The 144,179-nt window shown below is 44.7% G+C and overlaps 2 protein-coding genes and 1 long non-coding RNA gene across 3 annotated transcripts; 2 read left to right on the forward strand and 1 right to left on the reverse strand.

Annotated features, from left to right (window-relative positions):
• Positions 1 to 25,450: 25,450 nt before the first annotated feature.
• On the reverse strand, positions 25,451 to 90,490 carry PMF1 (polyamine modulated factor 1). The gene is made up of 5 exons (XM_085638996.1): positions 88,946 to 90,490; positions 63,564 to 63,669; positions 43,053 to 43,153; positions 29,224 to 29,419; positions 25,451 to 26,485 (listed from the first exon to the last, which is right to left on the reverse strand). Exons 1-5 carry the CDS (start codon positions 90,325 to 90,327, stop codon positions 26,408 to 26,410), a joined length of 1,863 nt encoding a protein of 620 aa, XP_085495122.1. The 5' UTR covers positions 90,328 to 90,490; the 3' UTR covers positions 25,451 to 26,407.
• A 181-nt stretch (positions 90,491 to 90,671) lies between these two features.
• LOC146772897 (uncharacterized) lies at positions 90,672 to 94,613 on the forward strand. The gene is made up of 3 exons (XR_014972294.1): positions 90,672 to 90,743; positions 93,686 to 93,748; positions 93,896 to 94,613. It is a non-coding gene; the product is annotated as an uncharacterized LOC146772897 (long non-coding RNA).
• Positions 94,614 to 95,470: 857 nt separating this feature from the next.
• On the forward strand, positions 95,471 to 97,313 carry LOC146772898 (uncharacterized). Its single transcript, XM_085638997.1, has 2 exons — positions 95,471 to 95,603; positions 96,162 to 97,313. The coding sequence occupies exon 2, from the start codon at positions 96,199 to 96,201 to the stop codon at positions 97,165 to 97,167; it is 969 nt and encodes a 322-aa protein (XP_085495123.1). The 5' UTR covers positions 95,471 to 95,603; positions 96,162 to 96,198; the 3' UTR covers positions 97,168 to 97,313.
• Positions 97,314 to 144,179: the final 46,866 nt, after the last annotated feature.

Consider the following 144,179-nt stretch of genomic DNA (forward strand, 5'->3'; position numbering starts at 1 on the left):
AGTTCCCCTCCATCTGGTCCTCAGCATTGTGGCACAGTCTTTGGGTCCTGCTCCTACCCATAAAAAGGAGGTTAAAAACCTAGGAGTTTGGCTGTATTCTACTCTATCCTTTGAGACACCCACCAGGAAGGTTACAGGGAAGTGTTTTGGAACTCTTAAAATGTTAAGAAAACCTTTGGATATCCTCCCTACCTCTGCCAGGAAAATCCTGGTCCACGTCCTTGTAGCATCCCAATTGGACTACGGAAATGTCCTAGATCTAGGAGCAACTAATACATTTCTTCATAGGCTGCAATGTATCTAGAATGCGGCAGCCCACTTAGTTCTGAATTTACCCACATTCCCACTCCTTGAAATCTTGAAAATGTGCAACATCTCTAGACAGTTCTCTCAGCCACAAATATGTTCTCTTGGTCCTTGTGTTCCTCTAACCTAGAGCCACTGTGGTTACATGCCAAACTTTCATGATAGCTTTTTTTGGGCCAGCGGTAGGGAACCCACCCGCCCCAGTTCGTAAGTAGTGCATGTACGTTCTTTCTCCCATTGCTTGTCTGTCCACCTTGATTGCCAGTTCATCCCGTGGTGAGAAGGATCAGTCATTGATCATGACCTCTGCGTGCTGTCTATTACGGTGCCATCAGCATTATTTGGTGTGCCCCACCATCCAACAGCAGCGCTCTACGTTGAGTTTTTAGCATCCATAAACAAATAGCAGAATTACAGCATTTGATAAGTTAGAGAAAGCGCGGCAAGAGACTCATTTTAAATAAGACCGCCCATCCCATCATAGACAGTGAAAACATGCACAAGTGTACCATATCTTCTCTTAATTTGTAGTTTGCTGGCCTCAGATTTTGATAAAATAAATAAACAAACCGAACTCTTCAATTTCCACATATCTTAATCCATCAATGTGCACACTTAACTGAGATGTCTGCGTCTCTACACCTTTCTATGAATTTATATTATACAGGACTCAAACAATCACCCTAATTTGAGCTTCATGTTCCTTTATGTAATAATGCTTGCAAAAAGCAATACTTTTGTACTGGAAGTCGTCTATTGATGATTTGTTCTTTCCTCATGGTTTGTGATATCCTATATGTTTCATGCGGTACGAGTTTTCTTGCCTTTCTTTTGTCCTGATTAGGCCACAATTCAATACGGCGGAAACGCATAGACCCTTATAAGTGGAGGTGTCTATCTGTACAAACTGGACTATGGATTAATCAAGTTTCTTTACAAGGAGCAGATATAAGCGGAGAATTATTGGTTTGCCTCCTTGCCATTGTGACTACCTCCAGGTGGATTATGAACTGAAATTATTAGCTAAACACCTATTATGTATATATTAACAATAAGGAACAAAATGATATTGCATAAAGCTTCTCATGGCTGATAAATGTGATACTTGTAATATATGTCTGTATAATGTCAAGAGATATTAAAGTATAAAATAAACTTGTAGAGATATTTGCTGTTTGGCACTTTAAAAAAAATGAGTTGACTAACAGGCAATGTATGATTAAGTCAATGAAAATTAATGATTTTATAGTAGAAAAAATAACTCATTATAATTGATACCCCTTATATACCAATTATTTTCCTTTTGTTTTGTTGAATACAGCCGAGGTTATGTGGAGTCATATGGGCAAACCCCTTTCCTTTGTAATAGTTTTTTGCATCTGGAGACACACAAGTGGGCCTTCCATGTCTATCTGTTAATTGATCAAGTTATGCAGTCGCCCTAGGTTCAGCAGAGTGGATAGTCCCTGACGGACCCCCGACTGATCAAGGTGGATAAGGGTTGGTATGATTTGGAGAAGTTAACTTGTGAAAATCTTGGCCAGTAGCTTCACTTCCACATTCAATGGGGATACTGGATGATAGGAGGCTCAATCGCCTCTTCACTTACTCTCCTAATGATTGACCAATACCATCACATGCCAGAGGTCATTGGACAGTCAGCATCTCTTTGGCCTCCATAAGCATGTTTACGGTGTCTGTCCCTATCAAAGCGGCAGGTCTCTTAAATAGCTCCCTCAACAGGTCGTTGAAGCCCAGAGCTTATCCTGGATGCATCTGAATATCGTTTATCCCACCTCTTCAGTCATAATCAGTTTGCCCACTTCTTCTAAGACTTCCACGGAGAGCCTCGGTTTCCATTTTCCAGAGATCTGTTTGTTCCCGTACATCTCTAGACGAGTTCTCAGTATGTAGCAAAAACATGAGCTGTGCTCTCATCATTAGTAACTTCAACTCTCTCTGGCTTTTGTACTTTCTCCACCCACTGTACTCTCTTACTAAATCATGCTAATGGTATCCCTGCTTTATTTTCCACCTTATACAATTGTCTCTGTGTGGGCAGGTATTGTGTCTTGGCTTCCTCATTGACTAAAATAAGGCCCTCTGTTCACCCACAATCTAACTGCCTCTATTCTAGAGGTTGTAGCAGATTTCTCAGTCCACCCTCTCACTCGAACAACTCCTCCTCTAGCTCTCACAGTCACCACTCCAGTCTTTCGTCTTCTTAGAATGGACTTACATCCCTGCCATAGGGATCCTGCATTTCAAATTAACCCATAGCTTTCACCAAAATACCATGAAGCAGCCAGCAAGTTCTCGTCCTGCTTGAAGGACCGGGCTTTCTGGATGGCAAATAACTGCCTCAAATTGAATGGCAGCAAAACAGAGATCCTGGTTGTGGGGAAGTTCCCCTCCATCTGGTCCTCAGCATTGTGGCACAGTCTTTGGGTCCTGCTCCTACCCATAAAAAGGAGGTTAAAAACCTAGGAGTTTGGCTGTATTCTACTCTATCCTTTGAGACACCCACCAGGAAGGTTACAGGGAAGTGTTTTGGAACTCTTAAAATGTTAAGAAAACCTTTGGATATCCTCCCTACCTCTGCCAGGAAAATCCTGGTCCACGTCCTTGTAGCATCCCAATTGGACTACGGAAATGTCCTAGATCTAGGAGCAACTAATACATTTCTTCATAGGCTGCAATGTATCTAGAATGCGGCAGCCCACTTAGTTCTGAATTTACCCACATTCCCACTCCTTGAAATCTTGAAAATGTGCAACATCTCTAGACAGTTCTCTCAGCCACAAATATGTTCTCTTGGTCCTTGTGTTCCTCTAACCTAGAGCCACTGTGGTTACATGCCAAACTTTCATGATAGCTTTTTTTGGGCCAGCGGTAGGGAACCCACCCGCCCCAGTTCGTAAGTAGTGCATGTACGTTCTTTCTCCCATTGCTTGTCTGTCCACCTTGATTGCCAGTTCATCCCGTGGTGCGAAGGATCAGTCATTGATCATGACCTCTGCGTGCTGTCTATTACGGTGCCATCAGCATTATTTGGTGTGCCCCACCATCCAACAGCAGCGCTCTACGTTGAGTTTTTAGCATCCATAAACAAATAGCAGAATTACAGCATTTGATAAGTTAGAGAAAGCGCGGCAAGAGACTCATTTTAAATAAGACCGCCCATCCCATCATAGACAGTGAAAACATGCACAAGTGTACCATATCTTCTCTTAATTTGTAGTTTGCTGGCCTCAGATTTTGCTAAAATAAATAAACAAACCGAACTCTTCAATTTCCACATATCTTAATCCATCAATGTGCACACTTAACTGAGATGTCTGCGTCTCTACACCTTTCTATGAATTTATATTATACAGGACTCAAACAATCACCCTAATTTGAGCTTCATGTTCCTTTATGTAATAATGCTTGCAAAAAGCAATACTTTTGTACTGGAAGTCGTCTATTGATGATTTGTTCTTTCCTCATGGTTTGTGATATCCTATATGTTTCATGCGGTACGAGTTTTCTTGTCTTTCTTTTGTCCTGATTAGGCCACAATTCAATACGGCGGAAACGCATAGACCCTTATAAGTGGAGGTGTCTATCTGTACAAACTGGACTATGGATTAATCAAGTTTCTTTACAAGGAGCAGATATAAGCGGAGAATTATTGGTTTGCCTCCTTGCCATTGTGACTACCTCCAGGTGGATTATGAACTGAAATTATTAGCTAAACACCTATTATGTATATATTAACAATAAGGAACAAAATGATATTGCATAAAGCTTCTCATGGCTGATAAATGTGATACTTGTAATATATGTCTGTATAATGTCAAGAGATATTAAAGTATAAAATAAACTTGTAGAGATATTTGCTGTTTGGCACTTTAAAAAAAATGTGTTGACTAACAGGCAATGTATGATTAAGTCAATGAAAATTAATGATTTTATAGTAGAAAAAATAACTCATTATAATTGATACCCCTTATATACCAATTATTTTCCTTTTGTTTTGTTGAATACAGCCGAGGTTATGTGGAGTCATATGGGCAAACCCCTTTCCTTTGTAATAGTTTTTTGCATCTGGAGACACACAAGTGGGCCTTCCATGTCTATCTGTTAATTGATCAAGTTATGCAGTCGCCCTAGGTTCAGCAGAGTGGATAGTCCCTGACGGACCCCCGACTGATCAAGGTGGATAAGGGTTGGTATGATTTGGAGAAGTTAACTTGTGAAAATCTTGGCCAGTAGCTTCACTTCCACATTCAATGGGGATACTGGATGATAGGAGGCTCAATCGCCTCTTCACTTACTCTCCTAATGATTGACCAATACCATCACATGCCAGAGGTCATTGGACAGTCAGCATCTCTTTGGCCTCCATAAGCATGTTTACGGTGTCTGTCCCTATCAAAGCGGCAGGTCTCTTAAATAGCTCCCTCAACAGGTCGTTGAAGCCCAGAGCTTATCCTGGATGCATCTGAATATCGTTTATCCCACCTCTTCAGTCATAATCAGTTTGCCCACTTCTTCTAAGACTTCCACGGAGAGCCTCGGTTTCCATTTTCCAGAGATCTGTTTGTTCCCGTACATCTCTAGACGAGTTCTCAGTATGTAGCAAAAACATGAGCTGTGCTCTCATCATTAGTAACTTCAACTCTCTCTGGCTTTTGTACTTTCTCCACCCACTGTACTCTCTTACTAAATCATGCTAATGGTATCCCTGCTTTATTTTCCACCTTATTCAATTGTCTCTGTGTGGGCAGGTATTGTGTCTTGGCTTCCTCATTGACTAAAATAAGGCCCTCTGTTCACCCACAATCTAACTGCCTCTATTCTAGAGGTTGTAGCAGATTTCTCAGTCCACCCTCTCACTCGAACAACTCCTCCTCTAGCTCTCACAGTCACCACTCCAGTCTTTCGTCTTCTTAGAATGGACTTACATCCCTGCCATAGGGATCCTGCATTTCAAATTAACCCATAGCTTTCACCAAAATACCATGAAGCAGCCAGCAAGTTCTCGTCCTGCTTGAAGGACCGGGCTTTCTGGATGGCAAATAACTGCCTCAAATTGAATGGCAGCAAAACAGAGATCCTGGTTGTGGGGAAGTTCCCCTCCATCTGGTCCTCAGCATTGTGGCACAGTCTTTGGGTCCTGCTCCTACCCATAAAAAGGAGGTTAAAAACCTAGGAGTTTGGCTGTATTCTACTCTATCCTTTGAGACACCCACCAGGAAGGTTACAGGGAAGTGTTTTGGAACTCTTAAAATGTTAAGAAAACCTTTGGATATCCTCCCTACCTCTGCCAGGAAAATCCTGATCCACGTCCTTGTAGCATCCCAATTGGACTACGGAAATGTCCTAGATCTAGGAGCAACTAATACATTTCTTCATAGGCTGCAATGTATCTAGAATGCGGCAGCCCACTTAGTTCTGAATTTACCCAGCAAAGCCTCCTCCGGGAAAGCTCTTCATTCCTTACATTAGCTGCCTACTAACAAAAGGATTCTTTTTAAAGCCCTGTGCGTTTATCACCAAAGCCTGCAGGGCAAAAGTCCAAGTTACCTCCGGGACTTACTTGTACCTTATAATCCAGCTCGACATCTCAGATCAGCCGGAACTTACCTGGTCAAAGTTCCCAAAGTCCAAAAAGCAAGAATGGGTGCACGCTCATTCGGCTACTTGGCAGTCAAAAACTGGAATACATTGCCTCTCTTTCTCCATGCAGAGTCAACCTTTTACGGAAAAGATTAAAAACCTGGCTTTTCCATCTTCGAGGTTTTGTGTCCACTTTTCTACCCTTGTTCTCCATGTCACGGCTCCTTATCCCTTTCTGAAGAGTGGTCTTAGCGCGAGACACACCCCTTGGTGTAACCAGGCACTTTATAATGGATATTATTATTTACTATTAAGTAGTTTCCCATGATTTTCCTTATGCCACTGGAATGTAGCCGTCCACATCACTTTTGTGAAAGCAAGCTTGGTTAGTGAATTAAACTACAGACATACAGTTTTAGGTCAGTGAAAGTCTGTACTTAAACATAGTTATCTCCTGTCTACAAAAAATACACTGATGATGAGAAACCTGTGATAGTGTAATTGATGTATCAGCAGACCATTTGGTTACTTCTGTGAGGTGTCTCACCACGTTTTGTGTAACTGAGCTCATGTTAACTGTTTGGCATAGAAGTTGACATATTCATACACACAGTTGTAACACGTGAATAACAGACCCACAGAGGTAGAGATTTTATACTTCCCTCAAGGTATTCAATGTACATCATTACAGCAATTCAACCTCACTGTGGCTTTTGCGTTGTCAAGCATGTTACCCTAACGGAGTTGTATTCTTTGTCCCCTCTCTTGCATTCACACTCCCAGATTTTTTGGGGGTTGTTCATCTTGCTATACTCATGTTTTTCAGCCAATCAGCCCACGCCTCTTCTGGCGGCACGTACAAAAAGAGGGCTTTCAAGTTGTGTATGATTTTCACTTTGGCTGGAAATAAGATCATAGATGTTGCTGTGTAGCCTACATTTCTTTTCAACCTCTTCAAGTGATTTTCTCAGATTTAACGATGCCTAGTAAAGTCTGGCAAGAACATGATGTGACTCGATTCAAATATCACTTTCCTACTATTTGAGGCCGTTCTCAGGCTAGTGTCCCTTTGAGTATTTAGGTCAATATTGAGCTCACTGGGACCTGAAACCAGAGCTAAAGAGCACTTTCCACCCGAAGCACTGAGGGACCTCTTCTTTCAGCATGAATACCTTTAACCATTTCTCAAGGAATAGCTCTGGTTTTGAGCCCTGTTCCTTTGGGAGGTGCCACTATTTGGACCTTGCTTGCCCAGCCTTCTCTTCACCATCTTCTGCTGTTTCTTCCAGAGTTTTGTTGGCCGTAAGCAGCTAAATTACCTTCATCTTCAAGTATCCAACTGTGTCTTCTAAGTTAGATACTCTCTTTTCCACCTCAGTGCCCAGGATAAAAAATTGCATAAGTCTTGCACCACCATGGCTCGGTTTGTCCAAACTTTTCCAGCCTATTTCTCCGGGGCCCGAGCAAGCATCTTTTATTGCCTACAGAACCACCTCAGTTGGAGAACCTGCACCTCTTGTTTATCATACACCACTGTCCTTGCAGCTCTGGTACATAGGGAAGGGCTTGTTATTGTTGTGGTCAGGTCAGATCTCACTCGCCATTAAAGGCACACAACGCCACTGGTAACTTGCAGTCTTCTGCACCGGCTCCTTTCTTTGTCCGAGTACTCCAGACACCTTGCTACTTTTCTTCTGCAGTCGTTCTCCTCAGAGCACCCTACTCCCTTCAGATGGCCTCTGGCAGTGTCTGCCTCAGAGGTCTTTTGTTTGAGTGATCCTACCTCCCCTTCAAGTCAGGCGATCTGATGTCACTCTCTTATCTCAATACCTGGCCTCACCCACACCTCATCAATCCACTGAGTCATCTTCAGTGTGGCTTCTAGCCATACCTCCAACACAGCCTCCCTGCCGGTCTTCTCAGTCTCACGGTCACCATGTTGTCCTTCAGCTACATGCTTTACTCGGCACAGTCTTCCAGCTCTTTCGTGGCTACTTCTGTCCTGGTGTGCACCCTTGGTTTGTTGCATGTTTATAGCCCCTGGACTCCTTTCGGTATTGGAGCAAACTGCTTTTAGAAGTTGGATGTTGTTCCAATGTGTCAGATGATTAACAGTTTCACAGGATGGTCTGTGGAGTCTTGGCAGAGCATGTCTGCAATTGTGCCCAGCTAGCAAAGTCCATCAAAAAGTTTTGTTTATTTAGACCGCAGTCTATAAACATAAATACATATCCAATAAATTACGCATACACGGAGGTAAAAGAAATAAATCGAGGTTGAGGGATCTCCTAAGAACCCGCCAATTCCCTCACGTGTTATCAAACCTTTTAAAATCCCCCAGATCACAATTAAAAAAACTCCCAATTGCACACATAACATTCAAAAACCTCATTTTCACCAACAAGCTAAGGGCTTGATCATGATTTATAATCCAATTTTGATAAAAATTGATTTTGAAAAGGCTCTACCCATCTAAAAACCATAAACAATCCAGTAAAATGTGCGCCTATTACATTTTTTCTTTTTCCCACAAGTGGACATACCCTGCTCATACTCTTATTGCTGATTGTATCTTCTTATCTGCGTAACATGGATTTATCCCAACCCTAAATTTTAACACTGCATCTCTGCGCTTGGGGTTGGGTAACCTTGAAAATATGGGAAGCGGTCTTCATCACTCCAACCTTTTAAAAGAAATTGAGTGGAAGGTTTTCCATCAAATACCGCAGGTCCTCGTCTCTAGCACAGTTAGACGCAAGAGGGCATAGTTAAGGTTTGGAGATTCACAGCCCTTGCTTCCACTGATCCAGCTTTGTCAACCTATTACAGATTTCATTTAACACATGTCTTACTTGAATAGCCCATTTCAGTTCACTACCTAAGCTTTACAGAGTTGTGATATTTTGAGGGTGACTTCCCTTGTTAATCTCTGCCAAAACCTCAGTGCGGCTACAAACCCCAAATAACTTCAAGCCGTAAAGTAGGCTCTCTACCCTTATGGCTTGAACTACAGCTGAAGGTGGTAATGCAAGGAGTCTTTTCACACTTGAACTCTCTTCCAGGTTCCAATCCAGTTTGTCACCTAAGGTTAAAACTTCCACCCCATACTGAAATTGAGGGCGGCCTAGGAGACAATTTTATGGCATAAGGAGGGCCCACCATACTTCCGACTAAATCGTTTTAAGCCCCATACCAAGGCCAATGTGGTTGGTTTTAATAATTCAACATGATCTCTCCGATTTAACTTTGTATCAAACCACATGCCCAAGTATTTATATTTTTCAACTACATCCACTTTGTTTCCACCCAGGTACCAATTAAACCCTCCCTTTCCTTTCCCTAACACCATTATCTAAGTCTTGTCTAGATTAACAGTGAGACTTTTACTTGAACAATAATCTTGGAAGGTGTCCAATTGCTTTTGGAACCCTGCTTCCGTCATGTGCACGATCACCAAATCATCGGCATATAGTAGGCATGGGACGTGGGTACCATTAATCTTGGGTCAAAAGCCACTTACTTCGATTAATATGTTTGGTAAGTCAGCCGTAAACAAGGAGAATCATAGGGGAGCAAGGAACACAACTCTGTCGCAGACTGTTCAAAATCTGTATTTTCTTCAATATAGTCCTTACAGTGTCTATTATCACCCAAGCCGAATTCTGGTTATGTAGCTCCTTAAGAAGTAAGAGGAGCACCTTGTGAATACCAAGCCTCCTCAGCATTTCCCACAGTAACTTTAGGTCCACTAGGTTGAAGGTGGCACGGAATTCAACAAAACAACAGATGAGTTGGCCCCTTAGATCTATTGACTTCCTTGCCATCTCCCATAAACTAAAGCAGTGATTGATGGTTGAGTGGCCTTCCTTGAATCCACCTTGCTTGATAGGGATTATGTTATTTTCTTCCACCAAAGTCTTCATTAGGCCTCACAACACTTTGGAGAAAACGTTCTCCCCCACACCTAGTAGGCTAATTAAGCAGTAGTTCTTAGGCAACATGGCATCACCCTTCTTATAGATTGGACTAATTATAGCACCATTTCCACTTTCTGGGAAACGCCCTAAGGCCTTTTGGAATATGACATAATACAAAGCTTGCCCACCAGTCCACGTTGATTTATTTATCATAATTATTGTCAGAGGTTGTCTGGTCCCACTACCTTAGTTAACTTGAGGGCCTGGATAGTTTCTTATATCTTCGTGAGTGAGAAATGCAACCCAATCTCATTGCCTACTTCAAAAATGTTCTTCAGACCCACCTCCTGATCACCGATACCATATATATTACTCAAATGATTAACCCAATCATCTTCACCTACTACACATCTCATTTTCCCTGACCCACTCCCTTCACGTACCAGCTGCCAAAATGTCCTGATATTATTTGTACCACTCACCTAAAACATGTTTTTCCTTTTTCTCAATATGTTTTTGTATTCAAGATTTAGCAGAGCAGAGGTTGCCATCTATTACTGGATCCTACTTTTTCTTAAACAATCTCTCCTGGTTTCGTATCCTTAGCCCGGCTTGGTCATGTTCCCCATTTTTTGATTCACAAAGTGCATTTTTAGAGCAGTGTTGGGTAATGAGATGGAACGCAAGTGAGTGAGAAGCGAGTTACAGTGTAGGTTCTAAGCCGGTTAAATAACACAAAACTTGAAGCCATACACTGAGGTTTGGAAATGGCTAGTAGGAGACCCAAGCTTGAAAATATGGGGTGAAATTATGAAAATGAGGACAGAAAAAAAGAAGAAAAAAATAAAAATAAAGAGTGCAGCCCCAATTTTAGGGCATCAAATATGTTGTGAGAGGCCAGCAACTAGGTTAGGTGGTTAAAACAAAATAATCTAAGTGTATGGAGTAGAAAGTAAGTTGAGAAACTCATTCACCTCATTAAATTCATGAGGTGTGATATTTTCCCTTGTTGGTGTCCACAGCTTTGGATAGAACTGTGCAGAGTAAAGATACAAAAGTCCAGACTGCACAAAAAGTTTTTAAAAAAACAGGCTCAAAAAGAAGGAAATTATTTCTCTTCTGTTTTTTCAAAGAATTGAATAGCCCCTTTAAATTGGTAACAGAAATATTATTGGTTATAGTGAGTATCAAGTTCACATCTATGTTGAATCACAGTGGACATTTAAACACACTGATGTTGATATTTTACCAATCTAAAGTTATTCCAAAAAACGTTGGAGGGGGGTGGAACTAGAGTTATTTCCAACTTACTAAACAGTTTTACACTAAAACTGAAGACCGAGTGAGCCGGATTTAGAAGGAGCAAATGTATAGTACGCAACAAAACCAGAGCTAAATTACTTTGTGCCACATAAGCAGTTTATGCATATTTGTAGGTCCCTTAAATGCATTTTACAAATACTGCAGTTCTGCTACTATATGTACGACGGCTTGCGAGTAAACCTGCGGAAAGTGTTTTTACAAAACCCATCTGGTATAGTTCAAAATATACCAATAACTTGGCAATTTATGCACCGACATCTTACTCCACGTACAAGTTACAAATTAAAGTAGCAACAAATAGGTGACAAAACTTCTACATGTATTTCATACATGTAACCAAAGTACAATGCAAGGGATAAAGAACATGACCACGTCTTTGTATTGCCACTTAACTACAGATTGTGTAAACTACTCCATGCAAGTACTTTCATCAATGTAATTGAATGCAATGCTGCTGGAGAGCGATGGCGAAGAAACCCAGTTGTAACAGATAACTGGTAAATAATGGGATAACAGATAGTGGAAAAAACACCACAATAAAGCAGATATTCAGGTACTGTTCAGGACAAGAACATTTTGAGGTAACACCGTCAATGTATATGGATGGATTTGAAACTTGATTAACACAGCAAATTACTTTCTTTGCTGCATACGAGTATGGAGGAGAGCATATTAACAATACAAAAGAAGAAAACAAAAATCAAGTAAGCAAATTTCATACTTACAGCTCAGTCATTCTTCCTTTGCACTCAAATGTTTGGAAACCGCTCTTCATACCCCCACTTTTTCCACCTGTGTATTTGCAAAAATTACTTTTTCTTACCATCCCTTTTTTCGGTTCATAATTTTTTTCTAGGGCCAGAGTCAGGAAACAGGTTTCTCAACATTCAAATTGTTGGATCAACCTGGCCTTGCCCTACCTTAGAGTTTGGTGCTTTGACAGACTGAAAGACTACAGTGTTGCCATTGAGATGAAACAAGACTCACTTGTACTGTACAACTAAGGCTTTATCAGGTCTCCTTCTTCAGCCAAATCATTCTTAGAGAAGATTTCACAACCCATTAATGCATCGCATATCCAACTCTGTAAAGATGGTCTGGGACCTATCAGACATGGACTGAGGTCAAATCAACCCGACGGCCACCCTCACAAACACAATGAGATTGACTGGCTAACTTTTCACTGAAACCAAAAATCCAAAATATCTAGGACTACATTAAAGCTGAGCATCCCCAGGCACTTGAAGTCAGAAACCATGCTACTGAAACTTTCACCTTATTCAGGAAAAGAAGATGCAGGCCTTAATGAGCTTACTAAAACCAGGCTCTCCAAATGACCTCTGCACCGTGTTAGTTCTCCAGTCTCTCTCCTTGGCTAGTAGTCCTGCAGTAAACCATTTGCTTTATTCCTTTCACAATGTTGCTAAATGTCTTAAAACAAGGAGTTATTAAGCCTTTATTAAAGAAGACCAATCTGGAGGCCGATGCGGAGGCCAACGATAAGCCAGTTTTTCCACTTTCAGCTATTCTAAAATGGATGAAAAAAAAACATATGAATTAGGACTACTGGTAGGAATATAAAATAGCTTGACTTTGCTCAGTAAGGCTTTTGTCCCATAATGAGGGCAGCAACCCTTGGGTAACATTTCTTGATGACATTAGGATGGACTTAGATGCTGGGCACTATGCGGGCCTTATTTTATGTGTTCTTGTTGAGCCCTTCAATACATTGAATCCCTCTATGAGGTCAAATTTACTATTCTAACTCCAGTCCTAAAATATTTGGGAAAAGGACAGCCTTACCCCAAATATCACAGGAGGTTTATTTACTATTCTAACTCCAGCCCTGGGATATTACTTTTATTTTGGGGGGGGGGGGGGGGGGGGGGGGGGGGGGGGGGTTTATACATTTTCCTAGTGCTTTAGGAAGGTTTGAAAAGTAGTTATTTTGAACTCTAGAAAGTGCTGCCCTGAGGAGACAGCTTGCGGAAAAAAATGTGAAGATTGCAAAACTGTGAAAGAAGATCAAGCCGTTAGCTGGTAAGGTACTGCTGCACTTCTAAAGCTTCAGAATGAGATGTCTTCGCAATTGCAACAGCTCTACTCTCTCAGAAAGGTGGTCAACCTGGCTAGCTTAAAGAGTGCATTTGCACTCTGAAATGCTGAGCAGCCTAGCTGCTCATTTTTATTTTGAAAAGAAGAGGGGACCTTCAGGGGCTACAGCCACACAAAAGCAGAAATTACCGGTTTTAAAGAAAGAAATGGTGAAAATGTATATTTGGATAGACGTTTATGTAATTAGAAAAAAAGGTTCTTTGGAAGGTGCTCCAGCACTCCACAGAGAGTGAAAGATTTTCAGTGTTTATGAACATCTGTGAAGATTACACAAAGAGAGAACATTAAAGTGAACACAATAAAAATTCTAACAATCAACAAAACCGCGATGGAGAGTTTACAAAGTCAGATCCACCTTCATTTGGGAGGTGGGGGATAAACTAATCGACTTAAGCGTCTTCTTGGCTTCAATTCTAACTATTGCTTTGGAGTCCAAGTCTACACTAGGTTTCATAAGGCAGAACCTCAGGAAACTGGACAGCCCACAGGCAGCAATTGTAAGCAGGGTAATCAGTGCGCTGAAACCCACAAAATACACGTTCATCTGGTGCCAAGTAATGTTTAGCCAAATTACTGTACACAGAAAACATAAGTTCAGACCAAAATGGAAGCAGATACACTGGCACTAAACTATCCACACGGAAACAGCAAGGTCTTTGCCTCAGTATAGAAAGAGTGTAGCCTCGAAGACCTCGGCTGCAGTGAGAGAACTGCTTTTTCAATAGCCAAACCATGACCCGAGTTTCAAAGTCCTTTGATGGATAACATGTGAATCAAGTATAACATCTAGTTATAGCTATCACAGTGCGGTCAAACATGCCAGGGTGGGGGGCGTCTGCCACTAACTAGTTGGAGGGTATTACAGCTGGTGAACAGCGACAAGCAGGGTCGGACTAGAAGAGCTCAAATAAAAAACGGCAACCCACTGAAAGGGGGAAAATGTAGAATGAAGCAATCAAACTAATAGGCTAGTTTTGTACAACTGAAGTCAATTAATAAAAGACAGCATAAGGAAATACTTTTTGCATGATTACCCCCAAAGTTTTGGACTGATGCAGCTGGCTTTTTGACTGGCAGTGCACTGAGACCTGCCAACCAGACCTCAGTACCAGTGTTCTAACCCTTTTCAAAATATATGTTGAGTTGTGTTAGGCCACTTGGCTTTAGGGAAGTCTTCCCCCAAACTTGTTGCCTGTTTTGCCTCACTTTTTCTGAACAGTCTTTCTTGGGCTTGGGACTCGAGCACTTTACCACTGTTAACCTGTACTAAAGTGCATGTGCTCACACACCTAAAACATAGTAATATTGGTGTATCCACAGTTGGCACATTTAATTTACTTATAAGTCCCTAGTAAAGTGCACTGAATGTGCCCAGGGCCTGTGAGTTAAATGCTACTAGTGAGCCTGCAGCACTGATTGTGTCCCTCACTCATGTAGCCCTTTAGACATGTTTCAGGCCTGCCACTACGGAGCCTGAATGTGCAGTTTTACTGACATGTCGACTTGGCATTTAAAACCCCTTGCCAAGCCTTAAACTCCCCTTTATAACATATAAGTCACCCTCTGAGGTAGACCCTACATAGCTCATATGGCAGGGTTCTGTGTAATCAAATGGCAGGGCATATACCTTTTAGTTTTACATGTCCTGGTAGTGAAAAATCCCTAAATTCGTTTTTCAATACTGTGAGGGCTACCGCTCTCATAGGTTAACATTGGGAATTCCTGATTATATTTAAGAAGTCTAATTTTTGATTGAAAAAGGTATAGAACGGTCATGTTGGGTACCCTTGGACTTGTAATGATACATCCTCTTTAATGGTAAACAACTTTAACCCTTTCCATGCGTCAGAAGGCCCCCGGCCGTCCGACGTCACGGTGGGCGTGTGCAGAGGACGGCCGGGGGCCATCTGAACCCCGCCCACTGATTAACTCGCCCGCACCACATGATAATTCCACGCGCGTTGAAGAAGTTAAAAATGCCACTTTTAAAAAGTTGGCATTTTTCTGCTCTTAAGCTCGGTGTGCCTGCTGCCTGTCTCCAATATACATCTGGAGTGGGTGACAGCTGGGCTGTGTGCATTTTCTCTAGTTGGCCACATACAAAGGAAGCTTAGGTGCAACTGTTAGGCCATTCACATCCTGAAGAGTTATCCCCGACAGGATGGGAGGGAGGAGCAGACACACCTGAATAGGCTGTGTCCTGCTCCCACACAAAGGACTGCTTAAGGACCGGTAGTAAGTCTTGAGCCCGGGCAGGAAGGGAGGATCTCTGTGCACATTAAAGCCCCTCTTTGAAGTCTCCCCCACTTCAAAGGCACCACTGAGTAGAAGAACTGGACTTCTGACCCTAAAGACTCAGTACACTTCTGGAACTGTGGATACTAATCCAGTAAGCAGGACTGTCACTCTGCTGGACTGCTGCTCTGAAAGAACTACTTTTCTGCTGTGCTGACCTGCCTGCTGTCCTCTCTGCCTGGGTGAGATAGACTGGACCTACACCACTTGAACTCACAGTGAGTCCAAGGGCTTGTCTGCTAGCCACATGTTCTTAAGTCTTAAGGACTTCAAAGACTTCCAGAAAACCTGGATGTTGTGCCCTGCCAAGTGGTGCCAATTCATTACAGAGCCCTTAGAAGTGGATTGTCTGTGCTGTAACTTAAAAACGCAAAGCATCGCCATTATTGCGCTGGTCGGAACAGACGCATCTCCTTCGGCGCCATTGCATCGCCTGCATCAAGGACATTGCATTGCCAGCTGCACAGCTCAATGACGACGCATCACTTGCATCCAATGCTGCTCAACGACATATCTCCAAGTGTACAGCGTGACAACACATCTATGAATCCTAAGGATTGGACCCAGTGCATCACCTACCTGACCCTCGCATCTCCTCCTTGACGCATCCTCCAACCAAGATACTCTTTCAGCAGGACAAGGTTGGTCCCTATACCCATGCTCCTTCGTGGTTGGCCTGAACTTTTGGATTTACCCCAGTCAAGCGTGACCAGATAGCCCTGGGTGGACTTTTAAGCACTATATTTGCAGATATTCTTTACAAATTCATAACCCTGGTTCTACTTGTCTTTTTTTGTACTTTTGGTCTGGTTTTGTTCATTAAATTAAGCTCTATTCTTCTAACATGGTGTGGATTATTTTTGTGCAGTGTTTTCACTGTTTTAAGTGTTGCAAAAATACTTTACACATTGCCTCTTAAGTTAAGCCTGAGTGCTCATTATCAAGCTTCCAGAGGGTAAGCATAAGTTAATTTATGGTGTGTATCTGACCAACCCTGACAAGGATTGTGGTCCTCACTTGGACAGGGAGCATACTGCTGCCAACTTGAGACTATATTTCAAACAAATTGGCATAAAATAGCTTGCTTATAAGTCCCTAGTATATGATACCAGGGGTTCTCGGGGCAGGTAGGTTAGAGTGTCCACCCAGGACTGCAGCACCGATTATACATACCACCCTAATATGACAAATTAGAACATGGCTCACAGCCTGCCACTGCAGTTTGGAAGGGCTAGTTCGACTGTCAGTTAAACCAATAGCAAAGCCCCTGATGGAGCAATGACTCGTAGAAAAGAGACTTGCTCAGAAGCAATCCACTTGTTTAACTCACTAACAAAGTTAGTATTATGTTTCGTGAAAACGAATACGCACCACACGAACATTCGGGTTAGCGAAGCTTGCTTATGTGTGTACTAACGTGGATAACAATGAAGGACTAATACCGATTTAACCGGGGAAAACTGTTGTGCGCATGCGTCAACTACATCTACGTAGGATAGCGGAAATAATGCTTGGAGGGAAATTCTGGCGCATGAGCAGAAGATACTAAAATGGAGTATTGAAAACTCGCATGCATGGCATCTGCTTATTTGAACTAAATCGAGTGTTTTTTACTAATGCGGGGAAGAGATTAATAAATACATTTGGGATAGAGTAGAAGCGGGTGGTATACAGTGCAAACACTTTATTTTAGGAAGTAACATCTGTCTTTTGACTTTTATCACAAGTGCATATTTGGGCCTCTCTTGCATAGCCGAATTGAATGGAGTGACGCGAAGTCTGCGCATGCCCACTGAGTGAAGCCATGAAGGCCATGACTGTACAGTTGAAAGGGAGCCAAAGAACAAAAGCAACATCCTGGGAACAGGATGGTGAAGGGTTCAACAATGAAGAAAGGCATTCATGATTAACCTAAATTGTTGCCATGTTAATATTCTTAGTGTATGGGAACGAAATTTATGAATACAGAATAAGGGGATGGGTTTGCGAACAATGTTTGAACTGATTTTAGTGACATGTAAGCATGGTGTGATGAAGAACCCCCCTTGCCTGACCAATCAGATTTCGTATTGTTACGATATTGAAACTTTAGTGGGTGGAACATTCAGAACGAAAGGTATAACTATGATAGCTTTAGTTAGTTAGTCAGATGAAGAATTGCTGAATACAAATGATGAAGCCTGATGCAGGTGTTGCTGATGAAGAACTGATTGCAGAATTGGAGGCAGAACTTTGTATCCTAATTTAACTGGGTTAGATCAGAAGATTGCGGAAGAATCTCGAGGAGGAAGAGCGTGTCAGAGGGGTGCGGCGCAACCGTCGGTATTCTAGAGAGGTCAACTATCCTGTCCTGAGACCTGTCCTCAAGTCTTTGTTTTCCGACCTATCCCAGGGGACCCTTACCAGCCCTTTGGCCAGGGGGTTGGTCTTCCACACCATCCTTGGTAACTATAATTACTTGTTAATTGCTGAATATTCCTTTCTCTCTATCCTCTTTTCTCTCTGGGTATTGATTATTGCATGAGTCTAAAGCATATGTATGGTAATTATGAATTGAATTTTTCTCTCCAATGAATGAAGGTGACTGTACTGTATCGAGTTGTTCACATGCATTAATTTTAGATAAAGATTTAAAACTTGAGTCTTTTTTTTTTCTTTTAAATAAATTAAAGTTAAGTTAATTATCACCATCAACTAGTTCAACTAATGGTCCATCGACCAGAGGAAAGAACTTGTTGATCTGTGGAGAGTTAGTTAAGTGATGAATGAAAGTATTGAATACACTAATCCTAAACAGTTTGGGAAAATTAAACTGAAACCTCCCTTAACTGACCAGCGGTCTTTACCATTGTGAGTTTATGGGCCCAGGTGAGTATATGGTAGTGGAGTATATGGTAGTGGAGTATATGGTAGTGGAGTATATGGTGTTGGTGAACCGCTAGGTCACCACCACTTCCCTTAACAATACATTTAAATCTCCCCTAAGGAAGGCCTATTGAGCCCTAAGGCATAGCGCTGTATATTATTAAGTAGGACACACACTTTAATATGTTCTAACACTTTAATATGTCTTAACAGTAAAACTTCTAAATTGTTGTTTTTACTGTAGAAAGGCTAGTAGCCCTATTGGCTAGTAAAGAGTTGCATGCGGACATCTCAGTCCTGCTAACTTCTTAATTGGACTACTAAAATGGGTACTTCAATATATCAAATTACTCGTGGCATTAAATCAGACTTGAAGCCCCAGACTAATTTAATGTCACTTTTAAGAAAAAGCAACTTTAAGAAGGTTGGCACTCTGTTGTCCGGTTCATCCGACAGCCATCCACAATTGCTGGTTGCCAGACAACCTTCTGCCCTCCTGGGGAGTTGTGTAAACTACTTCCCAGCCCAGGAACAATAGAGGCCGGTCCCTCGCAGGATACCACACGAGGTGTTGGCCCCAAATAAGAGCTTTAAAAGGGAGAAGCCGCTTCTGATGGGTAAATGGCGATCACACTCATGGAGGGCTGTCCCTTTGTTGAGGTAAACGGGCTGGCAGCTGGAACAGAAAGGGGTCGACAGTTGTCAAACCAGTTTTCTGGGTAGTACAGGTAACCACACATCTAGGAAGGGTTTACCAAGCTCCTCAAATAGGTGGAAGGGTTCAGACACCGTGAGAGTGGCAGAATAGTACACTCTGGGATAGTTAGATGCACCACATAGCCGAAAGACGTCATAAAGCGGGAGGGATCCTGGCAGTCCATTGGCTAGTGACAACATGATGCCCTCCCTGCACTTTCTGGGCTTAAGTATGACACCCTGAGCCTCAGAGAACATCTGGACTGCACGATGGGTCGAATAAGGACTTCCCTGCTGACTCCTGGACGTGGCAAAAGATGCTGCATCAACAGCTGAAACTGACCTGCTGCTCCATTGGTTAGTGAAGAGAGGAGTGAGCCTGTGGTGCCTGGCTCCAGAAAATGTCGCTCTACAGTCTCAGACAGAAAAGTTGAAATCCAAGAGTCAGTTGGATGACTCCCTGTTCCAGCACCAGGGACATAAAAGCTGAAATGGCTTGTGCTGGTTAGTCAGTGGCCACTTTTAAAGAATCGCTGATGACAGCCGATGTGCAACAAAGAATACCACCACTCTGTGCTCATAAAAAAGTGGCTCCAGTGTCTGCCAGACCTAGGAATCATCAGAGTGCAGATTAGAAACTGATGGACCTGTTGTGACAGGTAATTGGTAGCACAGCTGTGACTGGCATTCTGCTGACGCAAAAAGAAATTTGAGGAATCCGTGTTAAAAAAAAACCCCAAAAAAACCAGGAAGACCCCTTTCGACCACACAGCACCTAGAGCATGTTTCAGCATCTTGTATCCTCATCAGGACCATTCCATTGAAATCTATGGCGGTCCTTGAACAAAGTGTGGAACTGGGAGCAGGCCTGCTGTGGTGACCAGGCAACTGTACAAATACTACTTTCTGGCCCTTCTGACCTTCTCCCTGTCAGAATTGGTCACTCAAACTGGGCCGGAGTAGTCAAACAACTATGTCAAACTTTTTGAAAGTTTTCAAACTTTACAGATACCAATGCTTGTTTGCACTATGTACTAAAAAGCGGAGATTGACGTTATACTCAAAAATCTATTTCTCTGGCACCCTCTGGTGGATTTTGCTCATAATGGTGACTGAAAATTCATAAAAGTAAAATCTATTTATAAGAATTGGTGTCAGATTTCTTCATGTTGTACGGCTTTCTTATTCTGAGTCAATAATTTAGATGCACCAGTTCCTTTGTTTAAGCCTTGCTGCTCTAAGCCACAGTTACCCAGGGTAGAACAAGAGTAGGACTGTTTTGTGACTCGATTATTCAGTGTGGTCCCGCAACTACACCATATAATACACCACAATCCTCACACGGGGTTTTCTAGAATTCAATTTTTAGTGTGAAATAGCCGCCACAAGTGCTTTACTAAGGGAACCTCTCCAAAATAATGAGTCCTATGAGAGACTTGGGATCTATATTATTTCTCAGTATTTATGTCTGTTTAGACTCGATTGTACTATATATTAGTATTTAAAATACAATCTTCCAGTAGCCTAGTTGTAGAGAATATAAACCAACTGGTCTGATTTGACTACCTATGATAAGCAGGCTGAAACATGAAGAAGAAACTAAAAGAAAAATATTACAATAAAGAGGCCATACAACGGATAACATTTTTTTTTTTAAAAGAGCATACAACAAATAAAGACTTTTAGAAAAAAGATAAAAGTGACCATTTCACAAGTAAGACTAATTCTCCAACCCTTTACACCAGGTCAAAAAATCCATAAACAGACTGTTGAATTCCGAATATACGAGAATCCCCAATAAACAAACCCCTGTTCCCTTTTAAATGATGAAGAAACATAAAAATAAAAATAACGTTGTACATAGCTGACCTCAAACAAACACACACACACAACCACAACAAATTTCCATTGTGGCTCTTGTAGCAAATAGGAACCCATAGAACTTAGCAAAGAACTGAATCTTGGAATACAGAATGCATGGCAAAACTGGCAACATACTTTTTGCAACAGTACCTTATTTATAAGATCACATGCAAATGCAAACTAAGATACTGGCATTGCTAGCAGAAATCTGAAAACATGAATTATGGAACACCAGAGTAGTAGGAGAAATGGGAAGTGTATGATCAAATTAGCTAAGCAAGTTGCAGATGAAGGACATCCAGAAAAATAACATTAAATGGACGGTCCTACAAAAAATTAATCATTTGAGGGACCAGAAATTTCTACGTTGCAAACCTCTGTTAAAAATAAAATAAAAGCTTTAGTAGCTTCTGCGAGCTGAGGGACCTAGAAATCAATGTGACAAAAACAAAATATATGGTGCTTAATTCTCGTCTGACAACTAGAACCAATTCAACATTGATAGGAATTTCCCTTGAGCGGGTACATACCATTGAGTATCACTGGGTAACTCTTACAGAGCAACTGGAGTTGGCTTCTCATATCTCAAAACGCAGATTGTGTTTGGAGCTCCATATTGGAGGGCTGTTAAAAGCCCAATGGGGCTTGTATTCAAGACCAAGCTCTCGGTGTTACACGTCTATAATCACCAAGCCCCCAAGGGAGGGGGCTGCTTTTTATGGCTCACAGTTATGGGGCCACAGGACATGAAAGCCCTTGAGGTCGCAGAAAATCGATTCTTGAGACAAGTGTTGGGACTCCCATTTAGTCCCCCCTCTGAATCCCCTTACGCTGGGGCTCAGGTCAATCTCCGATGGAGTGGTATAGACCGATCCGATACTGGAGAAGGATCTGGGCCACCCCTGAATTGGAGTCCTATCAACTAGGGTTGGAGGAAATACTTAATAGACCCGGGTCAAGAAATCTACCCTGGCTAAAGCATGTGGGTGAAACCCTGAAGGGCCATGGGGAACAACAGTCTCTAGGAGGCACCGTGGGAGGTTTCTGCATCAACCCCAAAAATAGTCCTCAAGAGAAATTGTTCATAGTATAAATGGAAAACCCTGTTAACTTGGACTTCTTTGGGATCCCAGGCTGATGCTTTCCTACAATCCCAGGATGGTTATAAAGCAGAGGAGTACCTGGATGAGATTCAGCCAGCTCAGGCTAGGATGCTGTATAAACAGTTTCAATCTGGAAACCTGCCGATATATTCATTTACTGCTGGTTGGGCTTATTCAGAGACAGTGGTTCTTACCTTTTTCTTTTGCCCAGCATATAAGTCGACAAGAGTTAAATGGTTGATTCTTATATGCCGCAATTTGGGAACTAGGCAGCATTGAGAAGTCTATAGGGATTTGCAATCTGATACAAGCCGACCTTCAGTCTCTGCTGTCTTAAGATTTTTATATTGTATGTGGCGAATCAGGTATAAATATTGTCCTAAAACAGGCAAGTTAACAGCTGCTGAACCAGATTGATTTTTAGGCAATATGTTAGAGATATTTACTCCTTTTATTCACTCCCTTGCTTTTATTTGCACAGTGAGTTTAAGAGCTATGAATGGTATAAATGTATGGTGTTTTTATAATATCTGTATTTATTTGTTTTATAATTGATTTTAATTATTACTTGATGAATTGTTTTAAGATGATTTTTTGCTCAATTGTTTTATTCCAAATTTTATTATAAATGCAGGTTTTTAAACTGTTCTTTTATGGCTGATATGCCAAAGTAAAGACTGATGAAAATAAAAGAATATTCTATCTGCCCACAGACAAAACGGAACAGAACAACAAGGATTGATGGAATATTCTCTAACGGTTGAAGAACGTAAAACAAAATCTATCATGCGGTCGAAAAGCCAGCAGGGCCATTAGGAACCCCTTTATATCATCCCAGGACATCAGACTGGACATGATGTCAAGATCCTCCGAGAAATATCAAAAATACTACTTTGCCACAGTAGTACATTTAAGACAACTTGATGGAGAAAAGCAACTACTGGGATGTCAAAATTGGCAATATATTAAAACACTCCTGCGCTAAATATTGCTTTGAAGCACGCATACTCAAGCCTTGACATTTCCATCTAATTTAATACTTATTATAATTCACCCAGATACCATCAAGAATGCTCTCATGCGATCCAACAGACCCCACAAGCCGTCCCAAGAGCAAAACACAAGGTGCACTACTACAATACACGATGACACAAATATGTTTTTACATGATCAGATTGCAAATGAGGTAGAACAGGAGGACCCAACAAGACATGTCAACATCTTGTCTGCCCTACGGTCCTTTAAAACCCTGGTCTCTTCCAACTCTTTCACACTTTGTTTTTGCTCCCATTTATCACTATGCAATTCTCCCAAATGCTTATCAAGGTGGTTGGCCCTGGAGGAGATGCTCTTCACATTCGCATGCAGGCATGTTTGTATTTGAGGAAAGGGAAGAGTGATGGTAGTAATTTTGCTACTGGGAATATTAATCTGTTAGTAGATCTGCAACTCTTCTTCCTGCAAGGAAAAAGCTCACGCAGTGAAACGTTGCAGCCTACTGTAACTTATCCAGTAGTACCGGCCCTAGTTGTCTGAAAGCACTGTTTGTGACCAAATCGACAAATTTATCCCAAGAAGAGGAACCAGACACTGGAACATGGCATACTGCAGCCCATCACAGTTGCCGCCCTGTTTGAATTCTAAACAAAGGGTGGTTGATCCAAACCACACAGTGGCTGCTCACCCACAAACCAGCATTCGCGGCTATAAGGTGTGACCCGTAACATTATCAGCCCTTGCTCACTTTCTGGTGGCTCTTTGCTTTGTGGACATTGCAGTTATGTTTTCTAGTTCATTTTCTCTATTACAAGTGTATCCAGTCCCTGAATAGCCTAGTAGTCCAGAAGCTCAGCAGACTCGTGGCCTATGACTGGAATCGTAGGTTTGTAGAACTCCATTGTTTACACAAACGTTTGCTAAATGAATGCAGCTGACCTTATATGACAACTGGACAACTATGAATTTGCTGGATCCATTTGTGATCAGATTATCTTGGTATCCCAGGAGACATGACAAACTGATCCCCCTGTCCTCTCATATTCCATTATTCGCATAGTCCTGCTTCATGTAACCTAATAGAACCCTACCTGTGGGGGCCTAATCACTGCGACTGCAAATACCATTTGTTCAGTCCCTTTATTGTTTCTTCTTTAGTCAATTCTTTAGGAATGGAACTCAAATCTTCCTTGCTGCCTTCCCAGGAAAACTTTGGCTTATTAACGAAAAATTATGGAGTTTTTAAGTAGGATATTTTTAGAACATCTTGAATTAAGCCTAATCTGAACAGACCATTTCAAGGATAAAATCTATAGCTGTAAAAGCGACAATCCGCAAACTGTTAGTCATGGCAAAAGATGGTCTATATCAGGTCGGTACAACTAAAGGGGGCAACTAATGGATGAGGTATGAATCTCTTTAATGTTACTGAAGGGGTGAGCATGTGATTAGTGAATAGTCGCATTGCACTACAGTATATACAGCAAGGCTGTATCAATGGTAGAGAAGATGAAGAGTGATCAAGTCCATAAAATTCTTATAGTTATCATGGAGCACATCTTGAGGTAGTAACCAGCTAATTACTTTGCTTCTTGGTAAGCTACTTTAGAGGAAATTCTATTTGAACTGTCCCTTTAAAGATCTTATCCCATGAACCATATTACGGATCTGAATGCTGTGCCTGTGCAGTTTGGTAGAAAATATCTTCTTCTACCGCCCAGAGACAGAACCACAAATTGGTCCACTTTAAGTGTAAGGGATCGGACTAAAACCACGAACATCTAGCTCCGCACTCGAAGTGATGGATTAGAGGGAGTGCAACAATGTTTGGATATATAATGGGACGGTGGTATGGTGTTCATTTGCTAAAGGGATGTGTCAGTTTTGGTGCTCAGATTGAGGTAGATTGTTCTAAATTATAACATACTAGCTAAAAATGTGGGAAGAGTCAAAAGTGCATTCCTCACGTTAGATCATTCTCAATGATGCTTTAACGCTGGTGAGGTCAAGTTGCTTCCATGGTCCGGGAGAAGTTTCAGCAGTTGTGTCAATGGATTTCATTAGTTGGGACGGTAGGAGAATGTTGAACTGTATTAAGGTATGACCGGTCCATGTAAACCAAACAAGAACATACTACTTCTATGTATAGATTTATTTTGTAGTTGTATAGGTCTCTCAGAGTACCTATATTTTGAATCCCTCAATAACCAGAAAGCATGCATGCAAATTTAACACCGAAGTGTTGTATCACTCAGTGAACTTACCTGGCGCAACCACGGCCTGATTTGGTGTTTTAAAGTGAGATTTACCACCATTGAGCATCCAACCGAGCTGTGAAGGATTAGCAAACTGAAGGGAAGAACTAGATTTGAGAAATAAATAGCAGGCCAGTTTATTTAGAAAATGGGCAATTCTTTTACGGTCGCCGAAATTCACTGAAACCATTTACATACAGAAACGGCAAACTACATCAGAGGCTGAATTTGGAAACCAAAGAAAGATTAATAGTGTCAAAAAAAAAATTACAACACAAGAATAGATGTTTCCTGACACAGGAGAAGAAATAGAGTTCCTTTGCTCAGCAGGTCTTTCAGTGAAGCTGAACACAGAAACTACAAATGCAGACTATAACTTATTTGTTCCCAGGGAGCTAATCTCTCCATTTAAAATGACAGCCTCTCTAATCTCCAGCTGCGATTGGGAATTTGGAGGAGTCACTTTTAATTTAGCTGGGATCCACAACAGAAGTCTCACTTTTCAGAATCAGTCAAGCCTAACATAACAGTTGCATCAACTCCGGTAACCCTAAAGTTTCAAAGGATGTGGAAGATACTACCAGTGTGCGCTGAACTGGTTTCAATACAGGATCAGGACAAAAACGGCAGTGCCAATAAAACTCTCGCAATGTAGCGCGTAGTGATTTTTCACCTTTCTGCCTACATCTGGACAGGAATTTGTATGAACTTTTAAGTCAGGCGCAACCATACTTGAAAGGTTGTTCATCCATTGGTCATCTTAGAAAATAGCTTGTGTGTCTGGCTCAAGGACACGCTATCACTTTAACAGCCTTACAAGACACATTTAACTATTATATATATTTATACACTGCAAACCTTTTATATGCTGATCAAGGAAACATCAAATGACCAGAAATGCAATTTACAACAATAGTTTTATAGAAAAAACTGATTATGGCAAATAAACATTTTGAAGAACTGTGCATTTTGAATTGATAGCATGAATGTGGGGATGGTCTCCCAGTGTTGACCTTCGCCTGTGCAACTGAAAGATGCAACCCTACTTGATCAATCCAGAAGCTCTAAATTATAGGTCCCATCTAAGCTTTTCCGACTTTGGCTCTTGAAGAGACATTATCAGCTCTCTTTGTGCTTTGCTGACTGCCTAAAGAAATAAAAAAGGAGATATATTTAGAAAATGTTTCATCTGTATAAAAGGCTCAAACAGTTACATGTAGATAATCTAAAATGCCAGGTACAAGGCGGAAAGGCTATAAACATTTAAATATAATTTCAGGCTTAGATGGAAATCCATCGGTAGAGCATTTCCCACAAGTCCAGTCCAGACACAGGGCACCAAACAAAATAAAACCTCACTGGATGAACACCCCAAACTAATCTGCAAGACGAGCGACATATTCTTTATGTTCCATGTACAATTGCTAGCAGTTTCTCTACATCTCTGTACATCGTCTTTGTTAGGAAATACTGAGGCTTAGGAAATGGAACACTGGACAACTTAACTTGCAGTTTTAATTTTTTTACATAGCAATCCTGTTTCGACCTATTGCTACATGAATCTTTTCTCTAGTGATAAAAAGAGTGAACTTAAAAGAATGCTAACTTCGTGAATAGATTAGGGACCGTCCTATACCTTTCTGTTAAGTCTTAGAGATAAACGGTACTGGGCCTACATGCAAGGCTACTAACTAGCAGCAAGGACAGTCTCAACTCCAAGAATAACCAATTGCTCCGGATGTCATGGTCTTGCCATTCTGCAGTGTGTGCGAGAGTGTGGGTAGAGGGGAAAATACTGTTCCTGGTAAGCGAATAAGGGCTTTTGGGATATACTGTTACTTCTTCCTCTGTTCCAAGATGAAGGAGAATCATCAACTGGCCAAAGCATAAACACTGTACTTGTACTGCTACATCAGTAAAGGGACAGCACATGAATCCTCTTCGCATCTCAGAGTGCCTTCTCTTTATGGCCAACATTTGCCTAGGTGTAAGAAGCAATGTCCCTGTCTACTCCCCACCAAAAAGGTGGCGTCTCGCCTCAGTCTAGGTAGCAGAAACAATTGAATGGAGAGAGGAGTTCCAAGAATGGGGCAAAATAAAATTCCACTTGGTCCAATGGGCTGTAACACTTGCTTTGTTGTCATGCATGATATACAGGTCTCGCAAACAGAATCTCTCTTCTTGAAATGCCCAGGATGAATGGTGTTCTAGAGACCCATATTACAAGTGGAGATGGCCAGTGGTGGCTCCTCCACTAAGGTGGGGGAGTATCGCCCCACTGCTGCTGTGCAGCAGTAAAAGAAAGGAAAAATAAAATGATAACGCTTAGTTATTATCATTTAATTCTTCCCTGCTGCGGCATCATGAGGGCGGGTCTGCTCTACTGACAGAGCAGGGGAGTATTGATGGGCACACTAAAGTGCACATGATGCTTTGACCAGCCCTCTCTGGCTAGCCAAACAGTCATGCACACTAGAACATGCCCAGGCCCCCAGTCCCCGTCTGAGCGCTGAACCACGGGGCTCAGACCAATCATAGCGCTTCATTGCAGCGTTGTGATTGGCTCAGCTGGAGCCTTGCTGCATCCTGTTCTGAGGGTAGGAGAGACGATGTGGGGCAGAGAGATGGAGAGGTAAGGGAAATCTTTTTTGTTTTTTTACAATTACACCTCCTTACCCCCTCGCCAGCAGAGCTGCAATAAGCAGGCTCAATGTTCTTCACTCATAGGACCCATAGACGGAGGTCCATCTTCATTTACGTTTCTAATGTCAACCATTATTTAGAATATGCACGTTTATGGGAGTGAAAGTAAATGACTGTCACTACTCTCTCTTGCGTGTTGTCAAAGCCTACCAAGCACTGCTTCCTAATAATAGTAATAATGATAGGCGCAGAAGCACCCCAGCAGAGTTGCTGAATACCAAGTCTGCATAGTTTTGATTCCACCTCATGCATCTTTCTTCTTACACTTTATGTTTCTTTCTCTCCCTCTTGCAGGTTGTTTTTCAGTTTTCCTTTCTTCCTCTATCACTTTTTTCATATCATTTTCTTTCTCCCTTTTGTACCCTTCTCTCTCTCCCTCTGGGTCAAAGTCTGCATATGAAAATTAAGCCAGGTCCATAAAAAGTAGGGCCGGATACAACCACCAGAGCAAATTAAACACTGTCCCACAAACAGTAAATACAGATGCGAGACTCGCTGTCAGATATGGTTAATTAACTTAATTAACTTGCAAAGCTGGTGCTTCAAGCCAGCCTGCAGCACTATTTAGACTAAATGGAGCAAGGGCGGCTTCTCGTGGTCTGATCTAGTTTCAAACTGCTTCTGGAAAGCATTCAAGAGTCCAGTTTCTCTTAAACACCTAATTCTGGTAGTTATCAAGTTTTTAAGAGCTTTTTGTCTTTTGCTGATAGAGGAAGTGAGTCAGAGCTTGCACAACCTTTTCTTTTCCTCTTTAGATTGCCCTTCTATGTCTCAACTGTTTCCGGACAGTGTTTGCTGTTCCTAAACGCTTAAAAAGCATGACATTATGTATGTATTATATAACTGCATTGGCATTTATCTAGAGCATGTTTGAATTGCACAATTAGGTTTCACAATATTGAGCACAGGGAGGTTACATAATTTGCTAAGAATCATATGATTTTTGATCGAGCACTGAGTCCAGAATTAGAACCCTGGTCCCAAGGGTCCAAACTAGACAGATAAATACTAGTTCCCTCTTCCTCCCATTTAGTTAGAATTTTCTCTGATGCCCATATTTCTGTGTTCCCAAAAAGCTTGAATCAGCCTTGAACAGGGCAAGTGTTGCACGAGCATCTAACATGAGACTTGCATCTTCTGAATGTGGTTAGCACTAGACGGCCACTGTTGAACAGAGGTTACCTTCCAAGCTTCCTTCCGTTTCTGGATCTGATCTTGTAATGCAGCAATCCTTGCCCGACCGGCTAGAACAGACTCCGCCAGCTTGGCATTCTCGCTTTCTTTCTCCTTCAGCAACCTCCGCATGTATTCTTTCTGCTGGAGATAGTACGGAACCATGGTGCTCAGTAAGTCTTCCTCTGGAATGCCGCTGGGACGCCTAGAATCAGGAAGAACAGAGCCATGTGCAAAAAGATTCTGAAGCATTCCTACTAAAGAATTGGTTACTAGGGTTAAACCCACTAACTTTCAATCCACATCAAAATGCTATGGATGTTAGCTACAAATTGAAAACCACGGGGTGCTCCACCTTTCTCCTAATCCCCACCTGCTAAGCCTGGCTTATAAGGCACCGAAGACTAGATGGTCTAGATATTTGCATATGTTACACAATAACAGAAGGACTACCGCTATTAGATGAAAGCCTTATTATGACCCGTCAACACATGACAGTTATGATACTTTCTTGTTTTTAAATGCAGGTTTCTTTTCAGTCAATTTCTCCTTGACGTACAGAGTTCAGATGCACAGGAGGTCTGGTCTGTGCTTCATAAAATCTTTCCAAAAAAAAAAAAAAAAACACGAGCCACATTCCCCCAAACATATCTTTTCAGAGATTGCTACATCTGCTCCTTGCAGTGCTCCTCCAAGCACTGGAGGAGCCAATAAAGTGCGCTCACTTATATCTGCAGCCCGCTCACAAAAGATTGTCCTATGTTTCACGTGATTCAATTCGATAAGAAACATTCACATATAGTTTTTCACTCAAGCCTACCAGACAGCACAAGCAGTTTGGTGGCAAAAGATCAGTTGTGAGCTTACCAAGAACTTAAAGTGGGTTTAAGGACCGCCCATTGCTTTCTATTGGCTGGCTTTGCCATTCATTTCAACTTCTTATTCAATGGTTTTCCTTGTCCATCTTGTTAGATCTGGTCTTTGTCCCTCACCTGGAGCCTCTAGGTTGGTCTTACTTGAGATCTCCTACTAATCACTTTTAGGGAACTACTTTTTTTTCTTTCGCTAAAGCTCTACATGAAAGTGCATGTGTTTTTCATATCTCTACCGCGTCCCCGGTGTGCTACCTCCAAATAACCACTGTGGTGCTTCGCGTTTCTCTTTCTTGTATTTCACCGCAGCCCCCTCACATTAGGTGTTTGCGCCCTCGTGGGCTTATTTATTTGATTTATACATTTATAGAGTGCACAGCTACCTCCCACAGAGGTGTCCCGGCGCTAAGGCAGCTGATACACACAATAGCACAGAGAAGGATGAGGGACTAGGTATGGTTGAAGAGCCAAGGTTTTTAGAGCTCTCCTGAAGGCAGATTCTGGCTCCGTCATTCGTAGATAAAAAGCCATGGCTTTCTAGAGCTTCGCGGTTTTGATCGCAAATGCTCTACCGCCTACCCTGGCCTTACGATAGCGGGGAGTGGTGAGCAATTTCATGTGGTTTGATCTCGGGACCTGGTTGGTTGGTAACTTTGTAATCTAAATCTCAGGAATACCAGGCCTCGACACCTGGTGGCTCTGTAAGCCAGATTAAGTGCCTTAAATTAAATTCTCCTACTGATGGGCAGCAAGTGAAGGCTCCGTAGATGGGGGAGATGGAATGACGGAGAGGACCTTACAGATCTATCTGGTCGCAGCATTTTGAACTATTTGTAGTCTGTGGTACAGATATGCAGGAAGTCGTATGTAGAGACTATTAGAGTAGTCCGAGCAAGATGTGACCAGGGCATGAACTACCGTCCTCCTGTAGTCCAGCGGGAGAAAGTGGAGGAGTTTTCTCTAAGCTCGCAATTTTCAGAAGCATGAGGAGGAGACTTGACGAATCTGGGTCTTACAAGAAAGAGCATTATCGAATTTAAACCCCATATTCCTCACTGAATCCACTGGATCCGGTGGGGGATTCAGTTCCAGTGGACACCAAAGCTTAGAGGGTGGCGGGACTGGTTGATTGAAGAAGAGCACCTCAGTTTTTTCTGAATTCAACTTTAGGCACTTTTGGGTCATCCAGGCCGAGATGTTACTCAGGCACCATCTAAAGTTGACAAAAGCAACCTCGGATTGTTCTTTAAAAGAGAACATCACCTGGGTGTCATCAGCATAGGAGATCACTTTCACCCCGAACGTCTCGACTAAGGTTGCAAGTGGGGTGAGGTATACATTAAAGAGTAGAGAACTCAGTGCTGATCCCTGGGGAACCCCGCATACAAGGGGTTTCTGGAGGGAGACAAAGGGGTGCAAAAAAACTTGTGCCAGGACAGAGCAGTACCCCGAACTCCCACATGTTGAAGTCTTTCCAGGAGAAACGGATGGGCCACCATATCAAAAGCAGCAGACAGGTCAAGCAGCACTAGCATTGCTGCATTGTCCTGGTCTGTGGTCTCGCAAACTCTCTCCGCAACTTCCAGGAGTGCGATCTCCAGGCTGTACCCTGGTCTAAAGCCAGATTGGGAGTCATGGAATCAATGATTAGATTCTAGGAATTCAGAGAGTGGACTCAACTACGTGCTCAAGAATTTTAGCCGGTGCTGGTAGAACAGAGATGGGTCTAAAGCTTTTATGCTCTGCAGGGTTGGCATCCGGCTTCTTGAGGATTGGCAGGGCAGTAGGAATGCTCGTTTCCATGCTGCTGGGTAGACGCCTGAACTCAAAGAAGAATTCCAAATCTGGTTCGGGGGGGGGGGGGGGTGCATTAAGACAAGGGGCCAGTAGTTAAAAAAAACTGGGCTGGGCAGGGATCGCCAGGAGAATCGGATTTACATTCATACAGTTTCTTGAGGGATATTTCCGACCCGGTTAACGGGTATGATAGGGAGCCAGAGGTATGGCTGTGAGAATATGCGTGAAATACACAGGCGGGTGCATCCGTGAAATGGCGGAGCCTGAAGGTGCAGGAACCAGCCTATGCTAGTCTATAGGCTGGTTCCTTCACCTTCAGGCTCCGCCATTTCACGGACGCACCCACCCATGTATTTCACGCATATTCTCACAGCCATACCTCCGGCTCCCTATCATACCCGTTAACCGGGTCGGAAATATCCCCGGTTCATCGTTATTCGCATAGCGCTTCATTCAGCCCTGAAGAGTCACGGGCATGGACCTGTTGACGAAACACGTGTCGGCTGGCGTTGTTGCTTTTTTCACGAATACCTCTTACATAAAACAGCTTTAATGGAACCATCGGTGTCGACCTCCAGATAATTTTCATTATTGTAACAACTGTTTATCTACTACGTGTGCCCAGGACTTGTTTTATGTTTTCAGTGTTTAGGGCCTTTTGGCTCATAACTCTTCCAGAGGTTTGGGGTCTACCTCTGCCCTGGTTGCACCGTGAAGCATTAGTTCTTCATTCCTATTATACACTATTCTGGTAACCTGCCTGAGCGCCACCGTCTTGCTTTCTCTGAAACCCCTAGCTGAAACTAGATTTCACATACATATATTGTTCCACAGAGTCAGGCCTTTACGGTCTGGTGCCTGCTAAAGCATTATTACCATTGTTGACTTCAGCTGCTAGTCAGCCTCCTTTCACAAGAGCCCTACAAGGGTGACTGCAGGCTTCTGGGTGCTCCTTGGGGCTCACCGCCCCACTCAACCTCACTCTTACCTGGTGGGTGGCCACCACCTAGCAGATACATCTATATCTTATTCATTACCTATCCCTACCTTGCAAACCCTATGGAGGAGTATGGGGAATATTATGAGGACGACGGCGTAGAATATTTCCGGTCACAGATTAATTCTGTAACAAGGTAGATGCCTCGATCATTGTAGCGGTCTCAGTCGCAAAGGCCCCTCTGGAGAAGAAAATTATGGAACTGGCACAGAGGTGCCTACAACCCCTAGCACCAAGGGAAGACTGTCCTGGGCCTTTGGCCCCAGAACCTCCATAGCCGGCCTCTATCTCCAACTCTGAGAATCCACGCAAATGCCGGCTCGACTCGGAGGTGGACTTGGACTCTTGCTAGGTTGAAGAAAGCATTTTAGGGCGCGGATCCATCGCCACCCCCAGACTCAACTAGCCCCACCCACTTCTCACATCCCAGCGAAGCAGCGCCTGGGTCAACCGCCCCTACATTCAGATGGTTCCCACACATCTTCAGAAGGCGATTCTGATCATGTCCAATACTGAAGACCTTCTTTCAACCCCGCCCTACTGGACCTCTGCCTACTATGGAGGTTTCCTCCGAAACTCAGTCAGACCTCTTGGATCACAAGGTCCTCATGCATCCCCGCTCTTCGGAGTGGACGTGCTGTAATATGGTGACAGAGTATGTGGCCAGAAGGCTCCGGAAGCCTCTTGATGAGGAGGTCCGTAACAGCCTTTGTGCAGAACGTCTCCGTCTGGCTTTGGAAGGGACAGTGGCCTTCACGCCCGACAATGATGCGCAGATGGCCATGTTTCTAGCCAAATATATCAAAGACCCTAAGAAGGGTATCGACTGCTCCTGGCGGTCGTGCCAGGATAAACTCCTGGAGGTCACTGGCCAGTTTGTGAAAAAATGTTATATGTCTGAGGACGCCAAGGTGGATGTGCTCTCCAGCTAGGCCAGAGGACCATTCTTGTTCACACTAAATGCACTATCTTGACTGAGAGATGCAGGTCCTTGCTAATTAAGATCAACAGCAAGCTGGGACAATTGGCCACCTCAGAGGTGGGTCAGGTGGCGCAAGCAGGGCTCTTTGGTGATCCGTTCGTCAAGGAGCTTGGCAAGTTTGTCTCCACACTCAACTCACTCGACAAAGCCCAATCCACTGTTAAGCGCATTTTCAATGCACATGCTTTCTCTGGGGCTGGATGTGGTAGGGGCGCTCGTCTGGAAGTTCCCAGTACTTCACCTCCAGCAGAAGCCAACCTTCTCAGCAGGGACAATGGCAGATTACTCCTGCTTTGAGGGATTCTAGCCCACCAAAGGGCAGTTGGACCCCAGAGGTCAACGCAATGTACCCTACAGCAGAGGAGCTACCTTCAATTCTCACTGTGACTTTTCCTTTCACTTCATGTACTTCTTTGGGGGGGGGGGGGGGGGGAGGCATGGGGTTAACCTACAAATGGCAGCGCATCTCCCACAGTCTCTCGGTTTTGTAATCAACCAGGCGAAGTCAAGCCTAGCCCCTTTCGGGCCTCACCATCTTTCTGGGTCTACGCTAAGCCTTCCTTCCTGAAAAATAGCCAATATCTGGCACAAGGTGAGGAGAACATTAACGAAACAGGGAACCTCTCTCCACCAGACAGCAATGGTGGTAAGCCTGTTGTCATTCTCAATTCAGGCAAAAGTGTGCAGGCCCGCTCCATGTCCGAGTCCCACAGCATTTGAAAGCATTTAATCTTTACCGTGGTCTCACATACTCCCAGTATGTTCCTCTTTCATACGAGGCCAGGGAGGAGCTTCAGAGTCCCAGCATATAAACTGTCTGGAATTGATGGCGGGTTCCTTTGCTGTCAAATGTTGGCCAAGGGACAGGGTGTAATTGTGCGTCCTGCTGAAGATGGACAATGTGGCGGCGGTCCGCTATAGCAATCATTTGGGGGTGTACACAGTCCAAGGCCCTCTCGGATGTGGCCAAGATTTTTAGGAGTACTGCCTCGAGCACCACGTTTCGGTGACAGCGGAACACCTCCCAGGGTCGGTCATCCAAGTGGCGACTCACACTCTCGCCACTTTCGGGATACGAGACTCTGGAGGCTACTTTTAGGTTATTTCCTCCCTCTGGGTGCTGTTCACGATCAACCTGTTTGTGTACTGACTAGATCATTGGCTTCCCCGGTGCTTCACCTGGAGACCGGACACGGGGGGCAGTGGCGACCGATGCGTTCCTGCAGGATTGGCCACTGCAGCAGGGATATGCCTTCCCCCCCATCGCCATGATCTAGCGACTGATGGCTTCGGTGCACTGGCAGAAGGTGTAAGTGGTGTTCATTCACCACCCCGATGTGGAAGTCGCAAGCGTGGTTTCCAGTTCGGATGGAACTTTCTTGGGCTTCTCCAACCCATCTACACCAATATCCTCATCTTCCAAGTGATCTGTCAGGGAACCCTCATCACCTGCTGATGAGCGGCAACCTCTAGCTGATGGCATGGAAGATTACAGGTGAACAGACACCAGTGTACTGGGTGCACTGCGGTAGAAAGAAACAGTTGCAATAGTCTTAAACAACTAGGCAAAATTACCGTGAATTTGAACTTATTTAGACTACAATCTAATGAACAATCAGCACTTAGTTTGTTGCAAAATCACTGTATTAAAGAAATGACAACATAGTAACTGTTCAATCTGCGAACAGTAAAGCAAATGAAGCAAAATAATACATTCAATGACAAACTGCACAGAGGCAGTGAATTTTATCGTCAGTTCTAGAGAAAATCAAAAACAAGCCCAATGCATTTCGGGATGATTCACATCCCTTCTTCAGGGGCAGCTGTAAAAATGAAAGAAAACATCATTGAAAACCATTGCTGTACAAATGCATAAGGATTTATGTAATACAACATTGACAAGATGCAGCGTATCAAGGCACAGGGAGTTCAAAACTAGCCTGGATCAGACAGGAGCAATTCAATAGGAAAATGAAATGTTAGGAGGTAAAATGAAAAAAACGAGTCAATCTTCAGTGTCAGAGAAACTAAATGGAATGTGCAAAGTACCCAAAGATAACCGTCATGTGTGAAGCACATTTAATAGGAGTCACCCGTGAAATCAAACTGAAATAGAGAAAAACAAAGCTCGAATTCTTACTGATTTTCAAAAAGACGATGATACTCAATGCGGAGCAGACAGAAAGCGCCGAATGCCACAGAACGCTGTATAGAAAAAAATGATCTAAAAACCAGCTCATGGTGAAGTGAATGAATAAATAATGGCCAAGACCGAAAACAACTTACTGCTATGCGGTGTAGTAAAAATGCTGTGGTGCTATGGTGTGGCCGAGTCAATGGCCAAACTCCCGGGTGTGGAACTACTCAAGCTGGCTGTGAAATAGAAAGAAAAAACGGGATGTAACGAGAAACCGTACATGACGGAAGCTCGGGATTTATGCAAAAAAAGGGAGAACGAAGGCTTACCATGAAACCATGTAAGACACTGCAATGAGGCATCAAATCCTGGAATTCTCTAATGGGGCGAAGACTCTAACTGTTAACGGACTACGCTCACTGTAAACCTCCGAAGAAACGGTAGTCGGGAAACTGACTAACCGGATGTTTTAATGGGACGTGCTGCGCAGGCGCGTCCTGGCGGACGTAGTGAAGGTCAAAAGAGGACTGAACTGTTTGCAGGAAAACGCACATAAAAATGTGACGGCAGCCTGTATTGTGTACAATAAAGTTGAAAAAAAGATGGGTGTCTGCAAACACATCGATGCGCTTGTCATGGTGACTGAAAGATCACTGTGATGTAAATAAAATATCGGGTGACCTAACAAGTACTGTTGTGCTCAACCTAACAGAAATGTGTTGTGTACAGGGCGAATAACGAATGTGAGGCATGAAAATGGGGAAAAGAAACACAGCTTGAGGAGGGAGTTGTCTGGGGCAAAAGTGAAACTGAGTAGGAATTAAAAAACGGGCCAAAGTGCAAACAAAGAAAGAAATTAGACAGAAAAAATTATGATGAAAGGACATGATGTTGCTAGTTAAAACGAAGAGAGGACTGTTGGACAAACTTATAAATGAGTTAGAAAAACGTGGTAACGGATACAAGAAAAACAAATGGAAGGACCAACGTGAATCAAGGTTACTGCAGAGGAAGAAAAATAAAAAACATATTGAATTGTTTAGTCTGAAACAGACGTACAATCTAAAGACAATGACTCGACATGACTCACATGGAAAAATGAGACTGAAAGCGTAATAAAACAGAGTGGACACAGTCTAACCCTTACAGGAGAACAGTTTAGACAAGACCCAGATGTCAAAAGTGCATGTTTATAAAAAACATTGCATCTCTAATCTGTCATTGAGACCAAAGGGTATCAAGGTCTGTAAGTACTTGATCCACCAAACTTCTCTCTGTGAGAGTAACTTTTCTGTGTTAATCTGGGTGTTACGGGGCATCATTTCTAGTATGGTGAATCTTAGTTGTGCGATGGTGTGGTGATGTTCTGACCAATGGGAAAACAAAGGGGATTTAAGACTGTTGGTGCGGATGGAACTTTTGTGTTCTGAGATCCTGGTTTTGATTTTACGGGAAGTTTTGCCAACATACATTGAGCCGCAGGGACATTTAATGGTGTAAATGACGTTGGTACTGTCACAGGTGCCAGTGTACCTGAGTTTGATAGCTTTGCCTGAACGTGGATGATGGATAACGCAGCCAGTGATTACGTTGTGGCAATTAACACAATTGTAGCATTTTTGCATGCCTTTGAACTCTTCGTGATCAGTTGTAGGTGATGTTGATAGAATGTCTTTAATGTTTTTACTGCGAGTAAAAGCAAAAATAGGTTCAGTGGAAAAGAGGTCGTTGAAATCCGGTTCCTGTTTCAACACTTCCCATCTTTTTCTAATGATCTGGCGAATGCGCCTGGAGCTCGTGGAAAATGTGGAAACAAATACATGACGGTTATGGGGATTTTTCTCTGTGGGCGTGAGAAGTTCTGCACGCGTTTTAGTAGAAGTTCTGGAGATAGCTGTCTCAAGAACTGTTGCTGGATAACCTCGCTCTTGAAATTTAACGACTTGTTTTTGAAGTGATGATCCCAAGAGTTGAGTGTCAGAAATGATTCTTTTTGTTCTGATCAACTGTGAATATGGCAGATTGCGAATCAATGACGGAGGGTGGAAACTGGAATAAAGAAGGAGATTGTTTCTGTCTGTGGGTTTAGAGTAAATTGTCGTGACTAGAGAGTTGGATTGTTTCTTGATTAATACATCCAAGAAAGGCAGTTGTTCTGTGCTGATATTGTATGTAAACTGGATACGTGGATTTTTTTGATTGAGTTGACTGATTTGTTCGATCAACAGATCTTCAGAATTCTTCCAAATTAAAAAAATGTCATCAATGAACCTGACAAAGAATGCCAAGTTGTCAGTCCAAATGCTGTCAGAAAAAATATGGTCATCTTCAAATTTAGCCATGAACGTATTGGCGTAAGCAGGAGCGCCAGAAAAACCCATAGACGTGCCACTTATCTGCAAATAGAAGTCACTTTTCCACTTGAGGTAACTGTGTTGGAGACAAAAAGTAAGGAGCTCCATGATGAAAACTTTGTCTATGACAGTTTCTTTAAGCTGGAGTAGCGCCCATTCACTGGCTTCTAGACCTTCTAACAGTGGTATTGATGTGTATAAAGCTGTGACGTCGATCGAACAGCGTCCTGTGGCATTCGGCGCTTTCTGTCTGCTCCGCATTGAGTATCATCGTCTTTTTGAAAATCAGTAAGAATTCGAGCTTTGTTTTTCTCTATTTCAGTTTCATTTCACGGGTGACTCCTATTAAATGTGCTTCACACATGACGGTTATCTTTGGGTACTTTGCACATTCCATTTAGTTTCTCTGACACTGAAGATTGACTCGTTTTTTTCATTTTACCTCCTAACATTTCATTTTCCTATTGAATTGCTCCTGTCTGATCCAGGCTAGTTTTGAACTCCCTGTGCCTTGATACGCTGCATCTTGTCAATGTTGTATTACATAAATCCTTATGCATTTGTACAGCAATGGTTTTCAATGATGTTTTCTTTCATTTTTACAGCTGCCCCTGAAGAAGGGATGTGAATCATCCCGAAATGCATTGGGCTTGTTTTTGATTTTCTCTAGAACTGACGATAAAATTCACTGCCTCTGTGCAGTTTGTCATTGAATGTATTATTTTGCTTCATTTGCTTTACTGTTCGCAGATTGAACAGTTACTATGTTGTCATTTCTTTAATACAGTGATTTTGCAACAAACTAAGTGCTGATTGTTCATTAGATTGTAGTCTAAATAAGTTCAAATTCACGGTAATTTTGCCTAGTTGTTTAAGACTATTGCAACTGTTTCTTTCTACCGCAGTGCACCCAGTACACTGGTGTCTGTTCACCAGCTATATTGCAGTTCGAATTGCGAGGTGGGCTTCCTCGTTTCTGAGTAGCACGCCACAATTTTTCTATTTGAATGAAATATGATTCGTTTGTTTACCTTCAGTGTGCGCTAACTTCGAATTCATTGACAATGGAAGATTACAGGCCAAGCTGGCAAGTCAATGGCCTATCGAGAAATAGTGCAGACCTCCTGTCAAATTTTGGTGGACGGCACCGTCAAGAGGTATCGATCAGCCTGGTCTCGATGGGTGGGTTGGTGTCTGCAACAGAGTCTAGATCCCGTGGGGGCAGACACTATTCATGTCCAGAACTTATTAGCCTCTTTAGTGGTAGGGGGAATGGCCTACAGATTGGTCAATACTTTTAGATCTGCGATTTCTGCAGGCCACGTAGTAATTGCAGGTTCCCCAGTGGGAGAAAATGGTTTGGTTAGGAAATTGCCCCGAGGCATTAGATTATCCTTCCCTCCAGAGCCTAGATACTCGGCCCTCTGGGACGTGAATAAAGTTTTGAACCTCCTGCACTCAAGGCCAAGCAACAGGTACCTTTCCCGGAAGCAGTTATCGGATAAACTGGCCAGATGTTAGAGCCCTAGATACTACAGGAAGATCTTTTACTCAGGACGAAGTTACTTTCCACCTCACAAGACAAACTAAAAGTAATTACGGATGATTTCCTAATTAGCCTTCCTGGAGGTGCCCAAGTTGTGCGTGGTTTGGTGCATCAAAGCCTACGAGGCAATGACGGTGGAGCTTCGCCCCCACTGGTAGAAACATTTTGATTGCGTTGAAGAAACCTTCCTGAGCAATCTCCTCACAGACTATCACAGGAGTCGGGAATCGACAGCAAGATTTTTTGTGCGCATTCCATCGTGGGGCAATGGCCTCAAAAGATTTTGCATTGGAGGTCCGCTTGGAGGATATTCTGAATGCAGTGGACTGGTCTTCGGATTCTACCTTCAAAGGGTTAATTTCAAACCAGTCTCCTCTATTTGCTACCTTGGTGGTGGATAAGCTTTAAACTAGCATAATCCTCACCTCCAGGTCCTGACATAGAATGAAAAATTAATTTCCTGGCTATCGTAATGGACAGTTTCAATTATATTAAGGACTCTGAGGTGAGGATTAGCCCACCCTCTTATGAGTGATAACTCACCCAGGTTATTCAGGGCTGTAAAATCCACTCCCACTGCGAGCAAGATTTATTCAGGGCGAGCTATTTTTAGGGACTGCTGGCCCATTCTGGCAAGTTGAAAATCCTCCAACTTCAGGGAAGACAAACTGACTTTTGACCTCGGACTCTGAAAGCAGAGCAGATGTGACAAGATAACAAGATCTAAAGGCATTTTTATTGCTCACAAAGTGAAAGAGCAATAAAAATGCCATTAAATCTTATCTTGTCACATTTGCTGGCTTTCAGAGACAGAGGTCAAAAGTCAGTTTATCTTAATACATTTATTTTTCTGTGACTTAAGTTAGAGGCTTTTGTAAAGTGAACTCTGTGACAATTGAACTGTGCAAAGCATGTTGAATGAAAGGCTATATGATGTCCGGCTTTTTTCTAACACGACACTGAAATAGCAAAGTGAACTGTTCAAATATATTTCACTAGTTATGAAGACCCATTTTTGTAATTCTGTGGTGAAAAAAATGTGTATAGGATCAAAACAAATTAGAACACTTTACTTGGTGATGTGCACATTTTAAATAATTTTGCTTAAACCCAATTTCCCAAAATTGTTTATGCGCTATTATCAGTAAAACTACATGTTGTGGGAAAGTTTTGTGGCCATTTCAATGGAAAATATGCTATCTGTAAATGACAATGTACTACCACCTCATGCTTTGGTAATCTATTTATGAAAAGTGAGTTTTTAAACATGAACTGGGAATGATTACTGCTCCTGCCCAGATGACAATGCTATTAGTGAACTAAGAGGCAAGCCAGGAATCATGCGTACCCTAAATATGGGCTTGATTCTTGCTATACATGGAGCAAACATTTAGTCTAGTAAATGCAAAGAGTTTTTTTGTACAGCAGAAATAGTGAACTTGCATATTTGAAGGTACTCTCTTATATGGTAATAAAGAAAAAGGTGGATCCATAAGACAAAATATTTACCTAGGACCACATAATTTGAGACCAGTTCACTGGGTCAAGTACATTACAGTTAGGTCGAGTAGGTTATTAAATTTACTAGACCAGCAGGTCTAGCAACATTTTAATGATTTTTCAAGCCCGGTTATTTGACCTCTTTATTGGAGTAAGTAAGGTTTTTTTTTAGTTTGAAGTTTTGTATAACGATTTGAGGTATTGGGTGTTTCTTTGCTTCAAAGCCAGCACAATCTTGTGTTTGTGATTATTCTGAAGTGTAGGTGGTTAGCCATGGTGTCACCTTTAGTCTCACTAAATTTTCTCTGGCCAGAGTAGCTAGTTTACTCTTCTCTTAAATAGACATGATGTGCAAACCCGGTACTGTGTTAGCCTGACATATCCTCTGTCTTCGTATGGTTTCCTGTAATGCGTGTGGCTCATTATCCGTTGTTTGTTTACAATTTGATCACTAGTGGTCTCCAGGAATCTCAAACATTGGTTTAAGATTTAAATATGGATTTCACATGATCTAGTGCGTACAAAATCTCAGGTATGATTAATAAACTATAATGTTGTTACATGCAGAATAAAAACCTAGGCCACCCAGAGGGTCACATGAAATCTGACTGGCCTCTTAGTTCACTAATGACATTGTTGTCAGAGCGAGAAATACGTGAATGCTTACGAATTCAGTATTGAAAACTATCACTTTTAGAATATGCCTTTTAATGCAATTATATAATCTGATGCTCTAAGGTGAAACACTTTTGTAAATTAATGAAATAAACTTTTTTGAATTCTGAAGAGTCTCTCATATTTTTACATGTTTGTTGAATAAGGACTGTCTAATGCAAGTGGTGCAAGACACCTTCTTTTCTTTTTATTTATATTAATGTGAAGATAAATAATTGCCGGTTTAGCAGCTTTTTGAATGTCACTCTTAAGTAAACAGGAGCCCAAGGGGCCACATGTAAAGTGAGGAGGGCCACAAGCGGTCCACACTTAAAAAAGTATCCCTGATCTTATGTGTAGTCAGATTGTCCATGGTCTCCATTGGTTTACTTTGCACATTCAAATTTGCCTGATAATTGCTGTGGGTGGTTTTCGATTATTTTCATTTTGCCTTCTTTAAATTCAAGTTCTCTTGCTTGACTCTTGATTGCATATTTTTGAAAAATATTTATTTTATACTGTTTACAAAGGGACATGGTTCTTACAAGTTGAGCCTGTGGAATTGCTATCATTCTGGTCCCTGAAATGGGGTTGTATTCCATACTTTAATATCTCATGTGGGAAGCTAGAAACGTGTCAGTGTTTTATCTTCTTTGGTGCTACACTGGGGGCGGGGGGGGGGGGCCTGGGGGGGTTAATCATCCTTAATTATAGTGCATGGGGCTGCTTCATCCCTGTGCTATTGCTCCTGCTGCCCTAATGATAGCTATGCTTAGTATCCAACAGCTCTGTCTCAGTCGATAAGGTGGGTCCTTAATTCCATTTCCTTCTGGGGTCTTGCATTCCAACTCCACAGGTATATACCGGTTTAAAATTCAAAAGAGCCCAGTATTCTGGCATCTGGAAAGGTTTATGCTAAAGGTTTGTCACAGTTCACCCACATGTTTATGACCTTCCCGTGAAGAAACTGGGCACATCTGCACGAAACACCATACTTACCAAGCAGGCTGCACTCGGCTCCTGGCTTCATCTTTAATCTTATCCAAAGAGTTGAGAAGGGCTTCAAGGTTACCTTCCTCCTTTATCTCCCTAATTTCATCCTGGCAAGACCATGTGGGCGAAAAAAGAAAGAAAAACACATTTGGTGAACACTGGGCCTAGAATAAACTGGAGATAGGGGATACAAATCAATTAATTTAACAGCTATCATAACCGTGGCAACTGCTGAAAGGGACCCCATCCATCTAAGTAACTCTAAATCCATCAGATACTGATCTGCTAAACCATGTATTGTTTAACAATGTCTTCTTAAGCATTACGTGCAAACAATATTTTGTTGAATACCACACACATGCTTCACATACAAGAGAGATCAGTCTGAAGTTTAGTGAAAAGGAGAGGAATCCTAATGGGCAGATAGCTGCAAGATGAATAAAAGGAGACTAACTTGAAATGGAAGTAGGCTAAAATATTTTAAATGAAAGGCTTTGGGGTGGTCTCTCATCTTTTCAGTTCAGTTGCTTTCATATGGGAAACAGACCACAACACTCTTCCTGAATACTAGGTGGATCATATCTATTGGCTCATGTTTGGTAAATGCACGAGGGAGCAGATTTTTCCCTTCTCAGATGTGGACAGTCATTAAGCTCAATACGATTAAGCTCCTTAATTAATCCCTAAAGGGCTGTCTGGGATGGGTTTGGAGAATTTACAGCTTAGGAAGCGGCAGCATCTTGGCACAAAGGGAGAGAGTAATCCAAGGTTTACCAACAACAGGAGTCAATCTGCTAAGATATCTGACCTGGTGTCAGTTTTAAATTGTCTTGTAGCTGCAAACTAAGGTTCCATGGGGCATTTACAAGTTGAACCATTGAAGAAGATGGGAATGGCATTCCATTGTGGTAGCCATGGCAGACTTCTCTCATGATAAAAAGGTGCTACAATTATCCAAGAAGGAAAATTCAGAACCAATGGAAAGGAAGCCTTAGGCCGACAAATAGCACATGGGTACCAAACTGGACTCTGAATAGGATCTTTGTATACAGATTGGCTTACTAAGGTCTGAACAAACGACCATATCGTATAACTCAACATTTAAATGATTTAGGGGATTAGCACACAAGGCCAGATTCTGCATTACTTCCTTCAAATAACAAGACAAATACACAGTACGGCTTTTGAAGTCTCTAACTAGGCCACTGGTGGCTTACTAGGACCAATCTAATTGTGTGCAATACTAAAAAAAAAAACAAGCTCCTCAAACCGCAGCAGAGCAGTTTCGCTGATATTGGTCATGTGCTTCGTACTCTGAAAAGACGCGAGTGGAGGAGCACCAACTAGTCAGCACTACATGGACAATTAAGTTACGGGACTGGCATCTCAATGGAGGAGGGGGTGTAGCTGGCCAGATCTGCAGTGGTTACAGTCAGTGCATAAAGGCTGACTAATGATGCAGGTAACCATAACTGTTGTTACAGAGGCAATCTTTTACACAGCATATGTCCTCCATGTAAGCTCACAAAAGCTGAACTCATTAAAGCAAATACACAAAGATAAGGAAGCTTGAAAACATTTTTCCCAGGGGTTGGATGAGGGTTACTGCAGCCGCCCTCCAATGGGTCCACTTAAAAAGTCAGTACACCATAGCATTACTAATTGGCAGTCACCAACTGTCAGTCGCCCATAGCTGTGGGATGGCAATAACCACCCTCCACTATGGGTATAAGTTATGTGCACCACAAGTTTAGCATAACCTTGTAGACTGCTTGGGGTTTAACAGAAAAAACTTGAAGTGCATCCAAGTCTTTGCAATGTACCCAAGATGTTGAAAGTCTGCAGGAAGATGACAGTCGGGAAATGGAGGACAGAAGCAAGATAGTAAGGCTCTTAACAGAGTGAGAGGAGTCATGCCCTCAGTCTCCTTAGAATTTGCATTGGTGAACGACATATATGGCAAGGCAGGTGGGTGTATAAACCTCCCCCACTCTTACCCACTGCAACCAATCACTCAAAAGGGTCAAGGCATTTCTGGACTCGATTTAAAACGCCATAAAAAAGTGTTGGAATTTTGAACAAAAAACAACAAATCATACACCAACTTCAGTCAGTTCCAAAGCAATGAGCAGGATCCAGTTCAATCTTGCCCTTCACCAGCAGGTCACCCCAGATGGCCATCAGTGATGTTGTGGACTACACCCGAGGTGATCCAGAGCAAAGTAAGGAGTCAATTAAATCAAAGCAAATTGAAAACAATAAGCTACAATGGTTGAGAGGGTTCAATACAATTCACACAAACGAAAGAGGAAGGGACAAAACCTAGGCAGAGGAATTCCAAAGTTCTTAACTCACATTAAACAGATGAGTAAGGAGCGGTTTCTAAAGGGGTTTAGTAAAATAACATGCTCAAAAGCTAGACTTAACAACTGATAGATCTTCTGCCGACTGATGCCACAGTTTAATTCACCAGATGTATATATTGGACTCAACCTACTAATCACACTCCCCTTGCAGAGGTTGCATAATAGTATAATCCAATATTTCCCAGAGTGCAAGGAAGATGCGGGAACCAGCCAATTCCAACAATTTCTCACCTGCTGCCAACAACCCTGGAGGGGGCTTTCAAATTAGTGGTCCCTCTGAGGTGCCCATCTTACTGCATCAATCTTTCTTCCCTTCCCAGCAGCATGTGCTCCGGCTGTCATGTTGCAACAGTGTTAGCATGCGCATACGGCCCAGACTTCTACTATAAGTCTATCTTTGTCAGGAATCGTGGTCCACGCGCCTGCCTAGCCTACAACCCCCATAAGGCCATGGGGCAAGGGGCGGAGTCGCGTCCATAAAAAGAAGCAACGCGCACAGGAAGCTGTGCGTAATTCCGGATATCGAGTCCGTCGTTTTTATCCCGTTCCTTCCCGTCTGAGAAGAACCCTGCGATTCCTTGGTGTCTCGGAAGCTACGAGACGACACTACACATCCAGCAGACTCCCCGCAGACCTCAGAAGCTTTCCCGTTACCCGAGACGCTGCCGGCTTCCCCGCTCTGGAGGCGTGGCCGGCTTCCTTACTTCAGAGACGCTGCCGGCTTTCCCGCACCAGAGACGCCGCCGGCATCTGCACCTTTTCCAGCGAGGTATCGCCAGAAGACAGATAAGTACCTACGCTCCCAGTCAGGAGGGGCGATCAGCGCTGGTGTTTATTTAGAGACGCACCTTTAGGTTAAGGGCCATTAGACCGGAGCGGCGCTCCGATACCTTTCAACTTTGTAACTAGGCAGCGGGCTCCGAGGCAGGAGCTCTGTGCTGCCTTCTAGTGTGACTAATTCATTTAAGTTCCCCCCCACGAGTACAAGCCAGCAAAAGGGGGTGCTGGTAGACATTTCCTGGTCACTCCGAAGCTGGAGCCGGGAGCTGAGAAGTACATTCTTTCCTTGTGTCTTTTTAGTTCTCCTAGGGCGGTGACGAAACCGCAGGAAACGGGAACACATGATTTGCAAGGGTATTGTCCTACCTGACCAGGGCTCCTGCTTGAGACACTCCACAAGCTGTGGTTCACAGTAGGGATATTGTTTGATATAGATTTTTCTTCATTTGAGGAGGGACAACAAAGACTTTGGTACACAACCTACAGACCTTGTATCTTGCTTGATTGCGGCCTTTGGGGATCCTTCAGAGACTACGGCTCCAACTACCTCTACAGGGGTCCTTTATTTTCTCTCGCTCAGTTAGGTGGGTGTCTTCCCTAAGTGCTCTAGAGTCATTTAGACAGATTGGCTGGAGTGTTGACTTCTGGGTTATGCTTCTTTGTATGCATACAGGTATGATGGAATACTGTTGCTGACAGGAGAGACAAGGAGATTAAGAGCCTGTTGGCAAGAATAAGGTAGAGACCGTCCTAATGAGAATTCATGAGAGTAGCGTTGCATGCCGTTGCATTTCATTGTGGTGTAATTGCTCTTGCAGGTTCTACTCCCCGCTGTTCCCTTCCTACCCTTCCCTCACTTGATCGCTCTAACTCTCCGTGCAGTGATTGCTGGAGTTGGAGATATCAAGAGGTGGATACCCAGAGCATCACTTGAATCCTGAGGAGTACTGGACTGGGGACGGAAACGTGACAATCTTGCAGTTCTGAGTAGGAGAACAAATTACCAAAGGTCCATCGACTTGTAACCCTCTGCCAGCCATAATGTACATTAACAAGAAGTGGGCCAAAGTAGGGCAGATTGTGTCACTTTATTTAGAACCTTTAATTATAATAAAACAATTGAGAGTAAATACAAAGTCAGAAGAATGGTGTGAGAAACTCACAATAACAGTCCTGCTCAAATCTTTGTGGTGAAATTCCGAAGCTGCACTGGGCAAGAACAGTTTACACGGAGGAACGATGAATGGTTTAGCTTCTTGTGAGGTGAATAAGCATATTTTAAAAGGATGGAACTCCTAGTGTTGAGCCATGTTTGTTAAAGCTACACGAGGGTTAGCAACAAAGCTATTCTCTACACATCTACTTAGAGACTGCGTGCACATTTTTTCAACTGCCTGTACATGCTAAAACCAGAGCAGGCAATGGTACAGGTCCAATATGTTTTGCTGAAACAGAAGTGGCACTCCGAGTAGATGATCTTCTGAAAATTAAGTTGGACGGTGTTCAAAGTCTCTTAAAACCATACGTGGGAAGAGTTAACATTAAATTATTCTCAAGAAGTAGGAGCAGCCACACTAAAAGCCCCAGTAGAGTGGAGTCTTTCCCAGCCATGAAATCTTTACTGGTGGCTAAACACAGACATGTCTCACCCATGTATGGGATGCCAGAGCACTTAGCAAGAGCTAAAGCTCTCTTCTGAAAAATATACATTTGTTTGTGTGCATTTATGTGTGTCAAAATAGAGGCTACATTAACTGTATTTTATTTGTACTTGTGATTTACATGAGGCACCTAATCAGTGTCACAATGCCCTGCACTAGCGTTTGGTGGTTCATCCTACGAACAAATCATTTGAACAGAATCCTGCAGCACTGGGCTCCGTCCTCAAAGCATTTTGGACAGGAATACTTGCTTCTTTTTCATACCACTCAATGGAAGAGTAACATTTTCTGTGTAACAACTTTTATTTGGGGGGTGGAGCTTTCTGTAGTAAGCAGGATTTGATAATCATCAAAGCCTGTAAATGGTATATTTAGCAGACATACACACAATACAAAATCGTTCCATTTCTTAGGGGAAAGCTACGTGCAACCTCAAGGAACATGAAAGTATTTGTCTAAAATTCAGTCAGGAGACTAAAGAAGAAAACCTCAGTTACTAAAGAAAAGAAAAAAAGGGACACTGAAAAGTCTCAGCCTGCCAACAAAGTCTAGCCTGCTAAAGAACTATGCAAGCAAAATAGTAAGGAAATGACGTGAACTACAATCTTCTGCCCATAGACATTAAAGTAGCAATGGTGGGCCTCACAGAATGCATCTCCAGTTACATGAAGGAATGATGTCAAAGTTCTACGTCAAAGTCCATGATGTCAAAACCTCTGTTGGCACGAAAATAACTGCTGAAACAAATGCTGTTGAAACCTTCAACGTCTATGACACAATCCTCATAAAACAGACTTAAGATTCATTACATTCAGGTGCCCGTCTCAGCTGATTACCACCGTTGCTACTACTGCGGGGCCGCGGGGAGCCCGTGTGTACATTTCCTGCCGCCACTGTTGCTACGTTTGCGAGGGGGGCAGGAACCACAACCCCCAGCCTGCTTTGCTGCGAGGACGCCGCCGATGCTTTCTGCTCACGCCAGGTGGTGCTTATAAACTGGCCAAGGCTCCCGCAGAACAGGAGCCCATCTCCGCTGATTACCACTGTTGCTGCTACTTCGGGGGCCCACGGGCGAGCCAGTGTGTACACTTCCTGCCGCCACTGTTGCTGTGTTCGCGAGGAGGGCAGGAACCACAACCCCCAGCCTGCTTTGCGGCGAGGACGCCACCAACGCTTTCTGCTCGCGCCAGCCAGGAGGCGCTTATAAACCGGCCCGGGCTACCGCAGCACGGGACGCCCGTGGGCGTGTCCGGGCCCGTCAGAGCCTGGAGGAGGCTGGGCTGGGCCACCCCCTTAACAGCGAGGCATCCACTAACAACCACGGGTGAGTGTAAACAACCCTGTAGCCAGGAGCAGGGGAATGTTATAGTTAAGGTGCCAAGGAACTCAGCTTCTATTAGATCATATTTGACCTCCGTAGTGTTGGCTCTAAACAAGGAAATTCAAAACGCGGAGGTTGAACTGGACCTGAGTTCTGATCACCCCGGGACAAATATTCTAGCAGTCGTCTCTCCTCAAAATTCTGCTCCTGCCGATCCGGGAGTGCCGATTATTGTGCAGGGAACATGGGGGGAGGGCCCCCAACATAACAAGAGGATGACAAGGGGGGCAGAGGGAGAGACCAAGGAAGAGACTCTCAGAGTGGCCGCTCCATTGCAGAAGGCCCACATGATTCACCCCGGGGAAAAAAAGGGGGGAAAAAAAGACCAATTAAATTTGGACATTTTACTGCTGACACGTCCTCTAATCATGCTGACGACTTGGACTCATGCGTTCAATCAGCTGTTAGGGAAGCTATGGAGGAAATGTTTAACTCACGGCTGGAGTCCGTATTCTCGACCATTGTTAAAGATATTATGGATTCACTGAACACTCTAGTAGAAGGGGGTAATGGGGAAATTAGTGCGCCTTGAGACCCAGTTAGGGGGTTCAAAAAATACCTGCATGATTTCTAATAATTGTGTCAATCCCCAGGTACAAATGCAGTCTATAGCTAACAAAAGGGAAGAGGGACCCGTTAATCAAACTTTACCAAAGAACAGGTAGGGGTCTATTCCCATAACCAACTTAGTCGCAACCTCTGGGACACATGCAGCGTGCATTAACTGCAATCACTTTCAGACAGCTCCAAGTTCTGTGCCCAATCACGAGCCCTCGGCTCGGGGTAGGATCCATGGTAATCATGAGGATAACAAGGGGACAAATAGCTGTAGACTCAATTTGCTACCAGAAGCCACTCCCCAAGTCGCTATCATCATAGGGGGTTCCTCCACTGAGAGAGCACTGTCTGGAATCCACTACTGAGTTGCTACGTAAAACTAAACATTGGTGTGATCACCATTCTAGTAGCAGGGCCAGGGTTTCTTATTATAATGGCCAGGCGAGTGAGTTGGGTCGGCCATTGCCCTAAACAGGTAGTAGGCCACTGTATCGTCAACTTTGACAGTGCAGATATAGCGGGCAGTTATTTTGGGAAGGCCCTAAGGAGGTACAGGGGGGTATTAGGGCCCTACCCCTGTTTTTTGTTGTTGTTGTTTTTTTATCCACCACCCGAGGGGTTACAGCCATCTGGTAGATCTCCCCAGGGGGCTTGGCCCTCAGCAGATTGACGGGGGCATCCCTCTCTCCATCCAAGCCCCAGGGAGGAGATTTTATTTGATACTTCCACCTGCCAGTTCATTGACCGCATTTAAATTGCCAACTCTGCCCATTGATATGGCAGAAGGAGAAAATAGTTTAGCTTGCCAAAACAGATTTCTCTCATTAACTCTCCCAGATGAAAACGACTGACTGGAGCCGTCTTTCTGTCATCGAGCTCCATCAGTGATACCATTGATCGACAGGGGACAGATGGGAATGATAGCCTTAATTGTAAGATTATTAGTATAGCGGGCTTGAGAAGCAAAAAAGACGATTCCAGGTGGCTTGATTTTATAAAAGATTATGGCATGGTTAGCCTACAAGAAACTTGGGACCTAGAGAATAATTTCTGGGTGGATGGGTTTAAATCTTACGGTGTGCCTGCATGGCCTTCCTCGTCAGGAAGAGCAAAAGGGGGCCTCAATTTAATTCTCACTTAAATTGATAGGTACTCGCAGTAGGGTGGACGTAGGTTCTCATAATTGTTTGGCAACTGAATTCATTTCTTCCAACACATCACAATTATTGTTTGTTCATTTTTATAATTCTGGTGAGAGCAGTTTTCTAAATGAACATTTATGTCATTTGAAATGTTTTTTAGAGGAGTACAGATTGAAACAAACCACTTATTATTCTATTGTAATTATGGGTGATTTGACTATTCATGTATGTGATATGAATTGCCAGGTTGAAGACTTTTTAGGGCCGGTGAAGTCTGCTACTCCTCATTTTGAGCATACACAGTATGGGGAATGTCTGGAGGAGCTCTTGGCTGTTGTAGACCTTACTGAACCTATTTCTATCTCTTCAGAGGAGAGGATTCCCACCTTTAAAGCATGAGGGCGGGATACTATAATAGATTTTATATTTATCCCCCCGTCTTATTATCTCAAGTAATTTTTTTTAATGCTAGGTTGTCCCATTTTAGTGACCACAACCCAGTCCTTCTTGTGCTGGGCAGGAGCTGTGGCCTAAAGGGGAAATTGTAAATGCAAGGTTCTCACATTTGTTTAAAATCTTCTGATCAGGGACGGAGGTTAAAATGGACCAAAGTAATCCCAGATCTTTTTTTCCAGGACCTCTGTGAGAAGGCTGATGAAAAGCTTGCAACCTGCCTTGATATTTCCAAACAGGGGGCAGAGGTACTTACAGCTTACGAAAGCACTTGTGCGCATGTAACGTTAGACCTTCCTTTGCCCACTAGAACTGTGCAACATACTGGCAAGAGATGGTTTGATAGTAACTGTTCTGAAGCACACCGTAAACTGGTAGTTGCACTGAAACAGGTCCCACGAGACAAGGTTCACATAGCCACTTTAAGAAAGTTGTATAAGTCTGCTCTAAACACTCGCAAAAATGAAATTAAGGAGGATGCATGGAATTAATTATTAGCAGTGGAGGTTCTAAAGGACAGCTCTAGATTCTGGGCAATTGTAAATAAACCTTTCTTCTCCGGAATAGAGAATGCCCCCCTAGAATGTAACATCACAGAAGTTCAATGGCTCTCTCATTTTGAATCTATATACGAGGCCTCTGCCACTTCGGATTTACCTGCTAGTCTAGAACACAGAAGGGAACCCCCTGACATAGCCTTTAATGAAAGCGAAGTGGATCGGGCAGTAAAGCAAATGACCAGTAACAAGGCCCCTGACCCGGACGGTGTCCCGGCTGACTTACATAAACAAAATCCAACTTTTTGGGACAAACTTTTGACACATTATAAATGTTAGTCAAGTCATCATGGTTTCGGTCATCGGGATTGTCTTCCATTGTCATCCCAGTTTTTAAAAAGGCCAGAGAGGGGACCCACGCTGTTATAGGCCGATATCTGTAATTGACTGCAGTAAAAGTCTTAGGGAGAGCGATTTTAACTAAGTTAATGGACTGGCTGAATGAGAATGAAGTTTTAACAAACCTTCAATATGGTTTTAGATGAGGAAGGGGTACATTGGATCAGTGTTTAAATTTACATCCAATAGCAGGGAAATACACATTAGCCAAAGCGGAGACACTACCGCTGGCCTTTATGGACCTTTCCTCAGCTTTCGATCTGGTAAATAGATCTAAGTTTTGGTCTATCCTGCTAGATATGGGAATAGATCCATGTTTAGTTCACTGCTTGGCTGACTTACATAGGGATCTCTCCTCAAGGATGAGGGTCAACCAAGAAGGTAAATGCACAAAGCACTTTAAATCCAGAAGAGGAGTCCGGCAGGGCTGTATTTTAGCTCTATTGCTTTTTACCTTATATATAAATATTTTAAGAAAGTTTTTAGACTCTGCCAGCTTAGATATATCACGAGTACGGGACAAGGCTATCCCTGTGCTCCTATACGCGGATGATGCAGTTTTATTGGTCCGTACAGCCGTAGGGCTTCAGAAGCTTCTGAACTCCTTTGGGGCCTATATGAAATCACTGGACCTAGAAGTCAACATAGCTAAATCACATACAATGACTATGGGTCAGAAACAAAGAAGACCACAAACTTTTTATTGTGAAGGTGCAGAGCTCTCCAGGGTGACCTCTTTTACCTTTCTGGGGGTACTATTTGACGAGAGGGGTTCGTGGGTCCCCCGACAGAATTTTTTTTAAAAAAGTGATGGTAGGGTCCACGGCTACTGTTCATGGTTTTGCACAGCGATTGGGGGCCAGGCCAATCGCAGCCATGCTTAATATCTATAGGTCCAAATGCATAGCCATCGCAGTGTATGGATCTGTCATCTGAGGGATACAAGCCGTTGGAGGGGTAACAGACAGTTGAAAATAAGTTTTTACGTACTCTCGTCGCTCCCTCAATCTACCTCAAATTATGTAGTACACCAAGAGCTAGGTGTTAGTTATGTATCAGATTGGATGAGGTCGGCCCCGGTGGTCTGCTGGCTTAAGACCTGGATTAATCCAGAATTAACCCTGAACCACAAGATCATTAGGGATTGTGTCTCTTTGGAGCGAGTTAGCTGTATCCCGTGGTTACAATATGTCAAGCAAACCTTAAACAAATTAGAACGCCCATCTCTTTGATTTTCCGGATAAAATAAGAAAAGAGGACATGGTGTGGGTAAAAACAAATGTTTTTAATTCAGTGTCGGCTGAGAGAGAGGCGACTGACCTAATGAAATCCTCAGTAAAAGTCAACGTTTTGCTAAAAACCTCTCCCCAGATCGAACCTTATTTGACAATTGTCACTAAGCCCTTTCATCGCCTGCTTTTAACTAGGTTTTGTTTTAACTTGATGCACTTTTACTTAGGCGACCTGCAAGGTTGGAGCACGGTGTGTGATTTAGGCCCTTGCACATGTGACAATTTCTCAACCCAGGATACTATGCATTTTGTAATGTTTTGTGATCATTACAGTGTTATCCGTTGGAGGTTTGTTTTTATTTCCAATTTTTAGGGGAAAAGTTTTATACAGGTCAGACCCGCCTTACTCTATCTTCTGATGCTGAAAGAGCCATGGGAGATATTTAACATTGCGAGTTTCCTAGTTGCAGCTGTTAGACTTAGGAGAAAACGGTATCCCATGACAAGTGTTTTATGAGTACCCGTTATGCTTAAATGATTACCGTTCTTATGCTGGCATTTTAACTCTTAATTGTTTTTATCAAGGCGATTTGTTACCATATATGTACTAATGGCAGCTTGGGTTTTTATGTGTGTTAATGAAACCTGGCTTTGTAACCTTTTTTTTTTTTTAGTTCACCCATATTTATTGATGATTTGTATTTTAGATGTTTTTATTGTGTAATTGTGTAGCGTAGTTTGTTATATGTGTTGTACTTTTATGGTTTTTATTAACCGAATAAAGTAGCTTAGACTGACTGACTGACTGACATTCAGATAAAATTTCACTCCAAATGAAAAACTACAGGCATCAGGTAGGTCTTTGCCAGAAATATAACCAACAGTAATGCCTTCTTTTGTCGTTCTTGTTTCGAAGAAATTCAGGTCACCTCTAAGAAGAATCTGCTGCTTCGCTGATCTGTAACACAACACAGATCTTCATCCCAACAACTTCAAGGGCTTCTTACAAGTGACAATGTTTATGAACTCACATCATCCATCATGATTATGATCACCACAACATGCTCCTATCTGTAGGTGCTCAAGGACCTTTTGCAGATCCAAGATAAAGACTTAAGACACTCCCATGCATCAAACAGAGCCACCATTACTTATCAGATTGGGACACATTTCCCCAGCATGTCCCCCAAGCATTACCTACAAGTGTCACCCACTGACAATAAGCAGGCAGTGGGGGATATTTAAACAACGTACTTGTTGGAGAGGCAGTCAAACTGAATATACCTCTCTCAATCGCACAGACAAAATCATCTGTCATATAGATGTTGCTACACAATTCTTCCTCAAAACAACTTTAGCCACGGATTGCACACCTTTTTAAACTGATGACTAATTTTCAGCATGCCTGCCACCAACAAATCAGCTCCATTTAGAACACACAAAAAGGACAAAACACTAGACCAAGATTTGTTCTTTTTCTGTATGACCTTTTCACCAGACTGATCATTTTGGCTATGCAAAATAGCATTCCTCAGCCTCCAACTACCTTGTCATCTCTTGTAAGTAGAAAGAGTGACTGGACGCAAGAGGCCAAAGATTTGTGACATCTCCAACATCAATGAGGGCAGCTTGAGCCTTGCAGGACAATTATGAGAAAGGTCTCTGGTTATCTATGATGAGGTTCACATGTGATTTAACAAAGCGGAAAAGACAGGTCTTCTAAGAAGTTATCAAAAAAGGATGTCTCATTTCAACTAGATTACCAGTGCTGTGGCTGACCTATCATATTGCAGTGCAGCAATATATGCAGAAAACCTCTTGGATTCAAGTCTGGCCCTAATTACCTGGCTTTCAGCTAGATACGTAGAAGGACCTCATGCTGTTAAGGGGCTCCACAAAATTAACACGGATGACAATACAAGTCATCAAGCTAGAATAGAAGGGAACATTTCACATGGGTATTTCTACCAATCAGAAGGCAATTGGAATCCGCAACAAAGGTTCAATGCCCTTTATGCAGCATCAACAGCATTAGCCACATAAGCCTTCATTAACCTAACAAGGAAACACCTAAAAGGACAGAGAGCATCAACTACATCCCTTAAAAGAAGAAAAATCCGATGCAAAACAGAAGCAGTGTCTCTCCCCTTTCTGCTGTTTACAAAAGACAGATGGGTACTGAATTCTTAATACTCTGGCTATGCCTTGAGGTTTGAAATACCTCCACATGACATAACACTGAAAATGTTTCAAGGTTGCCATCTTCAACAACTGCATAAAAGAGGATCCTGAACTACCGCAGAAACTAGTGCTGAAGCCTGTTCCTCTGTCTACAAAAGAATATAAACATCTGGTACAAATGTTCTGCAGTGGACTGAAATCTTTTCAGCAGCTATTCAGACAATCCAAATCAGATACAGACCAACACCACAACCATTTGTCCAAGACCTGCAACACCCTGCCCCTCCAACTCAGGCAATCCGCTTCACTGATTCAATTTATAAAGGACCCCAAGACCAGGCTATTCAAATGATCCTACACACAGAGGGACCAGCAGCCCCCTCCCACAGACCTTGAGACCCTCATGGTGAGTAGCCGCGCTTCACAAGCCCCCGATTGATTGATTTGAGATTTGAACAACCAGCAGGGACACGTGACTGAGGGCTCATCACTTAAAACTCATCTAATCTGCTACTGGTTATTAGTAAGATATGACAATTACAGCAAATTACATGCCAGGTATGTGAAAGATCCTGATGAATAGAAACTCCAATAGCTTCAGAATCTCTCAGAGTTCACAAGTAACAATGGTTAAAATCCTATCAAACGTTTGCTCTATGAAAAAGACTGTGTTCAAATGTGTGGAAACCATCAATTCTGGAAAGGCAAAGAACGGGCAAGTACATGGACTTCTGGCTATGGCTCCAAAATCATCTTTAATTCTGAGCATCACAAGTTGCTGTTTATGAACAGTAAAGGTGTGTGGATTCCTCTTGGTAACATTATTGAAAGCTCTAAACGTACCTTTTCACAACTTTTTGGCAATGAACAATGGTTAAGACCCTTAAAAGAACACAGTAGCTAACACAAACTAATGACAACCAACTAATAATAATATTCCTACTCCTCGTGAAACAGAATCTGTATGGGAAATTCAGATTGGCATAGTTAAGCCCTAGATGGGTTCTTTTTTTGGAACTCTAGATTTTGATGTCTGCAGAAGCCAAAGAGCTGTTCATAAGGCCTCAACCATTACATGTGTTGCATGCTTTGTATAACATGACATTTCCCTCAAAGTGGCTCTCTGTGACAAGTCATGATGCCAGACTGAAAAGGAGAAGTCCAAAACATGAATAACTCATCCTACATGAGGTAACAGTTTGGGTGCTCCGCTCAAAGCGTGTGACCACTGGTAGTAAAGAAAGGCATATTCTATGCACTTTTGCAAAACCACGGGCGCAGGCATTGTATGCCCAATTTAATAGGAGAAACAGGAGCAGAAAATGCTAAAGCAGGCTAGTGAGGGAGCGAATAAAACCAAACAGAAGTTCATTCCTTAAGAAGCAGCTGACATGCAAAGTGATATCCATTGGCCTAAAGAACTAACACCTTTTATGTGGAGGATCTTATTCTACAGTGAATTGCTGGAACCTGGTGCTTAATTACTTCTAATGTGTTTAGACCCTGAAAATAACTTAATGCATGGTGAACTGTGGCCAGCTAGAGTCCAAGAAACTAAGAATGTTGGCAGCATATGGTGTGCTGTATTTTTTTGTGTGACATTCCCACTGAGAGGAAGTTTGCAATCATTAAGGTAACTATCAGTGTAACTCTCTGGTGAACATGCTCGGTGCCCTACTTCTATTCAGTAACCATTTATGGTAAAAACGCTTATTCCCAACTGCTGCAGACTCCTATTACTCACTGTAATTTACTACGAGGTTAAATCTGATTTCTTTATAGCCTTCAAATTGTTTTATTTTTGTGTCGTTTTTCATACAAAAGTTGTATTTTTTTTACTTTACCTGGTGTGCAGCTTGACGTCCTCTTATGGAAGGCAGTAGCCTACCACTGGTTCTAGACTTGCCCTGGTATTTGTATGGTATCAGTTTACCTGCATCATCTCTCAACTGTGATAGTCTGCCTTCATGCGGCAGCATCAGAAGGGCTGAGGGTTCAACCCCTGATGGACATTGGCTTCTTGCTCAAGAGATTTCAAGCAAAACATACCCCAAGAAAAGATTTCAATGTTGTGCTCATGAATAAAAAGGTAATACACTCAGTTGTCCTTGTTGCTAGGACTTCATGGTATATTTAATTCTAAGAAATAGACTGATCTATAAACATAGCTAACACACACGATACAACATCATATTAAAATTAACAATATAAATCTCACTATTGTGTTATCACTACTCACTGCCTGTTATTTTGGATTGTGTATAAACCAACAAAGTCAGTGTAATCTCAAGAATGAACTCACCATCCAAGGAAGCACCGGTCTCCAAGGTCAGAACCTGCCCGATCAATTACAGGGAGGAAAACAGACCTACGGAGGTAATACAAATTATGTATGAAAAGCCCTCACTCACCAACCTGGTTGGTGACATGCTTCATCATCGGGCTCCACCGGGCATGGCCGAATGCCATCCCAGTGTGCTGCAACGCCAGGTTACTGCGGAGCGGGGTTGTGTGTGGTGACAGTGAATTTAAAATTCCCAATTAAGTCAAAAAAGTATTTTATTTGTTTTGCTAATTGGAAAATTAAAACATAATAAAAAGGAGTGATGGTTAAAAAATAACAGACCGGGTTCACTCCATGGCGGTCAACATGTTTCTGCCTTTATGTGTGATCTACAGGCTTTCATCAGGACCAGAGTGGAAGTGTGGGTGCCCCGGTGGTGTGAACGCGCTAAGGTTCACCCTCCCGAGGGCTGCTGTGTGAAAAATAATATATAAACACAGGAAAAATCCGCCAAAACAATATAAAGGTGGAGAGAAACGAGTTTACTCTATAATGAAAAAAGAGACGTACATACACAAGACAAAACACAAAAGAATCGTAAATGTGCGTAGTCATGACATTATAAAGCGCCACATTTAAAGGCTCAAACATAGTGCATGGATGGGGACTGTGCCAATAATCAGTACCTCAGGTGCATAAAAGATGTGCTGTCAGTGCACCTAAAATTAGCCAGATACTGGTGTCAGGGAAGTAAAACAAGACTTCACCTGAATAGCGTGACTAGCGATGTATCACGGAATCGACGTGGAGTCTCAATGCTACGTGAGAGACTAAAACTAACAAGGGCCAGGAGACAAATGAACGCGGCCCGTGAAGCATTCCTGGTGGGTAGAAATGCCGAGGGGAGTAGAGGGGTTCTTACTGTGAGGCTAGACCGTTCGTCGCCTCAGGGATCCCGGGGTGGAGGTGCGAGCAAATATGGCACACCCTGGAAAGAAAAAGAAAGAAAGAGCGGCCACGAGCGGCTGAATAGTGAAAACACAAGCCGAACATTGCTGCAAGCCTTACCAAAAGGATACAGGAGCCAGAAGGTACACTTACGCCCTCGCTGCTCGGCACCCGTTAGGAACCTACACCGCCTCGAGCCACCGGGTCCAGGGAGAGAAGAGACCTGGGGCGAGGTACCTAAAAGCAAGAGTGCAGAAAGGAAGCCCGTCGGTGATAGGGCAGCACATCACATGCTGTGTTGTGATTGGAAGAGCCCCAGCCAATAGGACGCGTGGAGGCAAAAGGCTCGTCAGGTTATTACCATTGACCGCTAGTCAGTAAAGGGACGAGACATCCCGTGCTGTGCAGTGATAGGTTGAGACACAGCCAATAGGACGCGTGAATGAGGGGAGGCTCGTCCGCTGTTTTAAATGACAACTCGACAATGGAAACTTTATGCGGTGCAAAGCGAATAAGCATGAGCACGCTGGACACATCAGAAACGTGTGTCTGTGTTGAGCACTAGATGCAGATTAGAGGGACGGTTTGTGGAACACACGTCCACAGGCTCATTAAGAGGAGAGTGCCAGTGGTGAACTGGGAAGCAATGTGTTAAAGGGACACTGCATATCAAGTGCCCCTGGTAGTCAGAAAATGCTGATCGCGTAATAGCGTACAGCACAGGGGGTCAGAACAGGACTATGTCCTGGGTGGACAATGGTGAAGTCACACAAGGTGACCCAGCCCAGTAGATGTAAAAGTCACTGTTGATCAGCGGTACCATAAAAGTCAATGCAAACATAAGAGCATACTTAGAGTATGTTAACCCAGGGTATATTGTCATTAAGACCCACAAGGTTGGTACCCAGACGGTACACCCATCTTTGTTCCTTCTCGAAAAGGATTTTCGGAGTGTTTCTGCGTGTTGTGACTTCTTCAATTACTGTCCAGTGCAGGTCATTGGTGGTATGTTTAACAGACAGGAAATGTTCGCTGAGTTTAGTAGTGATTCTTTTACACCTAATGTTGCTCCGATGTTCGCATATACGGAGTTTCACTTTCCTGGTGGTCATCCCTACATAGCGTAGACCACAGGGACAAGTGATGAGATAGATAACATTAGGTGTATTGCAGTTGGTGTGGCTATTTTGGGTCCAAATCTTGCCTGGTTCCAGCTTAAGACTGGTAGTGTGAGAAGTCAGATGGCATATACTGCAATCCGAGCAAGGAAAATGGCCCGTAACCTTGGGAAGACCCCATGCTTCTGTAATGGATCTCTGAGCAGTGTTAGGTCTGGTAATGGGACGTGTCTGTACTAGGCTATTACGCAGGCTTTGAGCCCGTTTGAAGGAGAACAAAGGTTTTTCCCATCTCCGGTTATTACTGTTGATGATACGCCAATGTTTTGTGACAACTTTCTTCATGGCATTGGACAGGGTACTGTAAGTAGTGACGCATGTGAGTGGTATAGACGTGACGTCCTTGACAGAGTCCTCCAGAAGGACTTCTCTGGGTTGGTTTCTGGCCCGTTTGTAACTCCTTGAAAGGAGGGGGAGAGGGTACCCTCTAGCTGTCATTTTAGAAGTAAGATCACTAGACTGTGCCTTAAAATCAACCAGAGCGGTACAATTCCGTCGTAGACGGAGGAATTGCCCGTAAGGCAGATTCTCCCTCAGTGCACGAGGGTGGAAGCTCGTAAATTCAAGAAGGTTATTTCTAGATGTAGGCTTGTAATGTGTCCTGGTGTGTAGAGAACCATGTTTGTTGGTGATCAAGACATCTAGGAATACGACTTCGTGAAAGTCATAAGTGTAGGTGAATCTCAAATTTGGATCCAAGGTGTTGATCCACTGGAAGAATGTTTCAAGGGCGTTGGTGTCACCGTGCCATACGAGAAGCACGTCATCTATATATCGTCTCCATAGGCCTATGGAGAGAAGATGAGGATTGGTATCAGGGAGAATGTACTTCTGTTCGAAATCGTACACATATAGACCTGCTACACTCGGAGCAAAGGTACTCCCCATGGAAGTACCCGTGGATTGCAGATATAGTTGTCCCTGATACTCAAAAAAGTTCCTTTTCAGTGCCAGAGTGGCACATTGGATAATGAAGTTCTTAGAGGTCCTATACTCCCAGGGATGGGAATTGAGAGATTCACCCAGGACCCGGATGGTCTCGTCCTGGGGGATACTGGTGTATAAGCTCTCAATATCCAATGTGACCAGGATAGTATTCTCTGAGCATTGAATACCATTCAGTAGTTTGAGCAGGTCCTTGGTATCTTTAAGATACGTCGATGATTGTTGGACCAGAGGCTTAAGGAAATGGTCGCAGAACCGTGATAATGGTTCCAGGAGGGAGCCAATCCCCGACACAATGGGGCGCCCAGGGGGAGGGAGTCTCCCCTTGTGGATTTTGGGGAGTGTATAGAAATATGGAATAGTCCCTTGGCTCTCGGTAAGGAAACGTGCTTCCGGTCTGGTGATGGTGCCTTCAGTTAGTGCTTCCTCGACTGTCCTCTCGATCTGGATCTTAAGATCGTTAGAGGGGTCATTGGGAAGAGGTGTATAGTTCTTGCGGTCACTGAGGAGTCTACGGCACTCATGGTCGTAATCAGCAGTATTCATTAGGACCACTGCTCCGCCCTTGTCTGCCGGTTTGATGGTGAGATTCGGGTCCTGTCGTAACGAATTGATGGCTCTGAATTCATCGGGTTTGAGATTTTTGAAAATGGAGGGGGGGTCCATATTCTCAATCTCAGTGAATACAGCTCGTTCAAAAGTCACGATCTCAACTGGTATAGTGTGTGGGGGGGGTGTGAACGTTGACTTGGGTCGTAGAGGTGTGTCACCCACATCAGAGTCTGCTACCTCTGAAGAATGTTCCTCAAAAAAGGCTTTCAATTTCAGTTTTCTGAAGAAAGCCGAGAGTTCGCAATGGAGACGGAATTTGTCGGGACGGGCTGACGGAACAAACCCCAGTCCTTTTTCCAGTATTGTTGTCTCCTGGGTAGTTAGAATCTTGTCAGATAGGTTGACAATTAGGCTGTCGAGGTGCTCGGGCCTGCGATTGCTTGATCCTGTAGTTGTTTGCTCCGGGTATGGTTGCCCACCGGGTCGTCTTGTATCCAATGGACCCTTTGATTGGGCCCTCTCCGCCGACCTTTGCCCCTTTGGCCTCTCTCTAAAAAAGGAGGCGGTGTAAAGTGGTTTTGTGGATACATAGGGGCCGTATACGCAGGATTCCAACCCATTTGTGGATTGAATGGGTAATGGAACTGCATAGGATGTGACCCCATGATACCTTGTTGGGGAGGGAAGTTCAGCCAAGGGGATTGATTGAAAGGGGGGCGTGTTCTACCCCTTTGTTTACCCCTTCTTGCCTGCCTAAAGCTGTTATTGCTTGAGCCGCTACTATTTGATGACTCATCCTCAGAGCCATAGGTGTAGGTCTCAGTTTTGCGCAATGCCACAAAAGAGGGATCAGCGTAAGGGTAGATCTTATTGAATTCAAACTTTTTAAGATCTTTTTGGAATTGGTTCACCTTACTTTGAGTTAGGTTTTCCTTATATTCATTGATGTCTTTGTTAAGTTCATCTAACCGTTTTTTGAACCCCGTTAAGGTGGCCTTAAATTGTGTCTCTGTTTGAGTGATCTCAATCATGATTGCCTCTGATAATCGTACTGCTGTTTTTATGATCAAGACGAGCCAGTCTCGAGTGCAGTGCCATGCAATCATGGCCCATTCCTTTCTAAAGGTGGCATCCTCGAGGAAGATACGGGGCGCATTAGTCACTAGTAGGCCCCTAGGGGCTGTGTTAGTCCTCAAGTATTCCGTGAGGATTGTGCCGTGTAGTATCGTGCGTATACGGTTTTTCTTTAGTTCCGAGAGTTGTTCCCATTCACTGGCATACGTAACCGTCTGTGAGATAGTGGGATCTGCAAATAGGGAGGGACGTGCTAGAGTGGCATCGACCTCAGAGTCAGAAAAAGTGAGACCGAGAGTGGCCATATTGTCAGTATCCGGGAAATGATCAAATCAAGATCAAAAAAGAGAAAAAGAGAGAAAGAGCCCCCTTAGTATAAGGGAGGACCAATGAGCTCTTACAGCTGTGCGCTGCCACAATGTAAAGTAACAACAAAAGAGGAAGGGTAATGACACGACTGATCCCCTCAAGGGAAAATGTATAAACCAACGAAGTCAGTGTAATCTCAAGAATGAACTCACCATCCAAGGAAGCACCGGTCTCCAAGGTCAGAACCTGCCCGATCAATTACAGGGAGGAAAACAGACCTACGGAGGTAATACAAATTATGTATGAAAAGCCCTCACTCACCAACCTGGTTGGTGACATGCTTCATCATCGGGCTCCACCGGGCATGGCCGAATGCCATCCCAGTGTGCTGCAACGCCAGGTTACTGCGGAGCGAGGTTGTGTGTGGTGACAGTGAATTTAAAATTCCCAATTAAGTCAAAAAAGTATTTTATTCGTTTTGCTAATTGGAAAATTAAAACATAATAAAAAGGAGTGATGGTCAAAAAATAACAGACCGGGTTCACTCCATGGCGGTCAACATGTTATTTTGGATTACCTTAAATGAAGTCTGAAGCTGGGATATGAATTGATCATATATACTTCTCGTCATTTCAGGCTGGAACTTGTAGAAGCGTTCGTAACATTTCGCAAACCGCTGGTAACTATGTAAAACAAAGATCCAAATGAAAAAAATAATAGGTATTAAAAACATTCAACACTTAATTGAGCATAACATGGCTGAATTCTACACAGGCACGGTTTTAATCCTTTAACATAGCTCTATGGTTTGAAACGCAACCACCTAGTCTTCTTTGTGGAACCTAATGTGCTTTACATTATTGAAATATATTCATTTTGTGACACCTTAATGGGCCCTGAAATTACACAAAGCAAAGCACTCCAACAACCAAACATACTGACTCAATATGCCAGGACACAAACCTGTGACTTGCAATTTACACAAAAAATATTTTACCACAATAACAGACAACACTGTTGCCATGCCACCTTCCCCTTGGGCAGTGAGTCCATAAACAATTTCTAGTGGATTTATGCTAAGTGAGTGTTATTTGGTCCCAAATTACAAACCACGTGGTAACATAGTGTGTCTGTCAATAATACCAAGACGTACATTTCTCGGTTACCATGCTGCCTCTTCATTTCTGACTGATGAGGTTACACAGCAGTCATTATTCTTGGAATTTCCCTCGTTTGGCAGTCTACCTAAGGTGAGTTACACAACAAAAATTTCAAAGGGTGTTTCATGTTGTCTATATACTCAGGACATCTAAAGTGGTTTCAAAATGCAATTCGCATTATCTAGTCCAACAAGTAAAAAACATACAGTTGAAATCCTTTCATTGAGAAGATCCCAGATCCTCAGTACTGTTCTGATGGTTCCTACATGACACAGTCTTTTTAAGGGGACCATTTCTGTGGGGTGGGGCGTCTGAGTAAGAGCTCCACCTGAATTACTACCCAAGCACCCAAGCAATGAAGTTGTGCAGCGCCTCCTCCTGTATGGTGCAGGCAGCAGTGAGGTGCTGTCCCAGTGCAAGCCCTGCCTGATGGCAGAACCAGGCAAAGGAACAATATTATGAAGATCTAAATATTTCTTTTGAATGCTCTTCCTGCACCCAAGAACTTGCTGGCTATTAAAAACCTGCTACTTAATAAGCAGTTTCCATGCTGTGTAGGCCTTCAGAATCTGTCAGGTGAGCCGGTTAGTGAATACTATACAAGAACTTTAGCGAGGATTGGTAAAAAACTATAGTAAAAAAAAAAAAAAGGTATGCAGTTGCTTCATTTTGTAGTTGTCCATATTTTTTACTCGCTATTCTCCTTGCTGTTATCGTAATACCCTGTCCATTCCAAAATAGCATATATGGTCAGCTTTATTGTCATGGATAGATCAAGACAGCTTCTCTCTTCTAAGGTCCAGGGCGTGGTACTCGAGACACGGCGCAGTGCCTTCGGTTTCAGCCTAGAATAGAAGGAAACAGCAGCATGAGGCCCTGGCCAGAAGTCTTTTGCAGCTGGGCCGATAAAGCGTTCTCAGACAGTCAAGATAAATGCAAGATGTAGGTACTGAAGGTGGTTGTTGTTTTTCAACATACTGCTGGCTCTTGTGGGATGTGGAGGCCAATAGCAAGATGGGTAATGCTCGAAGTCATATCTCTGGCTCACCAATTATGCACGCTTGTTCTTGGACATTTGTCTGCGGGACTGAGATGGAGGTAAGGATTAACAGTATGACAAATAATGCAGTGACATAGTGCAGATAGTGTGTCTCTCTGGATGCTGGGTACTTCACAGCACAATATAAGAAACAGAACCAAAGATTAGCTCTGAGATTTGTATTGCGGTAGGCTCAGGTAAACAACTGTAACAGGTGTTAGCTATCACTGGCTAGATCTAGGGCCTGAGTGCCCCAGGTAGCCAAGCCAATTCGCACTAATCCTTCGTTTCAGCAGACATCAGGCCTGGCATGGCTTGGATTCCCCAACAATCCTCTGCACAGGCTTAATGGCCCTGCAGTAGGAATGTGCCCTTCACCTTGACCCATCCACAAAACTAAAGGTGTGATGACGCAGTTCTCTATTGTGCTGCTATCCCTGTTTGTTTGCAGTAGGCACAATTCATTTAGTATTTGCAAATGGACACCACAGCCTACATGTTTCTCACAGGGAAACGCAAATTAGGAAACCCAGTTATGGAGGACGGAGTAAATTTAAAAAGTAATGCATAGGGTTAATGGCTTCTCCCCAGGAGATTCAGGAGGAAAATTGTCACTATTAAATAATAAACCACAACCAATTATCAGTCATCAACGATCTTGCCGAAAGGCAATAGCCAAACTCTTCCATATGTGCAGGGCGAGTCTGGGCGCACCCTCCAGCCAGCAGAAATTGGCATTGTCCTGAAGAAAACAAATTGGCATTGTCCTGAAGAAAACAAAGACATCAGCATATTCAGTGGAGCTCAGAACATGGAGTTCACTGGGACAAAAAGGAACAGAATGAGAAAAAGCAGAAATAAGCACGAGGACACAATTTTTCAGCAGTGTGAGACTTTTGTAGGAAAATATTTCTTTATATACTGTATAAGGTATCACCACTAGGTGCTTATACCATGCATAGAGTCCATGGGTTCCCAAAAAGTGTACAGGGCTCAATGTAAAACCCAAAGTGCTCTATTAAGTGGTAGTGTGGGCGAACAGCCTTAGGCCTAACACAGAGAAGTGTAAGACATTTATTGCAAAACAGTGACCAATAATGGACATGACTCAAGAAGGAGACCCAGACCACTTTTAGCAAAATTATACTTTGTACTTTATTTTAAGACCAAGATCTTCGCAATGAGGTAAGTACGTTTTTAATTAAAAATACTTTTCAGGGGGGGAGGCCCTCTCCTTCATATCCCATGCCCGGAGGCGCGAGCAGGAGGAGGTGACCCGAGTGGAGGCCGAAATTACTGAACTAGAGGGTGATTTGGGGAGTGGGGTGACGGATGCTGCACTGCATGTTCTACACCTTAAGCAAGCGGCCTATAGGGCCCTCGTCACGGAGGCAGCCAGGGGCCTCAGTAGAGAGCAACAGGGGCGACTGTATGATGTGGGTGATAAGGCTGGTAAATTGATTGCGTGGTTGGATAAAAAGGAGAGAGCGAGTCGTGTGGTTCCGCTGATTGAGAGGATGGATGGTGTACGTGTCACCGAGCCAGAAGACATTGTCTCTTGCTTCGCGGATTATTTCCGCGAGGTGTATTCCCCGGTTTCTCCCTGCTCGGAGGCGGACTCTCATGCCCTGCTTCGAGATATCGCGCTGCCCTCCCTTTCGGTGGAGGACAGGGAGTCGTTGGATGCTGCTCCCACCTCGGACGAAATTGCCCTCGCTATACGCTCGGTCGCATCTGGCAAGGCCATGGGCCCGAACGGCATCCCTATCGAGTTGTATAAGCTGCGACCGGACGTACTGGCACCCCACCTCCGCGCGATGTTCCTGGCGGCCCACTCGCGGGGCTCCCTCCCGCCGGACCAACGTCTGGCTACAATCGTGGTGATCCACAAGGAGGGGAAACCCCGAGACCGGGTTACCTCCTATCGGCCTATCTCGCTCTTGAATGCGGAGCCCAAAATCCTTGCCAAGGTGCTCGCCAACCGACTGGTCGGCGTGGTGGGCGCTTTGGTCCACCAAGACCAGTCTGGCTTTATCCCCCATCGCAACACGGCCCTCAATCTGCGGCGCTTGCACGGGGTGCTCGCACGTGTTCCGTTTGTGCGGGAGCCGGCCATCTTGGCGTCCTTAGACGCCACCATGGCGTTTGACACGCTCGAATGGCCATACATTTGGGCGATGCTGGCGAAATTTGGATTTGGACCGGGATTCATCAGCTGGGTTAAATTGTTGTACTCGGGCCCGTTAGCACAGGTGGTAGTGAATGGGCGAGTCTCGGCCCCGTTCGCGCTGGGACGGGGCACGCGACAGGGTTGCCCCTTGTCGCCGCTCCTGTTTGCATTGGCCTTGGAACCCCTGGCGGAGTGGCTGCGGTGGCACCCTTCCATCCGTGGTCTCCGTTGGACCCCCGAGTATGAGGACCGCGTGTCCCTCTACGCTGACGATATCCTTTTGTACCTAGCCTCCCCGCGCAAATCACTGATTGTCCTGGTTGATGTCCTGCGCTCCTTTGGCCGTAACTCAGGCCTTGTCATCAACTGGGCTAAATCATGTGTCTATGTGCTTTCCGGGGAGGCTCCCGTCCTCCCGCGGGGATGTCCGATCCAGATTGCCTCGCAGGGGTTTCGGTACCTGGGGGTCTATATCACGCTGGACCCGGAGGCCCGCTACGAGCGAAACTTGCTTCCCCCCCTCCAGCGCCTGAAGGAGGACGTCGCGCGCTGGCGGCGCCTGCCGCTTTCGCCGCTCGGCCGGGCGGCATTGTTTAAGATGATGTCGTTGCTGCGCTTCCTGTACGCTCTCCAGAACACTATGGACCTAGTCCCGGCGCGCTACTTCCGTGAGGTGGAGAGTCTACAGCGCCGCCTGTTCTGGGACGGGAGGCCGCGTATAGCCCTGGCGAAGTTGACGCTCCCGTGGTATGACGGGGGGATTGCCCTCCCGGACATTAAGCGGTATTACTGGGCCTCCCAGCTAGCTGCAATTAATCACGGCCTCTATGGGCCCGCCTTGAACCCGGCATTTGAAATGGACAAGATGCTCCTGCCCGGTGGCGACTACAATCGAGCGCTCTACTCTGGCGCGCCGGATCCCCGCTTGACGGGGCCCACGCGTGTCATGGTGCGGGTGTGGCACGCGGCCAATGCAGCTATGGGGTGGAAGGACCGTTTGACCCGGGCGTCGCCGTTGTATGCGCCTCAGCGGTTGGGCTCCCTGTGGACCTCGAAGGGTTTCGAGAAGTGGGACACGATTGGCATCAGTAAAGTGGGGGACCTCTGGACGAGAGGGGGATTTAAAACATTCGAGACGCTGCAGACGGAGTATCAGCTGCAGGGCAGTGAATACTTTCGGTACTTGCAGGTCCGTCATGCGCTGGGCTCCGTCTTCCCAGACGTCGCCTCCATCCCGGAGTCTTCCCCCCTGGAGGATAGAGTGCTGGATGGCCACGTTCCGGATAGCACGATCTCCCTCATTTACAAAAAATTGATTAATGACCGCTCGGACCTGCTGACCGGCCTCCGTGAGGCTTGGGTTGCCGACGGGCTGGAGTTGGACGACGAAGACTGGATTTCCGCGGTGGCCTCTCCGAAGGAGGTGGCCATACCGGCTCGCCTTCGCTTCGTCCAGCTTAAGATACTCCACCGGGTTTACGTGACGGGGCCAAGGCTTCTGCGTATGGGTTATGCCGAGGATGGGTTGTGTAAGCGTGGGTGTGGTGCTTTGGCGACTTTTTTGCATATTTTGTGGGAATGCCCGAAGGTGGAGCGATTCTGGCGTGGTGTGCACGAGGTCCTGCGTCTGGTTACGCATGTCGCGCTGTTGCCTGAAGCGAGGAGATGCTTGCTGAATGTGTGGGAACCAACTGATTACTCGGTTCCGCAGCCGCGATGGGTGACTCTGGGATATATGATTGCTAAGCGTGACATCGCTCAACTGTGGGGATCCCAGCGGCCCCCGGCGGTGTCGGCCTGGAAAGAACATATGGATTGGTGCATGTTCCGAGAAAAGGTGGTGTATGTGGCGAGGGGCAAGCCTGGGGCGTGGGTGAAAATATGGGGCCCCTGGAACGCCTACCGCGGGGGTATCTGCGCGCCACCACTGCTGCCTGCTGCCTCACCGGCTCCGTCCCCCTAGTTGACCCCCTCCCCCAGCCCCGGGCACAGAGTTCCCCCAGTCCTGGACTTGTCTCCCTTCCCCCTCTTTAGACTCCTGTGTATGGTTGGGGTCCCTCTCTTGAGGAGCACGTGTGGTTACCTTCGACTGCGGGTTGCCTTGCGGGTGTGGTTTTTCTATGTTGTTGTGTTTGAATAAAATGAAACCGTATTGTGGGCTTAGAGTCATGTGGCCCACTTTGTTGATGCCTGCTGCTTTACTTCTTTGCAACGCCAAGTGCCCTTTTGTAAGTTTGTCAGATGCTCCTGTTACTCTAGCGGCCGGCCGGAAGGTTGTAGGCCCATACTTGTATATACTTGAGATTGCAATAAACGGTTTCAACAAAAAAAAAAAAAAAAAAAAAACACTTTTCAAATTGAAAAAATAAATTAAATTAAACATTTTTTTTTTTTTTAAACAACCAAAAAAATGACACTTAGAAACTTTTCAGCACCGTTCAATGTTATCCTATGGGGAAAACAATATCACGGTTAAACTGGTAAGTAGTGCACTGACAATCCCAGTCTTCTGAACCAAAAGTCAGCAAGGGCCAAGTGAGTACCAAAACTCAACCACCAGCGGCACTTTGGGCAGTTGGGTGCAGAGGTAAAGAAAATCAGAGTTCGGCCCAATGCTTTTCAATGTAGACTGGGGGTGACTGGAGCCACACTGCTTGCAGGTAAGTAGATCGGTTGCAGGGGGGCAAGCTTTGGGGGTTAGCTTAAGCACAGGGGGTGACATAAAGCAGCCCCAAACATATACCACCAGCGGCACAGGGGTGGCTGGGTGCATTTTCGATGTTGGGCGTCCAATGGTTTTCAAAGGGAATTCTCCTTTCAAAGAGGTAGACAGGCGTGGCACCGGAGGTTGCAGGAGGAAGACCACCAACTGCATAGGTGTGAGGAAGTGGCTCTGTATATACTGTTCCCTAATAGGTACAGGGTGTACAGAGTCCACAGTCCCCCAGAGGCTGATAGAGGTCAAAGTTAGGTATGACCTTACTCTCAAAAGTGGTAGCTTGGTCGAGCAGTAAGGCAGTACCAGAGGACAGTGTAAAGCATTTGTTGTACACACTCAGTCAGCAAATGGTTTCACACACTCAATAACTGAACTCTAGGCCAATGGTTTATATATATAAAATATATGCTTGTTTTATTTTTAGAACCACAAAGGGGGTAAAAATATACTTTCTCAGAATGAGAGGTTGAATATAAATACTTTTGTCTTAAGCAATAAATTTGTGTAAACAGTCACAGTTGGTTGCAAAAAACAATCCTATTTCCTAAACATAACAATGCATTGAGCTCAATGGTAAATTCAGGTTATTTGTAATAAATTACTTTTCAGATTACTTTTGGAATTCCAGGTCTGGCTCCTAGATCCAGCCTGGGGTCAGTATTCAGAATCAAGTGATGAAAGTCGACTTAATAACTGTAATGATTTTTAAATAATATTTAGCTATTTCAAAAGTTAGCACTTAGAAAATATTTCAAAGAAAACCTTCAATGGATCTCTATGGCAAGAAATTCAAATTGCAGGTAGAGTACTTTATCGTTACTTTAGTAATCCAGGACTGGGTACCTAGACCCAGGACTGGGGTCCTTATCAAAAACAGGTAAGTAATTTCGTTTGCAGAAATGGTACGATTTTAAAAGAATATTTCAAATTTGCAAAAATAGACACTTAGAAGAAATTTCACAGAAAAGCAGACAATGGTTTCCTATGGGAGAAAAATGAGTTAGAGGTAAGTATAGTTGTGAACACTTTTCAGGGCCAGGGCTGGGCACCAAGATCCAGCACTGGGAGCTCACCTAGGAGCAGGTGAGTAAATTCGTTTTTGTCACTTGGCTGATTTTTGGTGAATTTTTGCAGTTTTGAAAAGTTCGCACTTAGAAGATTTTTGAAGAAAAAGCCAGTCAATGTTACCCTATGAGGAAAATGAAGTTAGCGGTTTAAGGGTAAGTACTCGACTGGAAGAGTTGAAATTCTGGGCATGGACTCAGGGGTCCCCCAGTGTCAGGTAGGTACAGTTGGTTCACCCTCAGCGGTTTCAGGACGGCCGGGTGCAGAGAGAGTTAGGCCCAATGTTATCCTATGAGGGATAGGGGGGCCTTGGTTGGTGGCTGCTGTCTGGCAAGCCACGCGGCTGTGGGAGCTGGGCTCCTGGTCACTTACTCAGGGCAAGTGGGGAAGTAGGTTAGTGTAGAGAGTGCACTGCCAGGGCCACTCGGGCGGCTGGGTGCAGGGCGCTCAATGGAAATCAATGGGAATGTTCCGGTTTGGAAAAAGGCTGCAGGCTCGGGGACCACTTCGAGAGGTAAGTTGGGTAGTTGTAGGTTAGGTGGGTACCCCGGGATTGGGCACAGGGGGCCGCTGGGCGCCGGGTGCAGGGGTGCCTTTTGACGTCGGGAATCTTACCCTCTGGTTGATCGCGGTTGGGGTGGCACTCGGTTCTGAGGCTGCAGGCTTCTTCCGGGATGTCGAGAGGGATCCTTGGGTGCCGGACTCGGGGTCACAGTCGCCGTGGGGTCGTCCTCAGGGTCTTTGTCCACTCCGGCACTGGCCAGGCTTGGCTGGTGCAGAGCGTGTTGGGTCCGCGGTTCCGGGCTGCTGCCAGGGGTTAAAAATAGGTTTCTTGAGTAGAGCCTCTACTCATGGGAGTCCCAGGGGCTTAGAGCCAAAAGGTAGCCAGGTCCTCCGAGGTTGGTGAGGTTGCTGGCCACGAGAGATGCCGCGCTGGTGCAGGTTCGAGAGTCGACAGGCCGGTAGGGCTGGGGCCAAAGCAGTTGGTGTCTTCTTCTCTTTTTAGCAGCTGCAGGGCAGGTCCTTGTTCTTCTTGCTCTTCTTGTAGTTTTCTATCTGGAATCTGGGGAAGGAAGGTACAGGGTGCCCCTAAATACTAGATTTAGGGGCGTTACAGGTAGGTGAAGGCCAGGGACCAATGGGTCCTTGTCCTGGGGTGGGTACACCCCCTATCCTGCCTCTCTCCTGTGGGAGGGGGGCAGTAGCCTAATCCTGATAGGGTAGGGCCCCCCATCTTCAAGATGGCGAGAGCCCGGAGATGTGCTTCACCTCGCCTCACCCACCTGAGGGGTGGGGTGGGCAGGCTGGCACATCCCCTGTCCTTGTATGGGGTTTCCGGCCAAGCTTCCCGCCAGAGTGGGGGGTTGCAGTGGCCTGGGGAAACTCCAAGAGGCGGCATGCCTTTGAAGCTTCCCTTTGCTCATCCTGGGGGAGGAGATTTATCACCTCACCCAGGATGTGCATTGTTGCAGGCCCGGGAGAGCAGGGGCTCTCCCACCCAGGGGTCCAGCAACGTGTCTGCTGTGTGGCAGCCTGGGCAGCCTCAGAGCAGACGTGGATTGTAGGTTAGTTGTAAGGGGGCATCTCTAAGATGCCCTCTGGGGTGCTGGGTACATTAAATCTCACACTGGCATCAGTGTGGGTTTAATGTGCTGAGAAGTTTGATACCAAACTTCCCAGTCTTTAGTGTTGCCATTATGGTGCTGTGGAGCTAGTGTTTGACGAGCTCTCAGCACCATGTACTCTTAAATGGCAGCACTGCACTTACAGTGCCCGGGAATGGACCTGGGTACTGTAGGGGCACAGGGCTCCTGCTCCTGTGCCCACACCATGGGCATAAGGCACCCAGCCAGAGGGGTGACTGACATATGCCTTGGCAGTGTGGGGGTTGGGCAGGGCACACAGAGATGTGTGCCATGTCGACTCTTCATTTTGTCCTGCACCCAGACACTCAGCCTGCACAGGCAGTGTGTGTGTGTAAGGGTACAGGGCCCCTAAGGGTGGCACAAGGAGTGCTGCAGCCCTTAGGGGCCTTCCCTGGTCACAAGGCCCTGGGTACCTAGGGTACCATTTACTAGGGGCTGACATGTGGCCAGGGTTTGCCAATTTGGAGTTTGTGTGTTTTAAGGAAGGAACATAGGCCCTGGGCACCTGATTGGCAGGAGTCCAGGGTACACTCAGTCAAAGTACATTCAGCAATTTAGCAAAAAGTGGGGGCATACCATGCAAGAAAGATGGCACTTTCTCACACAACCCCCCCCCCCCCCCCCCAAACGAAAGGTGATGAGACTAACCTTGTCCTATGGAGTCTTCATTGTCTAAGTGGGAAGTCCATCTGCATTGGCATGGGCAGTCCCTTTGGGAAGCTGGCCTGTCTTATTAGTTTCAGGACCTAACTCCCAAGGCTCCTCTCCTTGTCTTTTAGTGTCCTTGTCCCATCTTTCTATTTTGGGTTTTGAGGTGCATACCTCTGCAAATTCTAACTTAGCCAGGGCTAGGCCCAGCTTACCCACAGAGGTTACCCACAACTTGAGCAACCCCACCATGACCAATAAGGTCAGGGGGCCTGACTTGCTATTTGGCAGGGGGTTAGGCCACCATGCCAAGGATAGGGCTGCCATGAAGGCTAACACCCAGCAGAGGCTGCTGACAGCTGTCAGTGCCCAGAACCACAACTTTAGCTCCTGACTGGCAAGTGAGGGGGCTATCTTATAGGTCTCTTTGGGTCCTGGCTGTTGGTTTATTTGAGGGTGGGGGGTCACCACTCTTTGTGGTGAGCACCCTTTCTCCACCCTTTGTTCTGCCATCTGAGGAGCCACTAACTCAGACTGGACAGTTGCCCGACTAGTCAGGCCTTGTTGTTGGTTAGGGGGGTCTGTACCAGTGCCATTGTTTGGGTCTTCCCTCACTGGGATAGAATCTCCCTGGCCCTCTGGAACTGTGGCTAACAGTTGCCCACCTTTCCTAATCTGTTTCTTCTCACTCTTTTGGGGCTCAGCTGCACTGACTGCAGGTTGAGCACCCACCGGTTCTTTGGGTGAGGCCTGGCATTGGGCCAGCACCTCTCTTTGGCTCAGTTCCACCTCTAAGTGATCATTCCCCAAGAGACAATCAAGGGGAAGGTTGTTACTGACTATCACTTTTCTCCATCTAAGGGATCCAGCTGTGGCTAGGGGCACTATAGCCACAGGCCTAACAGTGACTCCCCCTGGGACAGTTCTCACCCTTCTTGTTTCCCCTGGGACATATTGGTGTGGGAATACCAACCTGTCATGCACCACAGTGTGACTGGCACAGGTATCTCTCAGGGCAGTGGCTGGGATTCCATTCACCAGTAGGTGGTGGAAGTGTCTACTCCCCTCTGGGATCTCCAGCTTGCTTCTTGGGCCCATTCCCCAGTTGAAAGCTAGGAGGACTTCCTCATCTGAGGACCCTCCCTCCCAAGCTACACTGGCAACCCCTGGGGCTACACTAGTCACCCCTGGAGCTGTATTAGGGAATTTGTTTTTAGGACAGCTAGAGTCCTTGGTGTGGTGTCCAGACTTCTGACAGTTGTAACACCATATTCTGTTGGGATCCCAATTCCTACCTTGGTACCCTGGTCTAGTTTGTGAGGTGTCTTGGGGCCCACCCTCCTGGACAGGTTTTTGGGGGGCTACCTGGGACTCCTTACTTTTATCCGCAATGGGTTCACTCTCTTTCTTTTGGGGAGGCTTTGGGACCCCTTTGTTTTGGTCACCCCCAGTGGACGTCCTAGTTACCCTAGTCTTGACCCAGTGGTCTGCCTTCTTTCCCAATTCTTGGGGAGAAATTAGACCTAGGTCTACCAAATGCTGATGCAACTTTTCATTTGTGCAGTTACTTAATATATGTTCCTTCATGAATAAATTGTACAATCCAGTAAAATCCTGCACACCATGTCCAGCTAACCAACCATACAGTGTCTTCACTGAGAAATCTACAAAATCAATCCAGGACTGGGTCTGGGTTTTGTGAGCCCCCCTGAATCTAATTCTATACTCCTCAGTGGCGAATCCAAATCCCTCAATCAGAGCTTTCTTCATGAGGTCAAAGGATCCTGCTTCTGGCCCGGAGAGGGTCAGAAGCCTGTCCCTGCAGTTACCAGAGAACAGTTCCCACAGGAGTGCCCCCCAGAGAGGTTTCTTTACTTTCCTGATATCACAAGCCCTCTCAAAGGCTGTGAACCATTTGGTGATTTCATCACCTTCCTCAAATTTAGGGACAATCCCTTTGGGGATTTTAGGGTCAGAAGTTTCCTCCCTATCCTTGTTTTTATTATTGCTGCCACCATTGATGGGTGCTAAACCCATCTCTCTCCTTTCCTTTTCTAGGGCCAGGAGTCTGGACTCTAGATCTATTCTTCTGGCCAGCCTCACAAGGCTGTCCTCTTCACTGGGGGGTCCCCCAGTGTTGTCTCTGGGACCAGAGCCACCTGTGTGGTCTCTAGGTGCCCAGATGCTATGTCTTGAGTTGGAGGGTATGGGTGCCATCTCCTCCCTAGGGAATAGTATGGGGAGGTTGTTTTCCACCTCCCCTGGTTCCCTTTCCTCATCTGACTGGCCATCACCATGTTCAGATGGGTGGTCTTTAGCATACTCAGCCAGGAGCTCCTGGAGCCCTTGTTTGGTTGGATGCTGACCCATTTGTAAATTTTTGAGTTTACATAAGGACCTCAATTCCTTGAAAGACAAGTGTAAGTAAGGTGTGAGGTCGAGCTCCTCCACCAGGTCCATGTTATTATTATCACTAATAGCTGGGTTTGTTTGAGACATTCTAACCTGACAGTTCTAACCCTCTACCCTGACTATAGTGACTTTTATTTTTCTAAAATTCTAATGGGACTTAAGCAAGGCCCTAGCAAGACTTTTAGTAATTTTGGAAAAACCAATCAGAATTCTAAAGGCAATTTTTAAGAGTTCTGTCGTGTGATCAGATGGTAACCAAGTAGTCCAACAAATGCAAGTTTGTATCCCACCGCTGATCCACCAATGTGAGAAAGTGGCTCTGTATATACTGTTCCCTAATAGGTACAGGGTGTACAGAGTCCACAGTCCCCCAGAGGCTGATAGAGGTCAAAGGTAGGTATGACCTTACTCTCAAAAGTGGTAGCTTGGTCGAGCAGTAAGGCAGTACCAGAGGACAGTGTAAAGCATTTGTTGTACACACTCAGTCAGCAAATGGTTTCACACACTCAATAACTGAACTCTAGGCCAATGGTTTATATATATAAAATATATGCTTGTTTTATTTTTAGAACCACAAAGGGGGTAAAAATATACTTTCTCAGAATGAGAGGTTGAATATAAATACTTTTGTCTTAAGCAATAAATTTGTGTAAACAGTCACAGTTGGTTGCAAAAAACAATCCTATTTCCTAAACATAACAATGCATTGAGCTCAATGGTAAATTCAGGTTATTTGTAATAAATTACTTTTCAGATTACTTTTGGAATTCCAGGTCTGGCTCCTAGATCCAGCCTGGGGTCAGTATTCAGAATCAAGTGATGAAAGTCGACTTAATAACTGTAATGATTTTTAAATAATATTTAGCTATTTCAAAAGTTAGCACTTAGAAAATATTTCAAAGAAAACCTTCAATGGATCTCTATGGCAAGAAATTCAAATTGCAGGTAGAGTACTTTATCGTTACTTTAGTAATCCAGGACTGGGTACCTAGACCCAGGACTGGGGTCCTTATCAAAAACAGGTAAGTAATTTCGTTTGCAGAAATGGTACGATTTTAAAAGAATATTTCAAATTTGCAAAAATAGACACTTAGAAGAAATTTCACAGAAAAGCAGACAATGGTTTCCTATGGGAGAAAAATGAGTTAGAGGTAAGTATAGTTGTGAACACTTTTCAGGGCCAGGGCTGGGCACCAAGATCCAGCACTGGGAGCTCACCTAGGAGCAGGTGAGTAAATTCGTTTTTGTCACTTGGCTGATTTTTGGTGAATTTTTGCAGTTTTGAAAAGTTCACACTTAGAAGATTTTTGAAGAAAAAGCCAGTCAATGTTACCCTATGAGGAAAATGAAGTTAGCGGTTTAAGGGTAAGTACTCGACTGGAAGAGTTGAAATTCTGGGCATGGACTCAGGGGTCCCCCAGTGTCAGGTAGGTACAGTTGGTTCACCCTCAGCGGTTTCAGGACGGCCGGGTGCAGAGAGAGTTAGGCCCAATGTTATCCTATGAGGGATAGGGGGGCCTTGGTTGGTGGCTGCTGTCTGGCAAGCCACGCGGCTGTGGGAGCTGGGCTCCTGGTCACTTACTCAGGGCAAGTGGGGAAGTAGGTTAGTGTAGAGAGTGCACTGCCAGGGCCACTCGGGCGGCTGGGTGCAGGGCGCTCAATGGAAATCAATGGGAATGTTCCGGTTTGGAAAAAGGCTGCAGGCTCGGGGACCACTTCGAGAGGTAAGTTGGGTAGTTGTAGGTTAGGTGGGTACCCCGGGATTGGGCACAGGGGGCCGCTGGGCGCCGGGTGCAGGGGTGCCTTTTGACGTCGGGAATCTTACCCTCTGGTTGATCGCGGTTGGGGTGGCACTCGGTTCTGAGGCTGCAGGCTTCTTCCGGGATGTCGAGAGGGGTCCTTGGGTGCCGGACTCGGGGTCACAGTCGCCGTGGGGTCGTCCTCAGGGTCTTTGTCCACTCCGGCACTGGCCAGGCTTGGCTGGTGCAGAGCGTGTTGGGTCCGCGGTTCCGGGCTGCTGCCAGGGGTTAAAAATAGGTTTCTTGAGTAGAGCCTCTACTCATGGGAGTCCCAGGGGCTTAGAGCCAAAAGGTAGCCAGGTCCTCCGAGGTTGGTGAGGTTGCTGGCCACGAGAGATGCCGCGCTGGTGCAGGTTCGAGAGTCAACAGGCCGGTAGGGCTGGGGTCAAAGCAGTTGGTGTCTTCTTCTCTTTTTAGCAGCTGCAGGGCAGGTCCTTGTTCTTCTTGCTCTTCTTGTAGTTTTCTATCTGGAATCTGGGGAAGGAAGGTTCAGGGTGCCCCTAAATACTAGATTTAGGGGCGTTACAGGTAGGTGAAGGCCAGGGACCAATGGGTCCTTGTCCTGGGGTGGGTACACCCCCTATCCTGCCTCTCTCCTGTGGGAGGGGGGCAGTAGCCTAATCCTGATAGGGTAGGGCCCCCCATCTTCAAGATGGCGAGAGCCCGGAGATGTGCTTCACCTCGCCTCCCCCATCTGAGGGGTGGGGTGGGCAGGCTGGCACATCCCCTGTCCTTGTATGGGGTTTCCGGCCAAGCTTCCCGCCAGAGTGGGGGGTTGCAGTGGCCTGGGGAAACTCCAAGAGGCGGCATGCCTTTGAAGCTTCCCTTTGCTCATCCTGGGGGAGGAGATTTATCACCTCACCCAGGATGTGCATTGTTGCAGGCCCGGGAGAGCAGGGGCTCTCCCACCCAGGGGTCCAGCAACATGTCTGCTGTGTGGCAGCCTGGGCAGCCTCAGAGCAGACGTGGATTGTAGGTTAGTTGTAAGGGGGCATCTCTAAGATGCCCTCTGGGGTGCTTGGTACATTAAATCTCACACTGGCATCAGTGTGGGTTTAATGTGCTGACAAGTTTGATACCAAACTTCCCAGTCTTTAGTGTTGCCATTATGGTGCTGTGGAGCTCGTGTTTGACGAGCTCTCAGCACCATGTACTCTTAAATGGCAGCACTGCACTTACAGTGCCCGGGAATGGACCTGGGTACTGTAGGGGCACAGGGCTCCTGCTCCTGTGCCCACACCATGGGCATAAGGCACCCAGCCAGAGGGGTGACTGACATATGCCTTGGCAGTGTGGGGGTTGGGCATGGCACACAGAGATGTGTGCCATGTCGACTCTTCATTTTGTCCTGCACCCAGACACTCAGCCTGCAAAGGCAGTGTGTGTGTGTAAGGGTACAGGGCCCCTAAGGGTGGCACAAGGAGTGCTGCAGCCCTTAGGGGCCTTCCCTGGTCACAAGGCCCTGGGTACCTAGGGTACCATTTACTAGGGGCTGACATGTGGCCAGGGTTTGCCAATTTGGAGTTTGTGTGTTTTAAGGAAGGAACATAGGCCCTGGGCACCTGATTGGCAGGAGTCCAGGGTACACTCAGTCAAAGTACATTCAGCAATTTAGCAAAAAGTGGGGGCATACCATGCAAGAAAGATGGCACTTTCTCACAATAGGTAAATAGAGGTGTAGGGGGTCGTATTGGCACCCTCGGTTCAGCTCACCAGGCCCAGGGGTTTTGGGTGCAGGGGTGCCTTTCGACGTCAGAGTCTTCTTACTGTAGCTGGTCGCGGTCAGGGGGAGCCTCTGGATTCAAACTGCAGGCGCCGTAGTGGAGATCAGGAGAGGTCAGCCAATGCTGGACACGAGGTCAGGATCGCTGGGGAGACTTCACTGCACAGGTGAGGCACTCAGGCTGTGGGTGTCTAGTGCAGAGTGGGCAGGAGATGCGGATCTGCATGCATCCAGAGTCCTTGGAGCCTTCTTCTTCTTGACAGGTCCACTGTCCACGGAAGATTGGAGTCTTTTTCAAAGGCAGCAGTCCTCCCAGGGTTTTCAGAGGTCGCTGGCTGCAAGACTGGTCGCTGGTTTGCAGAAGCGGGAGACAGACTGGTAGGGCTGGGGCCAAGGCAGTCGTTTTCCTGCTTCTTAGGTCGTCATAGATCTAGTCTATGGGAGCCACCTAGATACTAAATTTAGAGGTGTTTCATGCAGTAGCAGGTAGGGACAATGGGCACCTTACCTGGGATGACTATACCCTCTATTATGCCACCCTCCTGATTGTAGGAGTCTCTCATCTTCAAGATGGCAGGAACTGAGAGATGTGCTTTGCCTCGCCTCCCCCACCTTACACGTGGAGTTGGCCGAGGTGGCCGCACTTCCTAGTCTAAGTTTTCCCAACGGTTTTCCTGCCCAATGTGGGGAAGTAAACTGGTGGCTGCAATCTGCTGCTAGCAGCAGGGGCTAGGGGGCAGCATTACAAAGGCGCTGGGCCTTTGAAGCTTCTTCCTTCTAGCACTGGTCCATCCTGGAGGAGGAAGTGACACCTCTGCCAAGGATGTGCATTGTTTCTTGTCCCATAGAGCAGAGTATCGCTACCCAGGGGTCCAGAAACATGTCTGGATGTAGCTGGCTGTTTACAGTCGGTCAGAGACCACACCAGGGTTAGTAGGTTTTCTGGGGGCACCACTGAGGTGACCTCCGAGTACATGTTTTAATAAATTTCATACTGGCATCAGGGTAGATTTATTACAAAGAGCTGTTTCGTACCAAACACTCCTGGGTTCAGTGAAGCCATTATGGTGCTGTTTTTATGGTGCTGTAGAACTCGAGGTGTCAAGTTCCCAACCCTTGTACTCTCTATGGCTTCCCTGGCACTAACAAGATTAGGGAAAAGACCCTAATATTGTTGGGGTATATCTGTTCATGCCGATATGCCCACACATGGGATACAGTGCACCATGCATTAGGGCTGGTAAGGCCTGCTAGAGGGGTGGCTTACCTTTATCTCAGGCAGTGCTAGATAGCATAGCACAAAGCAGTGTGCAGTGTTGACTTGGTCATTTGTTCAGCTCAGAGGCATACCAGCTGCAGGAGCAGTGGCATGGGCCAAGTGAGGGGGTCACAGGGGACCCTCTTCAGGTTCCAGGCCCTAGGTACCCAGGGAACACTTACCAGGGACTTACAGGGGGGAGAAGTACCTATTGTGGAAATGTTTTAGAGAAAGAACACTGGTGCTGGGAAACTGGACAGCAGGGGCCTAGCACTCTAAAATCAAAGCTACATCAAAAGCCAGGTATTAAGGGGTGGGGGGCATACTGCAACAGAACCCCCTCTTCTCACATATTCTAAGAATGGGAATAGTCCAGCCCGAACAGCCAAGCCACGTCCTCACTGGTTAAGAACAAGCATCCTGGGGCCGGTTTCAGGGTAACACCCCTCATAAGCCAGACTAGCTTGAATTCAGTGGCAAAGTGAGCAAGGGACCTACATCTGGACATATACTGCCAACTTAGGGAGAACAAAGCAAGGAGATGATGGACAGATCACTGAAACGTTTCAGACACTCACCCCAAGTCACAAATCTGGGTTGAATCCATCATCGTTCTTTAACTCACTTCGCCACCCAAGTTCAGATCCAGCCATTTGCAAATCAATCTTTATCCAGTTCCTCATGGGAACAGTCCAGCCCGAACTGCCAAGCAAGGTCTCCCTGGACCGGAAACAAGCATCCAGGGACCGGTTTCAGTGCTCTGTCCACCCTCTCCTTGTTTGCTTTGTTCGCCCTCAGTTGGCAGGTTATGCCCAGACGCGGGTCCCTTGCTCACTTTGCCACTGGATTCAAGCTAACCTGGCTGATGAGGAGTGTTACCCCGAAACCGGTCTCAGGATGCTAGTTTCCAGTCCAGGGAAGACCTGGCCTGGCAGTTCAGGCTGGACTGTTCCGATGAGGAACCGGGTCAAGACTGATTTGCATATGGCTGGGTCTGAACTGGGATGGCGAAGTGAGCTTAAGAACGATGATGGATTCAACCAAGATCTGTGACTGGGGATGAGTGTCTGAAAGGTTTCAGCGCTCCATCCATCATCTCCTTGTGTTTGCTTTGTTCGCCCTAAGTTGGCAGGGTATGCCCAGACGTGGGTCCCTAGCTCACTGGAATCAAGCTAGCCGGAATGATGAGGGGTGTTACCCCCAAAACCAGATGCAGGATGCTTCTTTCCAGTCCAGGGGAGACCTGGCTTGGAAGATCAGGCTGGACTGTTCCGATAAGGGACAGGGTCAAGATTAATTTGCATATGGCTGGGTCTGAACTGGGGTGGCAAAGTGATCTAAAGAACGATGATTGATGCAACCCAGATCTGTGACTGGGGGTGAGTGTCTTAAAAGTTTCAGAACTCCGTCCATCATCTCCTTGTGTTTGCCTTGGAATAGTTTAAAACACCGCCCTTTCAAGCCTTTTCAACGGCTCAACCAATGAAAGTCAACTTTCCAATGAAGTATTGCAGACAAACGTTGAGTTAGCTGATTGAATAGGTGCAGTGTGACATAGGGTGTTAAAATGTATGATTTACAGCCAAATAAAAAAATTTCCCTGCATCTCCCAGTGAAGGTCCCGCAGCCGGCTCTTGTCTTTGCCGGAAGTCGGTGGTGAGGAGGAGGAGTCCGTTTACGAAGCTCGCAGAGCGGGAGCGAAGCTCGGAGCCCAGTGCACAACGCACAACGAAAACGCACGCAAGGAAATCAGAACTCGGAACTCGGAAACTCGGGGGCCTGGTCTGGTCAGAGCTTGAGCTTGAGCTGGGCTCGTTCACCTCTCGTTCATCCCACCAGCCCCCCTTTTAGCCGTGGAGCCGTGAAAGGCATTACTGCTGTGTTGACCAGAGGTTCGGTGGTCCGGTGCGGGTGGCTCAGGCTCTTGTGGCTTTTGTACCTGTGGTGGGTCCAACGGGTTCGAGGAGGGAGGAGAGCGACCCTGTGCACGGCCTGTGAAGCATCCAGCGTTCAGAAACACTCGGGGAAGAGCCCTCGGCGGGGAGCACACTTTTCCTTTCACGTTGTAGCAGTAACAGTGCATTGCATTGTATTGTTAGTAATGCTTATACTGTATTGTATACTGTATTGGTAGTGACACTAATACATTAGGAGCGGTAGTCAGTTGTTTGAACCGGGCAAAAGTGTGGACTCTCCTAGGCCCCTCAGAGGCCAGAGGAGGCTGGACCGGGTCACCCCTTGACACGTTGAATTTCGGAGAGGACTTCCGGCCAACACCCCCAGTAAGCAGACAATGTATTAACAGTGTATATGACTATTCTGACAATTTGTCTGGTTTGCGTATGTCTGCTATAAACTATTGGTGTTATTCTTAAAGGCCTGAGTGGGTGATTTCGTTCCCTATTTGTGTATGTACACAGTATGACTCCCCCTAAAGAAAAATCTTCATTGTCAGGGGGGGGGGGAAATAGAGGGACGCTAGACAATTATGTCACTAGGACTACTACAGGTATTGATAGGGACACCGTTTTTGTGGAGCGACGGGCCGGGAGACGTCGGTCAGTTGAATTTATCAAGAACAGGCGTTCTTCTTTGGGCTCGTTAATCCTAGCTATTTCACCGCTTGCCAGTACGCACACAAGTATACCACCCGACGTTGAGGGATTTGAGGTATCTCTCAATGACAGCATCCCATTGCTTTTGCAGGATGGACCATTTTTACCAGATGGAAGAAATGATTTGAATATAATCAATTCTGTATCTCTTTGTGATTCATCACCAGAGGTAGAGCTCTTGGCAGATATCCCGCTACGAATTGTAGAGACTCCCCAAAAATCTAATGTATCCTTAAAAATTTCTAGACCCCAAGGTCCACCATAAAAAAAAAGGAGACGTCAAGGATCCCCACAAAAAAAGAGGAGAAAGAGGGGGAGTGGACAACAGAAAAATAAGATCATTCAAATTGACTCTGGTAATTCTAAGAGCCCTTCCCCCAATGTACCCTTAACATCTGCCACAGCTATCCCACCACACCTCCCATTAAAAGAAACTCCTTGTACTGATTTAATGGGAGGCATTGAACAATTAATCCGATCCCTCATATTGCCATTAATAGAGAGATTAGCAAGATTAGCTCAACAGCTAGGGAACGTAGAGCAGACAATTGGGGAGATTAAAGGGGTAATGAAGGATGTGCTAAAGCTACCAACAGTGCCTATAACTATAGAACCACCTTTAAATAATACACCTCAAAAGGGAGTAAAAATCATTACTCAGGATAAACCAAAACCCTTGAAATTAATGCCCTCAAAAACAACATGGCAAAATGCTGGAATAAGTGATAAAGTCCCTGTGGTAGGCGTAATACCTAATAACCCAGAAAATACGCAAAAACTAAGTGGCCGTGATTATCCCGATAGGGTTATTGTCCCCAAAGGAAAAAATGTAGAACTGCCTCCGGAAGCAGTCCCGTTTGTGGTAGTTCTCACTGGAGTGCCCGTTTTAGAGGATAAAAAGAGAGAAGATTATTACCAGCTTAAAAATAAAGTTATATTTTGGCTTAGGCAAAATAGACCACTTCCTCCAAATATTAACGGCGAGATATTACATGTTAGGCGTCTTCCTTGGTTGGGCCATAGAATAAAGGACACAACAGGGGATATCATCATTGTTAATTTTAGAGATGATAGAGCAGTTAGATATATTTTAAACTGGTCCCCTCAAAATGGTGGTAATGTAATCACTCCACGTGAATTGCCTTATTTTTACCCTAGAACCCTATTGGCTCCTGCAGTCAATTTTAAGCCCTTATTTCAACGCCCGGATGATTGCTTTAGGCCCCCCTTTCAACATCAGGACGATGTCAGCAGGCCTTTATTTCAACAACAGAATGATTCTTTTAGATCCCCCTCTCACTACCAGGTTGATTGCTCTAGGCCCCCTTTTCAACATCAGGATGACGGCATCTGGCCCTTATTCCAACAACAGAACGATCGTTTTAGACCCCCATTTCAACAGCAGGATGTTCGTTCTAGGCATTTGGTCCAACGTAAGGATGATTGCATCAGGCCCCAATTCCAACAACAAAATGACCGATTTAGGTCCCCATTTCTAAACCAGGACGATAGGTTAACATACCCACAATTTAGTCAGCCCTGGGAATATCCTAGGAAGAGACAAATATGTCACCCTCTCCGAACACAAAGGGGAAATCTGGGATACATACCTTCTTTGGTAGGACCAAATCGGTTTATAGCCCTTTCTGGTTTAAATGAGTGTGACTGACTGGGAGGTGGAAAAGATAAAGTGATACTGATACCCATGGATACTTCTCAAGGGGGGAAGTCTCCTGTACTACACATCCCACACGATCATATAATCCATGGGGAAAGTGCGACAGGGAAAATGTACAAGAAAATAGATCCCAACGTACAGGAACTTGGACTCATTATAAAATCTTTCCACGAGAACCCTTCTGAAATGCTAGTCAATATTGGGAGTGGGAGGGAAACTGACCTAATGTTGACTGATAACAGAGAACTAAAACATGAGCAAGATGATGTCGGCCTGGCCTTCAAGCCGGATTTGATTGGGGTGAACATCGACAAGGAGAAATTGTTGTCAAAACAGAATAAATTTAAGGAGCAGGGTGGTCTAGTGAGGATTGTCTTCTGGAATGTATGTGGGTTAGAGAGTAAAGTTCACGATACTATCTGGGGAGATTTTGTCCAAAACATTGACATCTTATGTGTACAAGAAACCTGGCTTATTAATGAGATACATCTTCCTGGTTTTAAAACTTTTCATATTCCAGCAGTTCGTTCCCTTGCTGGAAGACATAAAGGAGGGATTTGTTTATATGTCTCTAATCTGTTAAAAGTTGCCAAAATCGTAAGAAGAAGTAATACACATTACTACCAGATGGTCTCAGTTATCTTAAACCAGAGGGTTGAGCTCTTAATAGTTAACTTCTATAATAACATAAAAAATGCGGCCTTTGCAGAGGTTTTAGGCAGCCTGCAAGGGGAATTAAATACTCAGAATTTGTTGAGGGGGGAAAACAAAATGTTGGTATGGGTAGGGGATTTTAATTTAAACATTTGTGACCAAGAAAGCTGTGGATTTCAGGAATATGGCAGGGGGGAAAATGTGAGTAGGTGTCACTTTACGCATTCACTAAAAGGAGAGGTACTAAATAATATTATGGCCAATTTGGACCTTGGCTTTGCAAACCTAATGTGTACACCTAAGGTGGAATTTAGTGCCACATTTTTAGCTAGAGGGTGTCACTCCGTTATTGATTTTGTGATTGTGTCAAACAGTTTTTCACATTGTGTAGAAAACTTTGTGATCCCAGTAATTGGCCTAAGTGACCACCTCCCTCTTAGCATTACCATAACCACAGGAGAGCTAAGTAGCATTTCTACTAACGAGTTACTCACTTGGACACAAAATATCGCCATAGCTAGTTATAATGGGACAACACTTAAGTGGAGCACCGTAGACTCGGTCAGGAAATTTAAAGAAATAATTACTCGGGCGCTAACGGATATATTGTCATGTTTGGATGAGAGTACCCCAGAAGAACAAACCTTGGAGGCCTTTGGTAGAATTACTAGGGTGATCCAGGATAATCTAACCAGGGTGCAGAGGAACAAACCCAATAAAGGGGCAGGCTGGTTTGACTCCAGGTGTACCAAGGCGTATACTGCCCTTAAGGCTGCCTTGAGTTCTAAACCAAGGGACCACAAGGTAATTAGATACTGTATGAAGGCGTATACCCAGGCAAGGTGCCTGAGAAAAAAGGAAATCAAAGAAGTAGCATGGCAGAACTTGCTGACTGCCTCACAGAGCAAAGACGCTAGGGCCTTCTGGGAGGCAGTCAACGCACCCTTTTTTAACAAGAAGGAGGCAGAAAGGTTGGACATCGCTATTGACGAAAAAACGTGGATTGATTTCTTTTCAAAGGTATATAAAAATGCCGAGGGGTCATACATGAAAGAGGATAAATTGATAGGGTGCCCATCGAGAGGGAGTGATTATTACCCCATTAATATGGGGATTACCCTACAGGAAGTTGAGCTGGCACTACAAGCTAGTAAAAGTAACAAAGCCCCGGGACCGGATAGGATCCCTAATGATATTTATAAATTAAATATAGAATTGTGGGCCCCACTTTGTACCCGGGTCCTACAGGCTTGTTGCGCCATAGGTTTTATCGGTACCTGGTCGGAATCGGTTATAATACCGATATACAAAAAGGGGGACAGGGACTGCCCATCTAATTATAGACCTATTTCTTTATTAGACTCCCTCATGAAAATGGCGGGGAGGGTGGTCTTAAATAAATTACAACTGTGGGCCGAGGAACATGATATTTTGAGCCCTGTACAGTACGGTTTTCGTGAAGGGATGGGCACGGTAGAGCAGGTCCTAAATTTTGTTTTGTTACAAGCCAAATACACTCGGGCTAAGGAAGGACAACTATACGCCATTTTTGTTGACCTCTCTGCCGCTTTTGATTGCGTGATACATGCCAAGATGTGGCAAATTCTTGAGGAAATGGAAGTCGATCCTGCCATTATACTCTTTCTAAGGCAACTTTATTCAGGGGCAAGGGCCAAAATTAGATTTGGGCTGAGAGGGGAGTGCACTGGCCCCTTTAGGATAGAAAAAGGGGTAAGACAAGGGTGTGTATTGGCCCCTTTTCTTTTTACCCTTTATACGAATAGACTTGAGGAGGAATTGGGCGCTTGTAAAATAGACTCCCCAAAGTACGGCAACAAGACAATTGTATTGCTTTTGTACGCGGATGACGCGGTACTAATGGCGAGAACGAAGGTCGGAGCAATGAAAGCCCTGACAAAATATCTTGAATTTATGTAAGAAAGGGGCCTTATGATGAATGCTAAAAAATCATATGTGATGCAGTGTGGTAAGGCTCGTCCAAGCTGTAAGAATCTTAGAGTCTCGGGGCTTGTGATAGAGCATACTAAAACGTTTCCATACCTCGGGGTTATAATTGAGGGTTCCGGCTCCTGGGGGCCTGAGGTCAAGAATAGGACCCTATCCTTTAAACGCACCTTAGGAGCATTAAAGAACTTCGCCGCTAAGCTTGGCAAAAGACCCCCTGAGATCATGCTAAAGATTTATAAATCTAAATGTAGAAGTGTTGCGTTATATGGGGCAGGGATTTGGGGGTACCAGGATACATCGGCGATACAAGTTGAAGAAAATAATTTTTTCAGATACTTATTAGCTCTACCGAAAGGTACCTCAGTCTTTAATTGCCATCAGGAATTGGGGATGGATTATATATCCGACCTGATTAAACTGCAACCTGTCCTACTTTGGCGCAGAGTATGGGTCTCAGTGGACCTTGGTTTAAATCAGGAAATAATAAAAGATGTCATGGGCTTAGATAACGCCAAGAGTATACCCTGGCTTGAGTATATCAAGAAAATATTTATTGACATCCAAAGGCCGGAGTTTTTCAGCATTCCAGCCTCAATTTTGAATATTTCAAAGCCAGAATTAAAGAGGCTATGTATGGCCCATTTTGAACTTCTCAGGTGTGTAGGAGTAGGTGTGTAGGAGAATTGACAAAGAAAACAGTGAGTAAACATCAATTGTCACTGACTACTTACTCAATTCAGCCATAGCTAACCATGTGTAATCTGGGCTTTGACCGATTCATTCTGACAAGATTTAGGTTTAACCTATTTCATCGGTTAGTTACATATCCAACCAAAAATGACTGGTCTAGAGCCCTGGCTCATTGCCCCTGTGATAGTATTTCTGTACAATCCACCTTCCATGTAGTATTGTTTTGTAAATTTTATGGGAGTGAGCGTAATAGGTGGATCAAACAGTACTTGAAGCAAGGTGTTTGTCGTCAATGCCGTCCTGCGTTCCTTAGTCTGCAGCAATTGGGAAATGCTACCTGTACTATGGTTATGTCTGGTTTTTTAAAACGTGTTCTTAGAAAACGGAATTTGGAGATTAGCAAACTCATTTGAACTGATTTAATTAAATGCTATTTATTGTAATGATATGTATATATATATGAATTGTTGCTTTTATGATTTTATGTATCAAAAAATCGAATAAAGCTAATCTAATCTAATCTAATAAATTCAATGAAACTGTCACAAAAGAGGGCAATAGTGTTCAGTACTTTTCCAACAATACTATTTTTTTTTTAAGTCAGATGACTTTCTGTGGGTGGCAGTAAGCATCTAATTATTGTTAGGAGCCCTCTACTCAACTGTTAAGGTAACATCAAAGTACAAGGCGTGGGATATTGCAAAAAGGGCCTCACCTGCCAGCCTCCACCAACTTCTCAAGAAAGGTTTCCACTGTCGTATTGAAAATGTCCACGCTTGGCAGGTCTCTGGTGGCACCAATCTTGCAACAGTTCTGCTCCACTGCGGCACATCCAACAGTCTGTGAGGAGGCCCCTTCTCTCGGAACTGGAGACCCTGAAGTATCTTCTTTTCCAGTTACTGGATGTGCCAAGGTACCCGGCAAAATTACAGCATCATGCACGGCTGTGCCAGCCAAGAGAGCCGTCTCGCCGTCAGCTCCAAAGGTGCCCTCTTTAGCAGAAACCAACAAATCACAACCCTCAGCTGCTACAGGAGCTTCTGAGGTGCCTTGCTCCGGAGGACGAGAAGCTACCGAGGCACCTAACTCGCTTGGGCGTTTCGACAGTGTGGCACAAGCTTCACCCTGGAATATACTGTCAGGGGCACCTACATCAACCTGGCATGGAGTCTCTGAAGTACCTACTTCTGCTGGGCACGACGTGACTGAGACACCTCCCTCAACTACACATGGAGCCACCAAAGTACATAATTTACTAGGCGATGGAGGCACTGAAGCTCGTACTTCACTGGGCCCTGGGGTCACTGAAACATCTACCTCACCGGGGCCTGGGGGCACTGAAGCACCTACCACAATGGGGACTGATGGCACTGAAGCACCCACCACAATGGAGACTGGGTGCACTGAAGCCTCTCCCTCACCGGCACCTGGGGGCACTGACGCATCTACGTCCCTGGGGGATGGGGACATTGAAGCACCTACTTTACTAGGGCCTTGGGGCTCTGGAGCTACTATTTCAATAGACTCTCGAGGTACTGAACCATCTACCTCACTGGGGCCTGGTACTACAGAGGCCTCTACTTCACTAGAGCCTGGGGTCTTTGAAGCATTTACTTCACTAGGGGCTGAGATTACTAAATCACCTACTTTATTAGGGCCCGTAGGCTCCCATGACCTAGCTACAATAAGGGGTGAGGTCCCAAGGATACTCCCTGCAGATGTGATATCGTGGCTCAGCGTACCTACTGCATCATTTTCCTGGCTTCCACTAGTCACCTGGGTAAGAGAATTCGGACTTTCAGTTTTGCCCCTTTTGGAGGGTTTTGGAGTTGCGTACTCGCCCTCGGCTAAAGGTTTCGTAGAGTCTCCCTTACCCATGGACTGGTGCCTCGGCATTTTTTTCTCAGACTGAACGGAGACTACTGGGGTGCCTCTCGTTACCCGGATTCTAGTTCTGGGGGTGCTGCCATATCCCAAGGAGGGTGACAAAGCGCTATTCTTACTTCGAGTTGTGGGCCTGCAATTGTTGATCTCCCCATCAGCAAGGGGCTTTGGGGTGCTCCTTGTGACCCGTAGTGAGGGCGCTTCCTCCTCCATCAGCTGAATTTCTTGGGGTGCTACGTAAACCTCAAGTTATGCAGTCCGAGATGAGGATCGCCCCCTAAACAGAAGTGTTGACATTATATTTCGACTTGCTCACTTTGCGCTCCGCGGGAATAAAAATTCGTCCACCGATGCACTACTTCCGAATCACATGACAGCGAATCCCACGCCTGAATGTATACTGGCAGTCGTCTGAGAGTGGAAACGACTCTTAATCTGTAAAGTGACACAAGATTGGAGCATTTTCGGCACCTCAGCCAATCCTACGCAGCTGCACAGAATTCGAATGTGCTCATTGGCTTTGAAGTACGCACGTGCCTCTGAGCCTATAAACAGTCCGCTAGCTGGTGGTAAATTGGGAACTATTACATTTTCAAGCGGATTCAAACTTGAGTAACTGCTAGTGTAAGGTAAGTGAATGCCCCTTGGTTCGGCCCCCCACTCCCGAGGGGGATAGTGGCTGGACCGGGGCCGCAGTGGAGGCCACCCCCGGGAAGCTGAGCCCGAACACCAAGGACCGGATTGGGTAGAGATAAGGGATGGAGTTAGTGGTTGGCGCCATTAATTTGGTAGCAGGGGGCACACTAGGGGGCATGGCGGCATTAGTACAGCTGTATAGAGTGGCGGCCGGGTGCTCGGAGAGGCCGACTTCGGAGCGGAAAGGAATGGGAGAGCATATGTGGAGCTGGTGTGATGCAAGGGGTGTGCAAGGAGGCATTAAGGCCGGAGTTGGGCGGCAGGGGAGAGATAGGCACGGGAGTTGTCCATGTATTGTGAAGCTCGGCAGGTGTGAAGTGGAGGGGATGTGGTCCGTCGGCTAGACTGTCGACTTTGGTGCGGGAAACCAGGGTTCCAGCCTCGGGGTCGAGTCCGCATCCGGAGATTCTAGGCAAATGACAATATCCCCAGGCCTGAATATGTAATGTAAATACAGCGCTCGAGCAAAGCGCTCCGATACCATCGTCGAGTCGGCGCTATATAAATAGGCGCAAAAAAAAAAAAAAAGTTGGGAGGTTGTCACCAGTGGTCCGCAGGCAGCGGCTGGTACAGTGGAGGTTGGGCGATGTGGTCCAGGGGGCATTGGCATCACGTGCTAAGGGGGCAGGTTCGGTGGGGTGTTTGAGGCCGTGATAATTGCCGCTGTCCGGATGAAGCTGGGGATGCAGGGGTTCACCCAATTGGGCGGCGGGGGCTCCGAGAGAGTCTTGAAGCTGCTGCGGCTCGACATTGTTTTCCAGAAAGCAGGGATTGGTGCCAGGGCCGGCTTTAGCACTGGTGGCGCCCAGTGCGACAATGTCTTTTTTGGTGCCTCTAACGACCTCCTCAGTCACGGATCCCCTCACTACCACCGATTAACAGTCTCCATAACCTCTCTCTCAAATGCATTTAATTATTTTATAGCGTCATAACCTCTCTCTCAAATGCATTTAATTATTTTATAGCGTCACCCATGAAAGTGAAGGGTGTCGAAGCATTTTAGATAACACACGCATTACACAGAGACAATGAATGGTAGGTCTGTAAATCAGTGTATAGTAAATGTTGTGAAGAGTGCTTGGTCTGGAGAAGCACAAACTCTGAATTTAAAATGTAACACAATGGATTGGGGGTCTCTTTAATAGCAAGAACTGATTTGTACCCAAAATGAACCCTTTTTTTGCAACATTACAATAATGAAAGTCTGGGGAAAAAATCCATAGCTTTAACTTGTACCTTGAAGTCTGCACGCAGTTCTTTTACAGTTAATAGCTCACTGTAAACTGAAACTAACAAAAGGAAGTCTTTGACAAAAGCAGTCACCCACTGACCTGTTTACATTATATTCACTTTATCTGCATAGTACATGTTATTTGCAGCAGGCATATTAACCCTCTGCGCTACCTTCAAAACTTGCAGGAGACAAAACTCCAATCTTGCCTGGAAGAACATTAAGTCACTGGAGTTTTCTTGACATTTTAATTGTTGACTGAAAATTGCTTGAGGCCAGGAACGCAGCAGCAGGTGCTTTTAATTAAACAGGCGCCCCCATGGGAAGTCAGCAACCGGTGCGGTGGCACCGGTCACACCGCCCTAAAGCCGGCCCTGGGCGGTGCATACCCGCCCCCAACCCGGTGTGACAGCCCGGGCTGAAACAGTTTCCCGGGCAGACACAGCCGCCCGACCACTTTGCATGTGTGTGTCTGTGCATTTGCTGGTTAATGGGGCTTTGTTGGTTTTTCCACCCTTTCTAGAGCCCCTGCCTCGCTACACGGATTATTGCTTGAAGCATTAGCACGTTACACAATAACAGGCCCGGTCCGCCGAAACCCCCGAGGAATTACATGAATAGAGGGTCGGGAGTCTAGCTGGAAATCTGTAGTCTCCCTCCGGAAACGAGAGTTATCATGTCGGCACACATGCCTTCTGTGGCTTGAAAAGAGCGTTAGATAGGCGGCAAAACGAGAAGAAGTTATGCGGTATAATACAGCACATTGGGGGCAGGGGTGGGGGGACCAAAGATGCGCAAGCTGCCGAAAGATAGTCAGTGAATGCTGCACTGCTCGTTCCTGCACTCTGCTTAAGAGTTACAAATGTCCGCTGTAGGTCCAAGTGCAGCATGCGCTGCTCTGCTGTCCTACCTCTGCTCGAGCTACCTTTGCCAGTAGACACATACCAAAAATAAATAAACACTGCCCACTGAGCCCCCTTTTCACAGCACGAAGCTACTATGCTTAGGGATCGTGGTGCAGTTCTTACCCATTCCGAGGCCAAGTACTACGAAAATAACACAAAACAATGTGGGGGGAGGTCCAAGGGAAGACCGCCCCGGGGTACCGACGGATAGGTGAGTGTATCATCAGTGCTCTCCTTTTTGCACGACTTAGTTAAAGATTTTCGAATGCTTTTTCAAATTGAAATACACTGCTACAAGCACAGGTAGTGGTGTTTGTGATGACGGGAGTATGTTCGTTTCTCTTCCCACCCCCCCCCCCTTTATTTTCGTTTTTAAGTTTGCTTGCTATCCTCGGCTTTTCTTAGAGTCCGGAGGTACACTTTTACAACTCTTCCCCAATGTTTGGAGGCTTATTTTTGATTTTTATAAACTAACATTCAGAACGGAGCGCCTACCTCTGTGCACATTGCTCTTTCCACACTTATGGTCTGTCTCTCTGTCCTTTTATATTGAGCATAACGTATCCCTAGATTACCACTAAATCTTGGTAGAGTTAATGCTCAGACCATGTTGCCATTCATTTATTTTACAGTACATGGGCTATTTTTCCTTGTTCTCAAGCTATGCTTAAAGAGGAGTCAATTTTCAGGTGTGACAATCTGCGACCTGTTTTTCTTTCTCCTCATTTCTTAAAAACAGAGCGGGGCCCCTTTCCCTGAGTTGAGACCAGGTTGAGGTGAGGGCAGCACCCAATTCTTATGGGTAAGTGCAATTTGATTTACTAAATTAAATGCTTTACAGCATTATTATATGCGTGTTTCAGTGTCATTAAAAAGTGGTGACCCCTTGCTGAGTTATTTCCACACACTAGGTTGTTTGTATTTCTTAAACTGCTTTTTTTGTCCCCAGGTACCTGGTTTTGATATCTTCTGAACTGACCGGTGCGGTAGGATCATTTTATTCACGCAAACCCTTTTGATTTCTTTTTCACGTTTTCTTACTGAACCACAGCAGTATCATAGGTCCTGATGAAAGCCCCGATACTTTTTGATCAGTTATGGGCAGAAACATGTCGACCACATTGCTATGGACATTAGCATATTGACAACTTATTTGTGCTAGATTGCCATATTGCTTTTTAAACATGACAGGGGTACTCTACCAAATAAAGAACATTTGAGCACCCTTAGCCATTTTTAGTTACACGTTTATTATTTAATACTGCTGACCTTAGGATCTTCTTCATTGATCTATGGGTACAATGTGATCCCTAACAAAATCCTTGAGAGATCTGACAATAACCCTCTTTTGTTGCATCTTCTTTGCACGTTACCAGATCGCTATTTCAGGAACTGGTTTGTCATATTGAGGTGCACAGACCCAAATGATGATAAAAACTCACCACCTTAAGTGATTGATGGGTCCTGTTCTAGAAGGGTTCCCTCCTATAGAGTTGTCAGATCAGGGATAGAAATACTCTGGCCTGGTAGTTGTTGATTTTTGACTCAGCTTGAGACCCGGGTTGTTATAGTGTTTGTTACAAGTACTACGATAACCTTTGGTGCGCGCAGGAATAGAATACCTTATTTAGAAACCCCATGCCGCCCGATTAAAAAAAAAAAAAGAATTCCTCCTTGTATTTTACACTCAGGTACTCTCGTACCTCAGTTTATGGTTATTTCCGCAGATCAGGAGAAACAGAGGCTAAAGCATTGACATAAGTTGAAAGCATTGGCACTTCCTTTGCCCTGTAAACAAAAGACGATCCAGCACTAGCATAGGGCGCCGCCATACTTTCGGGTCACGTGACAGAGAAGCTAACGGAAAAGCTAGAGTGGGACGCATGGTTTGTATTGTGCTGTTTCGATCATGGCATCCAGATAGATATCTATCCCCCCCCAAGCGCCTTGAGACCCTCCGGGTGAGTAGTGCGCTTTATAAATGCCTATGATTGATTGATGATACAGGTAGTAGCAACATGCTGACAATAAGTGGGGTCTATTGGCGTTGTCAATGGTTGTTGGTTGCATAAGATACATTGCAACAACTATGGCTTGGGCTAAAGTATGTGGCAGGGATAAAAAAAAAAATGTACTATAAGTAGACAGTGTTCTCTGAATGGGGGGGGCATCTGCCCGCCCCACCCCCGGGCCTTGGGGAGAATGTGCAAGGCACATGCCGGGGGGGGGGTGGGGGGTTTTGGGAGAATGGTGAGCTCCTAACCCCTTCCGCCCCCTTCCCCAGCACGCCTCCGTCAATGCCGGATGGGTGGGGGGGGTATGTGGGGGGGAGTGCAAGGGTGGTAGTGATTTGGGAAATGGGCAAAGAGAATGAGAGAGCATTTCAGGGGTCAGAACAGTGAGGAGCGGTGCAACAGGGGTTTGGGGGACAACATAGAGGACGTACGGCGCACACGGGTTGTACTAGTTTAGGTACATATGGTGCGAATAGGATGTCTAATGTTTGGTTTCTTTTGTAGATTTGAGCAAGGAATAAGTACATCATACGGTGAAGGGGCTGAGTGAACGGAGCTAAAGTGGTGTTTAGTAGTGGCGTAGGTCACGGACTAGACAAAGGGAGCCGGAACAAGCATAAGGGTTCGGGACTGGATCACAAGGTAAGTTTACGAAACACAGGAGGGGCGGCCCGCAGCAAAGAAATGGAACACCCCAAGACGGCGTGGGGGGCGGGAGGCACTGTACCAAGCGTAGGCACCTAGTAGGCCAAGTGCACGGGCACAAGTTGGGTGTAATAGCTACCCTACTCACAGCTGCCGCCTGCAAAGTTAACGCCATTTTCAAATTTTAGGTCATCACGGAAAGGGGAGTGCTCCTGGAGGGGCCGGATCATGATGGAAGTGCTGTCTGGGGATGGAAGAGGGGAACGGTAGAGGGAGTAATGCTGGAGAGGGCGGGGGTTGGGTGCTGATGGTAATGGCTGACCTGCGGATTGCTGTTGCACCCCGGCTTCGCCCGTGGCATAGGGGACAGAGGTGGCCGTTGGCGGTGGGCCGGTCGATACGGAACACCGCAAGACAGGGGTGGGGGGGGGGGGGGCGGTGCGTTACCCGAGGTAGGCACCTCTAGGCCGGGGCCCATAGTGGAGTTAATAGGTATCCACACACTAAGGTACTCACTGCCACCGCTTGCAAAGTTAACATTATTTTCAATTTTAGGTCAGCCTGGGAAAAGGAGTGCTGGACTCGCCAGAGCATGATGGGAGAGGAGGGACTTTCTCACGGCGGCAGCCTGGAACTAGCGGCGAGCGAAGAAGCAGGATCTAGCGGGGTGATCCCAGGAATAGAGTACCGCGGCGTCCAGGAAGTTCAGCAGCTTTGGGCCCGCTTTGCAGCAACAGCAAAGGCCAAGAATTGGGAAGGGTGGGAGCTGGCAATGGCGCAAATGCGATCATCCGCCCCTGAAGGAGAGGTACGAGGCAAGGACATGGAAGACTTGCAAGGGGAAGGCTTTACAATTAATGGCCATACTTATGCAGCAACACGGGGTGAAAAGCGGGGTGTGGAAAAGAGGGGGAAGGGCGGTGCTGTCGCAGGAGCTAAAAAGGCAAGGATGCCACCAGAGGAAGTAACAAAGGAAATAACGGGGGAACACGCACAGGTAGCGGGAGCAGTGTTGCAGGCAGTTGAGCCAAGTAGCCTAATGGGAGAGGACAAAGCCGGGTCAAGCAAGGAAGTGGCTTTAACGGCAGAGGTTGGTTCCTTGGGTGAGTTGACGGAAGTCATTAAAAAACTGGTCAATGATTGGCATAAACACAATGGCGAAAACAATGGGAAGGCGGGAGGGGGAGATAAAGGGAGGAAGTTGGACGTTACACATGAGGGGTCCCCAGTACAAGTCTTGGAAGGGGTGGGTAGAGAGCAAGGGGGACAAGAGGGGGCAGGAAGGAAAGCTTCGGCTCAGTTGGTGAAGGGTGACGCTGTTGCTTATGGAAAAGCTCCCATGCCAAAGGTAACACAAGCCAGTGATACCAATACAACACTGTCCAGTAGGGAAGGGGCAGGGGGGCTGAATGGGACACGGTCAGAAGCATGGCATATCCCACTGGAGGTGAAAGAGAGTTTGGAGGAGGGAATTCCTGGATATTTTCACTCTACTGGAGCATGTGTGCAGGGGGGCAGACACATTACGGATAGCCGGGCCCAGCAAAGACAACAAGGATAGAAAGAGGATCAGGCCCGAGGAAAATATTAACAACTGGTTGGACGCCTTTGCATTACTGGCAGCCATAATGTTGGAGAAATTTCCAGAGCAAGGTCCGGCATTGAATGGGTACAACCAAGCTATCCTGGACCGGTTCAGGCGCATCGGGGGCATGGGGTGGCTGCAATATGATCGAAGCTTCCGCCAACGCATGGAAGAGTCACCTACGATGTCTTGGGATCAAAGGGAGGCGAGTTAATGGATGGACCAGATGGGGGTTTAAGGCAAGTTTTGGGTTAGGATTGGGGGGGCAGGGAGTGTGGTACAGCAGTGGAGCGCACCACCGGCAGGGCAAGGTTGGCAGGCAAACACACAGGCACATCCTGGGGCGAATGCGGAAACGAGGGCAAGCCAACAGTTGGGGGCAAGTTTCCCTCTGCAGCAATTGGGACAGTTGCCATTTCAACCTGGGATCACCTATGCGGGGAATGGGATGATGGGAGGCGCACAGCATCAAGGAGTGGGGAATGGGTCAGGACAGCAGTCTTCTCTGGTTGGGGGGGGGCAGCAGCAGACTTGGATAGGTCACATGCAGCAACAGGCAAGTTGAGGACAAACGCTACACCAGCAATTGGGAGCCTTAGTACCACAGTTCACACAGGTTGGGCATGGCCAGCAGTTAGGCACGGTTTTTCCAAATTCCAACATCCAGGCCGGGGGGCAGCTACCACAGGCCAACAATGGGCTGTCAAGTGCACAATTCAACGGGGGCAGGGGTCATCAGCCCTTGACTGCGGTGGGGTTCCCAACGGATGTGGTGCAGATGACAACAGGGCTACAAGGTCAGGGCGGCATGGCAACAACCCACACTCCTCCAGGATCAACTCTAGGCCAGGGACCGATCATGGGGCGGCACCAGCAGCTGCTCCAGGACCAACTGCAGGCATTTCCAGCGCCAAAAGTGGCAGACGAATTCAAGCAGCCTCTGCAGCGGAAACAGAGGGACAATTCCTGTCGCCTGTTCAATGCGGGCAGTTGCTCCTGGGGGGTTTATTGCAGGTTCAGACAGGGGTGCTCACGGTGTGGCGGAGACCATCCCGCTGTGGCATGCAAAGCCCTCGTTGGAGGTACACCAGGAGCCACCTTCATGGGTCAGCCATAGTCTGGGCCGGGTAACCGAAGGCCCATCCCCAATAAACTTTGAATTACTAGCAACACTTTTGAATGATTACCCAAAAGAAGAGGAAAGGGAACTACTTTTTTGGGGTTTCAAAGAAGGGTTTAAAATACCCTACGGTGGCCCTTTAGCAGGCAGGTCGGCTAAGAACCTTCGCTCTGCGGAGGAATTGCCGGAAGTAGTGGCGGAAAAGATACAAAAAGAGCTGCAGCTGCAAAGAATATCAGGACCGTTTGACCCCCCCCTCCCCCCATTAGGCGATTTTATTATCTCTCCACTAGGGATTGTTCCAAAAAAGGAAGCAGGCAAGTACAGGATGATCCACCACCTCTCCTATCCCAAAGGCAACTCAGTAAATGACTGGCTAAGCCAGGAGGTTTGTACCGTCTCGTATGCAACATTTGATGAAGCCATCGAGTTGGTAAGGCAGGCGGGGACGGGAGCCCTCATGGCGAAGGCTGATGTTGAATCAGCTTTCAGGCTGTTACCCATGCATCCGGACAGTTTTCATTTGCTGGGGTTCCAGTTCAGGGATAAGCTGTACTATGACAGGTGTATGCCCATGGGATGTTCTGTTTCATGTGCTTATTTCGAGGCATTTAGTTCCTTTTTGGAATGGGCAACAAACAAGGTGCAGCCAGTAGGTGGAAAGCTCCATTATCTGGACGATTTCTTATTTGTAGGCAGAGCAGACTCCCCAGACTGTGCCCGTGCATTGGCAGCCTTCACAGTAGTGACGCAGGTTTTGGGAGTTCCATTGGCGGTAGAAAAAACAGAGGGCCCCACAACAAAGCTGACTTTTTTTGGGAATAGAGTTGGATTCGGTGGAAGGGGTGTCACGCCTCCCAGTGGAAAAAGTACACGACTTTGCAGCAGCTATTGTAAAGGTATTGGCAAAACAGAAGGCAACATTACGGGATATACAGGAGTTAATGGGTAAGCTCAATTTTGCGTCCAGGGTTATTAAGGTGGGGAGAGTTTTTTCAAGAAGACTGGCAGGGGCTATAGCGGGCATTACACAAAAACATCACTTTGTGCGGTTGAGTAAGGGGCTGAAGCAGGACTTGCACATGTGGTTGTCTTTTCTCCAAAGTTTCAATGGGGTTAGAATATGGACTTCGCTGTGGACAGCCGATGAGAGGATGCAACTATACACAGATTCTTCCCGCCAAGGGGGCTTTGGGGCAATATTGGGTTCCGAGTGGTGCGCCAAAGGGTGGCCAACAGGATGGCGACAACGTGGCCTTACCATCAATGTCACAGCGCTAGAGCTCTTTCCCATTGTTTTGGCATTGTCACTGTGGTCTGACACCTTGGCTAACAAGATTCTGGTCATCCGGTCAGACAACATGGCAGCCGTCCAGGCAATTAATAATCAGGCGGCGTCATGTCCCATAGTATTAGGTTTACTAAGACATTTGGTGAGCGGGTGTCTCAAGTATAATATCCAGATAACAGCAAAGCATGTGCAACGGTTTAAGAACAAGGCAGCTGATGCTCTTTCTCGCTTGCAGTGGGAAAGATTTCGAGCAGAATGGCCGGAGGCGCAGCAGGAAATGACGCCCTTCAAAGAGGAATATTGTAAGCTAATGCATTAGAAGGTCAACTACAGCGTATGGCTGAAGAGGCTCTAGCGGTGGGAACAAGACAGCGGTATCGGCGTTGTGTAGACACGTTTCGGAACTTTACAGCGGATGTTTCCGAGCTTCCAGACAATATCCAACAACTGGGATGGAGGGTCAAATAGTTCGTGGTGTGGGCCAAGGGAGCCGGTAAATCTAGGTCATGGGTTATAGAGCACCTTTCAGCTATAGCATACCATTCAAAGCTAAAGGGTTTGGACGATCCCACTAAAGGTTTTGTGCTTAGGGAAGCCTTGAAAGGTTGGGCCAAAGTTGAAAGCAAAAAACAGGATCACAGGTCCCCAATTGATTTTAACACACTAAAAATTTTAATGGACCACCTCCCTTTGGTTTGCCACTCTGAATTTGAAAGTACGCTGTTTCAAGTGACCTTTTCTTTGGCCTTCTTTGGGGCCTTTCGCATTAGCGAACTGGTAGCGAGAGCAAAAGGCGACAAAAGCAGCAGGGCCCTGCTGGTTAAAGATTTATCCCTGGGCACACAGCAGGCAACTTTACTGGTGCGTCACTCTAAGACAGATCAAGTGGGAAGGGGACAGTACATTACACTGAATAGGATGGAGGGGCACAGCTCATATTGCCCAGTTAAGCTTTTAGCAGGGTACATCAAGGAACGGGAGGGAGTCAACGGCGACAACTACCTTCTCACCCACAAAGACGGGAGCCCAGTAACACTTTATCAGTTTAAAAGGGTGTTAGCAGCAACGGTCCAAAGGGCTGGGCTCCAGGGGCATCACTACACTACACATTCCTTCCGCATTGGGGCAGCCACAACAGCGTTCCAGGAGGGTATGTCGGCAACAGCAATAAAACGAATAGTAAGATGGGAATCTGACAGGTTCCGGGTTTACATTCGCCCAACACCCAGCAGTTAAAGGATTAAACAAGCTGGGGTTTGGGTCGGGATCTTGATACACTTATGTGCACTTGGTTAAACGTATAATAAAAGGCTGGTTGAAGACTGAACTCAACATTTCTGTCTTTCTGTTCTACTCCACAGAACGCAAAACAGTGTGGGTCATCGGGCACTCTTACGTATCCATGGCTGCTTACAGAGCCCACGCCGTGGGGTGGGATGCAACGTTCCCCTTTCAACGAACAATGGTGCGATGGTTTGGGAAGCCGGGGTTACACTGGAGAGACTTGGGGAGCGTCATTGCAGATTTCCGCTCCCGCTCAAAGGACCCGGATATTCTAGTAATTCATCTAGGGGGAAATGACATTCCGGTGATAGGGAGAAAAAAACTACTTTACATGTTAAAGAAGGATGTCACCAATTTAGCTTGGAGCATGGATAACACGGAGGTGGTGTGGTCCGAGATCATTCCAAGAAGGGTATGGGCTGGTGCGCGCTCCCAAAAGGGCATGGAGTTGTCAAGGAAGAGGCTTAACAGCCTCATGGCCAAATTTCTAGGGGGGGCAGGTTTAGGCATTATTAGGCACACCCTGATTAACTTGCGGCAGCCGCATTATTACAGGGCAGAGGGGGTGCACCTGTCAGACACTGGAACAGATGTCCTGCTACGGAATATGCTAGCGGCATTGAATGCAAGGGGCTGTTGGTAGTTCTCAAGAATTGGGCTGCAGCTATGGCATGGGGGGGCCTCTCTGGCAGCGATAGCTCCCAGCAAGGCATGGCGGTACTTACAAAGCGATCCAAGAGGAATACAAGAAACAGGGTGGAAGGGGGCATAGACCGCAAACGGGGCAGTCAGGACCCAGTGGGCACTGACAAGCTCCTCAAGCCCCTTTGTTCCGGTGAACCGGAAGTAAAAAATTAATTACGCAACGGAGGGCAGAGCCAGTGGCATGGAAGAAGTGGGGTAACTGTTACCGGGTCACCTTCGCAGAGAGGGGTATGGGAACAGTCAAACAGGTTGGCGGGCAGGAAGCACATTGGCTTGCCCAGGTAATAAAGAGGGTACACACCGGGACGGAAGAAGCACAGGGTTGGGCTGGGAACAAACGCATACCCGGAAGGAAATGTGTGGACACCGGAAGTGAAAAGGTCACCCGGCCGGTTGGGAACCGGCTGGTTACCCGGGAGTGTGTGGGCCCCGGAAGGCAAAGGGTCATCGGGCTGGGTTGGAAGCAGACGCTTACCCAAGGAGTTGTGGCAACCGGAAGTAAAAAGGTTACCCGGTCGGGCTGGAAGCAGAGGCTTGCCCGGAGTGAAAGGGAAGGGTTGCGTTCCCAGGGGGATAGATTGCCAGGGGCAAGGTGAGCTGCACTGAAGGCAAGGCACAGTGCAGAGCTTATGCGGTAAGGACACAGGCTCTCTGGACAAAGTAAGGATGTGTAAAGGATCGCTTGTAAGTTGAAAATGCCTAATAAACTGCGGCCTCAATTCTTCCATAAAAAACAAACTCGTTGTGGTCTGAAGTTATTGGGATTCGGGTGGAGCGACCATGTGGGGGGGGTGCCTCTGCTGTGCCCCTTGGTTCGGCCCCCCACTCCCCAGGGGGAGGGGGATAGTGGCTGGACCGGGGGCCTCAGTGGAGGCCACCCCCGGGAAGCTGAGCCCGAACACTAAGGACCGGATTGGGTAGAGATAAGGGATGGGGGGGCAAGGAAGTGGGACCACCAGATGATAGGGCTGGTATTAGGGCTGGGCCAGAGCAGCCGTAAATCTAGGGTAGGAATGTGTTAGGGAGGCAGGGGTATTTAAAGGTGGGCACCGGGCATAAGGCCCTCTTTCTCCTGGGAATTCGTAAAGAGAAGATCCCGCCCACCCACCCGCTTAGGAGCAAAAATTGGAGGGGAGTCTGTGGGTCAACGGTGGGGGGGGGGGGGGGTTGGGAAATTGTCGCAGAGGCATAGCAGACTCACAAGAGGTCATCGGGTGTCAGATGTGAGGAACGGTAACGGATCCTAGACGATTAAAGGTGGTAATGACAAGGCAAAGCGATCCAAGAGGAATACAAGAAACAGGGTGGAAGGGGACATAGACCGCAAACGGGGCAGTCAGGACCCAGTGGGCACTGACAAGCTCCTCAAGCCCCTTTGTTCCGGTGAACCGGAAGTAAAAAATTAATTACGCAACGGAGGGCAGAGCCAGTGGCATGGAAGAAGTGGGGTAACTGTTACCGGGTCACCTTCGCAGAGAGGGGTATGGGAACAGTCAAACAGGTTGGCGGGCAGGAAGCACATTGGCTTGCCCAGGTAATAAAGAGGGTACACACCGGGACGGAAGAAGCACAGGGTTGGGCTGGGAACAAACGCATACCCGGAAGGAAATGTGTGGACACCGGAAGTGAAAAGGTCACCCGGCCGGGTGGGAACCGGCTGGTTACCCGGGAGTGTGTGGGCCCCGGAAGGCAAAGGGTCATCCGGCTGGGTTGGAAGCAGACGCTTACCCAAGGAGTGTGTGGCAACCGGAAGTAAAAAGGTTACCCGGTCGGGCTGGAAGCAGAGGCTTGCCCGGAGTGAAAGGGAAGGGTTGCGTTCCCAGGGGGATAGTTTGCCAGGGGCAAGGTGAGCTGCACTGAAGGCAAGGCACAGTGCAGAGCTTATGGGGTAAGGACACAGGCTCTCTGGACAAAGTAAGGATGTGTAAAGGATCGCTTGTAAGTTGAAAATGCTTAATAAACTGCGGCCTCAATTCTTCCATAAAAAACAAACTCGTTGTGGTCTGAAGTTATTGGGATTCGGGCGGAGCGACCATGTGGGGGGTGCCTCTGCTGTGTGTGACGGAACGGGCAGTAAAATTTTAGCTGAACGGTAACAAACTTCTTTGCAAATTCCTCTGTGACAGCTCTCTCTTTCCTGTTCTTGAGTTCTCTTAATGACTACGTTGCATCGTACAGTATTAGACACACGTGCATTCTACTCTGGATTTCCCTACTGGCTAACGCTTGGATGAACTCAACAGCTCTTGCCATAAAAAGTCCAGTGTTTTAGCGGTGGATATATATCTGGGCATGCAGTCATTTAACTGTCTCATGGCTAAGGCCCACTTTACTTGCTTGGGCGACGCTGGTGGTTGTATTTGGTGAACTCGTTCTTGCAGCAGCTTTGATGAGGCAGGACTGCTGTTCTGGGATCTGTGTTAAAAAACCTGCACGACAGGCGCTCAATTTCAGCAGTCGAGGCAGGGCAGACACAGACAGGTGCTTGACTTCGGCAGGTATTTTTGTTTTGTTGTTGTTGCATATTTATATAGCGCGAACTCGACCCGAAGGTATTGGAGCGCTTTACATGAGCACCGTATTTACATTACACATTCAGGCACGGGGAGATTAAGTGATTTGCCCAGAATCATAGGATGTGGACGCGACTTCGAGGCTCGAACCCTGGTTTCGAGGCTCAAACCCTGGTTTCCTCCACCAAAGTCGGCAGTTTAAGCCGACGGGCCACATCCTCTCCCAAACACTCCCAGGTGAATCCTCCTGGCTGAAATTAAAGCTGTTTGGCTGATCAGGGCTTCTACATCGTCTGCGACACCTGCTCTTCTTGTGAGGCAGCCCCAGGCAATGGCAGCACTGGTAGTTCGGGGATACGGTGGGGTGCAAGATGTTGCTTTTTATTTCAGTGTCTGGGCGCATTTCACACACAACAGGAACCGCTCTGGAGACCGGGACATCCTTGTGACACTGGTCATGTCCTAGCTTTGCTTTCACGGGTAGTAAGCCTCTTTTGGGTGTATTACATGATGGGAAACATGACTGGGCTTCTACACTTGACACACTGAATCTTGTCTTGCATGGCCAGACGCTCTCCTCCCCTCTCTGAACAGGAAGGCAGGCTTCTAGACAGGACAGGCTGTTAAAAGGTCCAAAAGACATTCAGCAATTCTTTAGTGGTTTTTATTCAAGAGTTCAGATACAAACCAGCTGCTCAAATCCAACTACCGAAGGTGCAGCTGCACAGAATAGACGATTGTGTTGTCATGGATGACACATGGAATGCAGAGATGCTGCCCAGCAACAGCGATAGGAGGCAATGACTGACTGAAATATTTATTAAGCGCACTTATGCCGAGGCGTCTTGGCGCTGTGATAGAAGGAGGTGAACGGAGAAAGTCTAAGATTTAGTGAAGAGCCAGGTTTTCAAGGCCTTTCTGAACAAGATCTTACTTGTTCCTAATCGAAGTTCTGTTGGTAAGGTATTCCATGATCTTGCTGCCTGGAAAGAGAAGGCCTTGCCTCCCCACCGGGCCCTCTTAAATTTCGATGGGCAGACCAGGCCCATACTAGTGGATCTGAGTGTGCGAGTCGGAACATAGGCAGGGAATAGAGACTTCATGTCATCTGCACCTCCTCCATGTACAGCTTTATGTACAAGGCATAAGGTCTTAAATTGTATCCTATTACGCACAGGGAGTCAGTGGAGTCTCCTCATGTTAGATGATGTAGGATGATGTTTCGGGAGATCTAGCAGTACTCTGACAGCCGCGTTTTGCAAGGACTGGAGCAATGGAAATAAAACATAACTACCAACATAACTAACGGAGCAATAACAATAAAAACACAGCTGAATATAGTAGACTAAAACCCACAGTACATCTGCCCCCCCACACAAAATAAAAAGAATAATAAGCAAAAGAAAAACGTTCTGAGATACATCGTGAAGATGCAAAAATAATTGAAAACCAGGTGCAAATCGGTCACTGACATTTCAAAACATCTCATAATCTTGAGGCCAAGTCGGTCTTAATCTCAACCTCCTGGAGTTCCCCGAATCAGGCATCCTGGAACCTCACAAGGACCCAACCACTCTGGCACATCAGAATGACCACGTTCAAACACGTTGGAACCACCACTCCACTTGACCAACCTGGACATGCTCCACACCTCACCAGAGTTCAACACAACAACATTCTTCCTTATTTCCTTGAAGACAAAAGGGCCCATAAACCTGGAACGACCTTTCTTCAAGAGTCCTGGATTCCTAATCAGTGCCTCATCGCCAACACACTAAACCTTGCCAAGAGCACAATTCCTTTGGTCAAACCTGTTCTTATACCTTTCTTGGTAAAGTCTCAGTTTAGACACAAACTGTTCATCCCTTCTTACATCATCCACACACAGTCACAATCACACAGCACTTCACTTATCATGAGGCTTCCTACCTCTCAAGTTAGAAAAGGGGGAAACCGAGTGTAGTGTGGAGTGAAGAAGGAATACTCTGAAGTCTCCGTAAATATATTTCAGCAAAAGGATTTATTTCCAAGCCATAAAGTAAGGGAGCCCACGGCAGGGATGCTGGCAGAGATAGGCACCAACAGCAACTGTCGTGGAGGGACAGAACACATAGGAGAATGGAATGCAATAAAGATTCTCTAAAAGGAATACATGTATTTGAAGGGACAAGAGTAACAAGAATGACCTACTACATACCCTCCCCCCCCACCCCCCATTAACACAAATTAACATAATCATGAAATTTGATGGGCACTTGACTAGATAGAAAATGTTGGCCATTGTCAGTGACAACACAATTAGGAGCACCTTCAATTTTAAAAATATTTTGTAGAAAAGATATGACTGTAGCAGAATTCGCTGCTTGCACAAAGGAATAGTAAATCCATTTTGAATGGTAATCAATGGCAACAATACAATATCTTTTGTCTGCTGGTAGTAAAGTGAATGGACCTGAAAAGTCCAAAGCGATTTTATCCCAAGGGAGATCAGGAAATGGCACCGGAAATAAGGGTTTTTTGTTAGTTTTCCAGTGTTTGTCAGAAACACAGGTGGGACAATTCTCTATAAAAAGATTCACTTGTTTGTCTAAGCTTGGCTACCAATAGATAGTTTTAAGTTTCTTACAAGTTGGTGAAATTCCTAAATAACCCTCATGAGCAATAATAATGATTTTATTTCTTAACGCAGTTGGAGGAACAAAAACTCCATCCCTGACACAAACCCCATTTTCAAATGACAGTTCCTCACTGATTTGTGCAAAATGATTTCAACTCATTACTAAGACTTTTGGTATTGGGCCATTTAGTTTTGATGTAGATTTCTACATTTTTATGAGTCTCATCTAGTGCCATAGCAGATGCCTATTCATCTTGAGTGATGTTATTAGAGCACATAGCCACAGCATCAATTAAACCAACAACACAGTCTTTGTGAAAACTGTCTTCGCCTTCGCTACAATCCGGAAGTGGAATGCAGGAAAGACAGTCTGCACGTACATTTTTCCCTCCTTTAATGTATTTAATCATAAGGTTGTACTCTTGTAATTTTGAGAGTAGTTTTACTAGTCTAGCAGACGATTTGCCTAAACTGTTACCTGAAAGTAGAGACACTAATGGTTTGTGGTCAGTGACTATTTCACAAGGAACTCCCCAAATATATGTTTTGAACTTCTGAACAGCCTCACGTTCAATAGTACTATAATTGCATTCGGTGGGTGTTAAGGCACAGGATGCAAAGGCAATGGTAGTCTCTTTACCATCCACCCACTGGCCAAACACTGCACCGAGACCTTTTTGGCTAGCATTCACTGACCTGAAAGGACTGGCTTTTGGAACTAAAGGGTGTAATGCAGGCGCATTTATGACTAAAAGTTTCACTTTTTCGAAAATCTCTTGAAGTGTGTCAGACCAAACGAATTTGCAACCTTTTTTTAGAAGACATCTCAATGGTTGTATTAACTGAGCATAGCCAGGAACAAACCTGGTGTAATACTCACAAAGGCCAAGGAAAGAAAGCAAAGCGTCTTTATCATTCGGCGGGGGAGCATTGCGTATAGGTTCGGTGTTGCAAAATTTGGGTTTGATACCTTCACTGGATATTAGATGACCAAGGTATTCAACTTCACAAACAAATAATTTACATTTGTTGGCTTTTATGGTCATGCCCTTATTTTCCAAAATAGAGAATACTTTGTTGAGGATAAGTAAGTGCTCCTCTTTGGTTTCCGTGTGGATTAAGATGTCATCTTGAAATGCCTGTACTTGAGTCATTTCACCGAAGAGATTGTCCATGAGCTTTTGGAAAACGCTTGCAGCTGATGCGAGGCCAAAAGGTAATCTCAAGTATTTAAAGGCACCAAAGGGCATCGCAAAAGCAGTGAGTAGTTGGGATTTAGATGAGAGTTGGATTTGGTGATAGGCTGAATGTAAATCAATGGTGGAGAAAAATTTAGATTTACCAATATTGGCTAACATTTCATGTATATGTGGTAAGGGATGACAATCAACCAGGATGTTTTGATTGAGAGATCTTAGGTCAACACATAGCCTGAGATCGCCGGTCTTTTTTTTTTTTCCACAAAACTACTGGAGAAATCCATTCAGAGGCATCGACAGGGGGCAATGATACCTTCAGATTGCAGATTGGTTAAGAGGACACTGAGGGGAACAGGCCTAACTTTATGCACTATGGGGATAGCATTTTTCTTTAATATAATAGTATGTTCAAAACCTTTGACGGTGCCAACTGAATTCCTAAACACATCGGGAAAAGCTAGTGCAAGTTTATCAACAACGAAATCCTGATCACTAATAGATAATATATTGGAGGGTAGTTCACCCAGTACAATGGGAGGATCTTGTCCAGGACGCAGAATGATGCCTAAAAGAGCAAGGTCCTTCCATCCTACGATATTTCTTCCTTTGACTGCAAAATATACTTTTGTTTTGATTGATCTGCCTAGGCATGGAAGAATGTCACAAAAATATCCTACTAAATCAATATCTTGCTCGCCGAAAGCTTTTGGATTAATGCCTGGAACAATTAATGGTGCACTGTTAGGCCATAGCTCGTAAAATGTAGTGTCAGCAAGGATGGTGACCGGGGCACCTGAATCTGCCATGGCAGGAATAATATTGTTATCAATAGATATATTAATAAACGGCCCTTTGATAGGCTTGTCAGAACACTCAGGGACATCAATCGCAACTACAATGTTAGTAAATTGGGAAGTGCACTCTTGAAGTTCAGGTGTATCTACAGAAACATTTGCAATTCTGACTTTGCTGGAGTTGCTATTGGGAACAGTGTTCGTTCTTTTGTTGCCTACACTTTGAAAATGTCCACATTTCTGACATCTAACACATTTCTTTCCTAATGCAGGACAAGCAGGATTGTTTCCTATATGGTTTCTTGAACCTCACCGGAAACAAATGAATTGGGTCCTTGTGGGTTGACTTCTAATACATTTTCTTTCATGATTTTGTTTTGAATTTATAGTACAAATAGTATTTCCTTCAGAAACAAAATTCATAGTTTGAGGGATATCAGAGGTAACAGTCTGTGTGTTATTTTGAGTAGAAAAAGTAAGGGGTTGATTACTGGATAAAACTTTGGATGTGACAATTGATCTCTCGATACTTTTAGCGATATCAATTGTTTCAGCCAAAGTCGGGTTGCAGGAAGTAAGGAGACATTCTTGTATTTTTTTAGAGTGACAATTGAACACAAACTGATCCCTTATACAAGTGTCAACATTGGAACCAAAATAAAATTTTTCTGCTAGAACTCTTAGACTTGCTATGTAATCTTCTACAGATTCCTCTGAGGATTGTTTGCACATTTTGTTGAGTCAGAGTATTGTTTCCCCATGCGTAACTTTGCTTCAATAAAAACGTTCCACGTAGCATCTTCAGACACTGGTGCAGGAAAGTGTGGAAGATTGTCAAACTCTGCGACTAGCAGCTCCTAAGTGATTAATTAACAGGGCTAATTTCCTTGTGGGTAAGTAGCCATCTGCATTGATCGCAGTTAAGTAATTCTCAGTCTTTCAGCCATTCTGCCCACTTAAGTTCTGGTTTTTGTAGGAAAGGGGCAGGCTGGATAACACCTTGAGCAGATGCCATTGTGATAATCAAATCCAAGAATGAGAATTAAATGAAAAGTAATAAGGTTGATTTAAACGAGATGCGCATGGATTGTTAGGAAACCAAAAGTATGAAGGCAAAGAAGTCACTCACTCATCGTTAGTTGAAGGAGGTGCAGGAAAGATGCAGCGTTTAGAAGATGCAGACTTAGCTTGAAAATGGCCACACGATAAGATGAAAGTGAGAGTGCTGTTGTTGTGCGAGTCGCCGATTGCTGTTGGTGTGCGAATCACCGATGCGTCGCACAGCTGAGGAAACGTTGAGGACAAGCGTTAAAATCACAAAGAAACGTTTGGGTGAAGTCAGATATTTAGCAAATAACTTCACGACTTACCCAAAATGGCCGCTGTGCGTATGACGTCGGCGCGCTCCCACAATACTTTGCGCTCTGCACGTGTGACGTCGGCGTACTCTGCCAGACTTCCTCTATTCCTTCGGAAATGGAACAGAGGGGCACTGGAACTTACGAGTGCTCGGAGTCCAAGATGATGCGATGGCAACCAAAAGAATGTAGATGTTTGAAGTGGTTGCACGAGGCAAATAACGGTGAGTACAGTCAAATCAAATTAATTCCTTTCGACAAATTTTCTGGCCCACCTTCCGAATAAATTGTAGAAGTCTTGATGGGTCGATGAACAGCACAAAACCGGAGGGCTCCAGTAAAGTCAGAAAGAAAATCCTTGACTTGGGCAAAACCACATAAAAAAAAATGGGGAAGAAGTTTCCATTATCTGTGATGAGATGCTTAGTAATGCCTTCCCTGGAAAACTCCTCAGAAAGAAACTCAATAACAGCTCTGGTGTTGACAGTAGGCACACATTTGGTGACTACCCACTTAGAAGTGTAATCCACCAACAGCAAAACATAACGCTCATCATGAGCAAAAAGTTCAAAAGGACCAGCAATGTCCAATCCCAACTTGGACCAAGGCTCTGCGGGAATCTCCACAGCCGAGGGGCAGTGCGTGTCTTCTTGCTCTTGTCACTATTAGCACACTCTCAACAGTCTTTCACTACATCTTCAATCTGCCGATCCATAGTTGGCCACCAATACCATTCACAAAACCTAGCTATGTTTCGGTTCCTCCCCAGATGTCCTACATGGGCCAAGTTAATGAGTTTGCACCTCAGATCACTGGGAGGTATCACTGGATTACCTCTCAATAACTTCTCATTAATTACAGACAAATCATTCTTGACATTAAGAAAACATTTCAGGCACATCTTTGTCCGCTGTATATTCTTTAACCATTTCCAAATCCTTGCCACTATGAGAATCCAAAGACCACTCCTCCAGATTAACAGCTGATTCATGCACCCACGCCACAAGAGAATTCTCAACTTCCACACCAGACTGATCCAAAGGCATCCTAGACAGGCAATCGGCAATAACATTCTTCGGGCCTGGCACATACTCAACCGTAAAATTGAACTCAGTCAACCCTTCCATCCAACGTTTGATTCTTGGACAAAGATTATTGACCTCCCTGCAAGTACAAATTTGACACAAAGGAGTATGATCAAACCTGACAACCACAGGTAAACTCCAAAGATAAAATTTAAAATGACGAATAGCCCAGAAAATCGCTAATGCCTCTCGTTCAATCAGGCAATATCGCTTTTCCGCTCCCCTGAGTGAACGGGGAAGCAAAAGCAACAATCCTAGATTCACCATCACAACCTGTGAGAACCGCACCCAACCCAAACATGCTAGCATCGGTGGACAACAGTTTTTTTACAAGCATCAAAATGTCCCAAAGTAGACATGCGACCAATGACATTCTTCATAGTGTTGAAAGCAAGAGTACATTTATCCGACCATGAGAACCTGGCACCCTTCTTGAGCAATAACCTCAATGGATAAGACACACAAGCAAAATTGGGAACAAACTTAGAGTAGAACTCAGCTAACCCCAGAAAGGATCGTACTTGGTCTCTGTTTTCAGGCACTGATGCCTTTTACAATGCTCTCAGCAAGATCTAATTTAGAACTGATCCCTTCCCCAGAAATTGTGTGACCCAAATAATTCACAGATGACACCCGGAATTTGCATTTTTCTTTCTTGATCACAAGAGCAGCATCCTGGAGTTGCTGCAAAACCTCCCACAACTGTTTGTCATGTTCCTGTTGATCCTTTCCATAAACAAGAATGTCATCTTGAAAAATGAGAACTTTAGATAACCAATCCAGTACTTTGTTCCTGACTCTCTGGAAGCAGGCGGCAGCAGATGCCAGACCAAAAGGCATGCGGATGAATCTGAAAGCACCCAAAGGAGTCAGAAACGATGTCAAGTGCCTTGAATCCGGATGGAGAAAAACCTGGTGGTAAGCGGAAGACAAATCCATGACACTAAAACATTTAGCATCCTTGATAGGAGCAAGAGTTTTGGAGATGTTCGGCAAAGGCTGCCTGTCGACCCAAATATGCTTGTTCATGCAGTGCAAGTCCACACACATGCGGATCCCTTTGCCCCCATCCTTAGATGCTATAACAATCGGGGCCAACCACTCCGAGCACTCCATCTCCTCGATGGTGCCAGCAGCTAATAACCTTTTCAGCTCCTGACCTAAAGGATCCATCATCACATGAGGTACCTTCCTCACTTGCTGACAAACGGCTGGGCATTCTGCTTCAAAACAATCTCGTGCTCAAAATTCTTGAACAAATCCAGACCATCACTAAAAACGTTAGGGAATTGAGAACTCGCTTCCACAGACAATTGACCACACGACAGAAGCAAAAACCTTTTCCAGTAAGTTGGGGTTTAAAGTGATCCCCATGTCCCTTTGGTGTCTCCAAGAAGGTTATCACCCCTTTTAGCCACATACACTTTCCCAACCGTTTCCCTGTCTCCGAACTAAATTCTTTTGACCACATAACCCAAAACATCAATCATGATACCACCATAGCCTACAAGATTGATATCCGGTGGAGACAGTTCAACCTTGTCTTGACCAAACACAACTTCCCAATTGGCATCACCAACCATGGTATAAGGCGAATCAGTCAGCCAGAACCGATAACCATCAATTAACACCTCACACTCTGGCATCTCCATCTTGTCTCCATCCACAAGACCACCTTCTCTGACGCTCAACATATATATTTTTCTTCCTCAGGACACTGCACCGCTTGGCTCTTAGCACCACGACATACACGGGTGAAATGCCCCTTTTTGCCACACTTATTACAGGTGATGGACCTCGCAAAACAATTCGGGCTACTGGACAAATGGCTTTCACTCCCACATCTAAAACACGTAAAGTCAGACTTGCTGTACCTGGAACCCACCTGCACAGAATCGGGCAATTTTTAATCCCCCTCATTATGAATACTTTTTAAAAAATCATTCCCCTTGGCACCTTCTTTCTTGACCTCATGAACCACCTTCTCCTCCAGGGAAATATCACTGCTTTTATCAACTCATTTCACGCACCCTCATGTTGGTGTTCTCCATACTCTATACAATAGCAAAAGTCTCTTTAAGATCAGGGTTTTAGGCAAGAAGTTTCTGTTGAACCTTCACATCATGAGTGCATCTGACAATTTGATCTCTAACAAGAGAATCAGTTAGCTGTTCGAACTCACAAGTGCGTACCAACGTTTTCAAAGTTGCCACATAACTACCAATTTTCTCTTGCTTGCCCTGAACTCTAGTGAAAAACTTGTGGCATTCCAAAACTATGGTCATTTTAGATCCAAAATATTTCTCAAGCATCATAACAGGCATGTCAAAAACATTGTCAGGTTCTCCTTCTCCACGCCCCAAAACAATTTCATCTAAACTATTATACACATGTCTACCCTCAACCCCCAGATTGTGTAATAATATAGCTTGTTTCCTTAAAGCAGAGAATTTTTCGCCCCCAATGGCCAGTAGATAAGAATCATGTTCCAAGGTCAAATTGGGTGGGTCACTTTTGTTGGAAAGAAATTGTGGAGGCTGAGACATGCTAGATGAGGCCATGATGAAGAAGAAGGATGAATAGTTGTAACAATATCAAAGAAAACAAATGAGAACAAGAAAACCAAAAAGAGAATAAAGAAGTTCAGGTTGTGCGCGTCACTATACCACAAAAGAGAATTAACACAATATCTGGTGTTGCAATTATAAATCCAATGGTGAGACACTGAAATAAAAGCACAGCACAACCTAAAATTGCAGAGGCTAAAAGGGTGTGCTCATCACCGAACACGTAGTAATCTCTGGGAAGTTAGCGCATCACTGATATGTCCCAAAATTAACTTGACCAACATGTGAGAAAGGTGTGTGCATTACCGCGCACATACCAAGATCCAAATAATGCCGGAAAGAAGTGAGCGCTTCACTAACACGCTGCAGAAATGAAATATCTCAAACAAGTGGTGTGCGCATCACCGCGCATATCCTGGAATGAAAAGACAGTGTGACCTCACAGCAAAAGGAAATGCCACAATGCACATGCTCTGAGCCCACAAGAAGGTGTGCGCATCACCGTGCATGCTCCCAGCTCAGAGGAAGGTGTGCGGATCACCGCGCATGCTTGACAAATTGAGTGAGCGCAACGCTGCGCATGCCCCGCACACATCCGGCGATCTCTGCCGCAGTGGAGAGAAATGCGGCCAGATCGTGCCTCGCAGGTAGTGAGTAAAGTAGCTCGTGGGCACAACAGCTTGGAATGGTGCTCAGCGCGCTGTCAAGAAGATATTGAAGAGACGCGTGTGAACACTGCACGCGTGCCTTCAGTTGCCAAGGAGACAGCACAACAGAGAAATCACAAAGAGGCCTCAAGGTAAAAGATGTCACAAGGCCTACTGCTTCAGTACATTCGCGCAGGGAATTACAATTACCACAGGCCTGCGATTTTTAAAGTGTAACCGCTACTCAGCGAAATGACAGAAGGAGTTTACCCCAAAATTAGTCAATCCAACATGTAGAAATGGTTCAAGCAAGACACACAAAATACCTGAATCTCCACCAGTCCAAGGAGATTTCAAGCCAGTGCCAAGTAAACGCTACAGTCATCAATGGGTCCGTGGGGAAGCTGATGGTCTAGAGATGCCTGTCCCGTCGCAGGCACATCTCGTCGCCAGTGTTAAAAGGTCCAAAAGACATTCAGCAATTCTTTAGTGGTTTTTTATTCAAGAGCACAGATACAGACCACCAGCCCAAACAGCAGTTCAAATCCAACTACCAAAGGTGCAGCTGGACAGACTAGACCATTGTGTTGTCATGGATGACACATGGAATGCAGAGATGCTGCCCAGCAACATGGATAGGAAGCAATGGAAATAAAACACAACTAGCTACGTAACGAACAGAAAATGAATAATAAAAACACAGCTAAATATAGTAGACTAAAACCCACAGCACAGGCCCTTTTCCAAATAGCACATTGGGCAAAACCAAATTTAGTGCGGCTTCTCATTCCCTCCCGCACCTTTACGCTTCTGCTTTTTCTAAACGCTGAATAATATTGCTGTTACTATAACCCAACTTAATTGTGATGCTTTTGTGTTATTTCTGTCACCATGAGAAAAGGTTACTCCGCTATGTAAGACAGCTGTAGGTTGTGCACACTATGTTTGCACTGCGCCAGGACACCCTCCAGAGGTGCTTTAAAATGTTATACATTTATTAATTCATGGGTAAAAGTTCATTGGTGCAACTCCTAGTTGTAAACACTACTTTTATAAGACTATCACCAGCAGTTGGGGTTGTGGAGCGAACCTGGGGGGAGAAACTGGGCAATCAGGGTTGAGAGGTCTGTTCCCTGCACCCAGCCGCGGTCCGTGCAGGTAACAGCGGTGTGGAGGGGGATTTTGAGGGACGATGCAGAGGGAAAATTTAAATAATTAATTTCCCCTCTGCATCGTCGCTCAAAATCCCCCCCCCCCCCCCCCTCCCCCCACACACACACACACATCCCCATTGCTGTTACCGGCATGGACCGCGGATGCCTGCACCTTCATTGCTCCAGACCTGGACTATCCTCCCTTGCTGCTGCAATGGTCTTGGTGGGCGTCACTTTTGGGTTCACAGATGAGTTGGTCCTGTCCGATTACCTTAGCTGTGACCAGAAATGCCCCTCTACTCCCACCTGACCTGAATAACCTGTTAAACTGCTAAACTAGAGGGATCGAGAGGGTGAGAAAGGGCGACAAACAAATGGAACGCAAAGCTTTTGAGAGAAATTGAACTGACCCCAGCTACCTTAATTAAAAAAAAAAGACGGTAATCAGTTCATAGTGTGCACTTCTAAACCTAGGCTGCCTGGGTCCAGCTTGCTTATGCCTACGGTAGGCCCTGCTTCTATGCACATCTTCATCTTCTCCAGCAAGTTCAGATGTCAGGGGATGTCACCTCTTCCCTTGGAGAATGGCTATCGTGCAGAAACTAGTCCTGGTCATACAGCAGCTCTGAGTATTCTCCAGAGGATTTCCTTACTTGGTCAAGAAGGAACTGGAATAAAGTGTAGTAGTTTGGTTTTTACGTTTTATACTTCCTTTCCTTACAGGAAGCAGGGATACACTAAGATTTCAAAAACTGTTTGGTTGGGTTGTTTTCAAATGCGGTTTTCTGACTGCTCCTAAGACACAGCTTTGTGCGAGTTGATAGCTCCAAGCAAAATTATCCAACACAAGAGCACAACCACCTGTGAGATCGCTGCACCTGGCTACCATCAGCCTACCTGAAGCAGTAATCTGAGATAGGCAAAAAAGTACAGCCCGTGTCTCAAAAACACTCACTTGTAAATCCGGGGAATTGTTAATTATCTTCTTGTATGTGCATGACCGTGCTTTCGCTGGAATTGGGTCCAATACTAATCTGTCCTCTAATGGGCTTCTTCCACACATCTCCAAGGCGTATAATATCTATTAATTTCCACTTAGAGAAGCCCTGCAACCCACCAACCTCGCAAAGCATTGCACTGTTCCATAGAGGGGTCTGTTCCATAAGGCGGTTGGTCCAACCAAGGAATCGATTGGCCCTCGACCACACTCTCAACACTATCTGAGTGTGTGCTGGCATGCTTCCACACCGTCCTCACTGGTATAGTGCCCCTAAATAACCGGCAGACCCCATCGTCCAGTGATCCACCCTATATGCCGGGTCATTCCTATCTTCTAATACCCAAGCATTAATGACCATTAGGTGAGAGGCCCAGTAGTACTTTTGTAAATCTGGAATGGCTAGTCCACCCTTGTATACTCCCCTTTGCAGCTTAAACATTCTCACTTTAACATGTACTCTGTTGACTCAGCCCCCACCCTTAATATATACCAAATGGCAGTTTTTTTGAGGGATTATTTTAAAACCAATGTACATCTGAAAACACTAGCATTGTTTAAAGACCCACACTTTTGTCACAGTTAATCGCTTTAAGCCCCACAAATTCACAGGGGAATCCTGCAAATGGAGGCTTCTGCCTCGTCTTCAAAACATTACATTTCTGGGAATCTGGTCAACAAGAGGGTCTACACTTGGAAAAAAAGATTCAAATGGATACCAGAGATGCAATAGGTAGAAAGACACAGAACCACTTTTACACACAATAAAGAAGAAAAACATATTGCGTAAGGCAGAGGAGAAACAGCTCATTTTGAAAATTCACTGTATTACAATCTTTCAGTGTCCTGGAAAGATATGTGTTTCGAGATTAAACCAATAATTGTTAAAGGTGACCACCCTCCCCCAAGAGTTCTAGATTGATTTCCTCCCATTCAAATATGTAAAACAATGGTTGTGTGCAGTGTGCTTTTTCTGTGTGTTTTGGCAATGTTAAATAGGCCACTGGTCGTACTGCATGTCAACATGTGCATGTTTTATGCATTTGAATGATTCAGGGTTGTATTAATGTGAGCTTGTTTTAGTGTTGAACTCTAGAGATGTAAAGATACTTTATTACATGGATATCTTCGAAGTCATATTAAACCAGGAAAGGGATTTTTCCACTTTGAGAAGTTTTGTGGTGTCTGGTAACTGAGGAAAAGTTCCAGTATAGAATGGCCTTGATATGTGATGAGGCCAGCAGTTGCTCTGATATGAAACCAGAGGTGATTCAACATATGGCAGTGCCTGTGTTTCCTACAGCAAGAACGTAAGCCTTGTTTTGCTACTTTGTGTAGCACATTTTGGAGGTGAGCAGGAAACGCCTACCTTCAACATAACCCACTAAGTACCAGAGAGATATAAAGTATATTGATATGTAGGTTGGGGCAAGGCAGACTGACCGGTTGCACTGGGGGATACTGTCGAACTGCCTTCTGACCGCAGGCCCACTGGCATGATGGTGTGTCAATGTGACACTGGTCATGTATTCACCAAGAAAAATGGTGGCAATTAGCCATCCTTAACTTTAGGTAAGGCTTTTATACCAGTATCTTATGTATGTATGATGAAACCTGATTGGCCTGCATCTTGCATACAATTAAATAATATTAAGTGAGTTTCTAATCACGATTATGGTTGATCATTTTACATGACTGTAAGAAAACAGGTATTTTATAGCAAACTTATAATGTACTGATTTTTGGGGTTCACAGCAAGACTCCACTGCATGTAGGAAACCTCTGGCAGGGTTGTCTAACTCCTAACACAGCTCACCATAGGAGCATTGCTCAGTGGGGGTGTGAGCCATCTGCCAGTTTTACTTTTGGGGGCTTTGGTACACTACTGGACGTGGCCAAAATAATTTGGCACTAACACAACATGGTGCTAAATGTGGGGCAATCTTCTGGTAGCCTAAAAAATTTAATTTGGATGCATCGAAGAAAATGTTTCACTATCAAACAGATGTTGGATAGTGACCATCGTCAGAAACCACGGGCTCAACATAGTCTCTTACGCCGATGACACCCAGCTCATCCTCTCTCACACCAAGGAACCCAATATCACCAGGCACAACTTCCAAGAAGGGATAAAAGTCACCGCAACCTGTAAGAACAGCTGCCTGAAACTCAATTCAGAAAACAGTTCTCATCCTCGGCTCCATCGCCTCTGCTTGCGATGACACGTGGTAACCCTCTGTCCTCGGAAACCCACCCACTCTCCCCTACAGAGCATGCACGTAACCTCGGCATCATATTGGAATCATCGCTCATGATGAACCACCAGATCAACACCGTCTCCTTGGCCTGCTTCAACACCCTTCGCATACTCCATAAAACATTGAAATGGATCTCCTCAGAATCCAGAAAAACGGTCACATGCCCTCATCACCAGCAGACTGGACTACAGCAACACCCTCTATGGCAGAATCAACAAACATCTCCTCAGCAAGCTCCAGACCGTCCAGGACGCGGCAGCTAGACTAATCCTCGACATCCCCCAGCACAACCACATCACCCAACACCTCTGCGATCTCCACTGGCTCCCCGTCGAAAGAAGAATAGCATTCAAGCAGCTCACACACACCTACAAGGCCTTCCGCAACATCGGACCACAATACCTCAACAACAGTCTCTCATTCCACGCCCCCAAGAGAACCCTCCGTTCAGTCGACCTCTCTCTGGCCACCATCCAATGCTTCTATAGGACCATAGCGGATGGATGGTCCTTCTCCTACCTCACAGCCAAGACCTAGAACCTCCACCTCCGGCAAAGCCCTTCACTGCAGCTCACACACACCTACAAGGCCTTCCGCAACATCGGACCCCAATACCTCAACAACAATCTCTCATTCCACGCCCCCAAGAGAACCCTCCGTTCAGTCGACCTCTCTCTGGCCACCATCCAACGCTTCTATAGGACCATAGCGGATGGATGGTCCTTCTTCTACCTCACAGCCAAGACCTAGAACCTCCACCTCCGGCAAAGCCCTTCACTGCTCCAGTTCACGAAAGACCTCAAGGCCTGGCTCTTCAGATGACCCCAACGGAGCCGCACTACCTACATTTTCCCCCCTCCCCCCAAGCACCTTGAGACCTTAACAGGTGAGTAGTGCCTGTACAAACCAGATTGATGTTTGACAGGTGCTTAAAAGTACAAAAGGATATATCCACATCTCTAATCCAGTACCACAAACCTTTTTTGATTCTCTGTAAGCAATGGCTGCATAGGCAGAAGAGGAACTAGATACCGTGAACCAGGAACCCAGAAGTGTACCGTCAAATCCTGGTACGCTGACAAAGGAACTGTTGCCCTGTAGGTTTGGAGTCTGTCAATGCCAGGTGTTTGTGGACTTTCCTATGGAATCCAATCTGCACAACTGTGCAAAATTAGACCTCAACCGTGTGGCAGAATCATACATCTCAGACTCGGGACTATATGGATATTATAAAAACGATACAGATTTGTTAATCTGCTCCAACTCCCTTGCCTGGAATGGCTGGATGGTAGAACGTGCTACACATGGCATTTGTCTTCTTTTTATTTTTTTATTTTTTGGTTGCAATTTTGTTCCCCCAAAACAGCAATCACTCCTGTCTTCCTCGCCGAGGAACATATCTGCGCCAAAGTTTGACACCCAGCTTTGTTACTCTTGGTTTCCTGAGTGTGTGGGATGCTCAGTATGTTTTCCATGGATTCAAGGTGCACACGGGTGATACACTGGGTGGAGTTACCTAAAAAACAATACCCTGCAATTATGGGCGGACCTTTTGCACGTGACACAAATAGGCCACAATTGTGATCCACATTGAAGCTACATTGGCTTCACATGGTCACAGGTTTGGCCTGCTCCTAGCTGTTACAATAGACTCACCCACACAGGTGCTACTGGTTTTTATTGGTTGAAGTTTAGGAACACTTGACAGTGAGAATTTTGTTGATTTCCCCGCAGATTCTGCATTTTTCTCAAAGAAACGTTCTGGTTTTTAACCACTGTTTGACCTGTGCATGGTATTCAGGGTAAGAAAAAGTGGCAGCATCCACGCAAGTCACACCAGCCAGGTCTCCTGCAGTAGTTTTGTGTTTTAAAATGCCTGGATGTTATAGGGTTCCATAAGTGCCGTATGACCACAGGACCAAAAACCATGGCGATCTAAATCCTAAAAATCAAATGAATTCCAAGCTTAATTCTTACGCTTTCCATGGTTGCAGTCCTGTGTCTTTCCTGTCCGAGGCACAGAACAGTATGTCTGTGCAACAGAATTGAGTCATACAGTTTGGATTACTTTTCCTGGGCTAAAAAAGCATCACAAATAGGGCTTGGCTCTGTGCTTTGGCAAGATGCACACATCCTTTGCTTATAATATATAATCCAAAAGGAGGGACCGGGGGTTTTATTTAAGGAGGTCCAGTGTACATACCCCAAGAGACTATTAATGAAAAGGGTACAAAGTTCCTCATGTACAGGAAGGAAGAAATAGGGGAGGAGGTGGAGATAAGGGCTCAACCACCTGCTGGTTATCAAGAGGTAACCAATGAAAAACCAGGGAAGTTCCCTTGGTGGAACTAGAGCTCTCACACACCCAGCAAGCTAGGTGTCATGCTTCATCATATGAGCACTGCCCCTCGTCAAGTCGGCGCTGCAATCCTTGACGGGCTCCCGAAACCGGGCCTCTCTGTCGGGGATCTTTTGTTCCTGCCGATAGGTGCTTGGGGGTGAGGGGCCTAGTGTAATTGGATGTAGCAGAAAGTGAAGTAAAAAAGGGTCAGTTAGTCCTAATTGTTGCTTTATTCAGAAGGTAAACTACCCTATTAAAAAGGTGTAGAGTGGCTAAGTACTAGAAGTAAGGTGTCTAGACGTGAAGCTCTACTCTAAAAGATCAACATGTTTCATGCCATGTATGTCAGAAGGATCTTGGCAATTCATCAGGATCAAAAAACTGTCTACATTACGTGGAAACGTGAATTCTACGTCCTACGTCCTAGGACTCTGACCTGTAAAGAAAAAATGAAGTAATCAAGGATATAACAACACAATCTCTTCGCACTGTACATAATGTGTAGAAAAACTGGTGTAGCAGAAAATCACCGTACTATAAGTGGTTTAAAACAAATTAATTGTAGTGCCATGCCTCAAAGGGCCAAGTGGAGGTGAGAGGAAGGAATCGTGAGGGAGGGTAGAATATACAACCGCTAATTAGCTGGTAGTGCTCTGAGGACAACACGAAGACACACTCACCTAGTCCGTTAGCTAGAAATACTAGCAACGGTGCTGGCGGCTGTTAAAAGGACACCGATTGGGTCCTGGAATAGATGGAAAAGTGCCGGAGGTAAAGAAAATAAAATAAGTTAAAAATGGTTTGAGGTCAAGCTAACAAGCTGAATATAGAAGTCAGCGTCTCAACCGAATGTTGGAAAGTCGATCCAATCAGCCCAACGCAAGCCCACCTAACGTGAGCGCAAGTCGGAATCCGAGCCCAGGACACGCTGCCTCCTGAGGCACACGGTGGCCGACCAGATCAGTAAGGGGGAAAGTTGCATGAAAGGTCTCGACCGCCAGCATACAAGTGTGGTCTGAGGAGTCGGGGTCAGCTGATGGAAAAAGTACTCACCAGCGTGAATGAACGCTTTGTCGGAAGACCTACCCAAACCGCCAGGGACCGGGGTGGTGGGCAGTGTTAGCCGGAACAGCAAGATATACTCTGTAAGGACATACATCGTGATGTCTATGATTACGTCGTTACGTTGTGGCGTTTAGGTTGCTAAGCAATGGAGGTCAACAGAAGCGTACGGGTTGCTATGCGACCATAGAAACTAAACTAACGTAACGGTATGACGTATCAAATTACTAGACAAGGGACAAAAGCAGAAGCGTGAGGGTGCTACGTGACCGATTATGACCGAGACCCGCTTAGGGCACGTGGAACAAATCACCAGTGTTTTGAGGTGACGACTAGGTGTTGGGCCATTCGTTATGTGTTGACGTTGCAAGTTGCTAGGCAACGAAAGAAAACGGGCGCGTAGAGATGCTACGCGACCGTATTGGAAGGGGATCATCAAGGGGTACCTAGAGTTCATCCAAAGATAGGGTATAGTGGCGCTGTGGCATAGAGTCTTAGGACACAGAGTATGTTGTATATGTGGTGCGTATGGATCGCTCTAGTGCATGGCTAGACTAGTCATTATCTTGGTGTGAAGAGCGTGATTATGCAGGGGTAAGTGACAACGCTGCTAGTAGGAGTCACTAGATGTGTAACAAAAAGGCATTATATTATATAAGGTATCCCCATTTACTTCACAAGAGTATTAGACCACATGATAGTGTAGACTGCTCACTAACTCAGTGAAATGGAAAGTAGTGGTATCGATATCAAGTGACCAGGTAGTAAGGCCATTAGTAGTGATATGGGCTAGTGATTCACTTCAATGAAAGTGACAATATCTGCCACTTGTTAATCTGTGCTAGTGTATGCAAAAACTTGAGAGTATATATATCTCTCATCAAGGGGGGGTCCCAGTCAAGGGAGGGTACTCCATGGGATGTCATCGTTGAGACCTTCAGTGTGGCATGATAGTCTATGTACCCATCTCTGTTCAAGCCTGAAAAGAGAAGCCTTGGAAATCTGAGCGTGGGATTCTAATATGACCCAATGTAGTGAATCAGGGGAGTGGTGAGCCTCCATGAAATGTCTGTAGAGTTTAGTCGTGGTACGTTGGCACCGTATGCTACTTCTGTGTTCAATTATGCGAGATTTGACTGGACGCATGGTCATGCCTATGTATTTTAAATCACAGGGGCAGGTGATCAGATAGATGCACTGTTTGGTGTTGCAGTTAGTATGTTTCTGGATGTTCCATTTGAAATCGGAACGTAGTGTAACTTCCTTAGTAGTAGTGGTAAAATCACAGGCAGTACACATGCCACATGGGAAATGTCCTTTTACAGGTGGCAAACCCCAGAGAGTAGTTTGTGATGGATTGACCTTCTTCTTGGGTCTGGTGTGAATCAAAATATCTCTCAAACTACAGGTTTTGGTGTATGCAAACCTAGGTTTTGCTATCTGTAAATCACCTGTATTGAGAATCCCCAATGTTTTAGAATGATTTTTTTAGTCCGTGCTGAGTTAGGTGTAAAGGAGGTGACGCATGTCATGACATCCTCGGGTGGTTTATGATGTACTTCTAGAAGGGACTCTCTAGGATTGTTAAGAGCCGTCTTCATTGAATCCTTGATCACCTTAGGAGGGTACCTCCTAGTCTTGAGGTTGGTGGCTAGAGCAGCAGCTTCTACTTTGTAATCATTAGTAGATGTACAATTTCGTCTAATACGTAAAAATTGTCCCACGGGAAGATTATCTCGCAGGGCTTTAGGGTGATGGCTTTGGTATAGGAGGAGACTGTTGCGATCTGTGGGCTTTTTGTATAGGCTTGTCAAGAGTTGTCCCTCCGATAGCTTAATGTTCAAATCGAGGAATGCAACTTTCGTATCCGAGATGGTGTGGGAGAATTTCAAGAATGGGTTCTGTTGATTGATCCACTGTACAAAGGAGTTGCAAGTATCAGTTGGACCATTCCAAAAAATTAGAATATCGTCTATGAACCGTTTCCAAAGTATTAGGTGATGGTAAAACGGATTATGGTCAGTGTTGATGATCTCTTTTTCAAAAGTTGCCATGTACAGACAGGCCAGGCTGGGAGCAAAGGTACTCCCCATCGAAGTACCTTGGCATTGGTGGTATAGCTGCCCTTGATACTCAAAGAAATTTTCAGTTAATGCTATGGATGCAAGGTCCATTATAAATGTGACTGGAGTTGGGGAAGTCCAATCCAAAGAGTTTAAAGCCGCTTCTACTACTGTAAGAGTATCCCCCTGGGGGATACTAGTGTAGAGGGTCTCTACATCTAGGGTTATGAGCAAGTCAATGCGGGTAGGGTCCTCTATTGAATCAATCATTTTGAGAACATCGGTCGTGTCTCTGATGAAAGATGGTATATTCCTCACCAAAGGTTGAAGGAAGTGATCGACAAATTTAGACAATGGCTCAAGTATCTAGCCAATCCCCGAAACTATGGGGCGCCCTGGAACCGGAGTGATACCTTTGTGTATTTTAGGTAAGGTATAGAAGTAAGGGGTCCTAGGCTCTATAGCATTTAAGAAAGCTGCTTCTTTCTTATTTATCCACCCGTTGGTAAGTGCCTCATGTACTAGTATGGAGATGGTGTTAGTGAGGCGGGGTGTGGGGTCAATAGTGATGGGAGCATAGTATCTGTCGTTGTTGACTTGTTGTTTGCATTCCTCATCATAATCTACTCTAGATTGGATCACGGTAGCCCCACCCTTGTCTGCCTGTTTGATGATTATGGATTCGTCTCTGGCGAGGGCATTCGCCGTATCTGTCTCGGTTTTGGATAAGTTGTAAAAAGGGGTAGGGGAAGGTGACAGAGCTAAATCCTTCAATACCGCCTTCTCAAAGGTTAGAATCTCGACCGGGATCATAGCATTATGGGGTGTAAAAGTGGATGGATTACTCAATCCTGAGTCATCCTCCTGGTTTGATGGTTTGTCCATAAAGTATGATCGTAGTCTTATTTTGCGGAACAGTTTCTGAACTTCACAAACATCCCTGAATTTATCGACTTTAGGAGTGGGTACAAAGCCTAACCCCTTCTGTAGTAGTGATGTCTCGAGGGCAGAAAGACCACGTTGTGATAGGTTAACCACTAGTTTTTCTTGTTCAGAGTTTTGCTGCTTGTGTCCATTCCTCCCGCAGGGGGGTCCTGCCAATGGACCTGTTTCTGTGAGCCTCTTCTGTTGCGACCTCTTCCTCTGCCCCAACCTCTGTCTAAAAAAGCGGGTCCGTTGTTAAAGAATTGAGGAGGTCCTTGTTGGAATGGCTGGTATTGCCAGTAGGGGGGTGGTGGAGGTCCCGGAAATAAAGGGGGTCCCTGGAAGGTGGGGACATTGTAGTGATAGTTGGTGCGCTGGTTCCGTCGGCCAGTGTTACTGCCCCAGCTACCCGTACTGGAGTTACTGTCAGAAGAGATTCTTCTGTCTGAGTTATCATCAGAAGAATAACTATTCTTAACCGATGTGTAGTCTGACCTTGTCTAGTAATTTGATACGTCATAACGTTACATTAGTTTAGTTTCTATGGTCGCGTAGCAACCCGTACGCTTCTGTTGACCTCCATTGCTTAGCAACCTAAACGCCACAACGTAACATGACGACGTAATCATAGACGTCACGATGTATGTCCTTACAGAGTATATCTTGCTGTTCTGGCTAACACTGCCCACCACCCCGGTCCCTGGCGGTTTGGGTAGGTCTTCCGACAAAGCGTTCATTCACGCTGGTGAGAACTTTTTCCATCAGCTGACCCCGACTCCTCAGACCACACTTGTATGCTGGCGGTCGAGACCTTTCATGCAACTCTCCCCCTTACTGATCTTGTCGGCCACTGTGTGCCTCAGGAGGCAACGTGTCCTGGGCTCCGATTCCGACTTGCTCTCACGTTAGGTGGGCTTGCGTTGGGCTGATTGGATCGACTTTCCAACATTCGGTTGAGACGCTGACTTCTATATTCAGCTTGTTAGCTTGACCTCAAACCATTTTTAACTTATTTTATTTTCTTTACCTCCGGCACTTTTCCATCTATTCCAGGACCCAATCGGTGTCCTTTTAACAGCCGCCAGCACCGTTGCTAGTATTTCTAGCTAACGGACTAGGTGAGTGTGTCTTCGTGTTGTCCTCAGAGCACTACCAGCTAATTAGCGGTTGTATATTCTACCCTCCCTCACGATTCCTTCCTCTCACCTCCACTTGGCCCTTTGAGGCATGGCACTACAATTAATTCGTTTTAAACCACTTATAGTACGGTGATTTTCTGCTACACCAGTTTTTCTACACATTATGTACAGTGCGAAGAGATTGTGTTGTTATATCCTTGATTACTTCATTTTTTCTTTACAGGTCAGAGACGTAGGACGTAGAATTCACGTTTCCACGTAATGTGGACAGTTTTTTGATCCTGATGAATTGCCAAGATCCTTCTGACATACATGGCATGAAACATGTTGATCTTTTAGAGTAGAGGTTCATGTCTAGACACCTTACTTCTAGTACTTAGCCACTCTACACCTTTTTAATAGGGTAGTTTACCTTCTGAATAAAGCAACAATTAGGACTAACTGACCCTTTTTTACTTCACTTTCTGCTACATCTAATTACACTAGGCCCCTCACCCCCAAGCACCTATCGGCAGGAACAAAAGATCCCCGACAGAGAGCCCCGGTTTCGGGAGCCCGTCAAGGATTGCAGCGCCGACTTGACGAGGGGCAGTGCTCATATGATGAAGCATGACACCTAGCTTGCTGGGTGTGTGAAAGCTCTAGTTCCACCAAGGGAACTTCCCTGGTTTTTCATTGGTTACCTCTTGATAACCAGCAGGTGGTTGAGCCCTTATCTCCACCTCCTCCCCTATTTCTTCCTTCCTGTACATGAGGAACTTTGTACCCTTTTCGTTAATACACATCCTTTGCTTCTCAGGCTAGAGAAGCGTTGTGAAACAAAGGAGATGTATGAAATTGAATCAGGAAGTGGCGATTGAAAGTGGAAGGACAAGAACAATCCTAGCCCTTCCCATCCCAATCCCCAATTCATGGTTAAATTATTCTGTTGTTGGGATGGAAGGGCCTGGGCTAGTCCTCCTATCCTCTATCCCCGCTCTCACAACACAAAATGTTTCAGCTGGTTGCCTTGAATTGGGAAACGCTAGGGTAGTAAAAGCTACACTTAATCCCTCCGATAGCCCCAACTACCAGCTTGATCATTGGATGAATCTGGGAGGGGTTAGGGAATCCCACCGATACACATCTGAAATGTGTGGGACATCATTGGTGATCTCACATGTATATTAATGTGTTCTAGCGAGGTAGAATTACTTCATGGGGACAAGAAGGCATCCTAAACGTACAGTACCAAGAGTGTGATATTGAGATATTACAGATGAATTAACCAGACTAAAGTTCATCAGGGTTGTACATGACGTAGTATCTACAACATTACATATGTTGCGGGAATGCTATTAGTGGTCGCGGATGGAAGAAGCCACAAAGCAGTACGTACTACAGTGTACAATCTCTCAATTAACAAAACTGTTGATAATAAAACCTCCACAAATGCATTTAATCAAAGTAGTACTACCATGTATATCGTTCACATTGGTCTGTTCCAGTTAATAAATAAACATACATATATTCTCGTAAAGATTCTAGTAGTCGCTTTATGTGGACGTGGCCCCTACACCAAAAGAATTGTGGTTAGTAATGAAGGATAGAGCACATACTTTCTATCAGGATAATCAGTATGTTTCATTTCCAAATTATTGGTAGAGGCACATATTAAAGTGGGATTACACCTCCAATTCTCTAATCTCTTCAAACCAAACAGTAATGGGGTGGTAGAGAACAGCAACTGCATGCTTAAATAAGCATTGTTTTCTATGGTCTTAGGTAATGGTGCACCTTGGCTAAATCACAGATATATACACAAACATGTACTCTCAGCCTCCGGGGGGATCCTCCTGATCAAACATACTGATCTGTTATAGAATTTATAACCAACCTAACAAAGTGATAGTTGAGTACCAATCAAAGTTGGTATCTGAATTAAAAGGATGAGGGGAGTTTGGAACCCTCAATAGAGATCATGTGCGTGTGATACTAGGAAAGGGAACAAGAAATGTGATAACTGCCTTCGCTCCCCGGAGGAAAAAGAAGAGGCAAGTATCGATCCACTCAGTGAAAGCATACCACTTGGCCCATTCCATACAGTCAAACAGTGCTACAGGCACATGTTTTTCATTTGTTCCTAGATTAACTTGTATACCTGTGTTGTACTAGTGACTGTGATTTATAAATTAAAAAAAAAAAAACACCCCCAAATCTCCTTGGAGATGTACAGTCCCACACCTCTTCGCAGAATGTAGATCCCTGTCTGAATAAAAACAGCTATAAAGAGCTGATCTGCTATACCAAAATTTCAAACTGCTTCTTTTCCCCCTCAAGTATCTATTGCTGCAAGGGTGGATTACTTACACTATCTTACTTTGCCAGAATGAGAAATCTTCTTTGAAACAGTCTTTTGAATAAGACATGTACTTCTATAATCAGAATTATCTTATGTTTCGTGTGTTTCTTTCTAAACGCAAAAATCTGTTCATTGAAAGTCCTACATCAGCAAGTATAACTTTATTCATTCATTGGGGAGAGAAGGGGGGGGGCGAAGCAATTACATTCTTTTAGCGTGGGAAATAAGCACTAGCAAATCGGTTGACACTTAGTTTCCTACATGATATGAATTAATCACATTTAAATAGGGTAGAGCACTGGGAAACTACGAAATGAATGCTTTAATTGCAAATGGCATTTGTAAGATCTGACTGACAAATCCAAGGATACATACATTTAGAACCTGCATTAAAATGAATGCCTTAAAAGATTTGCAGGCCCCAATGGTATCAAGTATACTCCAGTTTTGGCAAGGTAAAATTATATACAGCATATAGAAAAAAAAAATCTGATATATTGGCACATATATCATCCTTTAGCTGTATTATCACAATATTTAGAATCATTTGATGAAAATATGAATGTAAGCGATAATCTCACATGGCCAAACTGTAGGAAGAGATCTAATCACATTTGCACTGACTACATTAATGACACACCAATGTAATAGGCGCACTTAGAATAATAGATGTTGACTGTAGAATGTTGAAAGAAAAAAGTAGGTGCAGTTTCTGAATTGATGCGGTCCACATTTAAGATTGTAAAGGAAACTCTTCACAATTAAAAGCCGGACTAATGCAATACTGAGCAATGTTGGTTGCACACTCAATCTTCATTGTAAATGGTAAAGTATCACATAGATTGTCACACACACTATATTAATTGATAAACCAAAGTTTAACCATACGGTTTAAATACTTAACAGTATTAAGAGAGATTTTATGTTAAGACAGGAATCTAGCATTATGCATTAACCTTTATTTCCCACTTCTGAGCAGCACCATTAAAAGCTCATGGAATTCAATAATATCACAATCAATAAAGAACCTTCAACTCCATAAATAGCATGCGACCACCATCTTCTTCCTCTTTTGTTTGCTGCTTCTGAGCAGATAAGTGCTAGCATTCTATTATTGTTATTATAATGAGTATTTATGATGAATGGCTGTTATGGAAGCAATTTATGTTGATACCCAATTTATGGGTGTATGATTGAGTGCTGATTGATTGTTAAAATTGCTTTGGAGTACAATGAGGAATTTAAAAAGTTTAGTTTAATAATTATTTAAAGAATTTTGGTAAGGTATTTATTTTTAGCATAGAGACATTTGGAGAGGCTTTTAGAGGCAAGTGGTTAATTAGATGAGGAATATTTAATAAGTTAGTTTAACACGAGCACGTGTCATTACGTTTTTCAAAACGAACAAGTTTGGATTCAAAAACTGCTCACGCTTACCGTGTCCTCGAGTCGTTTCTCAGGAACAAAATCAAGAGCAGTCTCGAGGCTCTCCGGTGACAGAGTAGCTTTGGGAGAGCGAGCTTCGTGACGCAAGTGCGCATGAAGCGGGCTCTCCCATTGGTTGATGCCGAGGCAGTTTTATTTTAAAGGAAATGGGGCTTGATTTAAGCAGAAGCTGTTATTTTTTAAAACTTTTTGCTCTGCGAGGCCTCTCCCTTGGCAATGAGGCATCGTGTATGCTTAGTGTCGGGGTCCGCAGTTACTGTTGAGAGGGGCATGTATTTAAAAGGTTTTAAAACGAGTGAGTTTGAGGTGTTTGAGTATTTTGGAGTTTTAAAAATGGAAAATAGTAATGAGGGACAGGAGAAATTAATAAGAAAAATTATTAATAAAGAGCTTAAGGAAACAATACAGGAGTCTGTTAAGCAGGCTTTAGGAAAGAGAAGAATTAATGAGGAGGAAGAGTATTTCTTGGTTTCTGAGGAGGATAATGAAAGAGGGCCAGGAGGTAAATGTTAAACAAAAAATAAACATTTAAAGCAGGGTTAGAGTGGAAACGCTCAAACTGGAAAGGTATCCGACGCGATACAGAAGGAAGCCAGTTGAACACTGGGAAGAAAGGGAGAGCATCAAGTGATGCAATAAACATCAGTGAAGATGAGTTGGATGTATACGTGTTGGATCTAGAGCAGGGGTCTCCAACCTTTTCTGTAGTGAGAGCTACTTCTGATCAGCCAAAATCATTGTGAGCTACTAAAGGCCAAGCAACTAGCGCATTTTACAAGAGACCCCCCCCTTGACTCACTCGCATTGCAACCAAGCACTGAAGCCATGGTCGTCACAGTACTGCCTGCTGACATGCTGAAAAGTACTTTTCTCTCCTCACTATGACACATCCTGGATTAGAACCTTTCAAATAAAGTTACCGAAATATGACACCGGAATATGAAACCTCTCACACAAGAGCTCTCAGCCTGGCTAGGAAGGTGGTATCAAACAACCAGGAAAGGCAGCACTATGGACAACTGACCACTCCTTGACCACAAATGGGCAATGCTGTGCACCTGACGCACATGTTTAAAATAATCAAGCTAATTTTACTTTCACATTGACCACCAGACACAGTTACTAGATTGGGCGCTTAACAAGACTTCTGCCAAGAATACACAACCAAAGCACATCTGGTTGGGGGATGTCCCCGAAAGCCATAAAAACGGCATTTAGAATGAGAAAGTGCGTAGGTGCCAAACTATTTGTGGAAGTCGCTATAAAAAGGCTGAATTGACGGAGCAGATGAGCTTTGTTCTGCAACTGATGTATTTGTAAGGGCATTTCATGTTTTGAGTTATTAACATTTGGTTCAGTGAGCCATAAGAACCTGCATGTTAGTATGTATGCGTAAGAGAGAAAGAGCACCAAATAATGGTTCTCACAAGCCTCAGGGAACTTCTTCAAAAACATTACGAAATATCCTGGTGGATAGTATCTGGGTACAGCTGCACAAAGCGTCCAGTGCACACAGTGGTGAGAAGTGGTGCCTTTCCCCTTACACTCTCGTGATTGTGCATAAACAATTCCCACACCCCAAAGGATCCCTGCATCATAGTTAATCACATGAGTTGCAGGCACTAACCCGCATCCTACACATTTCCACTTGGATGTAGATAGTAAAGCTCTGTGGGAGACCTTGCTAATGACAGAGCTGGACACTAATCCCAGCTCCAGCGCTTGACTAATCAATTGTGTGATTCTGGGAAAATCTGTTATCAAACTAGGATTAGAAGTAATATAAACACATAATAGAATATATAGTGTGCTCCTTAGTACATGTTCTCGCTCCCAGGGCCCATCACAACTTGATATATGTAACCTGTTCTCAAATGGACTCCACGCACCATAATCTATCTACAGCACGTCCTGCTCCAATATAAATGTTCTTCATAAAGTGCTGCGCTGCCCACTGGAATTAGTTCCCCGTACCTCTCTAAACCTTTGTGTTCCAGGGTGTGGGTCTGACCCTGGCACACCTCACTCCCGCCGTTCTATATAATATTTGCATTGGAACTGGCATCTCTGATGACCTCTGACAGCCGGGGCATGGTAGGTATTGAACCAAATACATTCCTCGTGGTACCTTTAGGTGCCACATGGACACTGTTCTGCAGTAATGCGAGAGGGGAAAGTTCGCTTCTGTTCCCACCAGTTGTACCCTCGGTGCAGCATACAACCTGGGGTCCTCTTGAGGAATACTTTAGCAGAGCTGTAAGACAGCTGTCTGCAGTGCCCTTAATGTTGCACTGAACCTGCACCTTAGATCACCGCTAAAGGCTGAGTTTAATTTGCTCTTCCAATCCTTTTCCATTCACGCTGATGGAGAAATCCAGCCGGTTTTTTGTCAACCGAGGTATTCGGTAACGTAAACCCAGCAGCGCTCCAACTGTCTCCAGGCACCAGAATTCACACCACAAGAAGCTGCCTGGAATCCATGAATAATTGTCTCCTCAAATATGTAAATGTACATTTCTGTTGCTCGATTGCTGTCAATAACTGGTGTGGTTTTTTAACAGTCTTTTATTATGAGTGTAAAAATCACGGGATTGGGGACATCAAGCAGGGACAATTACCCTTTGAGGCCAGGCAGACTGCTCTTGTTGTTTTTCCCCTCGCTGCCCCTCCAGCCTCCACTACTCGCAACTAGTAAAATAAAGACACTGCAACTATTTCAGGTCAGGACTTACCGATTAATCTGCTGCTCCTCACGCAAATCAGAGACGTGGTGCCGGACTTTTAGGCCACTTACACGCTACCAAGCTTTCCGGCCCCTTCAAGCACACGTTGCACAGGTTGAAAGCGCGATGCCAGACTGCAAAAGGCAGGTGGCGCAAAGGTCACGCAGATGACAAACTACGTGGTACTGTTAAGCCCGCCCCAGCTAAGTTCAATTAAGCCTATCAGAGCAGCAGATTTTGGTGAGGGCGGACATCGACTATTAAAAAAAAGCCCAAAAACGTAAAAAGACCAAAAAGGGCTACAAAACTACAATGCTGGAGCGAGCTACTCACGGGACCTCGGCGAGCTACCGGTAGCTCGCGATCGACCGGTTGGAGACCCCTGATCTAGAGTATAAGGATGGCTTAGGAGAGGAAATTGAGGCTAGTGGAAGAGAGGAAAATTAAGGATTCAGTTGTGGATCCTTTCGGGGAGCTTTTGTTCAGTCCCAAAGACATTAGGCACCTTAGAGGTAAGGACTGGTGGCCACTTGATCATGTGGCAGACTACATCAAGGCAAGAATTAGGAAACCCTTAGAGAAGGATGAGAGAAACATTATGCGGGCAGAATATTCAAGGCATAACGTTGAGGAGAAAGTGACCGACTCCGAATATTGATGCAGAGCTCCTTACTTACCTTTTTAAAATGGGAAAGGATCCAAGGAAGGGCTTGGACAGGTCATTAAAGCAATGTTAGGACTAGGTACTTTACATTTTGGGGCCTTTGGCTAAGAATTTGGATGCCATTGAGTAGGCTTACCTTAAAAATTTGGATCTGGATCTTTCTTTATCGCGTGGTTGGTGCCAGAGGGCAATCTGCTTTTTAGGGAATGCTAATGCTGGCATCCTGTCTGAGAGAAGGAAGACTATCCTAATGAGGATTAAACCAAAGTTGGGCTATTGGGCCAAAAGAGTCCAGCAATGAGGCACGCGGATTATTATTTGGTAAAGGAATGGTTAAATCTTTGTCTAAGTATGTGCGTACATTCACCAGTCTCGATAATGCACATTATTCAATGTGCAGGGTCTTTAACAGTAATGGTTTATATGGTCGGCCCGGTAGAAGAGGGCAAGCTACCGGCCGAGCAAATTCCAGAGCCCAATACCAGAACCAGGAAAGTGGTTATGCGAGAGGATAAGGAAGTTTTAATTTCTTCCCACAAAGAGGAAGAAGTCTGGCTCGCAGCATCAGAGGAAGAGGACAAAGTCAGGGAAAAAAATCATAACCAGGGTGAATGAGGACTGGTACTCTTTCTATCCTGAAAAGTGTAGGAGGAAGATTGAACTATTTCAAGGAAAAATGGAGGGACGTGACCCACAATGACTGGGTTCTAGAGACTATAGGAGGGTTTCAAATAGATTTCGATCCAGTCCCAATTCAGGAAAAGGAACCACACAAGCTGGTTTTTCAAAAAGAATTATTGTTGATAGTAGAAAAGGAGGTCTGCATGATGTTAGAGAAGGACGCAATTATGCGAGTGAGGGAGGAAGAAAAAGGTTTTGTAAGTACTCTGTTCCTTATAGAAAAGAAGGACAAAGGACAGAGACCGGTGATAAATCTAAAGAGTTTTAATCAGTTTGTGACTTATCGTCCTTTCCAAATGGAGGGTTTTCACCTTCTGAGAGATATTCTGCAAGGAGATTGGATGGTGAAAATGGATCTGAAGGGTGCGTATTTCACTATTCCTATAGCAAAAGAAAGTATAAAATGCCTACAATTCAGGTGGAAGGGTCCATTATTTCAGTTTCAGAGCATTCCATTTTGTCTTTACTCTGCCCCTTGGTGTTTCACCAAGGTAATGAGGTCTGTGGTAGGTTTCTTCAGGGAAAGAGGTAACAGGATGATTTACCTGGACGATATTTTGATTATGATTCAGGATTTCGGGATTCTAAAGGAACATTTGAATTTTGTTATGAGCATGTTGGAAAGTTTAGGCTTTGTAATAAATTTAGAGAAGTCAGTTTTAGAACCTGTAAGAAAGGTAGAGTTTCTGGGTTTTGTGGTGGACACAGTTGCATGTCAATTTTGTCTACCGTAGAAGAAGGTGAAGATAAACAAGAGCTTCAGATATATTACAGAGATTGGAAGCTAAGAGAGGAGGTTTTCATGCGAGTGATGTAGAGAATGGGTCTAATGGAAGTGGATCTCTTTGCTTCAAGGTTAACCTACCAGTTGGAGAGTTATGTGAGTTGGAGGCCAGATCCAGGGGCCATGGCAGTGGATACATTCCTGCAGGACTAGAGAGGGGTGAAGGGTTATGCCTTTCCCCCGTTCTCTAGGATTCAGAGAGTCCTGGTTCAGGTGAGGAAGCAGGGATGCAAGTTAGTTTTAGTAACTCCATTTTGGAAGAGTCAACCTTGGTTCCCTTCTGCGATGGAGTTTGCAGTGACGGAACCTCTTTTGAGTTTGGCTTTGAGTTCTTTTGAGGAATGTGGAAGGAGAAGAACACCCCTTGCTGGAGTCTGGTTCTCTCAAACTTCTAGTTTGGAAGATATCAGGAGTTCAAGAGCATTCACGGATCTTTCTGGAACGGCTGCAGGGTTATTTGAGTCCTGGGCGCTAGGGACAAGAAAGATCTAGAGGAGCATGAAAAGTTTGGCTTCGTTGGTGCTTGGAAAGGAGTTTGGATCCCTTGGAAGCAATTGACATTCAAGTAGCTAATTTTTCCGGCTGGTTTGTTTGTGAAGGGACTGTCGTATAGGACTGTGAACAGTTATAGGTAGGCGATTTCTGCGGGTCATGGTGTTCCCATTGGAAGGAGTCCTTTAGTTTGTAGAGTTATGAAAGGGATTTGGATTAAGAGGCCTCCGGAATCTAGGTACAAGTCTTTATGGGATGTCGACTTGATTTTGAAGTTGTTTGTGGGTTGGCCAAGTAATTTCTTGGAGTCCAGAGAGTTATCTTGGAAGTTAGCTTCTTTATTGTGTCTTATTTCTTTCAGGATGGTTTCGGATGTCAAGGCTTTGGAGATTTCACATAGGTTTTATCAGCATAATGGTGTACTTTCTGAGTTATGTAAGAGGACTAAAACTATGTCAAGTTCTGTTTTTTTTTTATCCAGCTTTTGATGAATGTCCTAGTTTATGTGTGGTTCATTGTTAAAGGAGTATGAAAGAAGAATGTTGGGAAAAAGGGGAGCTGGAGTAGATCAAGTTTTGATCTCTTATGTGAAACCATACAAAGCTGTTTCTAGTGCGACTATTGCTAGATGGGTTAAATGTTTCATGAAGGAGGCTGGTGTCGATGTGTCTAAATTCATGGCGCATTCTGCGCGTGGAGCTATGGCAAGTAAGGGAGTATGTTAGGTGGAAGACTAGAGGGTATTATGAAAGCACGTTCAGGAGATTTTATTTTAAATCAGTTGAACATGTTTCAAAATGTGTTTTAGAAAAGCTTTGAACATGCATAATGCTAGCCTCCTGCCTTGACATAAAATTGTGATTCTTATAGGTTTACTGATTATAGAATCAGGATTTTATTAAAGACAAGGATGCTAGCATTATCCCACCCACCCATCCCTTGGGTGTGGCATAATTCTGGTATTTTTAAGATCAATTTATTGAGTTTCTGGAAAGTTTAGAGTTCTTTGGTACAAGCACTAAGAGGTTGTTTATACTTGCTAAATTTGTTTATGTTTTGGTATAGAGAAATAAATATGGTTAATTCAGAGTTTTGGGAGTAAAGAAGAGCTGGAAGAGGCAAACGAAAAGAGGAAGAAGATGGTGGTTGCATGCTATTTATGGAGTTGAAGATTCTTTGATTGTGATGTTATTGAATCCCATTAGCTTTTAATGGTGCTGCTCAGAAGTGGGAAATAAAGGGTAATGCATAATGCTAGCCTCCTTGTCTTTAATAAAATCCAGATTCTATAATTAGTAAACCTATTAGAATCGCAATTCGAGGCAAACTTCTCCTGGTACAAGGATTTGAATTGCCCCGATCAACATTAGCATAACTTGGCTAATTCATAGGATGTTTTTCATCATAAAAACTATGCCATGATTTGAAGACTGTTCATTATTAGATATATATATATATGTGTTAGAAGAGCAACCAGTTTAATCGGGTGTAGCAGAGTATATTAAACAATTGGGTAATTTAGACATAGATTGCTTTGCATCCTAAATGCACAAATGCTCATTAATTGAGCCACCTAGGCAGTAGTCCATAACAAACATCTTTACATTAATGAAGAATGGTAGATATCTAGTAAGTTTTACAAAAACATGCTGTCTCTGTTGTTACTAGCTACTCTGTTACTGTAAGTAATAAATGTTGTGGATATGTATTCTACCCCACCCACCACTAGAGGCAAGTATGTAACTTTATTGGGCTAACACAAACAAGTTCTCCAGTGTAAATCCAGCTCAATTAGCCAGTGTAGCTTCACTGTTATTCAGGTAGGATATAGCATAGTAAGTGACTACTATTCACTCAAGTGTCACCTAGTGCTACACGTAACCCAGAGTTTACTAGTGGATTATCTGCTAGTGTTTGCTGAAACAAAACAATTTTACATTGTTCCAACACAATATGAACTGTTTAACATCTAAAGAGCCAGCGAATGAGTATTGGGTACATTTAAATACATTTTAGGGTCTGCTTCACAGACAGTAAGATGACTTGCATTTTGTTTTCCCCCTCAAGATTTGGCTCCAATAATTCTAAATGGTGGAATAATACTAATGATATTACTAATGACTGAACCACTTTATTTTTTACACCTAGTAGACTGAAGATGTGCTTATGTGTGAATCTGAAGCAATAGTGTGTAGACAACCAAGGTATTGATACAATCAGTCAATATAATAAAAAGACGGCTGCATGCATGAGCGTTTCTGTGGAGTGTAGAGGTTCTAGGAACAAGAAAATGAAAATATGCATTTGGACATAATTCAGTGCGTGTTCAAGTGATTCACTAAAGTAGAACACCAAGTGAGAAGGTTTGGTCTGAAGCACTGGGTAACAGATCTGAGACTTAAAGGATTACAGCAATTCCTTAAGCTACTGCTACATTTACACAAGCCACAACCTAATGATAGTGATTAAAAATGAAAACGCTCATACAACATTGGGGCATAAGATTTTCTAAAGTAATAATCTTGCATAAACTCTGGAAGATGTGTGATTATTTTGGGCAATGTTACGCAAGGGTGTATGTCAACATGGTTTTGTTCATTTGAATGAGCGAGCTTTTTTCAGGCCTATGTTAATGAGAACTTGCTATAGTGCAGAATTTTAGAAAGAAACATGCTTAGTTTTCGTGTTCCTCTTGTAACTCATGTCAACATGCCAGTTTGAGCAGTTAGGTGCTGCTCAGTAGCTGATGAGATTGGCCTTGATATGGGCAGCAGTTCCTCTTCTGTAAAACCAGAGGAAATACAACTTAGCTTTCAGATTTCCTTCAGTAAGAACAAAAGCATTGCTTTTTGCTAGTTTGTGTCAAAAGTAGGAGCTAGCAGTACACCCATCCTTGCTCTATAGAACACTATGTATCAGAAAAGTATAAAAAAAACCAATACCAATATTTGTATTTGGGGTCAGACAAGGCAGGTGGTCTAGTAGCACGGGGGATACTGTTGGGTAGTTTCCAGACTGCAGGCCGAAAAGGCATTAAGGTGCAAGATGTGGAGGGGGTTTGGGGGGTGGAAACACGTCTTGTCATATATTCACAAAGATTAATACCTCAGATAGGTCTTTTACACTAATAGATGTGTGATGTATGATGAACCATGATTAGAATGTATCTTACATACAATCTAACAATATTTGCGTAGTTTCTAAACCGTTATTTTCTGTTTACATTGGATTTGCAGAATAGAAATTAATAATTGATATAGTTATCAAAAACCTCTCCTATGTCTTGATTTTGTTTGAGTGCAGCATTTCACAATATCTTCTTCAGATAAGAGACCCTGGACAGGGTTATCTAAAGCCCAACATGCTTCACTGCAGGAGCATAACTCAGGAGCCACAAGTGAAAAAACCCTACCTATGTCCCATTTCTCCCGGAAGGTCACTATTTACTTGTTAGGGATGCGGGAATATACCAGGTGTGACACCAATACATTGGGGCTAACAAGACTAACCCAATCACCATCCACAGTTTATGGATATAACTATCCCTCACATTCAACATCACATTGCGGGCAGATTCTTCTGCTTTTTAGTTCCTATGGAGAAATCGAGAAAGTGTGTGCACCTCTCGCAATGTATTTCTCCCCCCCCACCTCCCAAGAAAAAGTGATTGTGTGTGTGTCTTTATCTATCTACACACACACACACACACACACACACACAAAACATGGGAGATTACACTGTTATACTTTCTTGTAACTGAGAATATTTAGAATCCCTACCTACAACTGTGCAATTATAGGGACTTCCAATAACCAACTGTGTTCTGAAAGGCAGAACCCATCACCCCGATCCAGGGGGGGGGGGGGGAGGAAATTCAGATATTGTCATCATTCACACAATAATCTAATCACCTTCCACACATGGTGGGTACACACTGTTCAAACCTACAGCAATCCAATTAAAATCCTCATCAACTCCCTCACTACTGTGGGACAGACTGCTCACTTTCCAATCCTACTAGCAGCATATTGCACACCTCCTACATTTGTAATCAGGGACAGTCCTCACAATTATCAAACACAGGTCCCTTACCTACTGTGGTGAGGTTACTTAGACTTTGGAGCAAATCTGCTCCCTGGAGAGCTTCTTCTCAAAGAATTCTTCCTTTCCCTCAGTGTGACAACTCTCAAATTCATGTTGTGCTGAAGACCTGAATGTGATTCAGCCTTGACCGCATTGCGTATGTATTACAGTGCTTTTTACCTGCAGTTATAAGTGCACTGTAGTTTTCTGCTTGTACCGTTCCCCCAAACAGACCTTCAGTTTTGTGGAGACACATGCAGTTCTGGGCTGAAGTAAGCTGCTATCTGTAAATGTCTTAGGAATTTTGTCCTGATGACCCGGCCAAATTGGATTCCTTTGGTCGAATCATATTAATTAGAGCTTTGAACTGTATTTACATTTGATGTTGCGATCCATACATTTTACAATGCTTTTCTGAAGACTATTGCCACCAGCCAAAACGTTCTCAGTAGCACTTCAATCCTGCATGTTCATATGCTCCCTCACATGAGCACTGTGCTTGCACTTGTGGGCACTATTTAGATGACCCATTATTGTAAAATTATGATTCTATAAAATGTATTGATCTATTTTTAAAAAAATGCCTTTGGGTCACTTTAAATTTAATTATCAAAATAGTTTTCTCTAAATTCATGTCCTTGGTTGGTTCAGTGCTTGATTCTTCAAATGTATCAGTGTACATATAAATAATTCTGAAGGAGCCCCTCAATCCTCATGCCCACTTTTCAATTAAAATTCCTCTTCACCGCAGCCCTCACATGATTCAAGCCATTATTACATAAGCTTATACACAAGGGTAACAAATCAGTTTCACACCTGAGTTTTGGCGATATACAAATAAAAAATACACAACAAACATGGCACACAGCCTGGATGTTGCTAGCCGTGCTTCACTTGATTGTGTCTCCAAAGGATAAAGATCAGATAGAGCTTGAACGATCAGTAGTTTGCCAGACGCCGTGCCGTGGAGATCCACACACCTCCGTGGCCAATTCTTGCAATCTTTCAACAAGTCTACCATGGAGCTGAGTGTGAGACAGTGACAACTGTATGTTCCAATCACCATCATGTGGAAGATTGTCTCTTATAAACCTGGTGTGCAGCAAGCCCCTGAAGATTGCTCCATTTTTGGCACCAATTAACACCGCCAGAACTAGTTCACCGGAATGTCCCAAGTCTGGAGCTTTTAGAAGTTTCTGACCGTTACAGCCGATCACACAGAAGGGTGCAAGTATGATTTCACAAAGACTGCTACCAGTGTCTGGAATCCACCAGCTCAGGACGAAGGCTGATCTTCTTCAGGGTCTCGTAGCCAACAACAATGACAATGGTGGAGGGAGTGGCAGAAATTATGCGAGCAGACAGGCCCTTAGTGAGGCCCCAAGGACCTTCCTCTGCCATCAGCTGCCGGAAGGTGTTTATGATGGAACTCTTACCTTCCACCTGTGGGAAGAAACAGATTACTGTAAAATGGCATACAGTGAAAACAATAGGAATTGATGATATTAGCAAGGCATAGAATTTACAATGGATCCAATTCTCAAACTCATATATATATTTTTATTTATGATCCAAATCCACCACATTAATATGCAGAATATACATTCTAAATGGATTTCCGCACATGATCCAGACCAACAGTTTGGTTCAGTATTCCATGAGAAAAAGCCTGCTCACAGGAGCGAGCAAAAACTGTCAAATCGGTTGAAGGTTTACACAATCGCAAATAAATCGGTTTCCAGAACAGAAGTCAAACTGACAGGCAGACCCACAAAATTGGTTGGCGTTTAGTGGACAAAGATTTCCATGGACGAAAAATGTCTTCCCGTTTTGGAGACTTTATTTTTTTTTTAAGCGCAAAACTCTGTCTCCATCCAAACATCTTCTAACTTAAATAAGATCCAGTACTGTGGGGTTGAGGAACTGGGATTAAAATCAAGGATACGTTTTAATTATTTGGAAATACTGGATTCTGGCTAAATTTTCGCAATATTCCTGTTCCCTAGTGGAATGCCCTGGGTTGTTAGTGCTTGGAAACCAGCTCATTTTACAGATTATAAACAAAAAAAGAACTCGATTAATCGGTATTTTAAAAAGCTGGATGTTTGAAACAAATTTGTACCACTAGGATATGTTTAGCTTTAGGGAGCTCGTAGTCTAATCTTTTCTGAACTTTTATTGAAATGGTTTAGGAATGTTCCACAATTCTAGGAAGGCCAAGGGACAACTAACAACACTAGAAATGTACAGAGGGACAAGAGAGGATTTAAAATCTAATTAGCAAAGTACAAACTCTGGTTACATTTTACAGTATTCAACTCTCTGTATCATCTTGGGGTTATCTTGTCTCCTTATTCCTACTGCTGTAATAGCCGTTACTCAATAGCTCTCTACAGTATGCCGTCTAATAAACGGATTGGCGATGGTGGTCTAACGTCTGGGAGAAAGAGGAGTGATCGCTTTATATACCTCTAGTCTCTCAAATCATCTGCCTGTTTTCACCTCTTCCAGCTTTGATATGCAAGTGACCATTCTTGTGATGTCTTTGAGCTAAGGCAACTTTTTTTTGACGTTTTGAGCAATAAACGGCTAGGCTCAACTTGCCAACAGCAAACTCAGAAATGCTAACTTGTACCTCAAGTGGTTTTCTGTAGTCTTTGCCATTAATCCCAGAAGATTTTTTTAGTCCATCGTTGCCATTTTACAAGCTGCAACCTTCATGATCCAATTACAAATTATTTTACTTTGTTGTTCTCCCAAGTGGCAGGAATATGAACACCCCTCCTATGATTAGTCTTGTCATTCTCTCTTGTTTTTTTTTTTTAAATTGAGAATGACATGAGTCCGATACTTTCTGCGTAGATAGCCATATGTAATGCATTTCTGATATGTAAACAAGATTTATTCCAGTCGCCCCCTATTATATCTGCCCACTGCGCAATCAGCGTCCCATTATGACCGCCAAGTGTGAGCAGGGGATGTCCATCAGTTTGCGGTGCTCTGCCAACAGCTGAAATCGGTCCATTACCTACACTTAACAGCACATTGCTTACAGCGGGTTTGATTCCACCTGTACGTCTTCAAAATTCCCCAATGTTTACCAAGCCACCTTAATCAGCCAATTAAAGTAACTGACTTCAAGTACTCCAGATCTTTTTTTCTGTGACCTCTTAAAACCTTATGAATTTACCATTACAGTACCAAATCACCAATTTTGAATAAAACCTGCCTTCCATTTTGTTACTTTAATTTTCATTTTCCTTAAAGAAGAGCTCTTTCACAGACTCCTTTTTAATGACTTTTCAAGCAGCTGTGGACAATGCGTTGCATGCAAGTCGAATTAAATAGGCCAGTCTAGTAGCTTAGCTCCCCTAATCAAAACATGTTCTCTAACATAACAATTCCAGTCCAAGGCTTCCTTCGATAAACAAACTAATGACATGATCACTCACTGAACCAATCTATGCAATGTTTAAATGGCGCAGCTAAACAATATGATTGAGAGATTGAGAATCCGATTCATTAAGTCCTCTCTTTTCAAAAGTTTACTATATATATATATATATATATATATATATATATATAATATATTTCTCCACGTTACCAAACCATTCTGTTGGCATACAAAGGATGGCACTCACAGGAATTCTTATTTAGTGATCTTTTAATTTGCTGGAACCCGCTTGCACCGACAGACGCGTTTTGGCACTCTGCCTTCTTCAATGTCGATGACAACAGTTAGAAACACCCTTTTACCAGTGTCCAATCGTGACGCGAGTTAAAAACAGTGAAATAAAAGACGGCTTGATTCAAATAAGGCATATTGCACATTTCATGGCGGCCATCTTAAAACATTATCACAGGCAACAAAAGTATCGTGATTTCATTAAATCAGTGCTTCCAAAAAAGCTTTGATAAACGAAATATATTTAGCTAAATGCACCCTGACACTAAATTTAATTATCTAAATAGATAAAATGTCAGTAGTGTTCTGTTCTGAACATTTTATATCTCACCACACATGTATTGTGTTCGAAAGATACAAGAAAGGAAGCACTTGAATTTGCACAATTGGGCCCTGAATGGGCAAACGCATGTGGCGTAATGTTGAAGCTATGTTCTATGAAGCTGGATATACATATTGCGCATTGCTAAAACATTCATATAATCCGATTCTTTGTGTCGATACTCAAAGAAAAGGAAAAAGAAGAGAGAAAGGGGGAGGGGAAAGGAAAAGCATGGAGAGAGACATAGAAGAATGTGAGAGAGGAAGAAGAGAATTAAGACATAAGCTGAAGTAGAAAGAATCAGACAGTTCGCATTCGTCAAAGACAGGACAGTAAATGTGTACTTCTACAGAGCAGGGGATCGATCAGCAGTCTTATTCCAGATGAGACATAGCTCCTCCTCATTATGGAGGCCTAATGGGACCTTGGTTTGTAGATCGAGAATATATTTGGATTCTAGGGCTCGTAACGGTCTAGTTCTGTCCCCACCTCTTTTATTTTTAGGAATTTGGTCGATACAGAACATTTTCAGAAGATCACGGCTGCTATTGTGCATTTTTTCAAAATGACGCTCCACTGGATTGGTGGGGTCTTTCTTAGCAATCGCACGCATAGGTTCCAATATGCGCTTCTTGGTTGGATGGATAGT

This window comes from Triturus cristatus, chromosome 12, assembly GCF_964204655.1.
Source record: "Triturus cristatus chromosome 12, aTriCri1.1, whole genome shotgun sequence".
Taxonomy (NCBI): Eukaryota; Metazoa; Chordata; class Amphibia; order Caudata; family Salamandridae; genus Triturus; species Triturus cristatus.

Bases quoted from the DNA above. Each gene is read 5' to 3' on its own strand.
- PMF1 (XM_085638996.1), bottom strand. From the start codon at position 90,327: ATGGAGGAGGAAGCGCCCTCACTACGGGTCACAAGGAGCACCCCAAAG. The intron at 63,670-88,945 runs GTGAGGCCCTTT...TGTTTTACATAG, and splicing joins AAGTTGGTGGAGGCTGGCAG to TTACCAGCGGTTTGCGAAAT. The intron at 26,486-29,223 runs GTAACCTCTGTT...TTATTTCTTTAG, and splicing joins AACGGAAGGAAGCTTGGAAG to GCAGTCAGCAAAGCACAAAG.
- LOC146772898 (XM_085638997.1), top strand. From the start codon at position 96,199: ATGATGGGAGAGGAGGGACTTTCTCACGGCGGCAGCCTGGAACTAGCG.